The sequence below is a fragment of the Cervus canadensis genome, chromosome 4, assembly GCF_019320065.1.
Source record: "Cervus canadensis isolate Bull #8, Minnesota chromosome 4, ASM1932006v1, whole genome shotgun sequence".
In the NCBI taxonomy this organism is placed as follows: Eukaryota; Metazoa; Chordata; class Mammalia; order Artiodactyla; family Cervidae; genus Cervus; species Cervus canadensis.
Window position 1 is genome coordinate 10,695,039 of NC_057389.1, and position 144,179 is coordinate 10,839,217.

General features: G+C 38.4%; 1 protein-coding gene and 1 long non-coding RNA gene across 2 annotated transcripts; one reads left to right on the forward strand and one right to left on the reverse strand.

Moving 5' to 3' along the window:
- Nucleotides 1–16,601: 16,601 nt before the first annotated feature.
- ST8SIA4 (ST8 alpha-N-acetyl-neuraminide alpha-2,8-sialyltransferase 4) lies at nt 16,602–115,554 on the forward strand. The gene is given in 6 exon segments (XM_043464572.1): nt 16,602–16,667; nt 16,669–17,027; nt 23,512–23,643; nt 33,973–34,230; nt 57,323–57,616; nt 111,083–115,554. Coding segments are annotated over 6 exon segments (1,377 nt in total). The 5' UTR covers nt 16,602–16,616; the 3' UTR covers nt 111,366–115,554.
- An 11,146-nt stretch (nt 115,555–126,700) lies between these two features.
- Nucleotides 126,701–140,600, reverse strand: LOC122440801. The gene is made up of 4 exons (XR_006269166.1): nt 140,519–140,600; nt 132,091–132,182; nt 130,758–130,826; nt 126,701–126,831 (listed from the first exon to the last, which is right to left on the reverse strand). It is a non-coding gene; the product is annotated as an uncharacterized LOC122440801 (long non-coding RNA).
- Between the last annotated feature and the right edge of the window lie 3,579 nt (nt 140,601–144,179).

A 144,179-nucleotide genomic window follows, 5' to 3' on the forward strand; every position in this document is an offset into this window, starting at 1 on the left:
ACTTTGATGCATCCGAGAAAACCAATAAAATGCCGTGAATTGAAGGTGAAGTATAAATTCACCAATTGAAGGTGAAGTATAAATTCAGAGGGCCTCCTTGGCAGCTTATAAAGGGACTGTTATCTCCTGCAGCTAGAGACAGGGAAAAAAAACCAAGTATTCTGCCCAGGAATTAATTACAATAATAGCAGAGAGCCTTCCAGAGAAGGTTGACTTGTCAGTCTTTCTGAAAAGGTTGTGCCAGTGATAGATCCCTGGCTGGAAAGACTGAGATCCTGAGGCTCGAGTTGGGGACATTCGGGTTGATGAACTCCTTATATTAACTCCAGACCCCTTAAATCATCTTGACTTGAAGAAGAGGCCTGCTCCTTCCTAATAAGGGCCTGCATGCCTCCACTACTTGGAAATTACTGAGTGATCACTGCCTCACAAGGAAACATGAACATACCTCAGCACCTGGCTGTTGGCTCCCGTTTTAGCTTCCAAGCTGGGGGAGTGCTGGGCAGGCGAAGGAAGACAAGGAATTATGACCTGCAGGGCACCTCCCAGCAGACTCCTAGTGGTTCTGCAGGACTTAGTCAGTATACACTGAAAGGAGCTGGGAGAACCTTATTGAGACTGCATCCTGATGGTCCTGTATCAAAAACAGTAGAACATGAGACTGGATAACGGTTCCTTAATTTATTAAGAAGGGGAGAACTGTCTTGCTATAAAGGCTTTGGCAGCTTAACAAGATCTCAAAGAATAGTGTTGAATCAATGTGAAGATAGTTCTTGGAAGCTTGGAGACAGTGAAAGCCCATAATAAGTAGAGTAGAAAAGTCAAAACAGCCATGGAAGATGTGGGCAAAAGGGAATTTTAAAAATTAATAAAAATGGCCAAGCTACTGGATTATATACGGCCTGAAAACCCACCAGTTAATCATGTCCTGAGGAAGAGCCTGGGATACCCCTCGGTTACAAAAGCAACAGTGAGACCCTGGTGTCAGAACACCATCATCCTTGAGAAACTCCAGGACAGCTATTGTCTGTTGGTAGGTCTCAGGGCAATAAATACTGTCAGAACCGTGTCCTCTGCAGACAAGAAGGATGATGGAATCTTGAAAATACAGAGGTTAAAGGTAGCATCTACCCGTCAGAAGCAGCGTGGGTGCAGCTGCCATGATGAACAGGAAACTGGTATGGCTGCCACAGGTGTTGCCTCTCGGAAAGTTACCTTTCCGACAGCGTGAGATAATGTAGATACTACTGGTAGAGCCTCCCCCAAACACATGCTAAGACCGAGACTTGGGACTGGCTCCGTCACTACCCAGCAAGCAGAGGAAATGCAATCCTGACCAGGAGGTGGGATGTTGACGTGAGATGTGGCCCAAGTCCTCATATTCACACAGGTGGTGATCTGTGAAAATGGCCTTGCAGAAGAGAACGCCTTTGCAGGTGTGATGGGGGCAGAGAGGCGTCGATATGGAATCGAGGGACCCATCTGGACGCTCCTGTCGCAACGTTCCTCTGAAGTGATTGTGAAGAGATACAGGCAGGAAACCTGTCCTGGGAAGATGATGGTCACCAAGAGGTTAGAACCATCATGAATGGAGGTCTGAATGAAACCCCTAGGTAAGCCACCAGACTCTCAAAAGTGCCTGCCGAGGCTGAAATGGAGAGGCGACAATGAGTACAGGCTATGGCCCTGTGACCAGCAGCAATAACAGACGCTATTTGTTCAACCAACCACTGCCACAGTTCCCCACCACAGTCCTGCCAGGACCCCACTTCCCATGAGCTGATCCCAGCCAACGAATGATTATGGCAGAAACACGAATGCCTTCCAGTGGGCGACTCTGTCTTCAGGATTCTCCATAGGCATGCCTGAAATTCTCATAGATCTGTACCGGAGGCTGACACTTATGTTCCTCCCCAGCCCTCCTTCCTCCCCTCTTTCTTCAAGGGCTAAGCCTTGCATAACAGTCTGATGCAGCCCCCTGCCTCCTGGTATTCCTCACGGTCCTCCAGTACATCTTCTGCATGTCTAATCCTGCCTTGGCTTCTGCTTCCCAGAGGAAATGAGCTAACACATCTGTGATCCCTAAGAGAAGGGAAATGATTGAGGTGAGCCTCATGTCCTCACTAGTTGCTGAGGGCATGCCACTTTCTGAATTAAAGTGTAAGGAATTAGAAGCTAAACAGAATACGGTTTACTGTAACACAAAGTTGAAAACCCTCAAGACCAAGCTAGGAAAGAATATTACTGAATAAGTCCATCCCTAGGGAGCTCAAGAACAAGATAAACAAATGTATAGTGAGATAAATAACAAAGATTCACTGCGTATGGTAGATGAAGATTGACTGGAAAGGGGAACAAAGGGCATTTCCAGGATGATGGAAATGTTCTATGCTCTGATCAGAGTGACGGTTATTGCTTGTAGACTTTACTAATTTCATCAAATTGTACCCTTCATAATAGTACATTTCACCAACTGTCAAGTATTTTGATATATGTATTGATTTATTGATAATGAAATAAAAATGACTCTTGCCAAAGTCCACAATGGACCATGAGAGTGAATAGCTAGCTCATTGTTACGCTTTTATGAGTACATCAATTCTCAAGTCTAATTGCTCCTTTAAGTAAGTCTTTCTGCCTTGATCAGATAATTATTTAGTGTTGTTGGTTTGATGTTCGAAAGTTTTGAAGTCTATCTTCAAAAGATATAAACATATTAACTTATTATATTTGAAGTGAAGTGAAAGTTGCTCAGTCGTGTCTGACTGTTTAGGACCTGCTGGAATTCTCCATGGAATTCTCCAGGCCAGAATACTGGAGTGGGTAGCTGTTCCCTTCTCCAGGGGATCTTCCCAACCCAGGTATCGAACCCAGCTGGGCAGATTCTTTACCAGCTGGGTCACAAGGGAAGCCCATTACTATATATAAATGTTATTAATTTGATGAGGCAATATAGTTAAGGGAAAACTCTCCAAGTTTAAGATTCAGGAAGACATGTATATTATGTGAATTCTCTAGAATTACAGGATAGCTACCTAGCTGTGAATTTATAAATGTAACTTAAATGGGATAAGCCTACTAAATAAGAAGTGTGCCAATCAGAAAAGGTCAAGATTAAACCAGAAATACTACATAGAAGAAACTTGAAGATAAAAGTTTTGTCAGCCAAGGAATAGACTTAAGGAAAGAGAACTTTGGCCATCAGCCTTCAAATACATTAGCCCACATCCCTCTGCTGAGACAAAAAAAAAAAAAAAACCTTTGCTCTTTGACACATAGAGCTTTTGTGTAGTGATGACAAAATTAATATGTCAGAGTCACTAAATTTGGTGGCTAGATGTTGGATCATGAATAATTTACCATGGAAGAGTTGCCATTTTGTGAAGGATTTAAGGTATGGACTGACAAACCATTCTTTTCTAACAGCATTATTCCTGTTGCTTCACCTGTTTTTATTTTCTGTGATTTTTATAGAAAAAAATAGTGCTAACATTTATTCTGTCTTTAAATCTCGTATCCCTTCAGACTCTACAGACTTTGTCAGCTTGGATCTCTATCCATGATAGATGCAACTCTACCTGCCCAGTATGGATTTATCTGCAGAGTATTTGTCTTTTAATGATTTATTATTAAATCTTATATTTTGAGTCATGTATTAGATCTACCGGTGGTAGATCTTATTTTTCTGCTAAATTTTCACTTTCTTCCTAGTAAGGGATTACCCGTCCTCATTATGGACACAGAGCATGCAGGTAGGCCCCTAAAGCATTAATTCATTGATTTGGGTCTTGGCTACAGTATAAGCTATAGCTAACGGAATGTGAAAAAACATAGCATACAGAAATATCTGAAGCGAACCTTAGGAGACATCAAGAGTTCCTGCCAGCTGCCTTTCTGAATGTCCCAAATAAGGCCAGTTCCCTGAGGCTTGAATCTAGAATGAGAAGACTTGTGGATCAGAACCATAGAACTTGACCCAGGCCAATGACACCTACCATGAGCAAGACCTAAATATACTGTCGTGAGCCACTGTGATTTGGGTGGGGTCACTTTTTATTAACAAAGCTCACTAAAAAAATTCACATGTTGAATTAGGAAATAATCAAAATGAACTCTTGTGACAGCAAATTTGAACCCATTTTAGCTGATATATCACCTAAGAGTGAAGAATAGGACTTCCCAGGTGCCTCAGTTGGTAAAGAATCTACCTGCAATGTGGGGAAACTGGGTTCAATCCCTGTGTTGGGAAGATCCCCTGGAGAAGGTAATGGCAACCCATTCCAGTATTCTTGCCTGGAAAATTCCATGGACAGAGGAGCCTGGGGCCTGGCAGGCTACACTCCATGGGTCACAGAGTCAGACAGGACAGAGCGATTAACACACACACACGCAAAAATAATAAAGCAATTTAAAATTCACATTAATACAAATAAGAAAAATCTTAAATATGGTAGCAATTACAATCCAGAATTGCTAAAAAATGATTTCTTTGTCTTTTGGCTATAATTATTTAAGATTAAGTAACTAGTGTTCTCATCTCTTGATGACCACTTCCAAGCATTTGAAGAGAGGTCTCTCTTTCTCCAAGTCCTCACAAGTGGAAGTTGTTCTTCTTTGACATGTCGTATAAATCATGGGCAGTAATGGGAGAAATATCCTTTTTGGTTCCCCATTACATACACAAAACATCTCTTCATATCCTTTGATGCTTATGCCATCATCCTCTACCAACTCTGATGCTGTCATCTACAGAACACTGACTCAATGGACATGAGTTTGAGTAGACTCCGGGAGTTGGTGACGGGCAGGAAGGCCTGGCGTGCTGCAGTTCATGGGGTCGCAGAGCTGGACATGCCTGAGCGACTAAACTGAACTGAACAGAACACCTAATCACTCCCGGTAATTAAAGGCCTGCTCAGCTCACACAGTCCATACCTATTCCTCTTGTCCTCCTCGGTGACGTCAAACAATCATCTAAATGATCCATCCATAGCCCTAGTCTTTCTCTGCGTTTTGTTTTCATCTCTAGCAAAATCTGGTTTCATCTCAATTTAGTCTCCCATTCCCAGACAGATTCTGTATCTTACCCTGCCATTAACTTATTTTCCCCTGAAATCCACATTGTTAGCATCTCACTCTTTGAACACTGACTCTCACCTTTTGATCTTTCTCCTGTAGCCCTTTAAAATTATTTCATTGTCTTGAAATTTCATCCCCTTGAGTTATAGACTTTACACATCTGTACCCCTTTATTTTAAATTTTTGGAAGTATAGTTGATTGACAGTATTGTGTGGTACCATTCTGTTTTGATTCCCCTTTATCCCATATTGGGTTTGGTGGCCCTTTCAACCCTTGTTAATCACTGTCAACTCTCTCCCTTTGCCATTCTTGTCTGGCAAAACCTCAATCCTGGTTGAACACAAGTATATCAATTCTGTGTTTGAAACCTGTATAACTCAGCTCAACTGGAAGTAGGAAGTAGTCATATAACCATACAGATATGTCTGTCCTTAAATTCATGAGGTAAAGCCTCAAATAGACAAGTAGGATTGCCTAAAAATAATACTACATGTCCTAAATAAGTTGGCTTTCACAGGCTTTGAGATATATATATCTCAGAAATTTGTTTTCCTCAAATACCTTCTTATATGATGTCTTCTTCTTACTTAATTTATTGTGCACTGTATAATGACTTCTGGCTGGCCCAATTTCCCTTGCCTTTAGGGGCTTCCCTAGTGGCTCAGACTATAAAGAATCTGCCAGCAATGCAGGAGACCCAGGTTTGATCCCTGGGTTGGGACGATCCCCTGGAGAAGGGAATGGCTATCCACTCCAGTATTCTTGCCTGGAGAATTCCATGGACAGAGGCGGGCCATGGCCCATGGGGTCGCAAAGACATGATTGAGCAACTAACACTTTCACTTCTTTTTCATAATGACTGCCATTGTATTTATTATTTCTGACATTTCTGTCTAGCCGTTTTCTACTTCCTGGCCAATGTATTTGCTATTCTCTTAGCCTATATTTCTCTTACTGAGTTCTGTGGATTCCTATATCCTTCTCATTTGGCAAGTTCATTTCAAATGTTATGTCCTCAGGGATCCCTTGCCTGACCATCTTATTCAAAGAAAAACTCCTTTATTACCCTCCATTCCATTGCCCTGTTGACGTCTTCACACACTAATCACAATATGAAATTATCCAATAAATACTTTGACTAATGAATAAATGAATGAATATGATCTGCAAATCACTTGATAATAGTTTAATTCATTTTAAAATATGTAAAATGAAGATGTAATAGTACCTGTAATAATCATTTTTTAAATTTGTAAAGTGAGGGTGTGTTAGTACATATAATAGTGTATGGTTTCCAAGGTCTCATGTAGGATTCTAGTCATTTTTTTAAAATACCTCAACTGTAAGTTGTGAATAACTATCACAGGATTAAGTGGACAGTTGAACACTAGTTGTGCTGGCAGTTTGACATGTCTTTTTATGCTTGTTCTACCAGTTGTTGTCAGAGAGCTATATAAGAGTAGGTTTAATGCTTCCTGTAGGTGACTTCATCTTCAAAGGGATCACAACATCCATGGACAAGAATCAACTGCCCAAATATCTCTGCTCACCTTAACAGACCTATGACAGATATCTCTAATACCAAGGACACATGTTCAAAATCTTCGTAGGTTCTAGGTTAATCTCCCCAGGAATTCTATACATCATAAATGTTATGGTCATAGTCCACTCACATCAGAGAATTCCCTGTAAACAAACTACTCTGTCAAAAAGATTGTGGGTGGATAAATCCAACCAGTGTTCTTCTTCCTATCTCTTTCTAAGACGTGTAGTCAAAAAGGTGAAGAGTTTCACATTTAGGTCACACAGGAGGGATAAAATCCCCAGATATTTTTGATCTTCCCAGTAGAATTCTAAAACACAATTATTTATTTCTCTAAGGATAGGATCACAATTGTAACTAACAAGCTATCACAATTTGATAAGGTGTGTATTTGTGAGCATGTGGTTAGCCACAATGCCTCCATTATCCATAGCTATTTACACAAAATTTTCTGGTGTGATGTAGAGATATACGATAGTGGTAATGCAGTGCATGTGTGTGCTCAGCCGTGTCTGACTCTTTGTGACCCATGGACTGTGGTAGCGCACCAGGCTCCTGTGTCCATGGGATTTTTAAGAATACTTGGAGTGGGTTGCCATTTCCTCCTCCACGGAATCTTTCCGACCCAGGGATCGAAGCTGTGTCTCCTGTGTCTCCTGCATTGGCAGGCAGATTCTTTACCAATGAGACACCTGGGAAGCCCCTAGTGGTAATGTAGAAGACAGATCAATTATTTATATTATGAGGCACAGGTCATATGTTAATTAGACTCATTATTTTTCTTTTATTCCCACAGGTGCCCTCTAGGGAATATCTATTGATTCATTCTCCCAGAGCAACTTTCTCTTCTGACAGGCATTTGTAGACTTGGCATTTGAAATTTGGTTAATAAGAGCTTTATTTGGTTACTTTACAAAAAAGCTGATCTTGTCTAAAGTTAAATACATTAGACAGGTTAATCATGAAGTACACATCTTTTAAAAGAATCGTTTACTTGAAGGACTGCAGATCAAATACCTGAAGGGGCCAAGAAGTTAAAGTGTACATGAATTTTAAAATTCTGGAATAAACACAAACTAGAGAGAGATGAAACAGTTGCTGCTTAACTTCACCTAATTATTGCCATCAGAATAGGTGAATCTGATATTAACAAATCTTATGATATTTTTAAAAAGAAATTTGAAGTACTGACAACTATTTTGTGTGTGTATGTGTGTGTTTGTGTCTGTGTATCTTATTTCAGTCATTTCCCCATTTTGTGGGAAAACAAAATGCCTTTTACAGGCTATGTTGATCACTAGTTTGCCAGTTAATAATTACCTCAATATTATTTTTCTTTAAAATCTTCAAATGACAAATTAAAAATAATTTGAAATGTCTGCTTTACAAAATTCGATTTACATAGAACTGTTCTATAATATGTACATCAAAGCAATATTTTCCAGAGATACTCACTGAATACTATTTTAACTATAAAAGCAATTACATGAATATAGATATCTGGAAAGAGATAGATTCACACAAATTATTTTTTTAGCCTTGAACAATTTTTATTACTATTTCTCTTTTGCTTTTATTGTGATGAATGGAAAGTAATATAAAAAGAAGGTGGGTTCCATTAAAGAAGATATTAAGTGGGTGATTAGATTGGGCAATTTTTAGGAAATATAGATAATAAGAGAAGAAAAGATAAATTGGGTGAATCAGATACAAGAGAGACTTTTAGAAGGTACAGAAAGATTAAAGAAATTGCAATCCCAAACAGTAAATTCCCTAAGTGGTGACACAGAAAATTGCCTTTGAAGCGACCACTATTCAATAGCTGAGCAGTTTGAAGTAATATTGAGCCTTATGGTTATTCTTGTCCTAGTATATAGCTTCTCCCATCACCATTAAGAACAGAAAAACAGCAAATTGAGAACACAAAATGTATTACTAAGTAACAAGGCAGGGCATCTGGAACTTGCCAAAACATGCGTGGGATGTGTGTCTGTTTATTTTAACATTCCAGAGGTGAGTGCAGTGGGAAATAAAACACCAGGAACTACGTCTATAGAACTAAAAGAAATAACAGTTTATAAACAATTAAAATGTGAACTGTGAGCCAGAGAAGTGCTTATTTCCAATGGAGATATGTTTGACAAGCAGAAGTTAAAAGATGTCATAGAATATTTCAAATGGATATTACAACTTAAAGAATATTTGACATAAATAAGAATTGTACATAAGAATTGTCTCTTCTAAGGACTTCATGTTTTGCGATTAAGTATTAAAAGCAAAGGATGATGTCAGTGACATGCATCACTTAAATAATGTGTTAAATAATGGGGAAGAATTGAGAATGGCAATGGTGGAATTTTTCCTGTTGTTCCAGTTATACTAGATTCATGATTGTATCTGGTACCTCAAGCCAAAACCACTCTTGTGCTGTAAGCCTAGTAAATTTGGTTACTATGAATGAAAATAGTAACAGACAGTGAATATACATATAAAAAAGTGAAGATTTTATGAATTTTTACATGGGAAAAATGAATTAATTTAGAATGAAATTTAAAGATTAGGTGTTTTGTCCAGAAACAAAGAGGTTGAGTTGCCTATTGGTGAACAGCTGAATTTTCTCATTAATATACTTCTTGTTCTTATTGATCATTGATTCATGGGTAAAAGGATTTGTTTGAATAATTCTTACTATATTGCTAGGTCACAAATAAGACCTTCAATTAGCTCATCTGTGATGGTTAATTTTATAGTTGATTAGGCCGCAACACCCAGATATTTGATCCCAGCACCAGTCTAGATGTTGCTGTGATGTGTCCTTTAGATGAGGCGGTGGTGGTGGTTGTTTAGTTGCTCAGTTGTGTCTGACTCTTTGCAACCACATGGGCTGTAGCCCGCCAGGCTCCTCTGTCCATGGATTCTCCAGGCAAGAATACAGTGGGTTACCCTCTCCTTCTCCAGGGGATCTTCCCGACCCAGGTATCGAACCTTTGTCTCTTGTGTGTCCTGCTTGGCAGACAGATTCTTTACCCCTGAGCCACCTAGGCAGCCCATCTTTTAGATGAGAGTAACATTTAAATGGGCCATCCCAGGTGGTTAAGTGGTAAAGAATCTGCCTGCCAATGCAAGAAGATGCAGGAGTCGGGAAGATCCCCTTGAGAAAGAAATGGTAACCCACTCCAGTATTCTTGCCTGAGAAGTATCATGGACAGAGGAGCCCGGTGGTTACAGTCCACCACTGGCGCTGCAGGCCATGGGGCCGCAAAGAGTCAGACATGACTGAGCCACTAAACGTTTAAATCAATAAACTATGAGTAAAGCAAATAACCCTCCATAATGTGGGCCTTAGCCAGTAAACTGAAGACTTTAAGGAAAAGCAGACCAAGGTTCCCCCAGAGGGATGCCTGCCCCCAGATGGCCTGAGAGTGGGGCTGCAATATCAGTTCTTTCCTCTTCCCAAGTCTCTAGCCTGGCAGCTGGTCCTTCGGAGTTAGAAACTGCCAGCCTCCACAATCATGCGACCTATTCCTTAAAATAAATCTCTTTATTTCTGTACATACACACTTTCTATTGTTTCTATTCCTGACTACTACACCAGCATTCTTGCTATTGAAATGTCATGGGTACTAGCAAGGAACACTTGGAATTTGAAATGTAAAAAAATATATGTATCTATACTAGCACTCAAAAAATGAAATACTTAAGTATAAATTTAAATATGTACAAAATCTACATGAGGAAAACTACTAAATTCTGATGAAAGGAATCACAAAAGAACTAAGTAAAGGAAGAAACGATCCATATTTATGGATAGGAAGACTCAGTATTGCCAAGATGTCAGTTCTTCTCAGCTTTCAACAGAATCAACACAATTTCAATCAAAATCCCAGCAAGGTATTTTGAGGATATTGACAAACCAGTTACAAAGTTTATATGGAAAGATAAAAAAACCAAAATAGCCAACACAATATTGAAGAAGAACAAAGTTGGAGAAGTGAAACTACAAGACTTCAAGGCTCACTATGAAGCTTTAGTAATCAAGACAGTGTGATACTGGTAAAAGAACAGACAAACAGATCAATGGAACAAATAAAGTACCCACACAAGTGTATTCAACTGATCTTTGATAAAGGAGTAAAGCAGCAACATTCAGAAAAGATAGTCATTTCAAAACAAATAATGCTGAAACACTAGACATCAATATGCAAGTATACTTTCTGTATGTTTGTCACAAATATTAACTTAAAATAGACAATAGACCTATGTGTAATTTGGGAAACTATAAAACTTCTAGAAAGTGACACATGAGAAAATCTAGATGATCTTGGATTTGATGATGACTTTTTAGATAAAGCGTCAACGACACGATCAGTATAAGAAATAGTCGATAAGCTGGACTTATCAAAACTAAAAATTTCTACTCTGTGAAAGTCAAGAGAATGAACTGGAAGAAAATATTGCAAGAGACATGTGATAAAGGACTGTTATCTAAAATAAACAAGAACTCTTCAACCCAGCAATTAGAAAATGAATAACCTAACTTTAAAATGGACCAACGATCTGAACAGACATCTCATTACAGGAGATAAACAGCTGGCAAATAAACATACTGTATGTTACTGGAGAAATGAAATTTAAAACAACAGTGAGATACCACTACATACCTAATAGATGGCCAAAACCCAAATGCCAAATGCTGGTAAGGATGTGGGCAACACAAACACATTCTTTGCTGATGAAATGCAGAGTAACACAGCCACTTGGAAGTCTTTCACTTCAGGTTCCTTACAAAGCTAATCATGGTCTTGTTGTTGTCATTCTTTAGTCACGAGGTCATGTCCAACTCTTTTGCAACCCATGGACTGTAGCCCACCAGGCTCCTCTATCCATAGAATTTCCCAGGCAAGAATCCTGGAGTGGGTTGCCATTTCCCTCTCCAGGGGATCTTCTTGAGCCAGGGACTGGATCTGCATCTCCTGCTTGGCAGGCAGACGCTCTACCCCTGAGCACCGTCAGTCTTACCTGCAACAGCACTCCTCGGTATTTACCCAAATATTTAAAACATGCCCACACACAAACATAAAAGCCTATACATGTTTGTAGTAGCTTTATGATTGCCAAAACTTGGAAGCAACCAGACGTTCTTCAGGAGGCATTTGGGTAAATAAACTGTGGTACATGCAGATAATGGAATGTGTGTGTCTGCTAAGCCGCTTCAGTTGTGTCTGACTCTTTGCAACCTATGGACTGTAGCCCGCCAGGGTCCTCTGTCCATGGGATTCTCCAGGCAAGACTACTGCAGTGGATTGCCATGCCCTCCTCCAGGGGATCTTTCCCAACCCAGGGATTGAACCCTCATCTCTTATGTCTCCCGCATCAGCAAGTGGGTTCTTTACCACTAGCGCCACTGGGGAAGCCCAGATAATGAAATATTTGGTGTCAAAAATATGAGCTTTCAAGCCATGAAAAAATATGGCAGAATCTTTAAAGCATATTATTAAGTGAAAGAAGGGCTGCATACTTCATCATTCTAACTCTATGACTTCTGGGAAAGGCAAACCTGTAGATACAATAAAAAGAACAGTGGTTGCCTGGGGAGGGGGCCGTGAACAGCCAGAACACAGAAGATTTTTAGAGCAGTGAATCTGCTTGTATATTATAATCCTAGATATTATCTTATCATTATATTGGTGGATATCACTGTACAATTGTCAAAGCAATTAGACATATAAACCATACAGTGTACATTTCCAAGAGTGAACCCTAATGTCAATTACAGACTGTGGGTGCCAATGATGGGTCAGCGTACTTTCATTGACTTTAACAGATGTACTGCTGTGCTGTGGGATGTTGATAGTCAGTGAGGCTGTGCATGTTTGGAGGACTGACCCACAGTCCTAGCCAGCCCCGTTTCCTTATGACTGAATGTTTGTCTGCTCATAAGGAATGCACCTAAGTCAAACAAGTTCCCTATCAACCTTTATCCTTGCCTTTACCAGATACGAAAACTGGAAGAATGCCTTTTGCTAATGCAGATGGCTAACAGTCATGAGACCTCCAGGGGGAGGGAAGATCCCTGGTCCCAGTCCCTGTTTATGTGTGTCTCACTGGGTGGTCAGGTTCTGTTTTTTAGGGTTGGTCCCTTTGAATCCCCCAGTACCCCTTTTGTTGTATGGAATGCAGTTTCAAATGTCTCAGGATCCTCTGTCTGTAAATTACCCACAATATACTTCATAGGTTGCACTTTCTGAAGTTGCCTGCTTTGGTTTTTGGTCTCCAAAGTTCCTTCTCAGTTTGGAGGATGTTCAGTATCTCCACCTCTCAACTGCATATATGGGCAGTCTCTAACTTGCTACTCAATATCTCTGTAAACCTAAAACTGCTGTAAAAAATAGCCTATTAAAAATGTCATGGGCTATTAAAAAACCCCACTGTGAGATTGCATGTGTCTATTCATTTCTTTCCAGCTGAAGTTGAGGGCACAGCCAGTAATTAAAACATGATTTACATTAAGTTAAAGGATAAAGTTGCATTTTGAAGCCAGCTGCCATTACTTGTATTATTTATTCATAGGGTACTGTGTAATTGCAGATTTGTGCTGAATAAAGACAAGTGTGTTCTCTTTATTGAAGAACTTACAGTCCAAAGATAGAGTGGAAATTTAGGAGCAACTTCAATTTTTCAGGATCATCAAAACCAGCATTCTAATGGAGGGCGGTAAGTTCAAAAGACACTTGTGTGGATGGGTTTTTACCCAACATACATATTTATGGCTCTTGTCCCTAATAGCACATTGAGAAGAATCAGGCTGTTCTCAACTTGGCCGTAGTGTTGGTCTCTATGCATTTCTAAACTTGGCAAATTATTGTGGATGCATACTTCATAAATCTAATAAAATGAAATAAATGACGTTAAATTATACTCTCAATGCTTAATTGTTCAAATATGGAAAGAAGGAATCTCTTGAATTCCGCTGAACCATTGTCAACCATTCAGAAGTGCTCACCTCTGTGTAAAAGGTGCTCTGCTTAACAGATTCAGAAACAGCAGCAGTATACAATTGGAGAGTTCTTTTTTTTTTTTTTTTCTTTTTTGGCATATGTGTTCCCATAACTACTTCTTGGTTTGCTTTAGTTTTGCTGTTGATGGATTTGTTTTGTTTTGTTTGGGCCATGTGAACATTTTCACCAAACCTGCAGCTTAATTTGTGAATTAAACCTACTGTCCTCTTGAAGATTTTCATGTTGTAACTTTCCTATTATAAAACAGTTTGTGGAGGTTGAGATTATTATGATCACACTGAGGACTATGTCCCACTGTTTTCCTTTCCCATTTCTTGTTCCAACAGTACTGATCTATTCCAAAGCTCCGGCATTGTATTCCTCTCTGTGTACACATATCTTTCCTGTGCTTGCAATGTTCAGCCCTCTGCCTGGATTACCTCTTAGCTTTGTAAACTCCATTTATGTGTGCCCTTTCCTGGGAAGCTTACCTTCCTTGCTTCCAAAAACTTAAGCACTCTATGTGCTTCCATCCAGGAGCTTACCTACATCCAAGATACGTACTCCAAACCCTACTGTTAATTCATGGTGACACAGTGCAACTTGGGCTTCCCTGGTAGCTCAGCTGGCGAAGAATCCGCCTGCAGTGCAGGAGACCTGCACTGGTTGGGAAGATCCCCTGGAGAAGGGAAAGGCTATCCACTCCAGTATTCTGGCCTGGAGAATTCCAGGGACTGTATAGTCCATGGGGTCCAAAAGAGTCGGAGGCAACTTTCACTTTCACATTGCAACTTACTTTGATTTCTTTTTCTCAATCTGTCCCCCTCTGAGGGAGTGCTCTTCCTGTCTTGCTCAGATGCTCTATTCTATTCACTTCTGTATTCCCAGGCACCTATGTATTTTCTGGTCTATAGCAATTGCTTAAGAAATGTTGGATGAATTTAATTAAATTATACATATTACTCCATCAGCAGCAGCAAGTAGTGTTTTATTTGAAATTCAGAATATGTTTACTGCTTAAACATCAGAAGTTAACTTAGCTAACATCCTAACCATGCATTGCCCACTTCCTCTGCATCCCAGTACCCTTCTCACTTAACGAAGAAGCTGTTTTATTCTTGCAGTTTCTGCTAGTTGACAAGGCACTGTGATCAAGCTGCATTAATGCAAGCGGGATTTCCCGAGACATCAATAAACTCGAAAGGCTCCCGGTGGGCCACTTGTAGTGTCAATAAAGGTTCATAATTACTTGCTCCTTTGAGCTTTTTAGACCCAACTTCCTTTCACTCTGCTGTGAATAGGAGGCTGGCGACCTGAGTGGTTCTTAACTTTCTACATCTTAGGCAAAGAATGGCAAACATCACCAGGGATCCCGAGTTTTAAAGCAAAGGTGTTGGCTGTTATCCTTGTTATTTTACGCTGTCAAGGGACTAGAAACTTTGCTTTGCCTCTATTGCTCCTCTCCAGCAGAGGGTTGGCAGTGAACCTCACCATTTCTAGGCTCACTCAGGGAGGTGGAAGCCCTAGGGGCCAAGAGTGGATGACAGCAGAAGCCACTGCTCAACCTGAAGGAGCAAGAAACTGAATTGAGAGAGGCTCTGGGGGCAGGGCTGGAAGCAGAGAGTCTGGGTCCTGCTCAGATAGATGGGGGAAATTCTGGCTTCCAGGCACTGTCTCACTTTGGAACTGGCTCCCCCACGCACCTCCACCATACCCACACCACACAAAAACCAAACCAAGGCAAACTAAGTTGCAAGCTTCTCTCTGGCTGAGGCCAGGGGACCCAAGACTTGGAGAGGGACTCTAATTGAAGACTAGAAGCTAGGAAGGAAAAAGTGCTCCCGCCACACCACACAATACAGTAGAAGTCAAACAATCAAACAAAAAAAACAGTAGTGGGAAAGAGAGGGTGCAAATCGGGCTAAATACAAATTACTAAGACTTTGAGAGAAAAGCTTGCTGTTCTTCCTTTCCCCCCTTCTTCCTCCCTCCCTTCATTTCTTCTCTCCTTTTTTTCTCCTGGGTGTGTGCATGTGTGTATGCGCGTATGGGGGTGTGTGTGTGTGTGTAAGTCTACTTGCGTTTTAAAAAGGAGATTCTGCTTTTCTCAGACTCTGATCTCTTCGCAGGAAAGTTAAAGTGGAATTGGAGTTTCCTTGACTTCTGCGTGAGGAGTTTTCAAATGGCAGCGATCGTCCCTCCTAAATATCCATCAAATCCCCGATGACACCTCTGCCATCACTGGTTTCTTGCCAGATTCTGAGCTGGGCTGGTCATCCACCACCCCCCCGTTGGAGTGGGAAATCGGCTCGAGCGCGCGTGTGTTTGCCCTTTCGGGATGGAGCGGCGCCCAGCATATCAAACGTCCTCCAACCCCCTCTTCCTCCCGCCCCCAATTCACTCCCCTCTGGAGGGCGTGCGTTTGGCGTGTGTGCGCGCGCGAGGGTGTATATTTAGCAAAGACGACTGGAAGCGGCTACCCCTCTTGCTAGCCACCCCCAGCTCTCAGATCGCGTCTCCGATCTGTGTCCCCAGTCGCGGGGTCCTCTCCACGCGGAAGCGGGCAAGACTATCTAGGTGCACCCTGGTCCCCAGATCGAGCTCAAGCTTTGCTGTCCCGAGAGGACGAGCAGACTTCCTCAGGCGCTGCTCTCTTCCCACGGTGTGCGAGCCCTGGTGTGTGTGTGTGTGTGTGTGTGTGTGTGTGTCTGTGTGTCTGTGTGTGTCTGTGTGTGTCTGTGTGTGTCTGTGTGTGTCTGTGTGTGTGTGTGATTGTGTATGTACACGACTGAGCTCGCGAGCTTCCTCTCTACGCACCGCGCAGGCAATGCCGGCGACGTTACTCTGCAAGCAGCAGCCGGCGACCGAAGGCAACAGCAGCCTCCGCCCCCTCGGCGCCGTGATTGGCTGGCTTTGCTCATCATTTCCATGCTAGCAAAAAGGGAAGGGCCAGTGACGCCCCCGAACCCCGCTGCAGAAGCGGCCGCCACCTCCGATGCACAAGGTGTCTCTCCTGCAAAGGAACCGAAGCCCCAGGGAGGAGGCGCTGGACCGACCCGGGCAGAGCTGGAGGGAACCGCGAGAGAGAGCGCCCCGCGCAGCCCTCGGGGACCAGCCGGAGCTCGGCCGCAGAGGACCCTCTAGACCTGCTGGGGAGATCCCGGCTCCACGCTCTCCTCGGCTTTTACAGATCCACCCCCCGCGCCCCGCGACTACCTCTCCCCGGAACGGAATCCTTCTATGAAGAGGAGGTGAGGGAGCTGGGGCCACCAGGAGTTTCCCAGGCACCCAAGATGCGCTCCATCAGGAAGAGGTGGACGATCTGCACGATCAGTCTGCTCCTGATCTTTTATAAGACAAAAGAGATGGCACGGACCGAGGAGCACCAGGAGACGCAACTCATCGGGTAAATGCAAAGCTTCATTCTAGGATCTGACCAAAAGTCCAGCCGTGAATGAGATGTGAATAGAAGCGATCGCGTGAGGGTTGGGGTCGTGTTGGCGGTGGGGTCCGCCTGCGAGCGCTTAGTCTGGTGAAGTAAATAACAAAGGATGTTGTGGAGGTGTGTGATTTCTCCACGGCGGGTTCTCAGTAGGAGTTCAGCTTGCCCAGCGCGATGATAGTGACAGCTGCCTTGGTGCCGGGGCTCGCAAGCCAAAGAAGTCCCCGCAGAGTGTCAACAAAGAACGGGCACTCTTGCCCTTTTTACTCCCAGGGCAGAACTCGGTCCAGATGTCTTTATTGCCCTTCTTTCTTTCTCTCTGCTAGCTCTAAAGGGAGGTACCAGCAGAAGCTGGCTTCCTGAAAGGCTGAAGTTAAAGCCCAGAAAGTAGGAAATGCGTCTCCTCTTCTTTACAATTGGTTTGTTTGCTTTTTTTTTTTTTTTGGCGTCCAGTAGATCTGTGTATCATCATTTTAATTAGAAGCTCCAGGTCAACCAATGATACTTCCTTCTTTGCTGTCCGTGGGTCAAACGCATGGGCGTCATGGTTACAGTTTTGGAAACTGGGTCCTACTTCACACAGACTAGATTTCTGCTTTTTTCTTTAGTTTGTCTAGATGAGTTCAGAATCTTCCTCCACCCTAGGCAGTTCTCTAAATATCACACTTCCTTCCTCCCTCCCCTCGGCCTCTGTGACTTTGAAGTTTACCCAGGAGGTGGTTGCAACTTTGTGTTGCTTACATAGCTTGGAAGCGTTCTCTCTTTTTTTTTTTCTGAGGATGTGACCCCTGGTTGTCAACTCTGCTCAAAGTCCTGTTTCGGAAATCCTGCCTCATCCGGAGGTGTCTGCTGTCGCTATCTGAAACTCCACACTGGCAGAGATGCCAGCCTGGTTTTTCTTTTCCCTAAAGATGAGGACGAAGATAGAACCCTTGCATGTTGGGGCGGGGAGGCGGGGGCACAGGGCGGCTAAAATGTGTGTGTGCGCGCGCACACACACACACTAAACTTAACGCACTCCATTTCTCAATATTCCTGCTCCTCCCTAAGTAATGGAAATTTAAGTGAGCAAAACGCCGGCTTATCTGTACATTGTTCTTTGATAGAAAATTAACACAGAAGTACAGTCGAAGGGGACTGGAAAAGAATGAAAAAGCCAAAGAGGCATGTGCGGGATGGTTGTTATGCCTCAATAAATCTCCAAATGGGCTATTCGGGAAGGAGGGTCCCCGAACTGGGTGAGGTCCTTCACACGGGAAGGGAGTGGCTTGAACCTTCAGCCTGGCTCGATTGTCAGAGAAGAAGGACTGGGGGAGGAGGGGGCGGGGGTGGACGGGTGGGCATCCCCAGGTAGACCTGGGGCTTTGCAGACTGACAAAGGGGTCTTTCGGGAGGTGGTGAACCGGCGCCCGAGGGGGAGAGGCTGAGGCTGGGCTTGGGGGTGGGGGGGTCGAGGCTCTCGGTGATCTTCCGGGCTCGGTGGGCTCCGCAGACGCGCCTTGAGCCCAGACAAAGCGGCCGCGTCCTCGGCCAGGACTCCGAGGGTCGGGGCCTCGGCGGCGGGCCACCCTGGGGGTGGTGAGCCGGAGAGACTGGTGGGGGGGAGTCCCCCGGGGAGCCCTCTCCCCAGGCCTCCGTAACCCGCCGGTGGGAAGGCGGGGCGCACCCCGAGTCCTGGGATGCTCCCCCCTTCCTGGGCGACATGCCTCCTGTGGCCTCTGCCGGCCGGTGGGCGCAAGCCAGGGCGCTCGGTAGGAGGAGGGAGGGGAGGAGGGTGAAGGCGGGGGGCGAGCAGGCTCCAGAGGGTCGGGCCAGCCCCGCGGGGCTCCTCTCGCACCTTCTCCGGGCCGAGCCCGCCCCTCCGAGGATGCGCGGGGCGGGCGCATCCAACAGGAAGAGGGGTGCGCGGAACGGGGGTTCTCCTGGTTCCCCCTCCCTCCCCCCTCCCCCCCACCCCCGAGACAGCTGCCCGCCCGGGTGGAGGAAGCAGCTTCTATTGCAAGAATCAGGTCCCCTTTACAAATAAAAAAATAACTTTTACTGCTCCAGTCGGCCCCCGCGCGCCTCCTCCCTAATTAAAACCCGCAATCACGGCCACGCGGGGTGGCGCGCGCCGGTCGCTGAAACCTGGGAGTTGGCGCTGCCCGGTGTTCGGGGGTGGGGGGCGCACCGGGAGGACAGCTGGTCCCCCCCCCCCCCAGCCCACCCTCGCCCCAGCGCTTTCCCCTCGGCTGAAACGTGCCCCTGAAAAGCTGGGGGTAGCAGTTGATGATTTCAAGTCCCCTGAGTAGTGCTTCTGGTGGCGGGGTTGACTCATCCCAAACAACGGTTCTTCTTATTGACTCTCTTTCTGCCCAAGCCACGTGGAGGGGCTGGTCTCTTTGGAGATGAGTAACCCAGCGTGGCGGTTTGGCCGCCGGAACCCAAGCCGGTTCATCGCCAGGGGTAAACAGGAGTCTCTGACCTTTGGGGGCGCCGCTGCGTACCTTCTGAGTGGGCCGTAGATTCGGTGAAGGGCAATTCCATAGTCCTTGGATCTTAGAACATCCTTCTGGATTCGGATTTAGCGTCCCTGCTTCCATTTGGCAGCAGACAGGTAGTTTCTTTCTTTATTCCACCTGCCTGCCTTTTAACACCGGAGGTCCCACCTAGAGTCGATGTGACCTGGTTCTTCTTATATACAGGGTCGAGCAGTCATTCCACACAGAAGGAAAAGAAGAAACAGCCGCTCAGCTTCCCACACCAAGCGTCCACATTCACAAATCCCCAGAGGAATTCCAGTAGCATGTTTGTCATAAGTAATGATTGAAGAATAGGTCGACTAATTATTGGATGTTCAGAATTGTTTCTTTCAAAGCTAGCCTATTAATTTTCTGATCTGTTGGCTAGTTAATAAAGTTAAACTGAAAGGGCATTTAGGGGTATAAAGGCGTCTGTTCTTAACTGATATTTTTACTTAATGGGAGAATACTTACTTCCCACCAAATGGGAAATGGGAAAATGGCATTTGCCTTTCAGTTGGCATATTCTTTTACTGACTCTGTGTTCTTTGGATATAATTAGAAACATGCTAACTTAAAGGTCCTACAGATAAAATTATGTGGGCATACTCATTCAATGAAATAATGCATTTGGGAAAGTAACAAACTTGAATACCAAATAGACATTTGCTCTGTTACTCCTTAAAACTTGCCACATACTTTTTTAATGGTGGATTTTAAATGGCACTTTAACTTACTTTTCTTATTATCTAGAGATCTCCTTTTTCACTTGACTGTGCACTTTAGGTTGTCTCACTAGATTATCTCCAGTATTAGTTCTGAAACTTATGATAGGATTGACAGTGGAGATAAGTATTCATACTTAAGAGTATTTTATCATTGTTAGCAGTGTTCATTCCAGTTTGATCTAGGGCAGAACACACTCTGGTAACTCAGGAAACCAGAATCTGCATGTTACTTCATATGTTATAGTTGGAATTCTACTAAAAGCCATATGCTGTAAGTTAAGGTAGCATATCTCATTGTTTTCTAGTTTTAGGTAATGAAAACACAAAATTGCCTGCTATTTCTGTTGAGGCTTAGTTTGATGCAAGTTCTTTTTGCGTAAATAACTTACATTTTCATTTTAAATAGGAAGTTTAACCTAAGAGAACACATTCCAAATCCAAGTCAAGAAGAGTTTACAGTGAGGTGGAATACAGGGCTTTTGGGTACCTAATTTCTCTTCTTCTTCTTTTTTTTTTGTACCTAATTTCACGAAACTGAATTAATCATACGTGTTAGGTACTGCAGAATTAATAGAATAAATTATAGTGATGCCTGGCAACTCATATTTCAAAGAGAAAAATATTTGTAAAGTCTATCAACATAACTACTGACTAGCTTCTATCCCTGGTATTACATAGATAGCCATCTAAGTGGGATTTTTAGCTGCGTATACACAGGAATACTTTATATGTGGCTTTATTTCTTTTATATGGTGTGTAATTATCCCTTTAGAAGTACATATTGAATCTTTCTGTATATAGCCCCGTGCAAGGCATGTTTTCAGTGCAGCTGTTCGGATCTGGGATGAGAAGCTAGGAGGGGGTGGTAACATCCTTCATGCCTTGCATTCACAGGAAGGAAAAGGCTTGTCCAAGACCAAGTACTATCAAGGTCACACGTGAAAAACTCCCTGGGACTTGTTTAACTTCATATAAAGAAGTTTGCTTCAGAGCCTCAGATTGCTGGAAGCCTGGCCTTCTCACACGAGTTCCACTGACTTCAAGGAAAAGTGTGACTAGCTGTATCATTCAAAATACTTTGCAGTAATAAAAGTCTGAAGTTTGGCTTATCACCAGTTTAGTGAAAACAAAACAATGCAAAGAGCAGAGTAATGGGGCGGCATTTCGTTAATATATTAATAAACCTGATTTAAACTTTTAAAGCACTTCTTTAAATCTTTGCAGTTCTGAAAAGGCTCCATATGATATCATAGCAATCATTCTGCTTTATAAAAATGTATCTTTATCTACTATCTACCTGTCAGTAAAGCAATCTTCCACAGGTATTTAAAATGCCAGCTTACTTCTTCTATAAAAGTTTATTGGTGGCAAAAATAGTTACTTTAATTGTAGCAATCTGTGTTTAGAAAAAGATGAATTGACAGGCCAATTATTAGCAAGATGAAGGTTGGAAAGATACTGACCCCTAGAAATGTTTGTGTCCATTCCCTTGGAAGCACATCTCCAAAAGTATGAAGGTTAACTCTGTACATCCATGTTTTCATTCATAATGTAGTTATCATGATTAGACATGTAATATAAAATTTGACTCTGGGCCACTGAATAGTAATTGCACCCTATTTCCTTACCTCCTAAATGACCTCTATAAAATGACTATTATTAGCCATGCCTAGGCATGCGAGTGTATTGTTTTCATTGGTAAAACTGTTTAAAATATTAATTTTTATAGAGTTCTAAATTTTACAGGGAGTAGTTGCATTTGATGCTTTGAGTTGCTTCAAATTGGAACTACATGTTTCAAAAAGAATGCAAACCAAAATACCAAACTGTAAGCCTCCAATTACAGAATTCATCTAGCAGCTGTTGCAAAGGCAGTGTTTCCGTTGATAGTAGGGGGGGATTGCCTACATAATAAACACAGATTTAGACTTTGTGACTGAGCAAATAGCCATGTTGCTTTTTAACTATGTTCTTTAGATTCTAAAAAAAAAAAAAGAAAAATTAAGAGGTGACATGTAAAGAAATACAGATTTGAAAGGGCTAGGCCATAGACAGGTGGCTTTTTTTATTCTCTGAGTCTGGGTTTACATCAATACAATGCCAAGAAATAGTCTACTGAACAATGAACAGTTTCAACTATAAAGGCCCTAAGGGCCTAAATGCCATCATAGGTATCTGTCACTTCCAGTCAGGACCCCTGCTGTTAGCATGCCTCATGATATACTTACCCCAAGCTGTTGACTGGTGGGGGCAGCACAGTTGATTTCTTGATATAACTGAAAATACCAATAATAATGGCTACTGAATGAGTATTTCCCCAATTGCAATCTCTTATCTCCCCACCCCAAACAACTATCAGGAAAGCACCACATTGTTGAGATTTTTTGAGACCAACGTAATTTCAGAATTAGCACTTCAGTTGTTTTATAAATTACTTTCACATGCAGAGTCCCATTTAATCCTCACAAAGTCAAAGCATATTAGGTAATATTTTTGCAATTTTCAAGGTAAGGTTAAAGCCACCTCATCACAGAGGATGAGATGGTCCATCCATCACTGACTGGATGGACATGAGTTTGAGTAAGCTCCGGGAGTTGGTGATGGACAGGGAGGCCTGGCGTGCTGCCATCCATGGGGTCGCAGAGAGTCAGACACGACTGAACAACTGAACTGAACTGAAAGCCATGGTGGCCTGGAAAGAGAATATGGTCAAAGAACTTGGGGGCTAGCGAGCAACAGAATCACAAACATGCCTAGATCCCTTGATAGCCAGCGTCGTCTTACTCCAAAACAAAAGCTCTTTCCACTGTGTCTCACGTCTTCTGTGAAAATAAAATTGCTATCTTAGGAGTCACAGTTACACAGATGCAGGAGAACTGGCCAAACATCCTGTCTCTATTGTTCCACACGGCAGGGAGGGAGGGATTAAAGGGGAGCAGAACCTTGATGAGAATTTTTTTCTTTAAGTACTGCAAAGGTCTTTTCTTTACATGAAATCAGTTTTATTTAAAAATAGTAAGTGAAATAATCAGTGTAAATGATTGCCCAATAAAGTCGTACTCACCTAATTTTGATAATACCTTTCATCATGCTTATACTTCTTCTAACATACAGAAAGTGTTGTATCTGTAAATTGTCACCAGTAATCTAAATCAGGTATTATGATGTTATGCAAAGTGTTTCTTATTTTTACAAAGCTTTTGTTGTGCTCTGTTCCAGAGATGGTGAGCTGTGTTTGAGTCGATCCCTTGTCAATAGTTCGGATAAAATCATTCGAAAGGGTGGTTCTTCAATCTTCCAGCATTCAGTAGAAGGTTGGAAAATCAATTCCTCTTTGGTCCTAGAAATAAGGTGAGTTTCTTTAATAAGGCATAATAAATTTCACATCATGTTTGAGAATATATTGGACTTGGCAAACTTAACATTGAATGCTTGATTTATAGTTTAAGTATGAATACTTCAGTAAGAGTGAACCAGTGCTTAATGTTGCTCGCTGAAAGATGTGAAGTCATAAAACTGAAATTACTATACAGTCAGAAATATAAGGATGAATATGTGAGTTTTTAACATACCATCTTTATACTAATGAAATAAAACATTCAGCAGAACCCTAATATTTAACATACTTTTATCTTGATCGACATATATTTTTAGAATTATCTTTAACTTCTCTAAAGTCTTTAATAAAATCTTGTGTTTTCTCATACTGGATACAAGTAGAGCCTATTCAACTGCTATTTTTGCCAACAGTTATAAATAAATTTTACTTATTCTATGAGTACTTATTCAATAATTATATCCTAAACAGGTGAAAATTAGCAAATAAGGTTTCTAGAGTAGAGGTTTATTCTTTGTAAGATTCTTGTATTTGAAATCAAATTGAAATCAAATACAGCACCTATCTATATTCATTATATCTTGTTTTCTTCTGTTATAATTCTATAACTAACAAGAAAGTTAGGGCCTTCCTAATTATGGAGGAAACAAGATCATTTTCACTATAGTTTCATTGCTGTGTTGGTTGGCATGTTTAAATCAGAGCATTTCAGTAAATCAGGACTCTTTAAAACGTTCAAGAGAACAACCATCCTTTACATAATAAAACATTGCATTTTTCTAGCATTGGTAAAATGCTAATTACTCAATGACTGGAGTTAACAGATAGATTTTGTAAGAGCGGTTTAGTGGTTAAGAGGGTAAGCTGGCTGATCTCTTTGGTTTCTACCTCCTCACTCCTTGCCTCACATCTATATATGATGTAGAATAAGCCACTTGAAGGAAGAGTCTACTACCCTCATCTTCACTGTATGCATAGCAATTCATAGAATGCATCGCATCAAAGGCACTCACTACATGCTGAAATAGAATTGAAAGAGTGGCTGGAAATTAAAGGGATGGGTGCCATGGAAATGCAAGAATTGGTAGGCCTCTTTGTTTTAAACCTTTCAGTGTGACTGGAATGGAAACAGGAATCAAACCTTGGCAGTGCCAAGTGTGTCTGTCTGGTTGTTTTCAGTTGAGGGTGAACTTTGTATATTTGAAGGCAGAGTCCAAGAACAAGGAGATGGGTAGCATCTGACTGATGCAGGACAACTCTGACAGTTTATAAATCAACGTCTTCTGGGTAGAGTATGTGCAGCAATCAATATTTATTTCCAGTGGGTAAAAGGAAACTTCAAACAATTCTAATACATTAGCAGATTCCTTATAAAAGTACAGATTTTCATACTCTCTTGAGAGACTGAAAAATGTGATCACTCTGGACCTGTATTCCTCCTGAGAGTTCCTTGGCTGAAACCAACACTAATCATGGTCTCTCCAGTTGGACAGTTCTATACCTTGGCTCTGTTTTCTCATGGTACCTACCTAGTGTCATCCTTACTATCTCATACTCCTCTGCCCACATTTAAATTTAGAAACTCTGTGAGAGATGAGATAATTATGCAGGAAAAGCTACGGGATGTGGAACTCATAGGGGCCATGAATACAGTGTCTTTGAGTTAGGAATGGAGTAAGGATTTATATTTCTTAGAAGTAGATCAGAGAGAGAGATATATGGGTGATTAAAAAGAAAATATATGATCTACAAGAATGCCTGGAAAGAAAACTTTTAAGTTTGAATGATTTGGCGAGAAAGGTGTCAATTACGTAAGGTTCTGTAGATCAGGAAAAGGAAAGTAATGGGAGAAAATAAAGTAAAATCAGATATTGAAATAATTAATATAATTGTTATATCTAATAATTAATGTAATGAATATATCTAGCCATGCTGAATAATAAATCAGGTAAAGTCTAATAAGTAAATACATAATTAACAATAGTTTAATCAATAAATCTGGCCATGCCTTCTTAGTATCTGTGAAAAAATGAATACTACATAGGGGCATGAGGCTCCATCTATTGCTGTTTTTAAGATATTCAAGCTAAAAGTATTTAACATAAGTTGACCCAAGCAATTTATTATTACAGCTTTACAAATTAATGAGAGTTGCATTCATATCTTTGAGGGTGATTTATTTTCAATTATAATAGCTCATAGTGGAAATGAAATGTTAATACTCTTTTCATTTGGTTCTCCTTAACAGGTAAAGAAGTAAACAATTAAACAGTGAGCAAATATTGAATAAGACATACAAAGGTGTCACTTCCTTTCAAGGAAATAATAATTTATAAAACCATTACTGCTCAATATACAGTTTATAAAAATTGTACAATTGCCTACCACAGTAGTGACTAGTATCAGTTTGACACCTAATATAAAAAATGTAGAGTATAAAATAGCTAGTTAGTGGCTTAACTTTCTTTTTAAGTCCAACCTAAAACTAATCTTATTTTGGTTATTTTCCTTTGTTTTTCCCCACATCTATAGCATTTATGAAGAACCACATTAAATTTGTGTCTGCGAGTGGGTGTGGGCATATTTTACAAGTGTTTTCAAAATTCTACTTTGAAGTTTTTGATTAAGACATTACAACTAATCAATTTTGATCTTACAGGATTGAACAGTGCTTACAAATCTTTCTCATTTTTGAAATCTCATTACACTTATAATGCGCTTGTGACATTCCTAATAAATTATTTATCTATTTGCATTAAAATGTGAAACAGTCACTGAAGATAAATTGTTTTCCCCTACTTTTGTAGACATGATTTTCTTTCTTATTACTAATTCTTCCAGCCTTATATACACTCTGCTGCCTGCATATGCACATCAAGAAAGGATTCATATTCATCAAACAACTGTACCTCTGGGGAGTCATCTGAGAGAGACGGTTTCCTATATTAGTTCATTGTACTTTGAAAACTCACTGAGATTTAGGGAAGTTTATGCATCCCACAGCTAACTTCACAATTAAACTAATTAACTTGGTTAAAGACTTGATTTTATTGTTAGTAGCTTGTTCTTTGTATTGTAAGCTAAGAAATGACATGTTTAAGATGCATCAGATGTTGTGAGTCTGTGAACATTGTACTGAGAAATTACCTAGTCATGTCCAACATTTGTGACTTGACTTTTTTTTTTCCTCTTTGTATTGTTTCTTTTTGTTCCCTCATTCTTCATATATTGAATAGGAATCTAAAGAATTACAATACCAGATATAAATGTACGGAAATGTATGAGCTCAGCTACTGCTCCTCAGGACCAGAATAAGCACATCATGATTAGTCAGCAAATGTATCTTCAACTCTTAGTGTCATTACATATCAAAGTTCTTCAATGGATAAAGTTTGTAGGTTGACTAACCATAACAGCAGATTTGTATGTGCTTCAGCTGTCAACAATAATTTGCTGTTGCATGCATTGATTTACTTTAGAAGAAGGTCCACACACGGTTCTATTTGTTCAGTAAGTGACCATGTTGGGTCACATAGCGTATTAGTCCCCTGGTCACTCTTCAAAGCCAGGCCTCTCTGACTGTGGAACCAGAGCCTCTTATTATGAGACAAATTTTTTGGAAGGCTCAAGTTTAATAATTAGAGTGCATACTATTAAAATGCATCTTTATGTAAAGTAGACAAGGTGGAGTTTTTTGCTCTAAAATAATAAAATGTAACTATTCATCCAGTATTACCGAACGCTGAACCAAATATCAAATGGCTACCTGAGGTGTAAATTAAACTAAAACAGGCTTTTCTTCAAGGTTTTTTGAGACAGTTTTGCCTTTTCATTTGCTTGTGTTCAGAATTTTTTTTTTTAACACTATAATATCTTTCCTAAAACAGCTAGAACCCTAAGCTCAAAAGCCCTAACAAGCTACAAGGTTATGTTTTTGTTTTTGTTTTTGTTTTTTTTTCAGAGCTTTAAGGCACGTTGCCTTGCAGAATTAATCTTTTGAGACAAAAAATTGTGTTTTCTCTGCTTTTCGTAGGTATAATGAAACACTGGGCATTCCTTAAACTTTTTGTTTTTTTTTCAGTGAAAACAATTGAATTGATTCAGTGACTTTTGTCTAGAGTCAAAAGTTTGCAAAAACTGATTCCTAATATATGTGTATCAGCGCCTAATTCGTTTCTCAACGTGTGATGCATTCCAGCTGTAAGATTTGCCTCACAATACTTACTGATGAAGTCAACAATGTCTTTAAATTAAATTTTAGCTGCCACAGCACGTGTGCTCGCTGCGGACAGGAAACCTACAGAGAAGAAAGAGTGGCACCTGGTGATAGGTTAGCTAAATTTAACATTTCACAAGTGAAAACAATGTTTGGTAAATTAATTCCCCAGGACTCTGCGGCTGCTATTTCAAGTGGTGGGTGACGTTGAAAGGGAAGTTGTAGTTGAAAATTCAGTTGAAAAGTTTCTGTATAGAATCTATTCCTGTCAGTTTCACAGGCTAAACCAGTCTTTCGGCTTAAGCCAACATTGCCTAACAAAATATTATCTTTATGACTAACTTTTTAGTCTTACCAAAAGTGAGACATATTTTCTGATTCTGTCAGTTTGTCGTTAAGACAGTTGCTGACTTTAGGTGTTTGCTTTTCGAATAGGGTTTCAGAAGTTACATTATGCTTACAAATAACAGTTAAAGACCTGTAAGGAATCCTTCTGGCTTCCCTGGTGGCTCAGATGAAATCCTTCTGTTGTGTTGTTCTTTGAAGTCACACACAGACAACACAATTCTCTGCTTTAAAAAGCTGGGGATACGTTGACCACATGTTAGGAACGCTTACACTGGCACAGCCTGCATATTCAACATGAGCTTTTGTTGATTCATGCTTCCAAGTCCAGAAATTGGAGTTTTCTATCTCTTTCTGAAGTTTTTTTTTTTTTTTATTTTTATTTTAAACAAGCTGTTTTCATTCATGTCAGCTTTATCTTTTGAGTAAAGCATGTATGTTCCCCCTGGTAACACTTAACATGTTGTTTCAGTTCAACATAATACACGAGTTTTTCAGGCTTCCAATGACGTTCAGTTAATTATATGCAAGCCCTAGTTTCCTTCTTTCTGGGGCTTCCCCAGTGGCTCAGCAGTAGACAATCTCCCCGAAATGCAGGAGACATGGGTGCGATCCCTGGGTTGGGAAGATCCCTTGGAAGAGGAAATGGCAACCAGCTCCAGTATTCTTGCCTGGAAAATCCAATGGACAGAGGAGGTTCATGGGCTACAGTCCTTGGGGTCGCAAAGAGTTGGACACGACTAAGCACCCACTCACTTTCTTTTTTCTGTTTTTTTCTTCAATAGACTTATAGTCTCAACAATAATTAGACCTAGTGAAATCCATAGAATTTTTATAGTACATTAAATCTATAATCTAAAAAATACTTACAGCCTACTGGGGAGGGAAAAAAAATACAACTAAATTTCTTTCTGTTTCCAAACAAATATCAAGCATTTTCATCAATATTTTCACTCATTGTAATTATTTTCAGTCTTTATTGCACCCTACACCAAGAATTTTAGCTCAGATAATTTTCAAAGCATAGGTTTAAGCCCACAGAAATGAAAAGTTTGGTTCAGTGTAGGAAAAAGAATAAGCTGGAGACATTCAAGGTCCACCTCCCCTTTCAGTTTAAAAAAGCAAATTCTATGGCAACAATTGTTCTGAGTTTTATCTAAGAAGCTTACATTTTCATGTTTCAATTAGTCTGTGTGAATTGGTGTTTTGTATTCTGTTTTGTAAAGTACTTTTACTATTTTTACTGCTTCCATTTAAAAAAAAAACAAACACTGTTGAGCCTGTAAGACAGCATTGGAATAATACATACAATAATATCATCTGTACTTAATACTCATTTATCACATTAAGCATTATTTCTTCCTGAACTCATAGAGTCTACTTTTTAAATATCGATTTTCCCTAAGAATGAATGAATTGAAGTGTTTTCTTATATAAACTCAGAGATTTAGGGACCTGTGTTGGAAAATATTTTTACTGCTAACTTTTTATAGCACAGCAAAGATACTGCGATTGGAAAGTCCCTCTTGCCATCAGTTGACAAGCATTTAAGTTTTTACTTAAGTTAAAAGCATTTACTCATAACTCATTAAGTTATGAGTAAGGGGATTTTCCCATTTTGGATTTCCAAGCTGAAGAGTCCTCTTTCAAAGCTGGACCTGAAATCTATTCACCTTAGGCTTGCAAACGTACCACAACTCCTGAGTTACATCTTCAAATACCTACAGCAACTCCTTTAAATTATGTTCAAAGGAAAATGATAAACATCATCTAGTTTGTCAATTCGACCACATCCGCGAAGTCTTTAAAGTCAAGCTTGTCATTTTCACAGGAAATGAAAAAAAAAATTTGTTAAAATACAGGTATCAGGCATTACTTAATTTTTTCACCAGAGAAGTAAGTGGGAGTTAATATGTACAAAAGTTGATTGCTGCTCTTAGCGCTAGTTAACTTTTATGAAGAATCACACGTGCTTAACATAATGAAAGGCTTCTCAATTTTTTTGCAATTCGTATGCTCCATGGTTGCTGATTTCACCAGCGATTCTCTTCTGATGTAGTCTGTACTTTGTTAAGATGACTATTATGATGCCTTATAATGTTTGTTAATTTTAAATTTTCATTTGTAGGGCATTTATATACATTTTCCTGTATAAAAATTTTACTCCTTATGAACCTGATAATCCAAATATTTGATAAAAATTCAAAAAAATGTTCTTTTTTGTTGGAGTGGATGGGCATATTCCTTGTGCATCAAATCTGGACAAATAAAATATTCAGCCATCTGGTTTCCTAATTAGATCACACATTAAAGTGGGATGTATTTAAAGCAAACCAAAATAAAACCAAAGGATGAAGGTTTTTTCAGGGTATATGCCCAGTAGTGGGACTGCTGAGTCATATTATAGTTTTAGTTTTTTTAAGGAACCTCCATAGTGGTTGTATTAATTTACACTCTCACCAATAGTACAAGAGGGTTTCCTTTTCTCCACACCCTCTCCGGCATTTATTGTTTTTGATGGTTTTTGATGATGGCCATTGTGACCAGTGTGAGGGCCATTTGTAGTAATATGGATGATCCTAGAGTCTGTCATACAGACTGAAGTAAGTCAGAAAGAGAAACACAAGTACCACATGTTAACACATGCATATGGAATCTAGAAAAACGGTACTGACGGACCTATTTGCAGGGCCGGGATAGAGAGGCAGACGTGGAGAACGCGCTTGTGGAGGTGATGGGGGAAGGAGAGAGTGGGACGGATTGAGAGGGGAGCACTGACATCTGTAATGTCAATTACACCTTGACTACCACGTGTAAGAGAGACAGCTGGTAGGAAACTGCTCTATTGTACAAGGAGCCCAGCTTGTTGCTCTGTGATGATCTAGGCAGGTGGGATGGGGGAGGTTGGAGGAAGGCTCAAGAGGGAAGGAATACATGTATACATATAACTGATTCGTGTTGTAGAGCAGACACTGCAAAGCAGTTATATTCCAATTAAGAAATGAAAAGGAAAGATTGTTGTTGTTCAGTAGCTGTTATGTCCCATTCTTTGTGACCCCATTGCAACTGTAGCATACTAGGCCCTTCTGTCCTCCACTAACTCTCAGAGTTTGCTCAAATTCATAACCATCGAGTCGGTGATGCTATCTAACCATCTCATCCTCTACTGCCCTCTTCTCCTTCTGCCTTCAATCTTTCTGAGCATGAAGGTCTTTTCAAATGAGCTAGCTCTTCACATCAGGTGGTCAAAGTGTTGGAGCTTCAGCTTCACCAACAGTCCTTCCAGTGAATATTCAGGGTTGATTTCCTTTAGGATTGACTGCTTTGCTCTCCTTGCTGACTTGGGACTCTCGGGAGTCTTCTCCAGCACCATAGTTCGAAAGTGTCAATTCTTCAGCACTTGGCCTTCTTTTTGGTCCAACTCTAACATCTGTACATGATTACTGGAAAAGGCATAGTTTCCGCTGGCTAGATTTGTCATAGCTTTCCTTCCAAGGAGCAAGTGTCTTTTAATTTCATGGCTGCAGTCACCATCCTCAGTCATTTTGGAGCCCAGGAAAATAAAATCTGTCACTGCTTCCACTTTTCCCCTTTCTATTTGCCATGAAGTGAAGAGACTAGATGCTATGATCTTAGTTTTTGGAATGTTCACTTTTAAGCCAGCCTTTTCACTCTCCTCTTTCACCTTCATCAAGAGGCTCTTTAGTTCCTCTTTACTTTCTGTCATTAGAGTGGTGATAAGCAAAGATATGAGTTGTTTTACATCCCTCTTTGCTAGTCATGCTTCTGGCTCATAAGTAGGATTCGGGGAATTTCCCTTTTGGTGAAGTGTTAGGAAGAGATCATATTTTTTGCTCAATAATAAAACTTACAAATAGTGATGAAGCTTAAACAGTAATATCATTAGAGGAAAATGTATCTGTCATTATCATGAATGTCATAATAAGGACATTGTTTTGTGCTTTCTGAAAATTCAAGCTTGCAGTTAAGAGCACTTCAGTAAATAATATCCAACTTCCAACTCAGAAGACTGCTTTCTCAGATTGCTTCTCGTGGGTCTCTGTTTGGTAACTTGAGGATCAAACAATCTTAGACTTTTGTTAAGCCAGATTCGTAAATATTTCTTTGTTAACATATAGTGAAAGTCACTCGGTCATGTCTGACTGTTTGTGACCTCATGAACTGGGGCCTGCCAGGCTCCTCTGTCCATGTGTTACTGGAGACATTTGGAAGGTCCCTACTACTGAACTTTCACACAGTTTAAATTGTCAGCCACTGCCAGAGTTACTTCCTTCTATCTCAGCTTGCAACTTGGCTGTTTCGTGTCTGACTTAACCTCTTTTAGTGCCTTGCTGAAAGGGGTAACCAACATAGTTATCCAAGAGCAACAAGCTATTATATGTAGAATATGACTCTCAGGTTATTACAGACCACAGTTTTAGCAGGTGCTATCCTGTATCATGCCAGGAGTCACCAGCTCTCCAGGCAGCTGTATCTATTTTCTCATTTTCCATCATCTAACTTAGCATAAATGCATGTATTTTTATGTAGCTTCTCACATCTGTTAACCAATTTCTTTAGTAGCTAGGGGACAGGCTAAGCTTCCACGGAAAGGAGACTTTAAGATACAGTGGGTCGCAGGGAGCTCAGCTGGGTGCTGTGATGACGTAGAGGTGTGGAATGGGTGGGTGGGTGCAGGGGAGGTTCAAGAGGGAGGAGATAATGTGTGTCCTTACAGCTGATTCACGTTGTTGTATGGCAGAAACTACCGCAGCATTGTAAAGCAAGCATCCCCCGATTAAAACTTTTAAAAAATACAGTGGGCCAGTCAAACAAGTTGGAAGTTTCTTTCTTTCTCCTATAGGAATATACTTGATCCACTCATATCCTGTTTAAGAAAAGTAACTCAGATGACCAAATCCAGCTATACTTGGGTTTGGAAACTCAGACATGTTCTAGCTGAGCGTCCGTGTCCCCAAGTAAAACTTAGAAGGTTTGATTAGGAGAGGAGAGAAGGGAGGAAAGAATATAGGAGGAACAGTGAGTTGTCTCTGCCTGCAAGGTCCAGTATTCTATCTGTCCATGTTTTCCTCTAATATAGCCATCCTGTTTCCAGGATTCTTGAGCTTGGAGGAAAACTTTCATAAGTACATATTGCAGTATTTTTAACATTACTTCAAATAATAACGATATATACATGATTTGGCAAATGTCAATAATCTTATTGGAACACTCAGTCCTTTAATAGAGTTAACTAAAGTATAATCCCAAACAATTTCAAGTTTCTTCTATGCACCTTAACTATATTGAACAAAATAGATGATTATGGATAATTAATAAAGGTTGACAGGATACTGTCAGGCTCAGGAAAGTCAAGTCATGGCAATAGTATTTCATTTAATAAACTAATTTTCTGTTTGATAGATAGGGGGCCTTTTTCACTTCACATATAGGTGTATATAGTGTATATCTGCTTACAGAATCATCGAGGAACTATGTGCAAATGACTTTTTAAAAATGCACTTTATTTCCTGTAGTATCAACTTCATTGGTGGGTTTAATTACCAAATACGTTCCTTTATAAATGATATTACCTCATTATTGACCAGAGACGCGTTTTGTTACCTAAACATTATTGACCAGAGATGTTTCAGTTTCACTTACATAGCAAATTGCTTGCCACAGGCATTAATTTCTACAAAAATCCCCCTGTCAATAACGTGTCCCCAGTCCTTGGATCCGTTGTCGTTAACGGGAAACTTTGCTTGTATCTCAAATACAGGAAGAACATTCTTCGTTTCCTAGATGCCGAACGAGATGTCTCCGTCGTCAAGAGCAGCTTTAAGCCTGGTGACGTCATACACTATGTGCTGGACAGACGTCGGACACTAAATATTTCCCAGGACCTGCACAGCCTCCTCCCTGAAGTCTCACCAATGAAAAACCGCAGATTTAAGACCTGCGCGGTTGTTGGAAACTCTGGCATTCTGCTAGATAGTGAGTGTGGAAAAGAGATCGACAGTCACAATTTTGTAATAAGGTGAGTTTTCTTCTGTTCCTAAAATGTGTCATTTCTTCAAAGACCTTTTACTTAGGACTAGACCACTGGCAGAAATAGTTAAATCTAATATTAATACTAAGAATTACTGAAAACTAAACCTAACAGTCATCTACAATATCTTTATCTGTGTAGTATCCAAATTTACTTACCCTGAAATGTCAAATTAAAATTATTATATCATTGAAAGAAAAGGTGATCTGTAGCAATAAGATTCACACCAGCTTGTTTTTTTTATTTTTTTGGCCAAATGATCATTTTATTACATATAATACACAGAAAAACTATTTGCTAATAGAAGTAATTTCTTATTATAATTTAATTTGTATAATTGTTTATTTCTGTTACTGAATAGTTTTTTGTGAATAATTTTTAATATATTTGTAATTATTTCTATTCGTGAATGAATTAATTCACTTAATTGTATTTATAACCATTTATATTCAATAAATTATTTTACTTATTCACAAAATTATGAACATTACTCTGCAATGATATAACAGATGTAACTTAATTTTACTGTTTTAGTAATGATTATTTAGCATATTCTAGGAATATACTGTAGCAAATTTATATTTGATACCTTGGGCCAAATTGATTTCATCACTCTTGATATGTGGTATTTGTGAATGTTAGTATATTTTGTTATTTTAGTTTTCTCATGGAATTAAACATAGCTATTTGTTTTTCATTGATGTTCAACAGATATTTGATGAATCATGTGTTTGGTTGGCTTTTGATTGACTGAAAGAAAGACAACAGTAGACAGGATTGTAATGATGACATAGATATTAATTAGCACTTTTAAATTTTCAGTTATTATTTTTAAATAGATTTGTTGGTTTATTTCTTCAGAAATACTTGATAAATAAATGAAACATGTATATTGAAATATGAAATACTGCAATATAAAGATAGATAGGAAAGTATGCTGATTTGCCATGTTGACAAATAGCTTGAAGTCTTGAAGCTATGTGGGAATCCTGCTTGTGGTAGTATAGATCTTGAAAAAAAAATTTTTTTTGGACTATGGTATTAAAAATAAATTTAATAAGTATTAACCATAAATAGGCCACAGGTTTTTTTTATGTAAAACAATAATAGCCATGAAAAATCATAAGAGAACACTCAGGGAATACAATTCATAACAATGAATATTACTATGAACATTTTGTATAAGTATCTTACTTTTCTCAGTCACATGTGGGGTTAGTGATTGATTTGACATCAGTTGACCCTTTAAATCCATGAGCTTTTAAATCGATCGAACTGAGAGAAAAACCCTGTGAACATGCAGGTATAGTGTCCAAAGAGGAAACAAGAATGTTTGATGAGGGAATGCTGGTGGAAATGGAAGCAATGAGCTTCAGACATTGACGTCTGCATGAAGTATGGTTGGGAAGAAAAAGTAAGGCTTCTAGAATTTCTGGAGAGATTAAAATCAGAGCTCAGATAAGATGAGGAAGAAAAGATTTTAGAGTATAGTAGAAATTTCAGAAAGTAGGTAATTTGTAAAGACGATTAATACTGGAGGGATACAGGATTCGAATGTATCCTGTATCCTTATTAATAAGGACTGACTCCTCATCCCTACATCTCTTTCAACGTCAGCGTTGAGATCTACATGACGCACTGGGTTCAGCCCCACCTCTAACTCTGAAATTAAGATTGTAATGTCAGCTAACACCTCAACCAGAGCACATGATTATCTCTTCTTTTTTGTGGTGAGAATAATTAGGATCTTGTATTTTAGCAACTTTGAAGTGGGTAATACAGTATTGTGACTATAGTCACTAGGTTGAATTAGATCTCTTGAACTTATATGTTTGTTGCAAGTCACTCACTAATGTTTGCGGGCTCCCCGGGTGGCGCTGATGGTAAAGAACCCTCCTGCCAGTACAGCAGGCATGAGAGACGTGGGTTCAATCCCTGGGTCGGAAAGTTCCCCTAGGGGAAAAATGGCAACCCACTCCAGTATTCTTGCCTGGAGAGCCCCATGGACAGAGAAGCCTGGTGTGCTACAGTCCACAGGGTCGCACAGGGTTGGACATGACTAAGCGACTTAACACATGCTGATGTTTGAGCATTTGCAAATGTAGAGTGTTTTTAGGAACTGAACTTCAGAAGTTCTTTATACTTTTCTAAGCTGTGACTATGTTAAAAGCTTATTAACAAGAACACCATAGTGGTCAATCCTTAGCATCTAGAAGTGTGTTATGGTCTTACCAAGAAGTAGAAAACACTGAGGATAAGCATTTCAATGAAGGCATAAGATTATTGCCAGAATTCCTTTTTTTTTCTTTTGCTTCTAGTTTTACTAGTTTCTGAAACTAGACACTGGAATGTTCTACCTTAAAATATGTACTAGGAAAGTGTAGCCTACAAATAGGTTTCTGATTTTCCAAGAAAAAATTTGGCAAGAATACATTTAACATTAGAAACAGATAATCCGTGCAGCGAAACCTATTTTTTTGGTCATAATATCTAGTTTGGAAATCCATTCCTTTGAGTCTCTTGGACACAAGAGACTTCAGTGACACATCGTTATACCAGACCTCCACCCTTCCTAAAACTCTAATCTTCCCCCTGGCACATGGCTCATCATCTGCGTGCATCTTTTCCCTCCCCAGGTGTATGTGGCCTTTTGTTAGTGTACAAGAGTCTGTTCTACTCTAGAACAGCAGAAAGGATTTTTGCTTTAAAACTCAATCAAAACTCCATTCCTTGAAACATTAGTAATTTCCCATCCAGGTCAAACTGGTTAAAGTCACAGATTTTAGTAATGATTTTTAAAAATCTTTCAAATTTCTTATCTTCTCAGAGCTATATTGTATGTACGTGCATTTGCATAGGTATATAGTTTTAATTGGTTGTTTGCATGCATCACCTATTGCTCCCAGTTTGTTTGTTTTTCTTCTTTTCTTGTTAGATAGTAGTTTGTTATGGGAGAGATGACTTATGTCTGATCTCTTGCCGAGGACACTGTTAGTTCAGTGACCCCTCAAGGATCTGATTTACCCCGGTATTATGTTCAATTTGACCTCTGACATGAAGCAAAGCATTCTTTTTAGATAAAACATTCATTCAACATTAGATTTCAAACTTTATCTGCATTTTTTCTGAAAGTGCTTTAGAGAAATGGATGCTGTCTTCTTTGTTTAATGATGTACAGAACGCATTATCACATGCAAGCAGGAATCTCTTGCTACAAACAGTTGTCCTATTGAGAAGGAGAGCAAGGTGCAGATACATGGCATCATTGTCCTGTGTGGTGTATTGGTGTTTTGGGAGAATGTTATTTTTAATGCCCCACAATATTTTTTAATAAGCTGCTGGAAACTGCTCATGTTCTGCGTCTGCACATGTAGTGATATCTGTACATAAGAATTGACGCACACACACGTTGTCATGCATTTCTTCTCTTAGAAGAGATACTCCCTCAGGGGCTATTTGTATTAGAAGTTAATCAATTAAATTAAATGCTGGGTTTGCAGGGATATTACACAAAATGGGAGTTCGATCAATATCAGGATGCTTAAAGGGGAAAAAAATGAAGGTCAGAAAAATCAAAACCTTACTCTGATTCTCTAATTACTGACTAAATATTGAACTGATTTGTAAAATCTAGGTTTCACATGTACCTAAAAAACATAAAAATGTGCATAAGAGAAATATTTTTAGTTCTCAATAAAAATGCCTAAAATCATAATTCAAATATTAGCATTTTGTCCACATGTGCTACCCTTAAGACCCCTAATCTGTAATTCCTCAATCGGTGAGTATCATGTTGCAAGGAAGAGGCCAGGACAGAATACAGGTGGCCAGTCACTCACTCAAATTGAAAATATCTTGCTTTTCTGGACTTGAAATCCTGTCTGATAGGGAAAGTTCATTAAGGATGAAGTTCTTGTGATGCTAAAGATCTTGTCATATAGCTCCAGATAAGCAAAAATTCAATTTAATCTGGCACCAGTGTGTCAGATATAAACCTTCTCTCACCTCGTAAGCATTAGAAACATTGTCCTATTGATATTAAATTCTGTATTTTATATCTGGATGGCCTGACATGCTAAATATTGGAAAGAGAGAGAGAGACTCAATGCTTCAGAGGAATCCTATTGCCCAATATAGAGTCCAAGAGTTCAGGCAGAATTCATTGTCTGTGATATTGGATGAAGTTGTATACCTCTCTATACTTTAGTTTTATAGTTTAGAAACTGATATTATTGTGTGAACTATTTCTCTATTCCTGAAGTGTTACAGTTTACCTACTCATAGAACCTAGAGTGGTAGTATTGTCTCTGCACAATCTTGGTGCTAAATTTACCCTATATACTCATCTAATGGTATGCTGTAAAATTTCAAGAATTTAGTTTGGAAGACATCATGCATTGTTTATGTATAAGTATAAGTAAAAGAAAACAGGGTTAGAAAGGTCCCTTCCTGCAATCTATTTAAAAGTATCTTTAAATCCTTTCTTGGGTCTTTTTTTTTTTTTTTTTCCTTTGCTTTGTGTTAGGTATAAAGTTATTTCAACAGTTCACATCTTAGACTAAAAAATATATCTCTTTAGTGGTCAAAGTTGGATTTTGCAAAATGATATTTAAAGTGCTTTTCAATTGTCCTGCAGTTTTTGGATGCTTTAGTCCCATGTGTATTTACAAAAAAAGTACATTATAATATTTGTATTGTATATACTCAATAATTTCATAGACTTAACAAGAGTGGCTTTCTTTTTTTTCTGCCACTTTATTCTTTTAACTGCAGGAAAATTGCTTTACAGAATTTTGTGGTTTTCTGTCATACATCAGCAAGAATCAGCCACAGGTAGACCCACATCCCCTCCCTCCCGAACCTCCCTTCCGCCTCTCTCCCCATCCCACCACCAAGAGTGGTTTTTCCTAATGAGAACCAGAAAAGTAAGGTATTTCCTAATACTGATGCTGAAAGGTGCTGAAAGACCATCTTCCCTGGTTCTTCTCTTCCCCTCATCGTGGTGTGGAAGCGATCGTGCATTTTTCCATTTTCTGGGTGGGTGCGGATGGTAGGAAATGTCTGGCATCTACCAGTGCTGGTTTTTCACAGAACAGTGTCCAGCCTCATCTAAAGTGAACTGAGCCCCACAGTATGCTGTGTTTGATGTCACATGGGGGACACTGAAGTGAAGTCAAGTGAAAGTCGCTCAGTTGTGTGACCCTTTGCGACCCCACGGACTATATAGTCCATGGAGTTCTCCAGTCCAGGATACTGGAGTGGGTAGCCTTCCAGGGGATCTTCCCAACCCAGGGATCGAAGCCAGGTCTCCCGCATTGCAGGCGGATTCTTTACCGGCTGAGCCACCAGGGAAGCCTGGAGGAGGTGAGGGAGGAGGTGAGGGAGGAGTTAATAACAGTTAGAGTTCACAGCTGATATTTTTTCACCATCAGCTGCCACCCCTCTCTCTCCCCACTGTGCTTAAACAGCTACTAGAAGCAATGAGTAAGACTTAAGTGATTTGGACATGGTTAACTAAGAGCTGCAAAACACTTTGTGTTGTTCTGATTGCTTGGGATTGCAGTTAATTTTGTTTATTGATTTCTCTCTTTCCACCTTTCATTCCTCCATTCTGTCTTGTCCCTGTCTTCCTCTCGAATAGACAACTTTGCTCATTTTTCCTGTTAATCATTATTCTCAACTCCTGCCTTGTTTGACCAGTTCCTTTCTAATTTCCTTTTCATTAATGTTTTTTTTCCTAAAAACACAGGAACAGCAAGGAAAGATCACTTAAAATATCCCTTTAAATATATACATATTTATACAAATAAATCTTTGCCATTCAGATTGAGATTATGAACTACCAGCTTTGACATCACTTGGAAGCTTGTTGGAAATACAGAATGTCAAAACTTGCAAAAGACCTGCTGAGTCAGAATGTGCATTTGATCACAGTACCTAGGGGTTGCTTTTATGCATTAAGGTTTGCCATGTACTAGAATTCCCAATATGGCTAAACAGCATGCTCTAGAGAAGCTGGGAATACCCAGTATTTCTGGTTTATGTAGCCTGTATTTTCAAGAATCTAGCACCAAATTGGGTACATTGAGGTATGTGCTGTTTGTTGAATGAAAGAATTAATGTAGGATTTGAGAAATTTTTGTTTTGTATTCATGTTTTATTGTATTAAATTTATACAATACTGAATTTCAAAATTAATATGTAAGAGCAGTCATGTATAAGGTTATTTATGGTCATTTAAACCTTTACAATTAAGAAGAAAATATAGAAATATGAGTAGTATAATGAAATGTACTAGATGTTGAGAATCAGGAAAGCTGGGCTTCTGACAACTACTAGATTCATTATGTTGTACACCTGAAGCTAATATAATATTGTATATCAACTATAATTTAATAAAAAATAAAATGCAAGAAATAAAACCAGAAAATGTAATATTGCACAAATATCTTAATTTCTAAACATTATTATTTCCAGTGTCCAGTGATGATGATAATAATAGACCTATAATTTCGAAGTGATTTTCTAAGTATCAGATGGGAAATACAATAAAGAAATGTATAAACTGTAAATCTAAACTAATGATGAATGATATTAAAGCACATCTTGCTTGAGTTAAATGTCATAGTTGAAACTTAAATTTGTTACTGCATTTTCTAGTAGCCATGACCATTGGCTGGAAATGCAAATTCTCTTTGTCTTACATAAACAAGAAGTCAGACCTTCCCCAAATTTGTCAACTTTATCAAATGTGTCTATAGTCGACCCTGAATAACATATTAGATAACATGAAGACACAAGAACACTACTCAAGAGTGTCTATGAAATCTGAGTGTATACAATTAGAAATAATTGTAGTGAAGAGATATATTTCTTCAGGAAACCAAAGTAGAAGACAAAAATGTTTTACTTTATGATGATCTAGCTTCCTAAGAGAAGGGATGAGATGTTTCACAAAATGAAAAGATGGAAGAACTGACTTACTTTGACTGATTCCAGTGCATTTTTATAACTCAATCAGTGCTTCATTCTCCACTGGTAGGTAATTTATGGGAAACTTTAAATCATTCTCTTTGACCTTCTATAAATGCGAACTCTTTTATAGCAAAATGGAATCTTTTCTGGGAGAAAAAATTATGCTTGCTCTTCCGTGTGCTCACAAAAATGGCCTTATTTGTTCTTCTTTCCACTCTCACTGAGAATGTTTGTCATTAACTCAAGTGTTTTAACTGCAAACAACTAATTTCTGGTAGTGAATCTGGTACAGGCATTAGAAAGATTTTTTTTTTAATTCTTATTGACTAATAACCACATTATATTTTAGAAATAGCAACATTGATTATTCAATATGTTATTCATATTTTTGATCTATGAAATTTTTGTAGTTTTCAAGAAACTACCATTGTTATTTCTATTGATTTAACCATAAAATTCATATTCTAGGTAGAAATCAGAATTTCTATTTAATTCTAATTAGTTATGGTTTTTAAAATTAACTTAAAACTAAATATGGAATTTTTGTGGATTGTGATGTGAGTTGGGCTTCACTGGTGGCTCAGTCACTAAAGAATCTGTCTGCAATGCAGGAGACCTGGGTTCGATCCCTGAGTTGGGAAGATCCTTTGGAGGAGGGCATTGCACCCCACTCCAGTATTCTTGCCTGGAGAGTCCCCATGGACAGAGGAGCCTGGTGGGCTATAGTCCATGGGATCGCAAAGAGTCCGACATGACTAAGTGATTAATAAGCACACCTGATGTGAGATAAGACTCTAACTTTTTTCCTTATAATCATGTGACTCCTTGGATGAAAAGATTTAATCCAGAAGAAATTTTTTTTTAATGGAAGTAACAATGAATTGACAAGCTACTTTAAGTTTTAAAACATTATTTTAAAATGCTTATCTCATTTTCTAAAAATGCAGTATTAAATACAGTTTCTTGTCTATCAATCCAACAAGGATATTTAAAATTCTTAATATTCAGCGTAAAGTTATATTGATATTGGCACTCGTATGAAATGCTTTTAAAAATGAAAACTGATACAACTTTTCCAAAACTCAGGTTGACAATGTCCTGCAAGCCTTAAAAATAGTAGATTGCTTTATTTACCATTTCCAATTCTAGGAATCTACCCAAATGTGAACTCCTATTTAAGTAAGAATAACTTAAAGGATGAGCACACACTGTACATGTGGATGATACGTCATTCAGCACATGGAAAAGAGGAATCTCAGGCAGAGATGAGTAAGCACAGAGACAATTGCTTTCAATGGTCTTAGGAGAAGGCAGTGTTTGGGACTCCTCTGCTGTTAGCTTCTTAACAAGGGATGCTGTGGAAGGGGAAATGGCAAGGTATGCTGGCCTTAAATCGTGAAGGATTGTTTCACATGAAGGTTTCACATGATATCCTATAGTCCAAAAGATGGCCTTGCAGTTTGTTGGTTTATTTGTTTGTTCTTGTTGGGGTTTTGTTCTTCCTATTAAGCAGGAGAGGAATATAGAGGTGAAGAAGTATAGCATATTTGCAAATGAAAAGACCATGATAATGAATAAATCAAAGATAAGAAAGAGAAAGAGCACTCACTAAGATACTAGAGGAGGCAAATGTGATGAATTACAAATCACAGGACAGAATAAGATGATAGACTTCGATGGTAAGAGTCACACTAATGTAAAATATGGTGGAGATCATGCTTCCCTGACACCAGAGAAGCATTAGCAAATGAGGAGTTGACCATTTCATGGATTTTCAAAATATAGCTTCAGTTTTGGGGTTAAAGCATTTGTTACCTGCCTACTAACGTCCCAAAAACTAAGATCGTGGCATCCGGTCCTGTTACTTCATGGCAAATAGATGGAGGAAAAAGTAGAAGCCCTGACAGATTTTATTTCTTGGACTCCAAAATCACTGCAGATGGTGACTGCAGCCATGAAATTAAAAGATGTTTGCCCCTTGGAAGAAAATCTGTGACCAACCTGACAGCATATTAAAACGCAAAGACATCACTTTGCCAACAAAGGTCCACATAGTCCAAGCTGTAGTTTTCCACTAGTATGTACAGCCGTGAGAGTTGAACCATAAAGAAGGGCTGAGCGCCAAAGAACTGATGCTTTGAATTGTGCTGTTGGAGAAGACTCTTGAGAGTCCCTTGGACTGCAAGGAGATCCAACCAGTCAGTCCTGAAGGAAATCGACCCTGATTACTCATTCAAAGGACTGATGTTGAGCTGAAGCTCTGATACTTTGGCCACCTGATGTGAAGAATCAACTCATTGGAAAAGACCCTGATGCTGGGACAGATTGAAGGCAGGAGGAGAAGGGTATGACAGAGGATGAGAAAATACTGAAAATAGTCTAAATATGGAGATAATGAGGGGCAAAGTGAGAGAGTGACAGTGGGGGTACATGGTGGAAGGGAGTTTAAGAAAATCAAAGAATATGTGAATTGTATAATTTATGACTTAATGGACGTGAATTTGAGCAAACTCCAGGAGACAGTGAAGGACAGGGGAGCCTGGCCTGTTGCAGTCCATTGGGTCACAAAGAGTCCTGTATTTCCTAGAGACTGAACAACAACAAATAATTCATGGAAAGGGCAAGTAACTGTGAGCATGAATAAGCCATGTTTTAAAACACAACATACTTTTGGATGGCAGAAAATGGATCTTGAATAATCCAAATTGGTTTCCATTGGTTCCTCTGAGAAAGTTAGGCTTAGGTTCAGTTCAGTGCTGTCGCTCAGTCGTGTCCGACTTTTTATGGCCCCATGGACCGCAGCACGCCAGGCCTCCCTGTCCATCACCAACTCCTGGAGTTTACTCAAATTCATGTCCATTGAGTCGGTGATGCCATCCAACCATCTCATCCTCTGTCGTCCCCTTCTCCTCCTGCCCTCGATCTTCCCCAGCATCGGGGTCTTTTCTAATGAGGCTTAGGCTAACACACCACATTTTCTCATAGATCAGAGAGTCTAAATGACTTTCCTAAGTGTACACAGCAAGTTGAAGAAGGAAACAGCAGAACTTTTTTCTCTCATACTCAGAGTCTAATACTTTATTTTTAAATGAAGACTGGAAACACTTGTCTCTTTAAATATTTGTTTATTTGCTGGCTGGTCAAGCCTTAATTGTGGCATGTGGGGTCTTCAGTCTTCACTGCAGCATGCAAGTCTTTAAATTACAGCTTGCAGACTCTTAGTTGTGGCATGTGGGATTTAGTGTGCCGACCAAGGATTGACCCCAGACCCCCTGCACTGGGAGGACAGTCTTAGCCACTGGACCACCAATAAGTCCCTGAAAACACTTATTTTCTTAAATTAGAAATAATAGTGTTGCACTAGAGTGTGAAGTTTTTTGATTGCATGTTTATTCTGAAATGTGGAGACCAGTGAGAAATTATCTTAATTAGGATATATTTCAAATTTTGATGACTTAACACGCAAAACGGAAGAGGGAAGGCCATTTTTAATGTCTGACATTTCCACGAGGTACCAGCAATCCTTCAAAGACTGGGTTAACAAAGCAAATTGAACAACAAATAAAATCACATGAAAGCTGTGTGAATGGTAACTATAAATGGCGATCATTTCACAATATGTACAAGTATAAAATAACCATGTGTACCTTAAACATATACAATGTTATATGTCAATTATGTCTCACTAATGCTACAAAAAAAAAGCAACAAAAACTTAAATAAACACTAAACCAACCTTATAATATTTAGCATTTTCTCCAGTTGTGGTCTGTGGATCATCCAATAAGAATTCTTTTCTTTTACTAAGCACTTGCTGTGTGCCAAAAATATGTCAAAATATTCTAGAGACAGATAATAGAGCTGGAGACTCATGACCTTGTCTCTCAGATAATCAAATGTGATAAACCCTTAAATAAGATAAATTTGGTTTCAAGTTCCATCTTTTCCATCCAATTTATTTTCAGTCTTAAGTGATTTATTTACTTCTCTAAACCCCAGTTTCTTTATATGTAATATGATGAAAATAATCTCTTTCTTCCCTTTTTCTGTGGGTATAGATAATATGTGTGAAATTGCCTAGAATAAATCCAAATACACATCAGCTATTTCATAAATGTAAATAGATCTTCCTTCCTTTTTGATGGTATTACGATTAACATATTGGTGGTATACTCCTGGTGGTAAAATTATATCTGTGACCCAGGTACACAGAAGATGTAAATATTTGGGCTTAAATGGTCGTTGTTGCTCAGCAGTACATATTCTCTCATGAAGTGCAGTTAAAATAATACCCATCAGAGAGTTCAGAAACTTGGATCCCCTGGCTGGCTTTGCCTCTAAATATAGCTGTGTGACTTTGAACAAATCCTGTAAACCATTTTGGGCTTCAGTTTCCTAATATGCCAAATCTAGCCGTTGAACTAGATGGACTCATAAATTCCCTCTGGCTCTAAAACTCTATGGCTCTCTTCTTATGATTCAATAGACGACTTTGGAATAGAGCCTGTCAACTTGCATTGTGGTTTGAATTCTTTTCCTTCTGGTTGTCATGTTCTATGAATAAATTTCCTTCTCATCAATCAGCTTGTATAAATAGCATTCTCTGCTTAATACTGTATATCCTCTAATCTGGTTTTCTGTTTCCTCTGGTCCAGGAGTATTGCCTTTTCTCTTGATGTATGTGAGCCAATGTTCAGACCTGAAATCAGGGGAAGGGTTTTACTTCTCAGCCAAAGAAAAACAAGACTAAGTTTTTGTTCATTTCTTTTTAATTTTGATGGAAATATAGTTGATTTACAATGCTGTGTTAGATTCCGGTGTATAGCAAAATGATCCAACTTTCCATACATAAACCGTCCGCCTTTGATAACTACGTGCTGTGCTTAGCCGCTCAGTCGTGTCTGACTCTTTGCTATCCCATGGACTGTAGCCCTCCATAAGCTTGTTATTTATGGATCAAGACTAAGTTTTAATGATTTATACAGATTATTCTAAGTGAGATGAGATCAGGGCCTTGGGAAGTCCCCATATGTACAAAATACATAAAGAACTGGTGAATAAAAGTACTATCAAAAGAGAGAGGAATTGTTTCACAGCAGTATCATGTTGTACAGTTTTGGGGAAAGGACCCTGACATTTTCTGGGAGATAAGACCTCCCACTTCTCATTATATGCTGTACTCAGTCCAGTTCAGTTCTGTTGCTCAGTCGTGTCTGACTCTTTGCGACCCCATGGACTGCAGCACACGAGGCTTCCCTGTCCATCACCAACTCCCAGAGCTTGCTCAAACTCATGTCCATTGAGTCACTGATGCCATCCAATCATCTCATCCTCTGTGACTGTGACATCCTCATGACTCTCAAGAGTCTTCTCCAACACCACAGTTCAAAAGCATCAATCCTTTGGTGCTCAGCTTTCTTTATAGTCCACCTCTTACATCCATACATGACTATTGGAAAAACCATAGCTTTGACTAGACAGACCTTTGTTGACAAAGTAATGTCTCTGCATGTTAACATGCTGTCCAGGTTGGTCACAACTTTTCTTCCAAGGAGCGAGTGTCTTTTAATTTTATGGCTGCAATCACCATCTGCAGTGATTTTGAAGCCCAAAAAATAAAGTCTCTCACTGTTTCCATTATTTCCCCATCTATTTGCCATGAAGTGATGGAGTCAGATGCTGTCATCTTAGTTTTCTGAATGTTGAGCTTTAAGCCATTTTTTTTTTCACTCTCCTCTTTCACTTTCATCAAGAGGCTCTTTAGTTCCTCTTCACTTTCTGCCATAAGGGTGGTGTCATCTGCATATCTGAGGTTATTGATATTTCTCCCAGCAATTTTGTTTCCAGCTTGTGCTTCCTCCAGCCCAGTGTTTCTCATGATGTACTCTGCATATAAGATAAATAAGCAGGGTGACAATATACAGCCTTAACTTACTCCTTTTCCTATTGGAACCAGTCGTTGTTCCATGTCCAGTTATAAGTGTTGTCTCTTGACCTGCATACAGATTTCTCAGGAGGCAGGTCAGGTGGTGTGGTATTCCCATCTCTTTCAGAATTTCCCATCTATTTCATTGGCATCCACCAAAATTCTTGGAACTACAGCTTGATCTATGCCATTAATGGAAACTATTATTAGAATATTAGAATTCAATTTGGTACCAAACGTTTATAGTGATTGTCTTTTGGGAAAGACTTGCAAGTGTCCTATGTTTGAAAAGTGATTTGGCTTCTGTTCTTGTTAGTATTTGTGTGTGTGCATGTTTTTCCATGTAGTGAATACCAATACTATTTTTAAATTGGAGATGAAAACAATTTTAACTTTGAAAATTATCTTAAAAACCTGAGGTATAGAGAAGACGAGTGATAAACAGGGACTTAGGAGATGTGGGGTCATGTTACAGCTCTATCACTACCTGAGTGATCTGGAAATATTTTTTTAAACAAACACATAAAACTGCAACTTATAGATTTTGTAGTCTGTCGTTTTTAGTATTCTGTCTTTAGTGCCAAGTGTAGTGTGTGGGGGCGGGGAGAAAATGAATATGTATTTTAGACAATGAAAATCATTTGGATGTGGTATTGTGCAGTAAATTTTGGATTCATAGTGTTTTCGATACAAAGTTGGATTTCAATCCCAGCTCTGAAGGTTCGTAAACTGAAACTTTTTTCTTCATTTGTAGAATATGATTACTTACTTATACTTCATTATTTGGATGTTCTGTAAGTTTGAATAACAGATAATATAGTATCTGTCATAAGGTAGTACATGATAGCTCTTATTATGTTTAGTGAATTATATAAATGATCAGACTGGACAACGTCAACAGCATGGTGATCCTATAAAGAATTGAGAGGGACTTTTCTATTGTGATTAATAATTTTTTAGAAAAGAAGTCCAGAGTTAGGGTCCACAACTGTTTTGTAAGTACGCAAATCATGTCTGACACAAATACATGTCTCCTAAATATCAAATAAAAAGCATCTACTTGAAGTTTCAAATGGAAGCAGTGACTCCATTAATTTGTAGTCATATCAGCAAGTATTTCTTCATTCAACTAATAATTATCAAGCAGCCACTAGATGACAAGATCTGAGGGATTTCAGTCTGTATTCGGGATATAGGGATAAATTACATGGTCTATTCTGTTTGAAGTTCACAGTCTGATGGAGGAGACAGTCTGATGGAGAGAGGAATAACAAAATAGGACAGTAGCAGTAATAATAACAGTAAAAATGAAACTAAGTACATAGCATTGCTGCCAGATAGACAAAAGAAATTAATTATAAAAATGAGTGAAACTGAGTTTTAAGCCTGTTCAACTTGGGACTGGAAAATAGCCCCCGATCCGGGAATGTTGTGTTTGTATGGATATTCTTGCCTCTATTCTTGGCATACACCATCTTATCGAAGGATTGCATGGGTATGCTTTTCATGCTTTATAACTTCAGTGATTGAGATTGTTAATAATAATCCTACTTACCTTTCAAACATATACATGCACATGCCTTGTCCTTCAGTTTATGTTTTCAACTTTCCTAGGCATGATATTCTGTACGTAACTTAAGAAAGCTATTAACATTTGGAATGTATTGTTTGATTCCTTTAATACAAAGATGTTTCTGATCCATTCTTTAATTATCTGCTGAGATTTCAGAGTCTTGGGTAATTTTAATGTATAATAGACTTTTAAGCATACCTCAACATTTTATGTGATGTTTAACAAAAAAACAGAACACTGTTTTGGTTAAAGGAGAACTCAAAATACCATTTATACTAACCACGGACTGAAATTGTGAGACTTTAATGTAATAAAGGGAGAGGTGATCCTACCCATTATTGAATGCTAAGCAGCAGTTTCTTTTTTCTACGTATCATCCCTGTGTATTCTCTTATAGGTACATTTTGACTTGTGAGTGTTTTTAAAAATCAGAATGAAAAATTATTATCAGGCTTTAGAACTCCTCTAGCCTTTCGTTTCTTGTTCTGAATGATGATGGCTCTGCACACAGAAAACGCCAATCACCTAGAATAGGAGCACCAATGAAACAGATTGCATTTCTTATTGTAATTTAAATAATTCCAACTTAAGAGGATGATTGTTTTTCCATTTTTGTGTATTTTGGTTAACACACCTTCTGAGAGTTAAACATTTTATCAGTTTCAGAGTTTTCAGCTTAACGTATGTTTATTAGTATGTTTGGTGTTTCTTAATTCACTTCCCAAAACACATGCTATATCAACTTTCTGATGAAACGTCTGTAACTTATTTAACAGAACAAACATGTTAAAAGTGAAAATTGAAGTGATTGTACAGAGAATCAGAAGATTTAGTGCAGAGCTCACGAACTGAGCCCCTTGGGGCACAAACTGAGTGGTAGTTTTGTTCTGTTTGGCATTTATCATCGCAAGCCCACAAGAGCCTGTCCCCTTAAATGGGGAAACAGCCCAGCAAAATTGCCCATTTTTCAGAGTTATGTTAACCTGTGACCCAGAGGCCTATGAATTTTCAGGACTTGGTTGAGAGCCTCCGCAGCACTCCTAGAAGATCGAGAGATCAAATAACCATTGTAGATTAAACAGGTTCTCAATTCACATACACAGAGTAACCGACATTATTATTATAGTTAGCTTAACTAATTGCATTAAAGAGATAGCAACCCTATACAAGCAACTAAATGTAATGGAGTTCCATATGTGATAGAATAAAGATAAGGTAAATATTTTAGAACAGTGCTACAGAAGCAGTCGGTTCTGCCAAAGAATATGTAAAGCATTGCAACAGATGTTAACCTTTGAGTTTTAGGAAGAGATAGGACGTTGAGGTTGGAGGCTAGAGTGTCTTAGGGAGGGAGTAATTTCAGTCAGAGATATTCATCTAAAATAAAGACACTGATAGAAAACTACATGGAGTAGCCTGATGCCATTGGGATACAAGACAGGCAAACGTAGAGAGAAAATTCTGGAAAGTAAGGGTAGGGGCAAGTTATGAAAACCCTGGGATATCACTGAATATCACTGAAGATTTTTGGTTAGGATAGTATTGTGATCAAATATGCTTATTAATAAGATGATACCATCCTTGAAACAGATGGATCAAGTTGGAGTCTGGGTTTTATAGAACTGGTTAGAGCAGTGTTTTTCAGTAATGCTTAATAAATATTACAGCAAGAAATACAACTTACATCATGATACCCTCCTCCTGTTGCTTCCCCAGCTGCTGTCATTAATGCTACACACATGTGAATCTGAAATAAATTTCCATAAGATGATGTGCATGGAACACTGCCATGTTCTGTTATAATCCATCTTATTCTTCATTCTTTAAAAATTGCAGATCAATTCATGATTCATCAATTGTTATAGCTAAGTAATAATTAATTCGGAAATTATTCCAGTGACAGTTCAAAAGCATATGGTGGTGCCTAAGCTTTGAAAATACCAATAAGAATAAAGAAAAGAGAATATACTCAGGAGAAATTTTCTGAGATGAATTTTTAGGGCCTTATGATGAATCAGATACGGAAGATAAAAGAATTGTGGAGATCAAGTCCTTTCAGTCCGTCAAAATGTGACTTTCTGCTAAATGGAGATAGAGAAAGACCCACTTAGAATAAATATGATGTAATTAATGTGAGATTGCCTTGGCCTGCCTTGTGATATTAGCAAATGAAACATTCATTTTTATCCACGCATGGTATGATATTTTTCTGAATGCTTGGTGAGCATCAGAATACCTGACTCTTCTGAACATTATATCCACTGTCTCTCCAGGACCATGTGTCAAATAGATTATATATACTAAGTAAGAAATCATCGTTTAATCTTGGATCAAAAGAAATGAAAAGAAAAAGTACATGTGTAGTTTAGAATGACAAATCAAAATGTTTTTGTCTTCTTAAACAAGGAAGTTGTGTCAGTGTGATGTTACTATGACAAGTTTGCTGGTATCATCACTACATGTTAGAAAATTAAGCGTGTTTCCCACCACCACTGAACGGTCACGGGGCAGTTAGTTTATTAACACTATGAATTGCAAAGAGAAAATGTTATGGTTTTTCTGCCTTGGTTTTCTGGCGTGGGTGATTAAAGTATCAGCCGTAATATTTCATGAATGCTGTTTCTTTCCTTTTAATGTACAGCATAATTTTTAAGAACATAAATTCCATGCTGAATCAGTTCTTCCCTCTGTAAAAAAAAAAAGTAGCAACTGCTCAACAACCCCTGATAAATGGAGTGGTTCAGTTCCCTGACTAGGACAAGAGGGCTGAGAAATACATCCTAAGTATCTTGCTTGGTTTTCCTTGTCTTAAATATTTCCAGTAATGAATTTTTACCAGAAAAAAAGGAATTCCTCAACAGGAATTTGTTGCCAGAATTTTTTCTTCATATCCCTTTCAAAAAAGTTAAAATGATCCTTCACTTTTAATTACAAAGGAATGATTTAGAGTGTATGCTTAATATTCATTTCATATGCATTTTCAAGAAACTTACATTTATAATTCAAATAAATATTAGTCTTGCAACTATATATATTCACTTTTGTGAAAAAGAAAACAGTCACATGCATGGAAATTCATTTGATTTAAGCACAATATGTTCATTCTTTGGCATCCATTTCCCTTTACCCCCACCCCAGAAAAAATCTAAGTTTTATTGAATAATATCTGTGCAGATATAGCAAATTTGCCAAATGGGTAATGCTATTTTGATTTTGACTGAAGTGTGGGAACGACATAATCTAAGATATTTCCCTGTTACATGGATTGTTGTCTTCTAGAATGAGTTTGACTTTTTTTCATTCTGTGATTTCCCTAGAAATAATATGACACTGTTCTTCCCACCCTTGCCAGTAATATAAACAAATCTGCGTTTGTGAAAAGAAGCCTCTTTTCTACTTAGTCACTTAGTCATTTTCATGATATGTGTCATTTGCATTTATTTCTGTCAACGTGAGGACTTTGTTCATTGTTATCAGCAAGCATAACGTACGATGTGTGTTTCTGGGTTTTTGTGTTCATCTACTATACTGAAAATTCAAATATTCAACATGATGCTTCATCTCCATTTCTTATACTTTGCCTTCTACATAATAATATACCACGTATAAGTCATCGGTTAACCCTAGGCTTCATATTTCAAAAAGTGACATCAGTTAGCTATTTAATCCTTTGACTAGCATTTTTTAATATCTTTTCTCTCATGAGAACTGAGGTGTAAGTATTGTTTTCCTGTGTTAGATTTTTAAAACCCGTTTGTTCAATCACTGCTCAATGTTTGGGGAATGTCGTGACTGAGTGGCCTTGTAGAATATGCTTAAGACCAAATGGTAAGGCATTCTTTTCCTTACACGAAGGTTGGGTGAAAGATGAACCTGTAGAGATTTTCATTGATTCTAAAAGAAATCAGTGTGGAAATAGTGTCAATGAAAACCCCTGTCCTGGAATAATTTTTAAATAGTTATGCTTTTATATTCTATACACTGTGTCCTTAGACTTGTTTCTTCATCACTTTGACCTAGTTCCTCACCCCTCAGTTCAGTTCAGTTCAGTTGCTCAGTCATGTCTGACTCTTTGTGACCCCGTGAATTGCAGCATGCCAGGCCTCCCTCACCCCTCGGTGGAGATAATACCACTCCTGACCTCAAAGTATTGCAAAAGTATTGGCTTCAGTTCTACCACATTCACCTCAGGGAAAGTCAGAGAGGCTAGGGGTTGCATGTTTTGGCTTCCCCTAGCAATTTTGAGAAGGTAACCACAAAGCCTAGAACAAAACCAGGTATTAAAGATTCAGTGTTCTCTTGACTCTTCAAGGTCAAAAACAGGCTGGGAGCAGGTAGGAACCATATGCTTCCTCCAAGGGCAGAAAAGAGGTCATCGCCCATTTCGTGGTTAGTTGACAACTGTGGTTCCAAGGTAATAATGGTTTGAGTTAAGGGATTTCAGTATTAGTACAACAAAATACACAGTGAAATTGGCTAACAGAAAAAAAGGATGTGTTTGTAAAATTATGTGATTGGAACTTGTCTGGACTTTAATGTGAGAAAGAATAAATAAAGATAAGGCTGTAATCCACTTAGTTGTTGTTAACATCCTCCTGTATCACAGTGCATGCTGTTTCACCTCAATATCTCAAATGACTAGTTCAGTAGGTCACACAAAGGTATATAACACACACTGTGGGATATGTAAACATGTGGCTAATTGGGCATTTTCTTATTCCTATTACTAATAATAAATGTCAGGATCATATTTTGGCCAGACTACATCATTGCCAACTAGCACAAATAGTAAAATAGCCAGAAAATAATTTGAGCAATGTGTTGTATTTGCACCATGAACTCTTAAGGCATATCTGTTGAACTTTTGAAAGAGGGACCTCCTAGTTGCTTAGACTGTTCAACTATAACTTAAGGGAAATGCAGAGAATATTGACAAGTCTGAAAGATATGTCTTACTGGAGAATTAGGTGGTCTTGAGCGATTATCATGAAATAAACACAGCTTTCCTTAAAAATTAAATGACTTAAAATTAAAATGCATTAAAGAATATTGTATATGGCTGTGAGATAAGTGAAAGTGCCTTCAATTCTACATAGAAGGACTGTTGAGAGGGCATCACATCTAGCTTGAGATCACAGAAGAAATTTCAGAGGTCTAGGGTGGAAATGGAGCCAGCTGCATTCCCAAAGGTTTTCAATCAGTCTTGAAAATGAAAGACAAACAAATTGAAAATTGGGCAGCTTTGAGTAAGCAGTGAGTTTGGCCACCATACCTAATTCTTAGATATGGTTTCATGTTTTTGATATGTCAAAATAGTGGGTCAGTATAAAAATTTGGGGCTTCCCTGGTAGCTCAGATGATAGAGAATCTGCCTGCAATGCATGAGATCAGGGTTCCATCCCTGGGTCGGGAAGATCCCCTGAAAAAGGGAATGGCAGCCCACTCTAGTACTCTTGCCTGGGAAATCCCATGGACAGAGGAGCCTGGTGGGCTACAGTCTGTGGGGTCGAAAAGCGTCGGACATGACTGAGCAACTAACACACACACACAAATTTAATGAGGCTAAAGAGGCAGAACTTGAGTGCATTAAATATTCTTGCATACTCAGTAGTTTTGACTCACAGAAATCCATCATTTAAAAATCAAGCGCTCTTCAATTTTATAAGATTAAGAATAGCGGGAAATAATGCTTCATAAATGCTTGCTTACCCATTCTGGCTACTTTTGATTATTGTAATCCCTGAGAAGATTTATTAAAAAAGAAGATGAAGAATGTGTGATTGCATACCTATTTATAATCTTGCTCAATCAGCACCATTGCTACTGGTAAGGCTGTGAAGTTCACAACAAGTCGGCTGAATTGCTGGGGTACAACACAGCTGGTTGGTTATTTTGGCTTCCTTAACACTTACCCTGATTGTGACATTCAGTTAATTATATGACTAAATATCTAATCCAACCGCAGAGAAGCTAATATGCTGGCCACATGTGGACATGATGCCAATCTTTCCCTCCAGTAAAAACTTAGGCATAGGCACTCCAAACAAAAAGAACAAGTGGGCTTGTGGAGCCAGCATAGTCTAGATGTTATGGTGTGTCCTTCTGTCATGCTATTTTCAATACTTCTACTTCCATCCTTCGCAAAGCCTGATTGGGCTGTGCTTGGGTCATAGAAACTTTCCAGTAAAGCTCAGGTAGACTGATGATTCTTTGATCGCCCGGTGCCCTTTCGGTTTGCATCACAGCCACTTAGCGTTTTTGACCTCAGATACATTAGTTCCCTCTTGATCACCCCTGTTCTCCAGAAATCTTGTTATTCCCTTAGTTTCCATTTATTTCCAAGGTGGAAAGTCCCTGTCTTTCAGCACCCAGCTTTATTGATGACTACCTTATTAACTCTTCAATAACACCTGGCCAGACAGTCCTGTTTCAGAAACTGAGCTGAGGCTGTTCTTAAAAGAGTGGGTGTTTGCAAACAAGAGATGTGGAGGGGCTTTTAAACATGTGATAAGAAAAAGCAATGAAAAGCATAAACTAAACTAAAGTCATTTTTTTTTTCCTGAAAAGATAATTCATTGGGAAGTTATCTTGGCTCTCTTTAACAGGGTTGGCTCTGATTACTTGTACAGTTATAGAGAAAATGACATTTATAGATATTGTTTTCCCTCTGATAGAATCCTCTGAAAAGGATGGCTGAGGTAGCGTTACAGCAGAAAGATCTGTCTGAAGCTAACTGTCATGTTAGCAAGTGCTATCTATTTTTTCCCTAAGGAAGGGGAAGTGTCTGTACCCGTGTTGTTCAGAATGTGTTTCCACAGTTTCCAAATCCATCTTATAATCAGCTTGGTTAGAATTTTAGACTGTTTTTGAAGCTGATGTGGAGCGCATTTTAAGACTTTAAAAATAATCATATCCTTAGTCTTCCGTGAGTTACACTGTAAGATGTTCAGTTTGCTTACGTTCACATGTAGCTGTTCTTTCCCAGGGCAGTCCCATCACTCGTATTCTTACTGTGAGAGGAATGAGTAATAACTAGTCTCCAACAGTGCATGGATCATGGATGGAGACAGATAAATACTCTATCACATAATCTAGTGGGTATAATTAAAGTTACATGACTTGAGATTATTTCTAAATAATATGATGTGTTAACTTTGTTTTCTCTCAGTAGCTCAGCCTAGATAACAGAGACTGCTTCATTGTGTGAGATAAAAGATATCTGTTGTGTTAGATAAGTGTTGTCAGAGATCTAGGAAGTAATCAGATATATTCATTAAGAGAGATAAGGAATGATGTATAAGCCAATAATTTTAGTAGAACACACACTTTACTTTCTAATTAAATTTAACTGGTTTGAGAATTTAATTAATGTGGAGAAATGCACCAGGTAGAGAAATGTGAGAAACTTTCATAATGCAGTCAAACCTGCAAAAATGCAGCAAAAGGAAATTAGTTTATCTTCCCTTCACTTGAAAGGCTGAAGTAAACAACCAAAAAGAAAAGAAAAACAAAAAAATCTGTGCATGTGAGAGTGTGTTTTCATGAATGTATAGATTCAAATTATTTTTTTCCAAATTAACAAACTCTTATTTGTTGAAAATCTAATTTTTCACTGATCAACTAGTTAAAATGTGTCCTTTTTTTTTTTTTTAGCAAGTTAAACTATTGTAAAATTTAAAACCTGTTTTTTACGTTTCATCAAATCCAGAACTCTTTGTGACAGAATCGAAGTATCACAAATGGAAAACAAATTCCAGGTGCTTTCCAAAGCTTTCTTAAAATGCAGAAATCAGGTTACAAGAATAGAATCAGAACCAGGTACTTCGTGAGGCCCAGGAGCTCAGGTGTTGAGAACAGGAGTCCTCCTCCACAAAGGGCTCATGTCTGATTAGAAAGGAAGGCAGGCATTTTGAGGATGTCCTCAAAAGGGACAGAAAGATATCTGATCCCTTGGTAGAGGATTTTTCTCTGGTAACATCTCAAAGAGGCATATTAAATGCAGTAACTCCATTTTCTTACTTTTCCTCCCCATTTAGGCCTAGGGAAAGCAATTACAAATAGGTTTGTGGAAAATGTTGGAAGGAGTTGTATTTTCCCCTTAACCTCAGGGTACAGAAAAGCCATCTCCACTTACGTATGTTTAGAAACTTGTTGAAATGACTTAAGCTTGACAAATGGTGCAGGTTAGACTATCAGGTCAAGTGTGTTTTACTTCCTTCTAGAACAGCATGTGGTTTAGACTGCCTGTTGCATGGCAGAGCTCTTATGAATTTACCATCATAAATTCCCCTATTAGGAATTCATATCATGTGATTTTATGAAGATAATAGCAATGAATATTCTTCAACAACAGGTTGTGTTAGTATAAATGACAATTTGAGCCCCACTATAATCCTTATTGAAGACAATACTGTATTCCTGAAAGTGTGATGACTTGCTGAAAATGTAATTTTACCAGGCAGGTTATCTTTTTTTCCCTACCTGGTTAAAAAAACTAAAAAACAAAAAACATGCTCATTCTGTTTTTTTCTTTTCTTGAATGCCATTTTATAAGTGAATGCTTCATACTTACTTTTCATTTGTCCATTAATGTTTTCCCTCTTTAGGTGTAATCTAGCCCCTGTGGTGGAGTTTGCTGCAGATGTGGGAACTAAATCAGATTTTATTACCATGAATCCATCAGTTGTACAAAGAGCATTTGGAGGCTTTCGGAATGAGAGTGACAGAGAAAAATTTGTGCATAGACTTTCCATGCTGAATGACAGTGTCCTTTGGATCCCTGCTTTCATGGTCAAAGGAGGAGAGAAGCACGTGGAGTGGGTTAATGCGTTAATCCTTAAGAATAAACTGAAAGTGCGGACTGCCTATCCATCACTGAGACTTATTCATGCTGTCAGAGGGTAAGTGTCTGCAAAGGACCAGTCTGTCCTTGGCACAATGGTGCATATACCTACACAGTTTCCCTAGACCACAAGGAACTTCAGTAATTTATATATATATATACATATGTTTCCATTGTTTTATAATGGCTGCTCTGTTTACCAACTTGAATTTTATTTACCTACTATTTTATTTTAGTGCTTCTCTTCTATGAAAAGGCAAACATATGATCTTGGCACTTATTTCTATCTGCTTATGAACAAATTACTGATTTTTATATTTTGCTGTGTTAAAGAATAATAAGAATTCATAGTATAATTGATGAATTTGGAGTAAAAACTGTGAACAGAAGTGCTAAATAGCTAGTGGGCAATGTTGTGGAAGCTTAAATGTTAAATGTCTGTAAGAAGTAATTAAATCCCATCTGTAGTTAAGAGGCCAACGAGTGATAAAGCTGACTGAGATAATATGCCTTAATGCTTCCCCACTAAAGTCACAGATGCCATTTTTATGGATTATGTCAATATTTTCCTTTTATTAATACAAGCTCAACAGAAAGACCTCAGAAGTAGACTCTTGTTTCAAAGTGGCAAATAACCAAAAGGCTAAATTCAGTCGCGTATATATATGTATATAACATGCATAACACAAATATAAGCAATACTGTATATTTATTAGATATCTACTGAATGTCAGATACTGTAGATTTAAAATTGAAGAGCTGATCACTGCTTTAGAGGAATGCATAGGCTTTATGGTAGAAATAGAGGCCTGTACAGTGAGCTAAGGCATAAACAAATGATAAGGGGGAATATTGGCTGAAGTGTGGAAATTGTTCCTCATGTTAACAAAGAAGTCCTAAAAATCTAACAACGAAACTAAACTTTTAATGCAAGAAGTGATTTTAGGAACTTTAAAGTGATTGTCAGGGGAAAAAAGAAGAAACCAGAAGGAAATCTTATTGCATCTTTAGAGCAAATTGAGGCCGGAAAATAATTGTGTTGTAAATTTGTGTGATAATGGAGTCCATTGTGGTGCAATAGGATACAAAATAACTTTTGTGATCTGGTTCGGAAGATAATCAGTTTTATCCTTCATGAAGCACAATTAGATATGTGAATTTAGGAGATTAAATCTTGTAACTGCAGACTGTATTGGCAAGGAGAAGTGCTAGAGATACGAAGACCATACAGGCTTTTGGTTAATTTACTCATAAAATGATAAAAATGTAGAGCAAAGTCAGTGGACATGAAAACGATGGGCAAGTTCAGGGTACCAATTAAACACAATGGACAGAAGTCCCAAAAGAAAAATCTTTCCAAACTCAAGAGTTAAAAATAGCTTACTTTATACACTGTCATTTGGACTGGGCTAAGGTATTTTCTGTTTTGTTTGTTTTGTTATTGAGATAATTGCCTTCAGGAATTTGCCATTTCTTTGTTTAAACCTTGAGACAGTTTTTTTTTTTTTTTTAATTGTTATTCTGCACACAATTAAATTGCATTCTTGCAATAAGATCCTGGTTATTCAGCATTCATTCTCTTGACATCTGGCATGAAGTTTCAACAAAGATAAAATACATGCATTTAGAAGATAAGTAATTTTTTTAAGTTACTGATTCCTATAATTACAGTTTGAGTCTGAAAAAAGAGATGTGTTCTTAATAGAGAGCAACTTCCTAATGTATTGTGCTAGGAGCATATCTTTTTAATTTTTTAATTTCTCTATTAATCACATGTATTGCAAATATTTTTTCCAGCTTGTGGTTTGCGGTTCACTCTCTAAATGGTGCCCTTTGATGTACGGGAATTTAATTTTAACAAAATCTAGTTTGGTCTATATTATTTCCTTCATTTAAAAATTGTGATAGAGCACACATAACAAAATCTACCACCTCAACCATTTTTAGCGAACAATGTAGTAGTATTAAGGGCATTCATTTTGTTGAACAACCATCACTACCATTCACATGCAGAACTCTCTTCCTCTTGCAAACTGAAACTCTTCATCTATTAAACAATTGCTCCCCATTCCCTTCTCCCCCCACTCACTGGCAGTCACCATGCTACTATCTGTTTTTATGATTTGGACAACTCTAACTACCTTATATAAGTGGAATAATACAGTATTTGTCTATTTATGACTGGCTTATTTCACTTAGTGTAATGTCCTTCATTGTTTCTTATAATTTTTTTTTAAGTTAGAATTTGTTTTGTCTGACATTGGTATAGTCACTCCTGTTCTTCTATTACTGTCTTTTGTTTTTCAGTATTTTGTATGTCTATGCGTGCAGTGAAACATATGAATTTCTTTCTCATTTCCTCTGTGTGTATTCTAGAGCTATTTTCTTTGTGGTTACCATGGGGATTTCATTTGAAATCTTAAAGTTATAACACTTTTATTTGAATTTATACCAGCTGAGCTTCAGTAACATACAAAAAGTTCTGTCCACACTAACTTTCCACTGTTGGTGTCACAAAATTATATTTTTATCCATATTAATGTGTTGAAGTTGAGTATCACTGATTCATAGGAAAATAAAGAACTCACTCTGTCCTGTCTTACACACACACACACAGTGTAGCACATACATATACATATGTGCATACATATACACGTACGTATATGCACACCCATACATATACACACGGGCTTCCCAGGTGGTAAAGAACCTGGCTGCCTGCCAGGCGGCATTACAGATGTGGATTCGATCCCTGGGTCAGGTCAGGAAGATCCCCTGGAGGAGGGCATGGCCACCCATTCCAGTATCCTTGCCTGGAGAATCCCATGGACAGAGGAGCTTGGTGGGCTACAGTCCAAAGGGTCTCAAAGAATTGCCCACGACTGAAGTGATTTAGCATGCACGCGTACACACACACCAGTGATATCTTATTAAGATTAAATACAAATGTTTTTAAAGTACTCGATTGTAGGAAACTAATAAAATTCAAGGTTACTGTGAATGAGTACTTTTCCAATAGACTATTTTTAGTGGTTTTATGTTCACAGAAAAATTGAGAAGATGGTGCAGAGATGTTCCGTATACTCCCTGCCCCTACACATGCATAGTCTCCATGGTCAAAATCTTCCACCAGAGCCCTACATTTGTTATAATTAGTGGACCTGAATTTATAGATCATCATCACCCAAAGTCCATACTTTATACCAGAGTTTACCCTTAATTGTACATTCCATGACTTTTAACAGATGTGATATGACATGTATCCACCATTATAATATCATATAAAGTTTCCTTGTCCTAAAAATCATCTGTGTTCAGACTGTTCATCTCTTTCTCCCATTAAGCCATAGCAAGCATTGATGTTTTCACTTTCTCCATAGTTTTTTGCCTCTTCCCAAATGTCATATTGTTAGAACCATACAGTATGTAGCCTTTTCATATTGGTTTCTTTCACTTAATAGTATGTATTTAGGTTTCTTTCATATCTTTTTACTGCTTGATACCTCATTCCTTTTTTAGGGCTAAATAATGCTTCGTTGTTTTGACGTACTAGTCTATTCATTCATCTATTTCTTCTAAGTTTTAGCAATTATGAACAAAGCTACTAAAAACATATGTGTGCAGGTTTTTGAGTGGACATCGTTTTCAGCTTGTTTGATTACTGGATCTTATGATAAGAGTATGTTTGGTGTTGCAAGAGACTGATAAACTGTCTTCCAAAGTGACTATCATTTTACACTCAAACTAATAATGACTGAGAATTGCTGTTGTTCCACATCCTTCTCTGCATTTGGTGTTTTCAGTATATATTTAGGTGATTTTGGTCATCCTAATAAATATATAGTGGTACCTTCCCTGGTAGCTCAGTTGGTAAAGAATCCGCCTGTTATGCAGGAGACCCCGGTTCAATTCCTGGGTCGGGAAGATCCACTGGAGAAGGGATAAGCTACCCACTCCAGTATTCTTGGGCTTCCCTTGTGGTTCAGCTGGTAGAGAATCCACCTGCAATGCCGGAGACCTGGGTTCAATCCCTGGGTTGGGAAGATTCCCTGGAGAAGGGAAAGGCTACCCACTCCAGTATCTGGCCTGGAGAATTCCATGGACTGTACATGGGGTCGCAAAGAGTCAGACTCGACTGAGTGACTTTCACTTTCAATTGTTGTTTTAATTTACATTTCTTTTACAACATATGATGTGAAGCATCTTAGAATATGCTTATTTCCCACCTGCATCTCTTCTTTAGTGAGATGTCTGTTGAAGTCTTTGGCCCATTTTTTTCAGTCAAGTTGGTTTTCTTATTAGAGAGTTTCTTTGTGTATTTTGGATAACTATCCTTTATCAGATATGTCTTTTGAAAATATTTTCTCCCAGACAGTGACTTGTCTTTTCATTCTGTTCCCATTGTCTTAATGAAGTCTAGTTTATCAATTATTTTTTTCATTGTGCTTTTTGTGTTGTATCTAAAAAGTCATCACCAACCCAAAGTTATCTAGATTGTCTTAAGAGTCATCATCTAAGAGCTTTATAGTTTTTGCATTCTATATTTAGATCTATCATCCACTTTTAGTTAATTTTTGTGAGAGGTGTCAAGTTCTTTATCAGGATTCATTTTTTAATGAGGATGGCCAATAGTTCCAACACCATTTCTTAAAAAGACTGCCTTAGCTTCTTTGTATTACTTTTGCTTCTTTTTCAAACATTAGTTGGCTAAATTTGGGGGGGGGGGTCTATTTCTGAGCTCTTTAACTGTTCCATTTGATCTATTTTGTCTGTTCTTTGCTGACATCATATTGTCCTGAATACCGAAGCTTTATGGTAAGTCTTGAAGTCAGGTAGTGTCAGTCCTCTGACTTTATTCCTCCATCAATATTGTGTTGACTACTCTGGGTTTTTGCATCTCTGCATAAACTTTGGATTTATTACTTTATTCCCTAGGTCCTGGTTTTTCTTTCTCCATTTACTGACAACAGCAAAACACTTAATCAGAGGAATGGTTGAAATAGGGCATTTTCAATAAGTTAGAATCTAGATAGAATTACATATGGTTAACAACAGTAAATTCATATAGCCTTTTTGCATTTATTTTAAACATAGAAAATACAAGACTTTTTACTAGTTAGTTCATCAGTCCCCTCCTTTTATGTTCGTCTTATTCACTTTTCTTCCATAAACATTATACATATAAAATATATCACCATTTTCTAAACATTTTACTCCAAAGAACAACAAAGTCAAGCTTCTGACTACTAGTGAAGTCAGTGATATGCTTTCTTTTGACTACTGTACTTTAGGTATTTTTGACAAGACTTGTTTTGTATTTTCCAGAAAGAACTTAACTTGCTACTTTCATGCTTACACATCAGCATATTTCCCCTCAAGGTCAAGTTCTCAACTGTGGCCTGGAGTATAAAAAGTAGCCCTAAATTTACCTTTCACCTTTCAAGTACCTTGGAAATTTGTACACATGATGTTTGTGAAAGGTTGTTTCATTTATGGAACTAATGAAATTAACACACTGATTCAGGCAGATGTGGCATTTCAACATAATATTTGTACTCTATAAGTTTACCGAGACTCAGAAAGAAAATAAGGAAGTGGGAATACTGATGAAACAGAAAAGATTCACATGATATGAAACCATGAGCAAACGCCCTGAAGACGTATTCTCTACGTATTTTTTCACATGTCTCTGAAACCCTGTGGTTAATACAATTCAGGAAAATAGAGAGTTTTGTATCGTCTATGGATTATTAGAGTTTGTTTGTCTCAAGAGAGGGCTTTCGTGCAGTCCATCCATTTTATGGTGCATGCCATCACAGTGTTAAAATGGGAAGCCTCTTCCAAGTACTGCAGTTACAAGTAGAAATTATATTGTCAAGCTTCATGATTTAAACTTTTCTTCTCTGAAAATTATGATGGCTTACCAACTTTAAGCATCAAATTAGTTGTACGTGTTTTAAAGCTCTGAAAATACAACCATCAATCATAAAACTTGATGATGGTTTTTAATGTGTAGTCATTCTTCCTAAGTCATGTTAAGTGAAACAGGAGGGGAAACGATCTCTATTTTCTAATTTTGAAACAGTCTTACAAAATAATGAGAGTAGTCTAATGGGGAAAATTAAAAAAATAACTATAATTACAAATTAAAGTGCATACATCAGTGTTACACTGGTTTGGGATTCCAAGCTGTTCATTTGTATTTATTCTGAAGCTTCTCATGTCTAATATTCTTATTACTATTTTGTAATTTCCCTTGTGAAGAATGGAACAATTTTCCTAAGACTTCAAGAGTGAAGAGGAAATTTTGAAACTTTAAAATGACTTGTTGAAACTTTAAAAATGTGATTACAAAATATAAAAATCAAGGTTTCTTCTTTATATATTGATAACAAAATTATCAATGTATAACCTGAAATCTGAAAAGAATTTAACCTAATAATGTGATTTAATATGCAATTGAATTATTCTGTAAGATATATTAAATATATTTTTGCAAAATATATAATGTTAGACAAAAATTTCTATTTTTATAATTACTATAGTTTGATTCATGATAGTCAAGTGCTGTTTTTAATAATGGGATGATTATACTTTTATTTTCTCATTGTTTTTATCATTATGTCAAAGAAAATTAAACAGTACATAAAGTAGCTTCTCAGTTCCACTACCGACTACAATGGATAACTTCTTAAGAATTCCAGGCAATAAATAAATGAACATATTTTGAAATTATATTTTGTATGCATAAATATGTTATATGTAAAGTGTTCTAGATTAGAATCATGTGTATTTTCTACAGTTTCTTTTGAGTTTGTACTTTGAAGAGTTTACTTTGTAGTTCTCAACTGTATTCCCTTAGAATGTGCTTAACTTTGTTCAGATATCTATCTTAAAGAGCTTGTGTGTGCTAAATCACGTCATTTGTGTCTGACTCTTTGCGACCCTATGGACTATAGCCCTGCAAGCGTCTCTGTCCATGGGATTCTCCAGGCAAAAATACTGGAGTGGGTTGCTGTGTCCTCCTCCAGGGGATCTTCCTGACCTAGGGATCGAACCCACATCTCTTATGTCTCCTGCATTGACAAGTAGGTTCTTTACCACTAGCACCACCTGGGAAGCCCCTTAAAGAGATTAATTGATTTAAATTTTAGATTTGTTTATAAATAGTTTTGGAAAAAGTATTCAAACATTTCTATTTGAATGCTTTGCTTCCTGGCAAATATTATGAACTGTTATGGAAGTACTTAAAGCAAAAATAAAACATCCCCTTTAATTATTTTATAAATTTTTATGATCCAGTTTTGTTATTTGAATTCTACCAAAACAAAAATAAGTCAATTACCATATTTTGTCACCACATTCTAATTAATAATTTGTTTTAATATAAATATAATAATAAGGACTATACTCATTATGTTGACAAGCTAATACTTTGTATTAATCAGGATAAATACTAGGATTGATGATTTGTTGGTGATCATTGAGATTGATAAACATGCATAGTGTTCAGTGATATAACCTTCATAGTTAATAATTCTAAAGTTATCCAACAATTTTGTAAACAAATATCTTCACCAAAACAATTTTTAAGGAAATGATAAATTCAATTCATACCTATTCTTTAAAATTTTATGTGAATTCTCTTTATGACTTTCTTCCTTAACTTTTAGCTTAGAATATGTATCTACCCTTGTATTTGAGAAATATTCCAAATGATTTTTTTCTTTGAAGGATAATTTTGCAACTACAAAAGAAATGTGCAAGTATGAGATAAGTTGACTATATGGCTGCTTTAAATTTGCTTGGAATTAAGAATTTCCATTTGAAATGCTTGGGATAACCCTCATGACCTACAGCAATATCACACAAATTGGAGTTCATAGATGTATTTCTCAGGTTCTGAGAAAAAAATACTTATTCTCTTTAAAACATGTTTTTATATTGATCCAAACTGAGAACACTGGCTTACAGAATTTTTAAAAATCATTTAGGAGCTTGACTTCCAAAGACAGTCAAAGCAAACCTTTCTTATTCTGACCATAGACAAGACTGTTTACAATCTTGAGCTTCAGGTTTATTTTCTATAAAATGTGGATGTTGACATAAATAATCATTGAGATCCTATGGGCTTTGAGTTTCACTGGTTCTGTTCTTTAGTTTTCTTACTCACATGAATATTCAAAATGCCACAAACATTTGTACTGAATTTTCATGAATATCCTCAGGAATATCCTCTCTATAACCTTAAGGGAGGCATCATTTAACTTTTGATTTTCACAGTAACTGAGGTAGCTTTCTAAAATATTCCTGTTTTAAAGTCATTTGTCTAGGAATTTAAATCCTCTTCATATTTTTCAAGACCAAAATTAATTAAGATCCTCATCAGAATGTTACACACACGCAAACACATTAATATACACACATAAATATGTATGTGCATATATGAAGATACAGAAGAGATAATTATATATGTTTCTTCTGGGGCCATTTATCTATTGAATTATTCTTTCTTTGATTTCTGCAGTTATTGTTAAAAAGCATAGATCTTTCTATAAATGCAAATTATGGAAAGTTATTTCTGGAGAAGTGTTTATTTCTTACATACATGAAAAATCAAAGTAATGTTCATATATGCTACATATACATTTTCACAAAGTACTTTCTTATATAATACATTAAAATATATTAATATGTTATTAATACCTTACATATATTTACTGACTAGTGTGTAATACACTGTTTTATATATACAGATATAAAGTACAGTATACTAATAATACATATATAACAACTTATTCCATGCAGGTTGCTTTGCTAGACCTTGTGTGTGTCAAACAATATTCAATAATACATTGTCTTACATTGCTTAATAAACAGCAGTCTCCCATTCTGTATTTATATTTTTGGCATTTATTGTGCCATCTTGAATTTATTATTTCTAGTAATTTCATCTTGTGTTGGAGGACTAAGTTTCCTTCTATATTGTTACTCAGTTCAGTTGCTCAGTTGTGTCTGACTCTTTGCAACCCCATGGACGGTAGCACGCCAGGCCTCCCTGTCCATCACCGACTCCTGGAGTTTACCCAAACTCATGTCCACTGAGTTGGTGATTGCATCCAACTATCTCATCCTCTGTCATCCCCTTCCCTCCTGCCTTCAACCTTTCCCAGCATCAGAGTCTTTTCCAATGAGTCAGTTCTTCGCATCAGGTGGCCAAGTATTGGAGTTTCAGCTTCAACATCAGTCCTTCCAATGAATATTCAGGACTGATCTCCTTCAGGATGGACTGGTTGGATCTCCTTGCAGTCCAAGGGACCCTCAAGAGTGTTCTCCAACACCACAGTTCAAAAGCATCAATTTTTCGGCACTCAGCTTTCTTTATAGTTCAACTTTCACATCCATACATGACTACTAGAAAAACCATAGCCTTGACTAGATGGACCTTTGTTGGCAAGTTAATGTCTCTGCTTTTTAATATGTTGTCTAGGTTGGTCATAACTTTTCTTCCAAGGAGCAAGCATCTTTTAATTTCGTGGCTGCAGTCACAATCTTCAGTGATTTTGGAGCCCAAAAAATAATCTGTCACTCTTTCCACTGTTTCCCGTCTATTTGCCATGAAGTGATGAGACCAGATGCCATGATCTTAGTTTTCTGAATGTTGAGCTTTAAGCCAACTTTTTCACTCTCCTCTTTCACTTTCATCAAGAGGCTCTTCAGTTCTTCCCTTTCTGCCATAAGGGTGGTGTCATCTGCATATCTGAGGTTATTGATATTTCTCCCAGCAATCTTGATTCCAGCTTGTGCTTCCTCCAGCCCAGCATTTCTCATGATGTACTCTGCATATAAGTTAAATAAGTAGGGTGACAATATATAGCCTTGACATACTCCTTTTCCTATTTGGAACCAGTCTTTCATTCCGTGTCCAGTTCTAACTATTGCTTCCTGACCTGCACAGAGATTTCTTAAGAGGCAGGTCAGGTGGTCTGGCATTCCCCTCTCTTTCAGAATTTTCCACAGTTTGCTGTGATCCACACAAAGGTTTTGGCATAGTCAATAAAGCAAAAATAGATGTTTTTCTGCAACTCTCTTACTTTTTTGATAACCCAACAAATGTTGGCAATTTGGTCCTCTGCCTTTTCTAAATCCAGCTTGAACATCTGGAAGTTCACAGTTCTTGTACTGTTGAAGCCTGGCTTGGAGATTTTTGAGCATTAATTTGCTAGTATGTGAGATGAGTGCAATTCTGCAGTAGTTTGAGCATTCTTCAGCATTACCTTTCTTTGGGATTGGAGTGAAAACTGACCTTGTCCAGTCCTATGGCCACTGCTGTGTTTTCCAAATTCATTGGCATATTAAGTGCAGCACTTTCACAGCATCATCTTTCAGGATTTGAAATAGCTCAATTGGAATTCCATCACCTCCACTAGCTTTGTTCGTAGTGGTGCTTCCTAAGGCCCACTTGACTTCGCATTCCAGGATGTCTGGTTCTAGGTGAGTAATCTTACCATGATGATTATCTGGGTTGTGAAGATCTTTTTTGTATAGTTCTTTGTTTTCTTGCCACTTCAACTTAATATTTTCTGCTTCGGTTAGGTCCATACCATTTCTGTCCTTTATTGTGCCCATCTTTGCATGAAATGTTCTCTTGGTATTTCTAATTTTCTTGAAGATATCTCTAGTCTTTCCCATTCTATTGTTTTCCTCTATTTCTTTGCATTATTTCTATTACATTATTACTGTAGGTGTATAAATAACTTGAATTTTTCTTCTTATTCAGAATATAAGATGTATTCTAGTTTATCTGTATATTTCATGATCAGTAAACTTATTTCTTCATATTTTATTAAATAATATTATGTTGAACAATGGGATATCACTTAATATAACCTCCCAAGTTTCTCAGAGTTTTGCTGAATCATTAATGTTTTCTATTAGCATGCAGCCTGTAAGCTATTATAGCTGAGTATTTAATTCCCAATGCTATGAGTGAAGTCGTAATTCCTAGTTTGTGGATTTCAATGTAGGAAGGAACAACACACCTTACAGAAATGATATCAAGTGACATGTCTAGCTCACCCCTTATCTGTGTAGCTATCTCTCTGTTATACACTATTTCATTGCTCAAGTATACTTTTCTATGAAAAGAAGCACATATTAGTTCCTTTGTTACAATGTATGATTTTCAATATGGTTCTTAAAAATAAACACATTGTATTTTCATACATGTTTCAGCATCAATGTCTATTCCAGTAAGACTCACACAAAAATACCATATCAATGACTTTATTTCCCGAACTTATCTTTTGGATGTTAAAATCTGTCATTTTTAAATAAGTACGAAGATAAAAAGCTATATAAATTTAGGTTGATCCTCTGCAGGCTAAATTCATGGGAATGACATGTACTTGCAGAAGAAGTTGAATCAGACCAGGCTTCCAGTAGAATTGTCGGTAACAAAATACACTGACATAGACCAATACTAGATAGACTTCAGGAAACTTGAGTTTACCACTGTTATACAAGTGGATTATTTTAGAGTATTGAATCAACTCAAAATTGTATAAGGAAAAGCAGTTTTAAAAGACAACTTTGAAAATGGAGATATTCACTCCAAATGCTTTCTGAAAATGGCTTACTTGTTTTAAATTTAGTTTTATGCCAAAAACACTTCCATATGGTTTCCATTTTGACTAATGAGCAACACAGCTGTAATACTTCTTTGTAAAATATGTATCCTTCTTTAATGCTTTGAGCAGCTAGAAACTGCCTAATGGGTATTTTAAACACGATGATATTTCCATGATGGAATATTTCTTCCCTTACTGGCAACTCTGATATCCACGCTTCCGCATTGCGGGATTTCTTGATATCTTAATCTAGTTGGCCTTGAGCCATGGTATTGTTTTCTGGCAGCTTCCATCATTCATATTTTACTGTGGAATGTGACAGTATAAATAGTTTATATCTGAGAAGTCATTCATAGGTGTATGGCTCAACGGGACCCTGTGGGAGACAGTTGCCAGGTTGCCCTCAGCCAGCCTGTTTTCCAGTTCTTGATTCTTCTCATTGAGACTAAAAGCTTTTGCAGAGTATCTAGGGTGCTTTTGGGGGAGTCGAGAATCCTTCATGGCACTCACTGATATTGACATATCCTGGAGTTTCTCCTTGATAGGCATTTTTTTTTTTTCTTTTCTCCACCTAGAACATTCTGCTTCTTCAGTTTAAAGGTAAGAGCCAGTTGGACACAATTCCTCACTCTTGTCCCTTTCTCTGAAATTAACCTGGATGTCTTTTCTCTGTATTCTCTTCAGAAGGGATGTATATTTCAAATAGAACAATCCTCAGAATGTATGATTATTTTTTATATTATTTTGTGTCTTTATATTGCATATTTCATGAGAGAAAAGGTTGATTTATTCATCCCGTTGTATACCTAGGAAAAAGTATGAAAGCCCTGTGTTCATTATGTTGGGGCCTGGGGCCTGGGTGCAAGGGGATGGAGAATGGACCCACGAAAAAGGGCCAAGTTGTGCTGAAAAAAGACTTTGAAGTTTTGTTTAAGGTTCATTATTTAGAGCAAAGAAGTAAAGCGGCAAGCAGAAGGAGGAAATGACTTTTTTAAATATGAATCTGAATACCACTGGGAATCACATTAACCATTCAGCTTATTTTAAAATAGAAGGAAATCTTGGAAATAAGGAAGGCTTGCAACTCAAATAATGAGGTTAAAACTAGAATAACTCTTTCCTACAATATATTAATTAATCAACTGGTACACATCAAGGACCATCTTGTGCTCAGTATTCACACAATTCTGAAAGCAATGCTTACTAAATTTTACCTGCCTAAGTTGTTGTTAGAATGAAAATATAAGAATAAGTTCTAACTAAAAAGTAAATGGATCATAATAATGAAGTGTAACACGGGAACATTCAGACGGCACATCTACAAATTCATCCTGATCACTTGAGGAATATTGTCTTTGTTCCATAATTTAGTAACTTAATGTTATCTCTTGATTATTGTTTTGCAATATTTCTCTCTCTGTATATATATATATATATATATATATATATGTATATTTATATTAATATCTATTATTGTTTGTTTATGATGCTTTCTGGAAGAAAATGTTTATTTTACACACTGTAGTGAAGGTAAGAAATTTATTTTCATCATTTTAAAAAATTCCTATACTGACACAGTATTCAGAACAAAGGTTTTCTCTGCTATTTTAAGAGCTACACAGAAAATTCATGAATTTATTTCGTAGGTTGTATTCATTACTTGCTTTTAGTCTTTTATTCCTTTCTACTCTGAAAACCCAGGCTTGTAATGAGTGGTAGAAAACACATAAATAATATTAGAAATCCCCTTGTTTCTCTGACCTTTAAAGAAAAAAGAAGAACACTGATCACTATGCAAAATTCGTCTTGAATTAATCTGCATAAAGCTATTCTAATTTAAGTTCAAGTGATCTAGCAGTGACTACATTCAGAGACTTCTTATATACATGAAAAAATTAGTTGTGAATTTTAAATAAAAGGCAAATATATAATAAATTTTTAAGCAGTATGACTATATATTGTCTAAGTTTGCTGAGGAATGTAACTGAATCAAGTGTCCCATAAATCTTTTAAAATATACAGTTTCTTGAAAGTGGTAAAGTTTTAGCTGCTCAGCTGTGTCTGACTCTTTGTGACCCCATGGACTGTAGTCTACCAGGCTCCTCTGTCCATGGAATTCTCCAGGCAAGAGTACTGGAGGGGGTCACCATTCTCTTCTCCAGGGGATCTTCCCAAACCAGGGATCAAACTGGGTCTCCTGCATTGCAGGCAGATTCTTTACCATCTGATATTGTACGGGACTCTCACTTTGTGGGCCTAAGTGAAGATAAAATCCTAAGGTATTTTCTCCATTCTTACAAACAGTTTTTATCATCTCCTAAGAATTTTAGCCTAATACACTATTATTATGACTCGTCCATAAAGTAAAATTCTGTCTGTTTGGTATAATTTTTGTATATGCCATAAGGATTCCTCATCCCTCAAAGGATTTTACTTCTGTTCAATTTGAACAGATTTTTGTCTCAAAGAAAAATAGCTACCTAAATTTAAGATATTCAGGAGAGAGCAGCTTAGATAAACAGTAAGATATACATAACTGATAAGTAATTTTTACTTAAATAAATTGTTAGGATTAAAGGAACCAGTGAAGTTGCTCAGTCATGTCCGACTTTGTGATCCCATGCCTACTAGGCTCCTCCGTCCGTGGAATTTTCCAGGCAAGAGTACTAGAGTGGGTTGCCATTTCCTTCTCCAGGGGATCTTCCCGCCCCAGAGGCAGACCCAGGTCTCCCGCATAGCAAGTAGACGCTTTACCGTCTGAGCCACGGGGAAGCCCCAGGATTAAAGGAAAGTAATGATAAAGGCCCAGTGAGTATACAGTGGGGGCAGCAGCGCTGAGATTTCTGTGCTTCTGTTGCTCCTAGCCTGTCTGTGTGTCTTTATCCAACTGGATCATGAAGGTAGATCTCTCAGTTAAGGTTAGTACAAAAAACTTATCGGTGACAAGTCACTGCTTTGTATTGGATAAATACCTGCTGCGTTCTTGCTTTTGTGTGAGTTTTCAGCTCAGGACCTTGTTACCACAGCAATGGTATTATTTAGCTGTATTCCCTGAATAAATGTTCCTGGAGAGAGTATCAGTCAAATACTAGTGTATTAAGGACTCACAATCATTCAGTTTCACCGTGCTTTAACTTTTATCCTCCAAACCATCATCCAACGACCATGTTGGTGGTCAAATGAAATGCGTTACAGAGATTAGGCTGGCAGTTGCTATCTTATCATTAATTCCTTACTAAACATGTAACAGGTTTTATTTCAGGCAGTATACATTTCCATTTTCAACACCAAATTATTTCACCATAATTAAAGTATGGGTCATATTGTTTGTCCTGTTCTCCAATAACTCATTTAAAGCAGGCTTTTTGAAGAAAATATCACCCTTTGATGTCATTCTAGAGATAGTAAAATCAGTGGGAGAATCCAGTTCTCCTTCTTTAAAAGATAAATAAAATGTAATAAGGGAATAGTGCAATAAAGTAACTAGGAATTCTTGGATACTTAGCTTGCATAGATTCCATTGAATGAATTATATGTACTGATTTTCCTTGGCCTTTGTCAGAAAATCAGAGAAATTGGCCAAAACTAATGAAGCTGTAGCTCCAAGCAACTGAGTTCAGATTTAGAGCTTCCTTGTTTCAGGTACCCCATATGATGTCTTTTCAGTTCACACTTGGGTGAAATTAAATAGCTAAAACAATCATTTGACATCTGGATATTCTTCCATGATTTAGAATGCGAGGGATTCTATGTTAATACTTTTTGATGATTTAGTCTAATAGAATCTAACTTCATTTTCTCCTTTGCTTCATTGAATCTTGCTTAAAGCAAAATTATTACAGCTAAAGTCATGATTTTGCATTTTATTTCATTAAATCATCTTATCTCAACAGAATTTTGTAAACTTTGTACAGAAATTACTTTATAGCTATATATAAAATTTTCACAATATGACAACCTGATCTTATATTAAAGTATCTATTTTTCAGTAGAGTTTGGGAAAATTGTACAGTCATTATAAATACTTGGCAGTATCTATTTTAAAATAATAAAAAATTAAAGAAACAGTTGGAGTGGAAAATTGGCAGTTTCCCAAAACTCTCATCTTTCTTTTTGCTTTATGGTAGTCACCATAAAAAAAAACAACAACCACAAAAGAAATTGACACTTTGTAGAATTCACGGAGTTGTAGTCATGTAACCTATCAACAAGTCTCCATTAATAAACGTCACTAATAGGCAAAATCAGTGCTGTTTAGCACATTCTGTAGTTTATTCAGCTGGAGAATATTTTCTTTCTTTTTACCCTAGAACAGATGCCTACAACAGTATTAACTATCAGTTTCAAAATTAGTAAGCTGATTATTTTATGGAAAATAATTAACACCAAATATATTTCAGACAAATATTTTAGTAATGCAAAAAACATGGCATTCCTATCAGACTGGACAAAAAATGAAATACAAAACTTGTCATTAAAATGTTTACAGTAAAGTAGCAAAGTACTTTATATCACATAATTCCACATTTGGAAGATGTGAACAGATGTGTTTCTGCATATTTACCCACTCAACGATTATAGATGCAACCTATTCCAGGAGCTGGGTGGGGTCTGAAGCTGCAAAGAAAGTAACAGAAGTGTGCGTTTCCTCTAGTGATGGATTCCCCTCCTGCATTATCCAGAGATTCATATAAGGAAGACACATGGTAGTTCGCGAATTTGGCAAATGCCTGGAACATCCAGTGGGATACATGGGCTGAATGGACTCACGGAGCAGGGATGCACAAAACAGTTTCCAAGCAAGGTCAGAGGTTAACTGGGAAAGAAGAGACCAGGAATTCACAGGAGGGCCTGTTCTCTAAATGTCTGATAGCTAAAGACTGCATCATAGTCCTTGTTTGACAGCAATAAATAGAAAGACTTCAATACGTTATGGCTTGATTTTTAATGAAAGACTATTAATTAGAATCCCAGTTTACAAAAAGTTGCAAGATCCAAACAGTGATTCCACATGCTAAATATTTTTCTAGAAAAGGATGGAAGGTGTCAAAGGAAACAGGTATAGAACCTGGTGCTCAGACGGGAAAGAACCCGCCTGTAATGCAGGAGTCTCGGGTTCGACCCTTGGGTCAGGAAGGTCCACTGGAGAAGTGAACGGCTACCCACACCAGTATTCTTGCCTGGAGAATCCCATGGAGAGGGGAGCCTGGCGGGCTACAGTCCTTGGGGTTGCAAAGATTCGGGCACCACTGAGCGACTAAGCATGCATACAACTACTAAAGAGAGTAACCTGTTTAGAAATAATTCAAGGTGACAGGACAAAATTATATTCAAATAGATTAATGTGTCTCTCTTCTTTCTCCACCATGATATATGGTGGGCTTGACATTTCCCTTGCTCTGGTTTTCTCATTTCACTTGGTGTGCACAGGATCTAAGTCCGTGGACTTTTCACAGCATCAGTTCAGTTCAGTCGCTCAGTCGTGTCCAACTCTTTGCGACCCCATGAATCGTAGCACACCAGGCCTCCCTCTCCATCACCAACTCCCAGAGTTTACTCAAACTCATGTCCATCGAGTCAGTGATGCCATCCAGCCATCTCATCCTCTGTCATCGCCTTCTCCTCCTGCCCCCAATCCGTCCCAGCATCAGGGTCTTTTCCAATGAGTCAACTCTTCGCATGAGGTGGCCAAGGTATTGTAGTTTCAGCTTCAGCATCAGTCATTCCAATGATTACCCAGGACTGATCTCCTTTAGGATGGACTGGTTGGATCTCCTTGCAGTCCAAGGGACCCTCAAGAGTCTTCTCCAACACAACAGTTCAAAAGCACCAATTCTTCAGCGCTCAGCTTTCTTCACAGTCCAAGTCTCACATCCATACATGACCACTGGAAAAACCATAGCCTTGACTAGACAGACGTTTGTTGACAAAGTAATGTCTCTGCTTTTTAATATGCTATCCAAGTTGGTCATAACTTTCCTTCCAAGGAGTAAGCGTCTTTTAATTTCATGGCTGCAATCACCATCTGCAGTGGTTTTGGAGCCCAAAAAAATAAAGTCTGACACTGTTTCCACTTTTTCCCCTTCTATTTCCCATGAAGTGATGGGACCAGATGCCATGATCTTAGTTTTCCAAAGCCTTTAAGCCAACTTTTTCACTCTCCTTTTTAACTTTCATCAAGAGGCTTTTTAGTTCCTCTTCACTTTCGCCGTAAGGGTGGTGTCGTCTGCATATCTGAGGTTATTGATATTTCACAGCAGTGAAGTGAGTGAAGTCGCTCAGTCGTGTCCGACTCTTTGCGACCCCATGGACTGTAGCCCACCGGGCTCCTCTGTCTGTGGAATTTTCCAGGCAAGAGTACTGGAGTGGGTTGCCATTTCCTTCTCCAGGGGATCTTCCCGACCCAGGGATCGAACCCAGGTCTCCTGCATTGCAGGCAGACACATTACCCTCTGAGCCACCAGGGAAGCCCATTTCACAGCATGCCAGGCACTAAATATGATGAGGAGGCATACTTGGCCTGCAAACAGATTACATGGAGGGCAGAGATTTACTGGAAAACAGAAGAGGAAGAAACAATTACCAAAAAAAAAAAAAGTGACACACCGCTATTTTCATTCACTTTATTCTTTTGGATCTAAATAATAGGGAATCTTTGTAGACTGGTTTTCTTGTACTGTGAAGACTCTTGGGGACAGGGAAATCACAAACACAAACATAGCCTGTCTGGGAAGGAGACTGAAAGCAGACTGAACTATTCAGATGTGATGCTGTCCCAGCTGGCCAGGAGATGATGGAGCCATGCGGTTTCCTCCCCAGCAGTTAGCGTGCTAGGAAATGACTCTGCATTGCCCAAGCCCGTGACTCACGATGAAGTGAACTGTTTGGGGAATTTGGCATCCTCGCTCAATCTTCTGGACCTTTTAACACTTAGGTTTGATTGGGGACTTTCTCAACAAGCTGATGGTTGATGATTTTAGGGAACAATTTCATAACTTGTTCTTCATTTCGTTAGAGTAATATATTGAAAACTAATTTTGTAGTTTCTTTGAAAATCCCCCATATTTTACCCTAAGTTCAGTTCAGTCGCTCAGTCATGTCCGACTCTTTGTGACCCGATGGACTGCAGCACGCCAGGCCTCCCTGTCCATCAGCAATTCCCGGAGTTTATTCAAACTTATGTCCATTGAGTCCATGATGCCATCCAGCCATCTCATCCTCTGTCGTCCCCTTCTCCTCCCACCTTCAATCTTTCCCAGCATCATGGACTTTTCAAATGAGTCAGCTCTTTGCATCAGGTGGCCGAAGTATCAGAGTTTCAGCTTCAACATCAGTCCTTCCAATGAATATTCAGGACTAATCTCCTTTAGGATGGACTAGTTAGATCTCCTTGCAGTCCAAGGGACTCTCAAGAGTCTAAAGGAACCTCTAAAATTGCCATGCATTTATATACATACCTTAAAGCAACTGTATCCTCTGATTTGGATTTCTTTAAAAATATCACTATAGTCTTCCTTAAAATAAGTAGAAAATATTTTAAAATGTTAAAGAAGGTGTGAGGAAATGCATAATCGCTGAGAAAACTTTAACTCATTTGAAAAGCATTTCAGACTGTCATTTCACGCATCAGAAAAATTTTGTTGTGTCTCATTGATAAAACCACACTTTAAAAGTTCAGGATCAGGAATAGTTTAAAAAGATTTGAGGTGTGGTAAAAATATTTGAAAAGACAATCTACAGAACAAGAGAAAATATTTGTAAATGATGTAACCAACAAGGGCTTGATATGGAAAATATATAAAGAGCTCATACAGCTCAATAACAAAAAAAAATCAAACAACCCTATCAAAAATTAGGCAGAATATAATTTTAAATATAGAGATACCTTATACATAGATAATTAGTATATATCAAAGAGGCTGATCCTTAGACATAATTGAGCTATAAACCCCTCATTTTACAGAGCAGACTATTGAAACCCAGTCTGATCCAAGACTACTTGTAGATATTCAATTAGTGGCAGAACCTGTATTGCTGATTTCAGCAGCTCACTTTCCAGCAATGTCTCTATAGAAGAAAGTAGCTTTATATTAGCATGACAATATTTTATTGGCAATATTACACCATTTTATCATTCCTTTTGAATGTATGATTTTTGACTATAATAAAACTGTTAATTTATTTAGCTTTATACTCTTTGCCAGAATGATATTCAAAAAGTGAATGCATTCCTATTTATATCTTATCACATATCTTGAACTGTTTCTGACTTGTGTTTCCTGGCCAGAGATAAAAGAATGTTATCTTTCATAGACAAAAAGAGGAAACAACTGAGTAAACTTTGTTTTGCTGAGGATTTACACGCCAAAGTTCAGACACAAGTTCTTAAGTAATACTAAAATTGAATACCATTTTTTTTTCCAACTCTTAAGGAAATAACACAAATCCTATAGCTGGGTTCTGAAGCATTTCATTAAATTGAACCTCATTTATCTACCCAGGCTTTCAGCTGACTTCTGCAGAGCAAAATCAAGATCTCTTCTATAAAACTGAATGATTTTGTGCCATATTACTTGTAAACCTCAAACCATCTATATTTGAAATATTTTAAGCAAAATTTGAAGCCCGTTAAGGAGTTTTAAAATTATTTGCCTAGAGAATCAGTGAAATTTGTATCGTAACTAAATAACAAATCTTACATATTCTAAATTGGTGAAAGGCTATAGGAACAAAAAATAATCTGTTTTTTTTTTTTAAACTAGCTTTGTTCACATGGTTTAAACAGTTTTGCTGGGAAGCTTATTGTGGATGACATTGTTTCACAACTGACTGAAAATACCCAGTGACGCCTGTGTTTTCTATTATATACGTTTATCATTCCATACAAAGCAATCATTCATGGAGATACACCTGAGACAATTGTCAGAGATTGTATTCTAAGTAGCTGCAATGTTGATGACTTAGACCTAAGTCTCTGGACTCAAGTCTGTATTTATTTGAAATTCAGATTAAACTAACTGAATTCTTATAGATAAATAAGCAAATGGCAAGTTACGCTGGGACTTCTCTTTTAGTGTATAATTTGGCAGGTTTTTTCTCTAGTGTGCCCAACATAATTTGTTATTAATGTTTGGACTGGAATAAGAAAAATATAGTTTATGTATTATTTCTGGTCAAAGCAGATTTTTCTAACATATTGTTATGGGATCTATTTGGCACTCATCTCTTTGCTAGTAGTATCAGTAATATAATGTTGGGCTTCCCTGGTGGTGCAGATGGTAAAGAGTCCGGTTGCAATGTGAGAGACCTGGGTTCGACACCTGGGTTGGGAAGATCCCCTGGAGAAGGGAACAGCTAACTCCAGTATTCCGACCTGGAGAATTCCATGGACAGAAGAGCCTGGTAGGCTACAGTCCATGGGGTCGCAAAGAGATGGACACGGCTGAGCGACTTTCATACTTCATACTTCACTAAAACACCTGCTTTCTTTCATTTCTCTTGTAGAAACACCGTATCACTCTTTCTGTTCCTCTTCTTGGATTATGGAATAGGGATATCAAACTGATGACTAACAATTTGATTCCAGTCTACTGATCTGTTGAACAATACAGATATTTTAAAATGAAATTTGTTGCCAATATTTAAGATCCTTGAACTATCCTATACAAATTTTAATTTCTGTTGATTCTTTAGAAAATCTGGCAATACTTGGTCCTTCATTTCTTCAGAAAGACTGTGAGCCATAACTGAACTGTTGTCTTCTGAGTCTAGAGGTGGTTGTCCTGTTCTTCACCATTCACACAGGCCTTTGTCCCTTCCAACCTGACAGTCAGCCTGAATCACTTATCACAGTTTTCAGCTTTATCCAGCTCTTAACCATTAGTTTCACTGTGCTACTTTTGGGGAGGAGAATGAGATATAAACATATATGGCCATGATTCAGACAATCTTAGAAATGGAGAAAACTTCACGTCATCTAACCAAAACTCTCATTAAAAGTAATGACATTGATGCATATATGGACAGGTTAGATGGCTTGCTAAGATTTGTATATAGATAGTAATTTAGTCTCAACTATCCATCTATTGATACTAAATATCATGCTCTTTTCACCATCTTAAGAAACTGGTTGTGAAATAGTTGCAGAAAATTACTCAGCATTTCACCAGTAGAATTTCTTTTCAGGCAGTGTGTGCGAATAAATGTTTAATATCAACTCTCTGGGAAAACAAACCTGTATTATAGCATTTGCTGATAATGTAAATAATCCCACCATGTTCAATTTCAAGCTACTGATGAGGCATCAACCAGCTTATAAAATTCGAGAAAATTTAGCAATAGCTGTTGTCAATCATTGAGCCACATCCAGCCCTCCAGAATACGTGTATGATTCAAGGATCTTGTGTATATTAGAGAAATTCAGGTGGCTAACATACATGCTTATTAAACAAAGTCCTTTCTATTACACTGGCAACCCTTATCAAAAATTCTGTCTCACTTATGAGAATATATTCTTTTTTATTTTACCTGTTATCTATTTTACCTGTTTCTATTTTACCTGTTATCATGGCTTAGATCAGCTAATGGAAATTCGCTGACAATACTGATACATATAAAAGCAAAATCAATCACTCTTATATAATTCATCTCTTTGGTTTATTATTCTGAGCAAATGTAAGCATGCATAATGGATCATTTATATGATAATTTCTAAAGTGGAGTCTTTGAATGTTATTGACTAAGGAAAAACTACTCGAGTTCTTTATCTGCTATTGAGTTTGGCCTGGCTAAACACTTTGAATGGTGTTCAATTTTATTTTGTTTGTCAGAAATGAATATGAACTTTAAACTTTTTATTATTTATCTGAATATTTTTTAATGTAAGAACTCCTAATCTTATTAATGACAGCTACAATATGGCAAGATTCTTATGTTCTAGTTTCTCTCCTGTAAATACTTTAAAGTATTTTGACAAGAATCAAAATTTTCCATTTTATACTACTTTTTGACATTGATTCTCACAAGTAAGAGATTTGCTTACTTACATAATTTGAAATTTCTGATTTCTTAATAACATAACGTGAAAACAAAGATAATATGTAAAAATGATAACAACCTGAGTAAGTAAAATTTTATTGCCATTTCCTTTAGTTATAACTGAAAAATATAGGAAGATAGTTTTGGGTAAAAATATTATAAAGAAAGCAGAAGTAAGTTTTAATACTTGATATAATAATACACGATTAAAATATATATGTGCATGTAACTGTGCTTCCAATTCTATATTAGATATTCCAGGAGTCTAATGCAGTCTTCTATGGAAATAATTGTTAATACAGATTAAGACTCATTTGAAAATAGAAAAAAAGTTTATGTGTGAAGTAGCGGTTCAGATTTATAGGAAAAATATTTCGTTTAATCTATGATTTACTATAACTAGTTATTTATTTCAGAGATTTTTATGTTAAGAAACTGAAATATTGTTTTCTTCTTATTTCATAATAAAAGCTTCTCAGCAAAGAGAATTATAACCAAACCTTTTCCAATACTTGAAATCATCAGTTCACCATTACTCTCTTTTTAGAAGTTTTAATGTTTTAATTGAGGAGGATGATTTTTTCTCAAAAAACTGACTGTATAGAGCTGTACAGGCAAAATAGTGGCTTTCCAGGAGGCTCTAGTGTTAAAGAAACCCACCTGCCAACGCAAGGGAGGCAAGAGACGCAGGTTCCATCCCTGAGCTGGGCAGGTCCCCTGGAGGAGGGCATGGCAGCCCACTCCGGTATCCTGGCCTGGAGAATCCCATGGACAGAGGAGCCTGGCGGGCTACAGTCCACAGGGTCACATAGAGTAGGACGTGACTGAAGCAACTTTAGCATACAAGCAAGCATGCACGGGGAAAATAATATAGTGGGTGTTTTATCTAAAAACCTCTTAAATTCCTTCGAATGTCGTTCCGTTGTAACCATTGCATCTCCAACATTTTGCTCCTACTTCCTGGAGAGGGCTTGCTCAATGCCATAGAACCAGTAAATGTTATAGACAACAGATATGTGCCATTTGTTCCATTAATTGTTTCTACCCTGATGAAGAAGCAATAAGGAGCAATAGACATAGTATTTGATTTAGGGAAAGCAAGAAACAGAGGATTTGGAGACGAACAAGTAAACCCTAGTGAAAGGTTCCTGATGCTTACAGGACCTATGGACGCCATTTATTTTACTTTTTTCTGTGGAGAACACTGGCAAATGGAAGAACGCGTGTGCGTGTATCTGTGTGTGTGTGCACACATTGAGGTGTATGTTGTACTGTGCTGGAAGAATCACTTGGCCCAGTTGGTGACCTCTACCACCTCCTGTTATTTATAGTTCTTCACTTATCACGTAAAGTAAATAATTTATTTTCTTCAACACACATGTACACACACATATTGGAGAGCGTTAGGATTTTGAGTTTGGGGTGAACAATATATGAAGGAAAAATACATAAAAGAAAAGTAAAATTGCCTGTGCTTTAATATTTTAGAATTATCTTTGAGACAGAACTTGGATACATAAGACTAAGAAACAGATTGGCTTATGACTGTGTTTTATGTGTTCTCCCCAAATTTGAAGAAAATATTGAAAATAATGCTGCAGGACTCTACCTACCTATTTATCATCTATCTATTAAACTGTCTATCTATCTTATACCTGCCCTATCTCTTTTTTTTTTCCTTTGTAAACCAATTCAGCCTTGACTCCCTAAGTACCTCTAACATGATGACTTGGATTTTCCAAGTGAAAGGAGAGCTAATAGTCAGAATGACCTCTTATTTCCCTCAGGTATAATGGGTGTGTTTGTGTGTGTGTGTTTGTTTTAGCACTAATGACAAAATTCCCTGAACTTCCATTAGAGCTCCTGTGAGTAAAGTCAATAGTGATAATAACTGACATGGGAGTGTTTCTGCCTGGAAATTGGAGAGTCGGTCTCCAAAGTACTCCATTTTAACGTCAGAGCAGAACAGTGGCAGTTTTCTCTGATGGATTTTATTCTTTTTCAAGTATCAATGATACTGCTGCCGAATTCAAGTAAAAATAAAATCCAGAGATGATAAAATAACTTCCTAGAAAATGTTTTTCTAATTATGCATAATTCAAGTATATTGTTTATTTTATTCCTAAAATTATTTGTCCCCTTCAGAGATATAGAATGATAACTTTGACAAGTATAAAGTAAACTTAGAATTTAACATTTGCCATAGAAAAGTGAAAGTTTTTAAATTCTAGGTTATAGTTAATAAGAGTACCATATATTTAACCAAGAAAAGCACATTGACCTATTTTTCCGTGTTAGATTTTAGAAGTATTCCTACTTCTCTGCATTTTATAAGTTAATGTAACATACTTACTAACTAATCTCAGAATAATACCCACAACACTTCTAACATGGAATGAGTATAGGACTCTCAGACACATTTTACTTTATAGTAATTTAATTTTTTAATTTCCAGTTGAATTGATGTAATGCCAATTAAAAATGGCTTGGCCAGATTAATAGCTTTACTAAGATTCAGCTCAACCTAGTTTCTAGGGCACAAACTCTGAAGGGAGATTGTTATTTCCTAGTTCCCAGTACCAGCTCACTCTTTGGGCCGATTTTTCATGCTCATCTATGCTTCAGGCTTCAGATCTGTAAAATGGAGCTATTAAGAATATCTACTTCATAACATTGCTGAGAATCATTTGAGTTATATGTAAAGCATAGAGATTTGTGCCTGACACATTGTAAATACTAAACAAGGCTTGGCTCTAACTAAAAGATCCCTGAAAAACAGGTTCAATAAATTACCCTTTGGGTAATTAAGAAACATTTATTTGTTTTTTATTAAAGTATAGTTGAAAAAAAAATAAAGTATAGTTGATTTACAATGTACTGTTAATTTCTGCTATACAGGAAAGTGATTCAATTTTATATATATGTATAAATATTTATCTGTTTTTATATATAAATCTTTATATAAATTCAATTATTTAAATTTTTATATATAAATATATGTTATATATGTGTGTGTGTGTGTGTGTACACACACATATTGTTTTTTTTATATTCTTTTCCATTGTGGTTTATCAGAAGATGCTGGATGTATCCTCTGTGCCATACAGTAAACCTTGTTGTTTATTCATTCTATAAATAATATTTTATATCTGCTAACCCCAGTCTCCCTCTCCAGTCCTCCCCCTACCGTCTTCCCCTTGGCAACCACAAGTCTGTTATCTATTTCCATGAGTCTATTTCTGTTTTGTAAGTGGTTTCATTTGTTTCATATTTTAGATTCCAGATATAAGCAATAGCAAATGGTATTTGCCTTTCTCATTCTGACTCACTTCACTTACTGTGATAATGTCTAGTTGCACCCATGTTGCTACAAATGGCATTATTTTGTACTTTTTATGGCTGAGTAGTATTCCATTGTACATGCACACCGCATTTTCTTTTTTCATCCATCTGCCAATGGACATTTAGATTGTTTCCATGTCTGAGCTACTATAGATAGTGCTGCTTTGAACATAGGGGTGCATGCATCTTTTTGGATTAGTTTTGTCCAGATACATGCCCAAGAAAGGGATTGCTGGATCATATTGTAATTCTGTTAGTTTTTGAGGAAAGTCTGTACTGTTCTCCATAATGGCTGTGCCGATTTGCATTCCCAGCAACAGTGTAGGAGGGTACCTTTTTCTCTACATCCTCTCCAGCATTTCTTATTTGTAAAGTTTTTAATCATAGTCATCCGACTGTCATGAGCTGCTACTTCATTGTACTTTTGATTTGCGTTTCTCTAATAATTAGTGACGTTGAGCATCTTTTATGTGTCTGTTGTCTGTGTCTGTTTCTTCTTTGCACAAATGTCTATTTAGATCTTTCTACCTACGTTTCAACTGGATTGTTTTTTGTTCTTGAGTTGCATGAGCTGTTTGTATACAGATTTTGGAAAGTAAACCCTTGTTGGTTACATCTTTTGAGAATGTTTTCTCCAATTCTGTGAGTTGTCATTTCATTTTGTTTATGGTTTCCTTTGCTGTAAAGAAAAGCTTATTTCTCTCTTCAAATATCCCTCTCTTTGCTTCCAACCTCTTCTTTCTGCTGATTTATTTAAATTAATAGCAGGTACTTCTAATAAAATATATTGAAATAAATGAAAATCTTTAGCTAAAATAATAGGAGATCCTGTAATTATTAATACATCTTATGCCTTACCCTGATATCAGAACGTACTGTACTCCAGATGTCTGTGTTTATATTCCTCTTCACTTCTATAACTCCCTCAATTTGGTTTGAAGTTAACTGATGTTTATCTTTCCATTCTGGTGAATATTAATAATGGAAGAATATGTCTACTGCATACTAAGTGGAGAAATACGTCTCTTCTAAACTTGGCAGGTGAAACAGATCTGCATTTATTGTTGGGAAACCTCTCTCATCTTTCCTATGTTATTTCTGAAATACTATTTGGCAACCACCGCATCCATAATGTCTTTTTCCATTTTAAACTTCATCTTAGACCTTTCACACGAGTGACAAATACAACTTCTGATGCAACATTTAGTAAGAATAAATGTGAAGCCTACTTCAACTACTAGTAATTTCGATTCTGCAGGATGCACATTGTCCAGAGTTTACCTTCCATAACATCATACGTGTTCCAATTTCAACTGGCCACATAGGTTGTGACTGAAAAACATTTTTTTTTTCCCAAAGTTAATGGTTTTCCCATGTATTTTTCTATTTCTTCACCTACATAATTGGATTATGTTTGGGGAATATGGCAACATCATTCAAAATAAATAGAGAATCAGGCTTGGTTGTCAGAATATCTAACATTTCCATAAACAATTGATTAACTCCCCGCACAGTATGCCCTGGAGTGTTTTCTGATACCAATGACCAGTTCTCTAATTCCTTGGACACCAAGGATATGTCCAACAATTGAATTCACTTTTGATAACATCTATGCAGAGTTAGCATAAGATGCAAAATTGCTATAGCTATACATGAAAGAATATGAATTGAAAGACTTCCCATTTTTATTTGTTTTATGCCTTTAAAAAATTAATTTAAGAAGGATAGGTCAATTCCATCAAGAATCATCACTTGAGAATGAGAAAAAAAAATTTAAGCATTCAGAAAATTCAAAGCCGTCAAATTAAGTAAGTCACAATAATTCCTCCAGAAAATATGTTTTTATGTCCCTATTCAGTTTAGTTCAGTCACTGAGTCGTGTCCAATTCTTTGCAACCCCATGGACTGCAGCATGCCAGGCCTCCCTGTCCATCACCAACTACCGGAGCTTGCTCAAACTCATGTCCATTGAGTCAGTGATGCCATCCAACCATCTCATCCTGTGTTGTCCCTTTCTCCTTCCACCTTCAACTTTTCCCAGCATCAGGGTCTTTTCCAATGAGTCAGTTGTTCGCATCAGGTGGCCAAAGTATTGGAGCTTCAGCTTCAACCTCAGTCCTTCCAATGCATATTCAGGATTGATTTCCTTTAGGATGGACTGATTGGATCTCCTTGCAGTCCAAGGGACTCCCAAGAGTCCTCCAACACCACAATCCAAAAGCATCAATTCTTCGGTGCTCACCTTTCTTTATGGTCCAACCCTCACATCCTTACATAACTACCAGAAAAACCATAGCTTTAACTAGACAGACATTTGTTGGTAAAGTAACATCTCTGCTTTTTAATATGCTGTTGAGGTTGTTCATAACTTTTCTTCCAAGGAGCAAGTGTCTTTTAATTTCACACTGCGGTTACCATCTGCAGTGATTTTGGAGCCCAAGAAAATAAAGTCTGTCACTGTTTCCATTGTTTCTCTATCTATTTGTCATGAAGTGATGGGGCTGGGTGTTATGATCTAGTTTTTTGAATGTTGAGTTTTAAGCCTGCTTTTTCACTCTCCTCTTTCACTTTCATCAAGAGGCTCTTTAGTTCCTCTTTGCTTTCTGCCATAAGGGTGGTGTCATCTGCATATCTGAAGTTACTGATATTTCTCCTGGAAATCTTGATTCCAGCTTGTGCTTCATCCAGCCCAGCATTTCTCATGATGTACTCTGCATTTAAGTTAAATAAGCAGGGTGACAGTACACAGCCTTGATGTACTCCTTTCCCAATTTTGAACCAGGATCCATGTCCAGTTCTAACTGTTGCTTCTTGACCTGCATCCAGATTTCTCAGGAGGCAGGTAAGGTGATCTGGTATTTCCTCCACTTTAAGAATTTTCTACAGTTTGTTGTGAAATGTCCCCATTAGATACCCAATTACAGGCATTGTCAAGTTTAAGCACATTTCTCTTTTATGTGAGATAGATAACCATGAGGTCGCTTTGTTAAATATCCAAGTAAAGTTTTAAGAAATGCTGAATCCTAAGCTATTCTGTTCTCTCTGCATGTGTTGCTAGCTTCCTTCAGCTGTGTCCAACTATTTGCAACCCTTGGACTGTAGCCCAGCAGGCTCCTCTATCCATTGGGTTCTTCAGGCAAGAATACTGGAGTAGGTCGCCATGCCCTCCTCCAGGGAATCTTTCTTACCCAGGGATCGAACACATGTCTCCTGCGGCTGCTGCATTGCAGGCAAATGCGAACTGAGTCATCAGAGGCCACTTTACAAACTGAATCATCAGAGAAGTCCCTCTATTCTTTCTGTGCCCCACAGATTAACAATTGCTGCTTTTGTCACTGTAGGATTTCATGTTTCATGTCTATTTATTATGATTTCCTTTTTTGACTCTTGTAATTCTGTTAAAAGTAGACATCAATATTATAGTCACCTGCACATTTTGTACACGTCTATATGTTTGCATCTTATACTAATATCCCTTTTTGCTATATTAGTACTCACTAAGATGATTTCCTAAACTTTAACTTTCTTTTCTAATTTCACCTATTTGTTCATTTTTTTATTGAACATATGCTATATGCTAGGTACTTTGCTCAGTCTAGGCTTCAAACTTGGACTAAAGAAATACAGTTTCTCGTCTTCATGATTATATTAGTACCAGGTAATGATATTGCAGTGTAACAAGAGCTATGACAAGGGGAGGTAAGGACGCTGTGGGAGGATCACTTCTAAAAGAAATGAGAACGGGAGCTTGATGACAAGCGAAAGACCTGCTGAAGAATTTGGTGCTTCATTTATTTATTAGTGAATTAATGATTTATTTCTTTTTGCCGTGCCGGGTTTTTCTAGCTGCGAGAAGCAGAGGCTTCTCTCTAGTTGCGGTGCACAGGTTCTCATTGCAGTGGCTTCTCTTGTTGCGTTGCAAGGGCCCTAGGGTACAGGGGCTTCAGCAGTTGCGGCTCATGGGCTCAGTAGTTGCCGCTTCCAGACTCTAGAATACAGGCTCAATAGTTGTGGCACAAGAGATCTTAATTGCTCCTCAGCATGTGGGATCTTCCCAGATCAGGGATCCAGCTTGTGTCTCCTGCATTTGCAGGCTGATTATTGACCACTGAGCCTCCAGGGAAGCCCTGAAATTGGTGGGTTAATGCAAGGAATGGGGGTGGGGTGTGTTTCAGGCAGAGAAAATGACATGTGTGAAGACAGATGCCTTGTTGCAATTATTTCATTGTATAATATTACAACACTCTTGTAACACTATGTACCAGTCACTATTACAAGTGATTTTTACACTATGTAAACAATCCACTAAGCTAATTCTACCGTTTCTTTCATTTTCCAAATAAGGAAACAGAGAAAGTAAGAAGTTTGCTCAAGTTTACACAACTACTCAAAGGCAGAGCCAGAATGCAAGTCATGCAGCCTGTTTTCATAATCTGTACTCTTCAGTGTCTTTTACACTGGAAAGGCATTAAAATTCAGTTTTAATTTAGTATGCTAGGTATTCATGTTGGAGTCTAATGAAACCAGTACAATTATTTTAGACACCAATTCACCGTAGCTAAAATAATATGAATCAACAAAAAGTCTGTGTGTCACTTATCATGAATCAGAAGTCCATAACAGAACAAGAATCCACTTCACTTCCACAACGATCTGCTGTCTTCCTCCACATGCAATGTTCTCTGCTAGGACCGAGGGACACAGTTCGTTTACTCTCTGCTCTCCAGGGCGTCTCAGTTCTGCCCAGGGAAGCGAGATGTTAACTAAAAACAGTATATCAGACTTACAACAAATGCAATCAAATAGACACCTGTGTGATATGAGGGCGGAGAATTTGCCTTATTCACCTTTGAATTCACCATACAATGTCTAACATCTGATTAAACACAGAATGACTGATTATAACCATATGTTATAAAGGGAAGAATTACTTTCATTGGTGTAAATCATGAACTGTTTAATTAAAAGGGAGCATTTGAGCTCTGAAGTATGAATTAGATTTCCCTAATCTAAGACGGTTAGATCAATCTCTAAAAAATGTAAAAAAGAAAAAACAAAAAAACCCAACTTGCTTGACACAGGAGATGAACAAAATCATTAGAGTAGAAATAACTAAGAACAGTGGGAGAACAATTAAGAGAGTGAGACAGTGTACAAGAGAGTTTGACTAAAGTAAGTTTCTAGAAAGCTTCGAATCCTGTAACAAAGAAATTTATTCTTTTGAAAGCAGAGAATCAGCCCAGGTTTGTGAGCAAGAACTGATCAGATCAAAGCAGTATTTTCATAAAATTAGTCTTGTTTTGGGTAACCAGAGCCTATAGGAATATTTTCAAGGCTAATTTGTTAAACTGTGTGCAAATTTCCGATAGTCTGAAGAAGGCCAATAAATACGAGAAGGAAACAGATGTGAAACTTAGCTAAGGATGTATTGAATTTTTAGAACACTGTGATACGTTTCAGTACATTAACCTATATTATCTGAAAGAGAGTGAGTCACACTGAAAATAAGAACAATTTCTTTCACTTCATTGATGAGAAGAGCAAATCTTTCCTCTTATTATTATAGTTACTGTGGTCCAAAGCATGTTTGAAAATGAAACATCTGTGATACGGAAATATCTTCAATTATGAAACATCTGTGATACGGAAATATCTTCAATATTTTTTTAAGAATTGGGAAGGCTTCCCTCAGGCATATGTCCCAGATATACAGTAGCACATTTGAGGTCTAATTGTAAAAACTGTGGTGCGCCCACAGAGCCTCGAAAGGATAAACTAGTCCATGTGGAATTAACTTTAAAAAAAAAAAAAGAAAGAAAGCTAAAACCCAAAGTGTGACTGATTTGTATCCAAGCTCTTGTTTTAAGTGTGAATGAACACAGCACATTTAACTTATCTAGATAGGAAGTCTCCACCGTTGATAACTGGTATCTGTGTAGACCATTATGAAGTGTTGTTTTTAAGCAAAACTAGTTGCTGTTTAGAGCTCAAAGATAAATTCTGAGTGTTTTGAGGAATCAACATTTTAAACAGAATTTTGGCTCTAGATCCTGAGAGCGTACTCAAATATTTTTCACTTGCATATATAGTTTCCTACTATGTCTCAACTTCTATGTCACCCAGCTACCCCCCCTCCAAAAAATGTAGAAAATTTACATTGAGTCAGATGAGTATTTTTTAAGTAAAATGATTTTTTTGGGTAGTCGCCTCAAAAATGGTCACATCTGACCCATCTCGGAGCACTCTCAGTTCAGTTCAGTTCAGGCGCTCAGTCGTGTCCGATTCTTTGTGACCCCATGGACTGCAGCATGCCAGGCTTCCCTGTCCATCACCAACTCCTGGAGTCTACCCAAACTCATGTCCATTGAGTCAGTGATGCCATCCAGCCATCTCATCCTCTGTCATCTCCTTCTCCTCCCGCCTTCAATCTTTCCCAGCATCAGGGTCTTTTCAAATGAGTCAGCTCTTCGCATCGGGTGGCCAAAGTATTGGAGTTTCAGCTTCAACATCAGTCCTTCCAATGAACATCCAGGACTGCTCTCCTTTAGGATGGACTGGTTGGATCTCCTTATAGTCTACCTAGCTAATAACTGGACTCCACCTCCAATGGAAGGTTAGGTAGCAGAGGAGCAGAGAAGGAAGGAAAAATGGATACGATGAACCAGGTCGAGAGATGGGAAAATATGCTGGAGGAGAGTTGTGTGTCTCTGCCTGGGAAGAAGGACAACAGTCATAAGAATAACTGTTTATTGAACATTTATTTTCTCATTTAATCCTCATAATAGGATAATACCTGCATTTATAGGTCTCCTTTTAAGATAAGAGCACACCTTGTTCTATACTTGCTCCCTAGCAGAGTACCTGGAAGATAGTAGACCATCAGAGCTAAGTGGTTACTTAAGGACTGGAGCATAAATGCAAAAAAAGAGAAATATTTCCAAAAGTAATTTATAACATTAAATTTAAAATATAATTATGTAATGTTACTAATCATCCACTAGTAAAATCAGCAACTTCAATTTCAGTTTATATTATTAAAGAGAGTTGTCAGTGTACACTCAAAGTCAGTCCTATCTGTATTTACAGTAAGATTTATTTTGAGAAACAGTGGGTCTAAATTTTAAGAACCAATGTTCTTAATGGCCTTACTATATTAGCATTTTGTTCTTGAAACACTACTTATATAGTTACAACCTAAGCAAATGTAATAGAATATAATACTTAGATTTGAAGTCATATGCAGGTATGGTTATATAAATACATATGACTGTGTACCTTATCCTAGGTAGAAATCATTTGTCTGTATCTCTTTTAAAAATTAATTTTAATTTACATTTGTGTCTATATTTTTGTGCTCAATAGTACATACAGCATAAATAATAGATAGATACTACCTTATAAATCGTTCTTTTCTAATTGCACTTTAGAAAGATTAGTTTTGCCTAACAGAGAATATATTGCTAGATAGAAACATTGTGGTAATTCTGAAAGGTATGCTCAAGCATTTTAGAGGTCAAGCGCATAAGTGATTTATTATGTCCATTTTCTGTTTTACTTATGACTTTCCTTTCCCTATTATAGATCTATCACTGTCCATAGCTTTTGCTTTTCAACCTTTTCTTTATTACTCTAAAATAGAATTAAGGCAAAGAAAAGCTTCAAGTAAATGAAAAGATTTATCAAAGCATTTAGGCAGTAGCTGGGAGGAGTTAAGAAAAATGGATAAAACAGGATATATGTGCTTCTTTGAGAAAAGACTAAGGTTTAATTTCTAATCCAGGAGAGGGGGAAAAAAAAGACAGGAGAGAGCATCAAGCCTAAAGATAATGGCTTTGGAGGGGAAAAGAGACAGTGCCGGGCGAGAACTCTCGGTTCACCAGCTCTCATATTTTGCTCAGTTCGGGAGAGGTGTGAACCGAAAGGGGCTTCTCTGTGGGCTCAAACGGTAAAGAATTTGCCTGCAATGCAGGAGACCTAGGTTCATTCCCTGGGTCTGGAAGATCTCTTGGAGAAGGAAATGGCAACCCACTCCAGTATTCTTGCCTGGAGAACTCCATGGACAGAGGAGTCTGGTGGGCTGCAGTCCATGGGATCGCAAAGAACTGAACACGAATCTGTGACTTTCACTTTTTCACGTGAACTGAAGCCCCTTGCCTCTGCTGACTTGAATTGACACCTGTGGACTAAGCATCTTTCACACCCTGTGCAAATTGCTCATCCTTTCTATTCGGGTGTTGGAGCCATCTACCTAGAGCTGCGACAGGCAAACTACACGTTTAATCATGAAATACAGCCTTAGATGTCTCTGGAGTCCCTCAAGTGAGAAAAACTAGGACTCAGGCTAGACTTTTGACCCAAAAGGAGTTTTGTTGCAAAGATGTGCTTCAAAATCAGAAATTCATCCTACATTCCCCTCTAACATAGAAAATTTTTTTTTTCCCCTTACAAGCCTCTTTCAAAAAGGTTTTCAAAGAGGTTGCTGCCTTTCAGGCACAAAGTGGGGACAGAGAAGCTGAGGTTAATACTTCTTCAGTGTGTTTTAAATATATCGGCGCATTAGGGTCTTGCATCGTGGTTAGTTTATGCAGTCCCCAGTTGGTAAGGAACTCTAGGAGCGAAGGAAGCAATGACTCATGTAGTTCTTTCCCGTGAATGGGGGGGAGACTCATGTTTTGTTATTACAGTCACCGATTTGCTGTGGTTGGCAAGGTGTCTCAGAACTAAATTAAGATGCTTTCTTTTTTGTTTTTTTTTAATTTCACCTTATACCTCTGTATAGACAGGAATAAATGGATGTAGGGCACAGACTTCAGTTTGAAACTTGAATCGCTTACCCAGTCTCTCCCAACAGTGTGCGTGTGGTATCAGGAGAAAGCGCTCCAGTGGGACACAGGAAATCCGTGATGATAGAAGACGCTTAGCAGGCTCTCACAGAGGCGCGGGAATTGCTGCCGTGAATGTCCCTGCTATTTAGGGAATGAAAAAGGGACATCTTGAACTTCTCAGAGTGGCCTGTAGCCACACGTGCAGCTTTGTCACAGAAGCTCGGGAGGGTCTGATTAAAGCCAGGGCCGAGCCACTGCGAGAAAACTCTGGTATCCCAGCTGCCATTCAGAATGTGAAATCCAGGATACGACCTGTCAAGATGAGCCGCTTCAGCATATTGTGGCGTTGCAGCTGTCACGGAGACACAGAAGTCTCCAGAGAAAAGCATTCGAACCGTTTCCATGGTGGAATGAATACAAATGCGGGGCTCCGTCACTTTTGAATGTGATTTTTTTTTTTTTTTCCCAACAGGATGGTCTGCACTAAATATGCAGATGGCTAGAAGTGACCCCAGTGCCTCTTATCATCTCTGATTGTTGAGCGTTTTCTGGAGGCAGACTTGTTCAGTATTTCGCTCCATCTGTATTTGAGAGGGTTAGGCAGTGTTTGGAAGCCAGACAGATTTAAAATACGCATTGGTGTCCTTCTTTCTTCAATGAAGACAAAATTGCTAGATTCCCCCAAGGTGTTTTAAAGAAATGTTTGCCGAACAGATGATTCCATAACCCAGATTTTAAAGAATTATTTCATATTTATTTCTTGATATGGAACTTATTCTAGTCAACGTTTTTATCAACTTATAGTACTAAAACCAAAACTTAAAATAGGGTTTGCAAACTTCTCACTTGTACCATTAATGTCAAGAGAAGTTCAGTGAGTAAGATGAGTGATTATATATAAGCATTTTATTAATAGGGAATTAACATGCATGGTCCCTCAAGTGTGTCTAAATAGATGACAGTAAATCAATTTTAGAGCAAATTTCTTTTCTTTTAATTTCATTTTTAAAGCTTCTAAAAAGTAGGAAATAAGGTCATTTTCTTGATAAAACTGGCTGAAGTGAGTCTCATAACAAAAGTGCCAGAGTTTTATCAGGAATTATGCAGATCTGCATTGTCAGCTAACAAGCTTCATTCTAACAGCAAAGAGGAAATGAGAAACACTTGATGCAACTAATACTAGAGTTCAAAAGTCTTGCTGTCTCGAACTATTTTTTATTTTAAGGCTATATTGTCATCTGCATATCCTGATATTTAATGTACCTGTGAGATGTCTGTGGGCTTCCTGGGTGGCACCGTCTGGCAGTTCAGGAGACATGAGAGATGCGAGTTTGATCCCTGGGTCAGGAAGATCCCCTGGAGGAGGGCACGGCAATCCACTCCAGTATTCTTGCCTGGAAAATCCCATGGACAGAGGAGCCTGGCGGGCTGTGGTCCGTAGGGTAACAAAGAACCAGACACGACTGAAGTGACTTAGCATGCACACATGTGAGATATTTGTATGTATATATCTTTGCATAGCAAACTAATGATACATATTACACACATTCATGTATATATGTTTATTTACATGTGTGTTCCTACATATTAATGTATAATTGTATTGTAAGTGTAATATGCACCATATATAACTATATATATATATATATAAATATAAATAATATGGCCATACTTAATAGTATACTTGTAGGGAGATTCACATGTTAATTATAGTAAAATGTCCTATTTCCCAATCATAACCTATATTAATTTGTTTCACTCATTTATTTCTTGCTTCCAATAGCTCATTTTATTAACAAATATGTCCCTGCTTACTGTATAAAATTGTTGAATAGATAAATGTTTTGTGGTTTGTGTGTATATAAATTCAGAACTTGTCTATTCCAAAATACCTGAACTCCATCACTGAACTATGAGGTAACCTTAAGACCTTCACACATGTCATTTCTTCATTGCACTGTGACAGATTTTTTCCCCCAAGTACCCATCATATTCCCCAGATGGTTTAGCCATCATCACTGGCAAATTATGAATAATGTTTTAGGTTGAACAGATGTAAGAAATTTATAATTTTTCCCCTTTCTGAACCAGCTTTGTTTTGATAAGTCAACTGGAAATTAAAATTTAGAGTAGAACTTCATTTTTGAAAAAGAACAGTGTTTTCCCACATTGGAATATGTAGTCAGCTCCTAAATATGGACAAGAGACAGTCAACAGGAAAACTGGTCAGAGTATGTGACTAAAATCTGGAAGATCATCACTTAGCATTGCGTCGCAGTTCCAGTTTCTTTCGTCTATAGAACCACATGTAAAAAATAGTTTCAGGTCATTCCAGACTAACCACACTTCTATTACATCTTGAAAAGATGGTTTTTAGCTAGTGTAAAAATTGCCTGTTTTTCTCTTTGGTTAAAATACTGTTGAAAGAACTAGAGTTCTGGAAATGCAGAAAGTGCTGATGAAATGTTAAGAGAAAAGGAAATGAACTATCCTTCTGGCAAGGATTTGATTTATTTTGCCAAATTATATTTTAAGTAAACTATACAAATTAAAATTATATTTTGACCTTAATGTAGTCAACTTAAATTGAGCCTTACTGGCAATCCAGTTTCAGGAAAAGCTATTCACAAGCTATAAATCAAATATACTTTTGTAAAAAATAATTTTAAAAATCTACCTATTAAGACAGGTCTTAATTCTATAGCTGTAAAATGCATGTGTATCTATACATTGATCATGCATTTGCAAACAACATAGTTTCTTTTTCTCACCATAGTTAGTTGCCGGGCCTAAAAAGCCCTTGTAATGTCTAGAATTCAGTCACTTTCCTGTACTTCCAGAGCCTGTCTCTTACCTGATAGTTCTTGCCATAAGAAGAAAAATTATAATGAATGTTTTTAAATTTCTTTAAGGTCTTTGAGACTAAATTAATTAGAAATCAGTCTAGATTAGAGGATTAAGAATACTTAAATGTTTAAGAATTTGGGAGCCCCAGTTATCAAAGACAGTTATCCATACACATTTTGTGTCTGTGCTTATTACTACATTTCAAAATCATTTAGGAAGCTTAATGTTAATATAGTAAAATATTTTAGGTAGAATGTGTAGACAACCCTCAAAGCATTTTTAAACTCTGCCCCCTTTTAAGACCCACAAAATTTCATGCCCTGTAATTATATTTGCAATTTCAAAATAAATGGTATGACTTAAACCATAAGTCAAAACAACTATAATGTTTATTAATCTCCTATTTTCACTTCACTCCAAAAATCTACCTGTTTCCCCTTCTTACGTGAATAATCACTGGTTCTAATGAAGCTGGTTAAAGATCTTATTTACCGAGTCTCTCATGTAAGCTGACATTTTTGAGAACTCATTAGGTATATTTTCTTACTTAATTGAGGGACTCTCCAGAATGCCCTATGTTGGCTCCATTTGTTCTCTTGGAGCCTATAATTTAGTGTTCCTCAGATACATTGCTCAGTCCCTGAGTTCCTGAGTTTGCTTTCATATACCGTTGTTAGACCAAAGATGAAAAGGCTTGTGTTCATGCCTGTACAAAATGAAGGACCCTCTGGACAGCTCTTACAACAGAGTCTCTGTGAATTTTAATGATTTGCAGCCTTTCTGGGATTGCGCTTCATTTATCTTCCATATTTGAAAGGATGAATAGTAAGATAGCAACTGAGACATTTCAAGGATGTTTTATTTGTTAAGCAAAACCATTAGAGATTCAGTGTGAGATTTCTCAATATTTTCAGCCTGATCACTCTTATTCCAGAATGTAAATGTAATTTATTCTCCAGAAGTGCCTACTCCCTTTCTCAAACTGTATATTCCCCAGATTCATCTCTTGCTTTCTGCACTCTATGTGTGTTTCATGTATTAATGAAGTTTATAAATGCAACTTAGGTCAGCCTACAAAACAATATTACGTGAATGTATTAACGCAAAGAGAAGCAGATGGTCGGGAATACTGTATACATGCTTTGTAAGCCAACCCCCACAGATTGCTTATCTTGAGACTTTTTCTCCCCCCAAGTAGAATCAGTCATCAGAAAAGTGATTTGAGATTCTTTATTATGGAAATATTCCTCTTGAACAACAACAACAACAAAAAGGCATTTCAATTGCATTTTCACTTTAAAGAGAGTTATGTTTCACCCTCTTGATAAGTTTATTGTTATGAAGTCTGAGGTAATTATCTCCATCAACTTATATTCTTGTTTAAAGAGTGAAAAGAAAGTTTTGTGACTCTCATTCCTGAATTTCTATTATATCAGTATGTCTAAAAGAAAACAAATCTTGGGAAATAAATGTTTGTCTTAGGCAGTGCCTCTAAATTTATGTGAATTTCATGATTGCTATATTCAGTTGAGTTGTATAGCTCATATTCTGGATGGAAACCTAATGATTACTTCTTCCTGCCTCTTAAAATTTATCAAGTTTAAAGGAAGTAACTATTGGGTTTTTTGTTTGTTTTATTTTGTTTTGCTAGATGCTTTTAGAGCCCTAGTTGTACAATGCAGGCAATGATTCAACAAGTTCTTTAAACAAAGCAAACTAAACTGAACTCAAATTGAGTGTTACTTAGGTGTGTGCACAGGTAATGTCACGGATCTTACCTAATACAATCACATCAATATAATAAGACTTCCTGGGTAGATCCATGGAAAAGAATCTGCCTGTCAATGCGGGAGATGTAGGTTCAATCCCTGGGTGGGGAAGATCCCCTGGATGAGGAAATGGCAACCCACTCCAATACACTTGCCTGAAAAATCCCATGCAGAGAGGAGCCTGGTGGGCTACAGTCCATAGGGTTGCGAAAGAGTTGGACACACCTGAGCACACATGCAATGTCCTAAAATTTATTTGCATATGAGTTCATGGTGAACACTTATTAGTATCATATTCAATTTCTCCGATATTCCCAGAAGGTAAGATGTTCTAGCTCAAATTTATAGAACAGGAAACAGAAACAGACATGACAAACAGCAGCTGAACCTCGCAAAGCAGATTCCAATTTGAGCAGAGCACACTCTGATAGCTGACTCTATTTCAAGTCCTCGGAGTTTCCGTAGTACCAAAGCAGCATAGTTGTACAACACAGTAAGATCAGTTTCATAGTTGCTTCTGAACTTTTTTTTTCCATTTCTTGTTTTGAGATAGATGATGTGCTTATGTGCTCAGTCATGTATGGCTCTTTGCAACACCATGGATTATAGTCCACCAGGCTCCTCTGTCCATGGGATTCTCCAGGCAAAAATACTTGAATGGGTTGTCATTTCCTCCTGCAAAGGATCTTCCAGAACCAGGGATCAAACCAACATCTCCTGTGTCTCCTGCATTGACAGGAAGGTTTTTTGTTTGTTTGTTTTTACCACTAATGCCACCTGGGAAGCCCAAATAGAGGATAGATATTGTAATTTTAAATTATTTGTTATTTAGGTCCTGTAGGCTTATAGTTCTCTACCCTTTAATTTTTTGAGTTGTGAATAATTTATATAAATAACATTAAAGGAAAATAATTTTTGACTTAGGACTTTATCTCCTTCCCAATATGAGGTATAGATGTTCATTATTATATTTTTTTTAATATAACAGCTTTATTGCTACATAATTCACATACCAGATAATTCAGTCTTTAAATTATACAATTAAATCACTATAATGACAGATTTGGTCAACTGCTACCACAATCAATTTGGGGACATTTTCTTCACTCCAGATCAGTCAATACTTATTCCCCCCTAAACCCCCAACTACATGTCTTGGCAACCACTCATCCACATCCTTGTAGCATGTTTTAGTATTTCATTTTATTTGTCATGTAATGTTCCGTTGTATAGATTGATCCACATTTTGCTTATCTGTTAATCAGTTGATGAAAATATGGGTTGTTTTCATTTTTTGTCTATAATGAATACTACTACTCTAAATATCTGTGTGAAAGTTTTTATATGATCAAATATTTTCTGTTCTCTTGATAATTATGGAAGAGAAACTGAGCCAGACAGACACTGGCCAAAATGATAACAGATTTTATTCAGAAACTATTGCCATATGGGAAAAGAGACTTCAGAATCAAACTGAGCTTACTTCTGAATACAGCCAAAAAAAAGAAAAAGGTAGAAATTTACAGCCATTGAGTAGAGTAAGGGTTGGAAAATTCTAAAAGAAGACAGGGGGTTCAGGGAGGTAATTCTTACTTAATAGGCTTAATGAGATTCTTCTAAAGCTAGGCCAAGAACTTGGACATCAAAGTTGGGATATGAGTGGTGGTCAAATAGCAGTGGTAGAGGGATTCTCACTAAACTAACTTGGCAAGATTTTTGCTAAAACTGGCCTCAGCAAAGATGGGTACAGAAAGCCAAAAAGTAGAGGCCTAGTTGAGAGAAGGGCAATTGCTGCATGATAAGATAATTCCATGTTAACATTATGAGGAACTTGGAGACAGTTTCCAAAGATGCTATCTCATTGTCCTCTCAGATATAATCACTAGCAATTTGTGATGGTTCCAGTTATTCACATCTTCACCAACAATATCATCATTTGTCTTTTTTATTGTAAGCATCTAGTTGCTGCAAGATTCTTTCACATTTCCCTAATGGGTAATGATGTAAATTGCCTTTTCGTGTGAGTGTTGACTATTTGTATGTCTTCTTTGGAAAAACAGCTATCCTTTTACGTACTTTTAAAACTGAGTTTTTTGTCTTTTTATGATTGAGCTGTAGAAGTTATTTATGTTTTAGATACAAGCCTCTCAGCACATATATGATTTGCAAATATTTTCTTCCATTCTGTGGGGTTTTTCCTAACTTTCATGGCCTCATTTGAGGCATAAAAATTTTTAATTTTGATGAAATCTAATCTGTTTTGTCTTTTGCAGCTTGAGCATTTGTATCATAACTAAGAAGGCTTTTCCTAAGGTCATGGCATTTTAATTCCATATTTCTTCCAAGAGTTTTAGAAATTTAGGTCTATGATCCATTTTGAGTTATTTCCTCCATGTACTATGATGGAGGGGTCCAGCTTCGTTTTTTCAGCCTTGCGCTTTCACTGAATATTATGACAAGCATTATAATAGGGGGAAGTCTGGGGCAAGGTATAATTTGTTGCACAATAGCCTGATTTTATAATGCTGTTTTCACTTTTTTTACTTTTCCATTTCTAAGAATATTTTTTGCATAATGTAATTGTGTTTACAGCTGAGTTTCTGATTATTTTATTTCCTCAGAAGAACATTATCTTTTTTGATGTCTACTAATGGTCTTCTATTGAGCAACTATTTAATAAATGTGATTTATAAGTTTAGTGATTCTGCCTATAAATATGTTGAAGGAGTCAGCATTAAGTAAGACTAAGAAAGAAAAGATAGGAAACAGCATTGATTCCATTAGATTGGACTTTTCATCAACTGCACATTGACGTCTGGAGGGAATAAAATCCCCAAATATTTATTAATATTTGACATAATGAAAAATATTATTTATCACCTTATTGCCTTCAAAGTTTTAAAAATAAAAATTTTAAATTATCTCCTAATTAAACTTGTGGAACAGAATTGCAGCAATAGTATTTCTAGGGACAGGTAGCTTTAGCATATTGGGCTTCCCTGGTGGTTCAGTAGTAAAAAAATATCTGCCTCAGTAGTAAAGAATCTTCCAAGCAAAGAATCAAACTTGAGCTTGATCCCTGGGTTGGAAAGATCCCCTGGAGAAGGGAATGGCTATCCACTCCAGTATTCCTGCCTGAAAAATCCCATAGAGAGAGGAGCCTTGCAGGCTACAGTCCATGGGGGTCGCAAGAGTCGGACATCGACGTGACTTACCACCTAAACCATTACCACCACCACAGGCCATAAATCCTGCTTTGCTGGCATTGTCTCAGCAATATTCCTTCATGGGACTCCTCTCTCAGCCGGAAACCCCTTTCTCAACTTACATGCTCATGGAAAGTTCTTTATTGAGTGATAGCGCCATGCCAAGGACAAGGTTGCTTTCTAAATGGTCTGTCTCTTCAGCGCCAGACACTTTATGACAGGAGTAAAAATAGAGAATAGTGATCTATATTTGACTACCTTCCCCAAATGTTGTTGTTTTTATACTTGCTGAGAAAGCTTAAAAGAAGTTCTTTGAACTTGCTTATGACTATCTTGATTCTGATTCTTACTGGGTTTTGAGAAGAACTCTGATCTTTGACTGATGTTCAGTTTGTACACTTTGGTAGTAAGCATTTTTCATTATTTAGTGGATTATAGATCACATTATTATTGAATGGATGATAGCCAGCATTTGCTGCTCCTTACTCCTCTTAAAATAGATTTGAGCACCAGACCTATCTGGAAGGTTAATGTCACCTGACTTATTGATGTAAACTGGGCGTATCCATTTGTAAATAGTCCAAATGAAGCTGAAATAAGATCATCAGGCCATTAGAAGAGCTGTTTACATTTTGTTACTGGAGTAGAGCAAAATGGACTTCTATTGAGAAACCTCACTTGGGTTTGCTGGAGAATGTGGAAGTATAATCTCTAAGTGCCTGCTTAGAGTAAATGTTTATGTAAAGGGGAAAATCTCATGGATGAATCACTGCTATCATTTTCACCTGCCAGTATCTAAGCCATTTTTGATAAGTGTTAGGATTACCTACTCTACTTACTCTTAATTCCTCTTTCTTTTCTTGTAAGACTCCTGTCTTATGAGAAGTGATTTCACGGCTTCCTTTTAATTTTAGGAGGAGAAATGTAAACTTTGTGTAATTTTTTATTTTCAAAAAGCCACCTGATCCCTCATGAAAAGGACCATTCACAAAGCGCCTTAGCGTTAACCTCATTTAATTCCTTCATCATACTTCAAAAGACTGTCCCTCTTCTATGTTGCAAATATTTCACCTTTTGGGCTCACCACTTCCTTATTCTGGCAGTTTAGATTATACACTCAGTTGTCTTTCAGAATTCAGTTGGGTTATAACAGAAACTCATTAAAGCCTGTAGCGTTATGTCCACGTTATTTTTTTTTTTTTTTTTACCTCTATAGCCTCCATGTGCCAGTTCAAGATTTTAAGCATTAATGCTTAAAATTGTGCTGAATGATTTTATCATTTTTAGATAACAAGTATCATTTTACTGAGATTTGGAGAGCAAATAAAACCATCTGCTCTCTCATTACAACTATTACAGGAAACTAGAAATGATGTTGTTTTTTCAGCAGGGATGACTTTTATAAAAGAGCTGGGTAATGTTGTTGAAGGAAGAGGCTGCATGTCTGTCACATGACACATTATCAAAGTCGGAATGATTAATAGTTAATAGCAAGACATAAAGGTTGGGCTGCTGCTACTAGTGGACAAACACTCATGTTCCTAGGCAGATTTCAGGTATTATTTGTGACCTTTTACACATGAGAGCTTTAAGTGTAGGAGAAGCCATGTGTAGAATCTCATTTTACTGGTAAGTAAGCCAAAGCTGAATAAGTTTAAGTGGTTTGCCCAAGACCACATAGTTTGCTGAACACAAAACAAAGCCAAGACGCCAACTTTTGCTGCAGTTTCCCACTGATGACTGTTGTCACTCGGAGACGGCCAAAGCACGTGCGTGCTCCATCTCATTAACACTGCAGATCTGTAAGGGGCCAGAAGTAATGCATTAAGTGAGCACTTACTAAGTACTCAGTGTGTGTCCAGCACTGAGTTAAACATAACGTGATCAAAATAGAAAGAGAGCACTGTGCTTTATATAATAAAGTTACGCTTCCCTCTTACGATATAGTGAAGTTATCTTTACAAAGATACACGTCATACCTCCATCTTCTCTCTTTGAAAATAGGATATAAATAACTACCTGGGATTCTTTCTAAGGCAAGGTTCTTTAGTGTTGAGTTTTATTGTGCAAACGGAATGAGACTGCAGGTCAAGAGGACTATTTTCCGTCTCTTTTCTACCGTCAGTAGTGCAGTGAAGCTGGCTTGTACTGCCTTGGGAGAGCTGATTTTGCCATCCCTCCCCCAGCTCAGTGCTAACTGATGTCATCTTCAGTTCAGTTCAGTTCAGTCACTCAGTCGTGTCCAACTCTTTGTGACTCCAGGAACTGCAGCACACCAGGCCTCCCTGTCCCTCACAACTCCTGGAGTTTACCCAAACTCTTGTCCATTGAGTCAGTGATGCCATCCAACCATCTCATCCTCTGTCATCCCCTTCTCCTCCTGCCTTCAATCTTTCCCAGCATCAGGGTCTTTTCCAAGGAGTCAGTTCTTTGCATCAGGTGGCCAAGTATTGGAGTTTTAGCTTCAGCATCAGTCCTTCCAATGAATATTCATGACTGATCTTCTTCAGGATGGACTGGTTGGATCTCCTTGCAGTCCACGGAACTCTCAAGGGTCTTCTCCAACACCACAGTTCAAAAGTATCAATTCTTCGGTGCTCAGCTTTCTTTATAGTCCAATGCTCACATCCATACATGACTACTGGAAAAACCATAGCTTTGACTAGACGGACCCTACAGTACGATGTCAGCTTAGTCGGTTGCAATTAGCCCTGATGGGAATATTTACACCACAGAAATTGGCAGGCACTACAAAAATGCAACTCTCTCTCTCTCCCCTAGCCAGTGTCTGCTTTAAAACATATACCAACAGGCTAGTGAACAACACCAGCATTCACTGAGCAGAATTGGATGGGTTATTTTTACTTCTTGAGCTATTAACTGCACCTGTGTGAAACAGGGATAGTAATATATCCTATAGCATCTGTTGCAGGATTTAAGTGGAACATGTGAGAGTACTTTGAAACTGTATGGAGTGAAATTAGTAATGTCACAATGATAAGAGTTGCACATTCAGTGATAAAACATGAGACTCTTGGCAAAGCCAACGTAGTGTAAGTGGATCTAGAGTTTCTTACCCCTATATCTATGCTCAACCTGACAGTGTGCCTGGCCAGATGAAAAGAACAGTGAATTCAGAGTCAAAGAATCAGGCAAAAGACTGATTCCTATAGTACACATCAAGTAACAGATAGGTACCGAATACAATGTAGAGTATTCGCCCAAGACAGTAACCCTATTCCTTTTCACAAACTCTGAGTTCTCTATGCCTCGGATGAATTAGACTTATGAAGGTGGATAAAATATTTTCTGTACGTATACTATGAGTATACTCCATATACTGCTGTGTACTCAGCAGAAAGAATTTTCTGTCTTCTTTTTATCACCTATTCAGTACAGAGCTCTGCATATAAAGGACACACAGAAAAAATTACTGATAAATTTGACCTCTTGAGGTTGCAAATTCCTGCTTTCATTTTAATGACACTTCAGAATACTTTAAGAAGCCTTATTCAAATCTGCATGAAAATCCCTATCCTTTGATTCAGTGTCACTGCCTTTGGCATTTTCACTGTGGTTAAATAAGTTACATATTGAAACTATGAAATCACCTTCTGACTTCAAACACTTTTGAGAGTGCTTATGTGGAAAAGTGGGTGCTTTATACTGGTCAGCTCTTATTTACCTTTGAAAAAAACAAAGAAAACCGAGAAAGTTCCTTGCATAAAGCACATCACTATTGATACTAGACTCTCAATCACCAAAACACCATGCAGTTGTTTACTTTTCCTGCTGTGAACTCTATGTTGCAGATTTTCCTAAGGACTTTCTTCTCCAAGATGAAGGCTTTGTAGAAGCTAAGGAATCCTATTCTGTTTTAGCTGAAATTGAAATCATCATAGCCAGATCGATGTGGGCTTGTCATCCTCAAATTCTATGACCTTAATCTGGTGATTGAACCTCCCCAAGCCTTGGTGTCCTCATCTGTGACATACACGCACAGGTTTGTGGTGGGGATTAAAGGAAGAAGGCTACAGATGTGGAGCTCTTAACACTGTCTCTGGCACATTATAAAAAACAAATTATTATTACTGTTACTACCTTTTAATAAATCGCTTACTCCTGGCTTTACTCCTATCTTGCCAAATCTCATTAAATATGCTACTCTGTCCTTTTGTTTCCTCACATAAGAATTAGGTATAAGATCCATCACTTTTTGCTTCTCTGGAATAATAGAAGAATTAATTCATGGTGGACTGAATTATTCTCAATGAGTACAGTGAGAACTCAGTGAAGTGCTTTTCTTTTTAAGAAATGATCACCAACCTTAGTTTTGTGACAAGCCAAGCTGTCTCAATAATCCTAAAAGGTATCATAAAGGTTACAAGAGTTTTATGAAAAAAATAAGTTTTATGCCCTTTTAAAATCGAATCATGTTACGTAGTATGCTGCAGACTGGGAATACAATGAAAGGACAATTTGAATAGTTGAAAATAAAACAGCAGCGATATTCCATTTCAGTATGCCCAGGGATGATTGCTTTGAAGTCTTAAACTTTATAATCTGAACACACATACTCCTCCTAACAATGAACTTAAATAATGACAAGCGTGGAAGACACAATCCCTGAATACAATATTCAGATATTATAAAAGAATTAGTTTAGGGGAGTGGAGTGTAGAATTGGTAAGATGCAAACATCTTCTGCAAAGACGATGAAGACGAATTCTTTTATAGTGTCTGAGATTTCTGCAGACATTGTACAGCCAGAAGCCACATTATTTACCTTTAACAGAATCTTCCTCTGGAGCCAAGCTCCAGGTTCGGTTGCGGGAAGGTCAGTATGAGTGGAGAAATACAGAAGATTCATTGGAACTCAGAATGCACGGGCACCCTGGACGGTGTACTCCACCTCCCATCCCAGAGAAAATAATTTCTGGACTCTTGAATGGATATTTTGCATATAATATTAAAACTGTTGGCACAGTGGGAATTCATTCTCTATCTTCAAATTCTTCTAGAAATTTTCTTGGTTGATTTCAGGAAGAATAATATTTTAAGAGGAAAAAAATATATTACTTCTAAACTTTTTGGCTTCTTTGTTTAAATATAAATACAAATTAATATTCCTTGTTTGCCAGTGTGTTGAGTGTGAGCTATCATCAGCATGTTAAATACTACTTTGAATGTAACATTTTTTGCTTTTATTTCAAAAACATGGGTTTCTGAAAACAATCATGTATTTTGGCTCTTGAGGTGATTATTATCTAATTGATCATGAGATAAAATGGAACCTGTTGCAGGCTTTGAAATCAAGAAGCATCTATTAAGTATGTTGGGCAGAATTTTAGAAATGGAGACCTAGTTGAAATTAAAAGGTGTTTATTTGGACTTTGTTAGGAGACATATATTTGCCCAGGAGACATATATTCAAGAAACACTTGAATTGTGTACCACAGAACTATACAATGGAGGGGGCTTATGAAGGAAAAAATCTCAAGGTTGCAGTTAGTTACGTGAGTGGTTGTGGTTTAGTCACTAAGTCGTGTCCGATTCTTGTGACATCCATGGGCTGTAGCCCACCAGGCTCCTCTGTCCATGGGATTCTCCAGGTAAGAGTACTGGAGTGGGTCGCCATCCCCTTCCCCAGGGGATCTTCCCAACCCAGGAATTGAACCCGGGTCTCCTGCATTGCAGGCAGATTTTTTACCAGCTGAGCTGCGAGGGAAGCCCCTAGTTACATGAGTTGTTTATCAATCATTATAATCGGACCTGGCAAGAAGTAAGGGTGTTTGTTAAGTAAAGCTTGGTTGGAATCCGAAATAGTTGCGTAGTTACAGGGAGAGACCTTGAGAGCTGGAGGCTGCAGCTGGCAGATGCTGTTCGGAACACAGCTGGTGGTGAGCTTGGGCCTGGTACAGTTCAGAGACAGTTGACGTTTTCAGTGGTGCCGAGATGTGTCTGAGACCAGATCCGCAGTGACCTCTCAACTCCGTACTTTAAGCTTGTGATTACCCATTATAATATCGATTGGTCATCAAATGCATTTGCTTTGAGTGTATTAAACACTAAAGAAGGTAACGGGAACAGAATGGGGAGGAGGAAGCTAGAGCTGGAACAAGAGTTTCATGCGGCTTCAGGGAGCACGCAGTTTCTCGGAGAGAGAAGATTTGAAACAGCAATCGAATCTTATAAACAGAGGAAACCCTAAAGCCATCTATATGGTCAGATGGTTTTGTTTCTCAGCTAAGGAAACACACCACTGAGATGAAATGACACATCCAACCCATTTGTAGTTTCAGATGCTGCCGGGAGAAGGTAGTCTGTGGGCGCGGGATTGAAGAATGGGTTTTGTGGGCTACCTGGAAGTTCAACTACTGTTACTTACTGTGGGTTGATTCCTGGGTCAGAAAGATCCCCTGGAGGAGGGCATGGCGACCCACTGCAGGATTCTGGCCTGGAGAATCCCGTGGACAGAGGAGCCTGGCGGGCTACAGTCCACGGGGTTGCAAGAGTAGGACACGACTTAGTGACTAAACCACCACCCCAAGTGTGTGTCAAGCTTTATGCTATGTTCTTATGTCCTTCCTGCCTCTTTTCCTCTATCCTAACAATGTTGTGTTCCTCACTGAGTCCTGTCCGACTCTTTGCAACCCCCTGGACCGTAGCCCACCAGGCTCCTCTGTCTGTGGAATTTTCCAGGCTCGAGTACTGGAGTGGGTAGACCTTCCCTTCTCCAGGGGACCTTCCTGGCCCAAGGATCGAACCCAGATCTGCTGCATTGCAGTTATTACCATCTGAGCTATAACGATGTTATATGTTAAATAGTATTAACCAAAGTCTGAAGAAGTAAAGTAGTTTTCCCAAGGACTCAAAAGCATTATATTACGGATTCACACCCATAACTGCTGACAATAAATTTGGCCTTCTATAGCACACCAATGTCATGAGTAAAGGCATTTCAAGTTGTGTTTGTTTGAAATAAGAAATGGGACTGATGTGTTGGAGGAAGAGTAGATTAGATACCTTGCTGGGAAGCAGTGAAAACTGTGGAAGGTTTTACATCTATAGAAAGTTACACGGCAAATCCAGGGTGAGTTTGTTTCATACAAGACAGAGAATTAGAATAGTAAAGTAGAAAGGAAGGGAGGGAAAGGGGGATTAATAGTCTCTGAAATAAAACTGAGCCTAGCTGATAGAAAATATCCTGTGTATGTCTATGAATGGTTTTAATACATATTGATTCAAAACAGCTAAGGAAACAAAAGGACCCAGCACCTTGTGGCAGTAATTATCAATTTGCGTTTGGAGTGTAGGTAATATTTTTCTTCTGCATTCATTTCAAAGAAATAGATATATGGAAACTAGATTATTTGGTGAATTGAAAACACTGAATTTTAAACTATGATATGAATTTGAAATAAAAATTAGAACAGCTTGTACTGAATTGGAGTATGAATAGTTCATTATTTTATCAGTTAATTGCTTTCCATCATTTTTCCTAATTAGAGTTAAAAACTTAAGTCTATTTCAATGAACTGTTCACAGGAAATTTATAGTTTTTAAATGCCAGCTTGTATATAAGTAAATATACTCAACAGATTCTTTAAAATTGTACTGTGTTCCTGGACAAATACTGAATCTTGATAGTTTAGGTTGGCCTGAACAATTTCAAGTATAACATTAGAGCTATATTAAACACTCAGCAAATTTTTACTGATTGTGTTTGGATTGGCTCCTTATGGTTTTTTGTTTTTTTTGTTTTTAATTTCACAGAATGTTACTGTAATAATTATGACTTTAGTTCTTGACCTGCTTTAGATGATTTTGTTTCAATTTATCTGTTACATATTGATGCCATTTATTAAGGCCTTTTTTCCTGTGATTTCTTTCTAGAAATCAGTAAGATGTTATTTATTTTCATTATTTCTCAAAAAATGTCAGTTTTTTAAAAATTATTCAAATTGTTGTAAGCCAAACATCACAAAGGTTATTTATAATATAATCTTGTAATTACACATAATGTGACCTTGATGTCCCATACAAATGCTATAGTATTACATTTTCTTCTCCTATTTTTCTCCCACTTTAGAAATAAGATAATTCAGCATGACCAATATACTGCCAAGTGTAGTCACTCAGTCATGTCTGACTCTGTGACCCCACGGACGGTAGCCCGCCAGCCTCCTCTGTCCCTGGAATTCTCCAGGCAAGAATACTGGAGTGGGTTGCCATTCCTTTCTCCAAGGGGGTCTTCCTGACCCAGGCATTGAACCTGGGTCTCCCAAATCGCAGGCAGATTCTTTACAGTCTGAGCCACCAGGGAAACCCATATATGGCCAAACTATTTCTCATAATTGACATTCCCTGATGGAAATGATCTTATTATTATTTTTTTTGACTGAACTTACTTCACTCACTTTAAAAATTTATAAATGCACTTTTTAAACTAACCAACTGCCTCAGCTGACATTTGTAACCACACACAAGTCATGCTCACAAAACTTTCCTGTAATAACCATTTCATCTTAGGAACACCTGCTTTCTCAGAGCTGAGAGCTGCAGGCTGTATCAAAGTTTCTTCAAAGCCTCCAGGCTGTAGTTTATGCTCCTTGCACGAAATCCTTCTGTGGTTTCTTCATGATGTTAACAGTATATGTGCTACAGGGTTTGATCATGCCTTTGGGTTTTGAGAAAATTCTTAGATGTTCTTCTCTGAAAATTCCTTAATAACCTTCTTTACTGAGAATATGCTTTCTCAAAACACTTGCGTTAACAGAAAGTTCATAACGCATTTCACGTTGCTCACCACATTCAGCACGTGCCCTTTACCCAACAAGAAAAATAAAAAATGTAAAAGGTCAGTGCTGTTTCAAAGAAGGGGGGGGGGGGCGGGTAAGAAGGAAAAAAAGAAAAAGAAAAACAGGAATAATAACAGCTAAGTATATTTTCCCTGTTCTGGATGTTTGTAGTGAGGTTTGAAAGTCCAATATTTCTTTAACCAAATTAAGTGAAACAAAATTTAGGTTTTTATATTCATTAGTGTAGATGTATTTGATCCGGCCAGGAAAACATCATAAATTACTTTCTAGAAAAGAAAAAGAAAACATTATGTAAAATCTAAGGAAAGGATTTAAGCACAGCAATGACCAGAATAGAACAATCTTACATGCATATTTGGATATCCAGTTATATATTTCCTTGAATAGAAAATAATAATAAAAACAAAAATAAAAACAAAATTTATTAAATTAATTCATAACTAGACAACTTTTGATCTTGTGAGTTTCTGCCTTGTTCCTTCATCTGCACCATATTTCTGTCTTGTCTTTTTTCTTCCCTAACTTGCTCCGTCTGAGGTCTCCTTTTCCCAGGCTCGAGGGTTGCATTCCTTCTCCCTTTTGGTTTCTGCCTTCGGTGGGTAGGGTTGGCCCAGTGATTTGTGTTGGCTTCATGCTGGGGGTGACTTGTGCCTGCATTCTAGTGGAGGAGGTGAGTTTACCTTTTTCCCCTGCAGTGGACAGGACTGTGTGAGGTGGTATGGTTTGGGGCATCTGTGGGAATCCCATCTGCTGATGACTGCTTCTGGGTTTTTTTCTTGCTTGTTGTTTGGGAGAGGCGTCCTGCACGGGGTGCCGTTGGCAGCTGGGTGCTAATGAGCTTTGTATGCAGGTATAGTCCTTTGTGGAAGTTCTCACTAATTAATAGTCCCTGGGATTAGGAGTTCTCTGGCAGTGTAACTAGACAACTTTTTATATCAAAGAAAATCCACATTCTTCCTTAACTTTGCTGCTGCTGCTGCTAAGTCACTTCAGTCTGTCCGACTCTGTGCGACCCCATAGACGGCAGCCCACCAGGCTCCCCCATCTCTGGGATTCTCCAGGCAAGAACACTGGAATGGGCTGCCATTTCCTTCTCCAATGCATGAAAGTGAAAAGTGAAAGTGAAGTCGCTCAGTCGTGTCCGACTCTTAGCGACCCCATGAACTGCAGCCTACCAGGCTCCTCCATCCATGGGATTTTCCAGGCAAGAGTACTTAACTTTAGCTGATCCCATATAAGATTATGACTGTGGCAAGAAGGCTTTCCTGTTTGAGGTGATGATTAACTTGTGAGTGTGCATGCTTTTCAGGTGAACAAAGCTTGGCAACAAAAGTGGATCAAACATTATGGAGTATTTTATTGCCTTTTTAAAAGAATAGTATAAAATACTTACCAGCATTGAAAAATATTTTTCTATCTAATCATATTTTAAACGGCATAAGCAGTGAACGCTTTACAAATATTTGTTACTTGTGCTATGTTGTTGTTCTTCTGTGGGTTGAGGCAGTATTCTTAATTAGCTTTAGTAAAATGTGACTTAGAAATTGGAGTTGAATAAGTCAGTATAGTACAGGCAAAGCATTTATGTTTGGATTTTTAATTGAAATATGAAAGATTTTGAAAACCTGTAGGCATAGTTTCAAATCCTCTTTTTCTGAAAAAATTGCTTAATCACTGCCCAATTACTAAGGCTTTTGCAGTCATGTTTAACCCTTTCTGAGAAGATTCTACTCTGCAGGTTCTATAAATGTTTTCTTCTAGTTCTTTTTAATACAAGATTCCCCAGTAATATATACTCACATTCCAGGTCCCTTGGCTATTCATGTGACCTCAAAATAAGCAAGAAAATAAAGGATAAGAAAGATAAAATAAATGCATTCAATTTTCTAAATGCATGAGAAATATATTACTTCTTCAGCAATTTTTTAATGTCACTTATACAGTTACTTTTCACATTTCATTTGCTTTATACATAGTATGCTTGCTATAGGTTATATTGAATGCTTCTCTAACTTCTTCTCTTGTGTATATGTTTTTTCTTCCCAGTTACTGGCTGACAAACAAAGTCCCCATCAAAAGGCCCAGCACAGGTCTACTCATGTATACACTTGCCACGAGATTCTGTGATGAAATTCACCTGTATGGATTCTGGCCATTCCCTAAGGATTTGAATGGGAAAGCTGTCAAATATCATTACTATGATGACTTAAAATATAGATACTTTTCCAATGCAAGTCCTCATAGAATGCCGTTAGAATTCAAAACGTTAAATGTGCTACATAATAGAGGAGCTCTGAAACTGACAACAGGAAAGTGCTTAAAGCAATAAAGCACACCTGAAACATACAGACAGACTGAATATGCACTTCTTTTCTGAAGATGCTTCCTAAGATTTGAAAAACAGGATCCAATACAAGGCTGGGTTGCAGCATCCACCACTTACCTGAAAGGTGATTAAAGGACATTCATGAGAAATCCACTACCAGCTGACGAAATACCTGCAAAGTGCTCTAAAAATTAAGTATTTTGACTTCAAGGGTCCTTAGTAAGTGCCACTTCCACTCAGAACACAGTTTGAATGTATAATCAGTAGTGTTTACAAGATCCAACAATGCACTTGTCATGAGTTAATGAAGCAAAAACGTTCATCACTGTTGGGCTGGCACTGCAACGCCAAGCATGAGAAGAGGAAGCCGGGAACACCACTCAGCCCTTGGGGAAACCGAACTGTCCTGTCAGCAGAAACCACGATGGAAACAGTTTGAGCAGGGAAATCCGTGAGGTCAAACAACTCAAGGAAATGCCTTCAGTCAGGACTCTGAGTCTGATCATGATGAACTTCATGTTTTGTTTCTGTTCTTGTTTGCCTTCTGGAGTCTCTTTTTGTTTGGGTATTCGGGGTGCTTTGAAATCCTTTCTGAGATAAATATGAATGAGATAAGTAACCTTTAAGTGATCGTTTTTAAAGTTCTTATATTTTTAAACAGGTATCACACAATAACTTTGTAAAAAAAGTTTTGTTTTGCACAACCGTAAACCTCCCAGTTTTTTTTCCAATGGTGGTGAAAAAGTGAAAGTGAAAGTGAAGTCGCTCAGTCGTGTCCGACTCTTTGCGACTCCATGGACTGTAGCCTACCAGGCTTCTTCATCCATGGGATTTTCCAGGCAAGGGTACTGGAGTGGGTTGCTATTTCCTTCTCCAGGAATGGTGTAGAAGGTACCAGCTAAACTGTATCATTCAGCAATCTTGAGCCATTCTAAAGGAAAGACAAACTCTGTGTCATCTGAGATGGTAAAATTAGCAGGAAAAAAAAAAATTACTTTTGGTACCAAAGATTATACTGATGTGTCTACACGAGAAACCAGTCTCCTTTCATGAAAATAACATATTAGTATATTAGGATGCTACTAATGTAAAAATTGTCTCTAGGTATTTTAAATTTTCCAAACTCAAACTTCATTTTTGTTTGAAAGGAGATTCCACGGCTTTTACATTTCATAATGATTTTGTGGAAGCATTTTGCCCATTAGAGTAAATGTTTGACTGGTAGGTCTGAAATGTGACTTCCAGTTCTTTGATATCCCACTTGTTAATTCAGATGGAAAGATTGACTTGCTCTGTAGATGATTGTTAAAATTTCTTCATGCAGAAATGATTAATAGAGTGCTGTTTTCATCACAGAGATAATTTTAAGAGGTTTAACAATGAGACTGTATGTCAGTATTTTGAACTTCAGATTAATTAAATTGACCAATATTTTTTCTATAGTTAAATTTATTCACATCATCACATTAATGTGTTTTCAGAGAAGCACATGAAATTATTAATAAAGTGACTTTTGAAAATTCTAACATATAACAGAATTGACCAACAGGCCAATTTCTGGTAATTACTATGCTGGTAGGTAATTCTGATGGTAAATTGTTTCTTTAGAAAGCAGAAGTGCTACGTTCCCACTTCTACTCTTGCGCTAAAACAAAATAGATTACTTCTTGTTTCTTAGGGAAGGCAATCTGTGAAAAGAAGAAATAGTATGAGGGATATATATGTTTTGTTTCTTGGAGAAGAAGGCCTGAAAAAGAATAAATAGCATAAAGAATATACATATATATATATATGTTATCAAAAAAAGGATATTCATAGTAATACAGTTCTCAATATATTAATAATATGTCGTATTCTTTTTAAAAATATGATTGAACCTTGGGATATAGAAGATTATATTTTCTGAGAATTTATGTGTCTCTAATAAAACAAAACAGAATCCACAAAGGAGATACATAGCTAAAAATTGATAGAATATAACGTAATTTATCACTGAACCTCTTATTATTGGAAGTTTTTAAAGGATTAAGTCCATATTTTGAATGTAAACTTGAAAAGTCTGATATACCCAACTAATCAAAAGTAGGTGATTACTTAATTTGGACTTGCAGACAAGCTGTTTGAGTAGTCTTGAATTTAAATTCAATAAAAATTTTGAAGTCACAAGTCAATTCTTTTAGATAAGATACATCTCAGAACTCATTGAAGGTAAAAAGTGGCATCAAGGTACCTTGCCATTTTGACTGTGCTTTCAACAACTGTGTTTAGACAATTTTAAGGCCACAGCAAAAGCATCCCAGACATTCACTGTTCCATGCATTGATGTTTATCTCATAAATGCATTGAGTAGTGCCTTTTTAGCTTCACATTGCTTTGTTACCCTATGCTTTATGTTCTCTAAATACGTTGCCCAGTTCTGAAAATTCTCAGCATATAAAAAGGGCTTCAGTATCGACTGAGACTACTTTTGTTCATCTCAGGGAACTTTCAATACTCAAGAATGAATTCAATTAAAGGCGTTTAGTGTTCAAAGAAGACAGCCTGTACAAGACCAGTCATTCCCTATTGTAGCGCTTTCCATCTCCCCTCCGCCTTCACCATCCACTGTGGCCTTCTTACAGGAGTGGGGCAGGGAGACTACTGAAGGCTGAAGGCAAGAATAAGAAAAAGAATTCAGATCCAACCAATCAGGGGGCAAAAGCGATCATGATGAAATCAAATTATAAGTACATACTTGAAATATTTGAGTGTTTTTTTTTTCTTCTGAGACTATGTTCACAGCTTTAATATTTTATTTCCTTTTCATGATTTAAATCTGTACCTGGCAATACTCCGGCAGCTGACTGTGAAACACTCCTGTCCCTTCGAGAACATGGTTGTACTGTGCTGTTGACATGAAGAGGCCATGGAAACATTTTCATCATTACTACCCAGCCTGTTCTATACTTAATATTAAGTTGCTGGAATAAAAAATAATAAATCAGTAACAGATTTTTCTGGGCAGATCTGATGATTGAGCCCACAGGACTGATGAAATGACTGGAAGTTTTTCTGTCTGAAAGACGGTGCTGGGCACTCAAATGTGTTTATGTATTGTATATGAAATGAAATGTATATCAGTTGCTAATGGGAATTTCTACATATATACTTACAGAAGCAATTTATTTAAATAATGCTGTAGGTAGTGTACATACCAACTAGTTATTAAGCTACTACGCAGGAAGAGGGTGAACAAAGTAATTTATTTCTGATTGAGCCAGTTAGTCATAATACACACAGTGTGGTATTTGGTTCATAAAAGAGTTGTTTTATGTGGTTATTGTTGGGAGTATCTATAATTGTGGAAGGGGTGTAGGAAGAGTTATGTATAGTTAGTTGTGACCTCTACCAGTTTGAGAGTTTCCCCATCAGACATGATCAATATACCAATGTTTGACAAGTTGAGTGAGAGAGGGTTATCGTTCCTATTTGTTGAAAGAAAATCCAAATAAAGCCCACCTAGAAATAGATATTTTATTACATATGTGCTATAGATATATCTACATAGTACAAATAGACGTGTGATGCATATATACAATGCTATATATGTGTGTCTGTGTGTATACACAGAGTCTGTAATATACACACACTGGATTTGTGTTACGCTCATGTCTTCAGGGTTTGCACTGTGAAGCACTCTGGAGATAAGACCTCTTTAGAATAAAGAAGTTCTTTCGAAACTTCAGTTGCTAACCTGCTTTAAAGGGATCTACTTTATAACTGAATTCTATGTTGTTCATACCTAGAGTTATAATGAGGGTCTAGTATATCCAAATCTTTAAAAAAATTAAAAAAAAAAGTCTTCAAGCTGGCAATGTATTTGAATTGCAGTTTTCAGATTGCGGCTCCAGAACCATTGTCTCCGCATTTAAGTAGCACCTTTTAATGATTACTGTTTCTTTGTGTAGGCAAAAGCACAAGAGTTTCAAATGTATATAGCAGGGGGAAAAAAAAAAAGAGTTTACAGAGATAGTACTGCTGCACAGAATAATTGCTACTGTTTCTTCTATCATTTGTGGAATTGAAAGATGAGGTTTATTCTGTCAAGTTCATTCTGTTCGACACTGTTTCCCTTTTGTTTATGTATAGCAATCGGGTGTTGTTTTATCATTTGTAAAACTGTAAAATAAATTAAACCCCCCTTTTTTTTTCATCTTTCTCTTATCTCTTATATCTACAAGGTCTATTCCACTTTGCACGTCAACCTAAGATGATACCAGCTTTAACAAGCTTTACCTAGGGTTCCTGGTTCCCCTCCCCGTCAGCCCCAGCAATTTGCAGTTTAGCCAATCATTTCTTTAAAGTGTATTCAGAGCAATATGGACGATATCAAAACCCTCATGGATATCCGGAAATCCTGAACAGTTTTGTGTGTGTGTGTGGTGCATTGCGTTTGTAGTTGAGGGAATGGAGTGTTACATAAGCTACAGTCATTTATATCCAATTTGTACTCCCAGTGACTGGTGTCAGTGAGTCACTCCAGCTTCATGGCTGAAGAAGCCAGCAGGTCCTTACACATTCTTACGGCTGCCCTGTGACTTGGGATTGCAAATACTATTGCACCCACTGGCTCTTGTTTGCAGTTCATCTTCCAAAGGATGATCCTAAAAACCGCATTTTTAAAGCTTTCATGGCTTTCTAGAACTGACTGGTCTGTTTTCAAACTGCATTATTTTCTCCAGAAATTATTAACTTTAGTTTCATGAGGTCACTTTTTACCTTCTGTAATTTTAAAATATTTGCTAGAGACCAACAGTGAACCATGAACAAGGGTTGGTGAATATCAATCTTGTTTGTATTTGCATAATTTTTTTTCTTTCAAAGATCCATATACAGTGGGCAATCTCTGTTTATTCTTGGAATATAATCAGACCTCAACAGGAGCCCGTGAGATGCGAGCTGCAATATCCCATTTTTATAGATGTGAGATTATGTGATTTGCTAAAGGTCACAAAGCCCAGAAATGAGAAAACAAGGATTTGAATTCAAGTGGTCTGTCTGACTTCAGTGTACACATTCTTAACCATCAGGTTTTGATGCCTATACTTTTAACTGGCAAGAAGTTCCCTTGGAAACTTAGTCTGCAAGTAAGTCATTGTTTAGTAAGCACAGATTAAAAGCTGAGGTAAGTCTATCAGTTCAGTTCAGTCGCTCAGTCATGTCCGACTCTTCACGGACTACAAGCAGGGTCATATAGGCAGCGTCATAATTTAGACTTGGGAGCAGTCTAATAAGTGAAAAAGGAATGATCATCTCTAGCGACAGAGCTGTACCTTCCAGGGCAGTGTCTCCTGTATGGTTCTCCGTAAATACTGTTAATTCTTGCTTCCTATGTTTTTCCAGGGAAGCTGGATTACTCTTATGTTAGAATCTGACTTTATGTATCACAAAATCTATTGCACTGCATTTAAAGTCTAATTATGAGATTTCTATACAAACATTTTAATTGAATCTGAGTGTTTCCTCTCCATTAACAATTTAGCACTAAATATTTACATAAATATCTTGAGGTTGAAATTCTGCGAATGACTAGGTTCATCCATTTTATATTGATTTTTTTTTATTAGTTTCCTTCTTTTCCTGAAAATGGAAGTAACCTAGTCTCCAAATTAAGGAGCAGTTTAATGATTTCCACCACATACTGGCTTCATCATGCACAAGCCCATAAAAGCAAAAAATAAAAAGATCTCAGATAGAAGAATATTAGCACTGTTCAGTCTGTTCGTAAAAGATAGATTTCGGTCATGTAGGTGCTGAATTTCTGAAATCTCAATCAACAAATTATGAAATGCTAACATAAGTACCTCGCTGTTAAAAATATTTTTGCTTCCAGATTTCTGATTTCTGACTCAGCCCCCAACGTGGGATTTCTCAAGTAAACACAAGCGAACACTGGTCCAGGACTCGCACCACAAAAATGTGCTGGATGGATGACAGCTCTGTATGCCTGTCTCTTCCCTGGAGATACAGAAAATATATTAACATAGGAAAAGATCGGCGAAATCTTGCAATAAAGGAAGAAATTTCTGTTGTTTAAAAGTCATACATAATTTGTATAAAAATCCTATTAAATATGAAATTGTGTTCTTCAGAACAGCTTCTTGGATAACACTTGTGAATATAAATAACAGTACAGAGAAAACCTAAGAGCTTCGGTTAGAAAGGCTGATGCTTCCTTTCCCCGGTGGTTTTTCTTTTCCTATAGTGTAAAGTCGTTTGGAAGAATATTTTCAAACAGGAAACTATTTTAAGCATATATTTGTTCTCTACTCTCTTTATATTAATTTTTACTAGCAGTTATTCTCTATATCTGTAACAGTAATCCTACTACATTCCTAAGAGCAGTCTCAAACCTAAACTTTATGACTCATTCCAGACAACACACAAATTAGTTAGCTTTGAAACGTTAATAGCACAGGAAGAAAAAATTAAAAAAGCCTGCTCTGAGGCGCTAATTTGCATTTTCTAGAACCACTCAGTGCGTAGCAGAAAGCGGTCTCTCTGCAGTCTGTCCTGCCCACTTCCGTCGCTCCAGCCTCCATCCGCACACAGGTGGGCTGTCTAAGAACCCATCTGCCAGGGCTGCCAAAATGTAAACACGCTCCGCTGGCAGCAGATGTTTCCAGGAAAGAGCACTTCCACCAGAGCTGTTCCGCTTCGGGTTCTATGCACGCTGACCTCCGCGATCGGGCATGAGGTCCTTGTGTCCAAATACATCACTTGTCTCTCAGGTACAGAACAATCACAGGGGAGGTGCAGGCTCCGATGTGTGATATTTACCATGTGCATATATGAAGAAATGTTTTTGAAGACTCTCCTAGTAAGTCAAGATTTTTCTTTTTGAAAATAAGGGCTTTTAGTAAGACCCTATTTGCTGAGCTCTCAAAGGTCAAAGGTGGGCTTAGCAAAAGAAAAGTAGGCATATTTTCTACTTTTCTATAGACAATGGGCATCGTTGTAATTGTTAGTGTTCTTGTGAGTTGTCAGAATCATCATCTGTATTCGTGGTTCTCGGTCCCACTTTTTTTTATCAATACATAGGCATTCATTTATGGGGTAATTCTATTTAATTCTACAGACACTGATGGCATATTTTCTTATGTGAGTTTATAAACTCTGTTAACATGTTTTTGCAAGTCTGTCTGTCTTTGCAAGTATTATATAAAATATGCAAGCATTATCTAAAAAGAATATATCTTATAAAGTAGTTACATTTATTCAACATTTATAAAATAATACTCCCTACTAGGCATTCCATGAAACAAGAGGAATACCTTTCCTCATGGTTATCAAAATATAGATGAAAGAAACAAACTTGAAAATAATCATATCCTTTAGTGGCAAGGATTCTACTCCTAGAGTGCCCAGAGAGTTAGGGGAACATAGCAGGGGCCAGGCAGAGGACACAGGCTATTTTGAGTATGATTTGTAGTCAGGTAGTCAAATCAAGACAAGCAATACTCCATTAACACAGATGACCCAAAGAACAGAATCTAGCTGTGGGTTTTTTGTTTGTTTGTGTTTGTAATCTAGCCAGATTGAGAAACGATTACCCTAAGAAACTAAAATAGTCAACAGTCTTTGCTTATGGAAATAACACAGTTTCTACCCCAGCTCCTGACCATCTTTCCCCAGAATCCTTGTTGAATTACAAGTTTCAATAAAGCTGAAATTCACCCTAAAACAAGCACTCACTACCAAGACCAAGTAACCACAGACCTTTTGAAATTATCCACCACACAGAAGCCTCCACTTCCAAATGTCCCTGTTTCAATATTTACTTTGTTTCCAGCTTGAAGGAATGCACATGAAAGAAAGCATCTTGTGCTTACTTCCAAGTAATGACTTTTTAAAGTGATTTATTCCTCTCACTTCAGTACATGTTTCCAAATTATCGTGAATTTTAAGATTGATTTTGGGATGATGCCAGAATTTCAAAATCCCATGCACCTAGACTTTCCAAGATGTGGAATGTGAGCCTTCTAGTATTACCTCTAAGGGAATGACTACACCTTCTTTCTCTGTGGGCTCCTTTTTTTATTTCCTTATTTAAATATGTTTCAGTAGGATTTTTCTTGTCTTCTTTAATCTCCACACCCCTAGAGATCTTATCTATTCCATTGCTGTGTAAAACAGAAGATGTATGGACATGTGGAGGAAATAAAATTAAGGACTCTATTCATACAAAAATGTGCATATGTATGTCATATTCACAGTACAGAAAGAAAGTGAAGTCACTTAGTCGTGTCTGACTCTTTGTGACCCCATGGACTATAGCCTACCACGCCCTTCTGTCCATGGGATTTTCCAGGCAATAGTACTGGACTGGGGTGCCATTTCCTCCTCCAGGGGATCTTCCCAAGCCAGGGATCGAACCTGGGTCTCCTGCATTGTAGGCAGATGCTGTACCGTCTCAGCCTAGGTTCTTTTAAAAATATAGCTCAAAGGGATTTTAGTGCTAATAGACAAATGGACAAATGCTCCCAAGAAGCAGAAGTGTGGAACCAGGGTACCATAGACTCAGTATTTGTATCCCTCCAAAATTCCTATGTTGAAACTCAATCCCCAGTGTCACAGTATTCGGAGGACCTCTGGGAGGTAATCAGGTCATGAGGGTGGGTTACTCATGAAAGAGATTAGTGCCCTGATAGAGGGGACACCTGGGAGCTCGCTAACCTCAGCTTCCTATGAGGACACAGCAAGGAGATAGATGGCTGTCTTTGAACCAGGAAGCAGGTCCTCACCGCACACCAATCTGCTAGTGGTTTGAATCTGGTCTTCCCAGTCTCCAGAACTGTGAGTAACAAATGCCTGTTGTTTATTATATTTGGTTTCTATTCTATTACAGCCACCTAGTCTATTATATTTGGTTTCATAGTGGCTCAGATGATAAAGAATCTGCCTACAATGCAAGAGACTCAGGTTCGATCCCTGGGTCAGGAAGATTCCCCCTGGAGAAGGGAATCACAACCTACTCCAGTATTCTTGCCTGGAGAAGCCCATGGACAGTGGATTCTGGTGGGCTACAGTCCATGGGATCAGAAAGAGTCAGACATGACTGACTAAAAAACACTCACATAGCATATTGAATGGGCTAAGATGTGGGGAAAGTGTAACAATAAAGGAGGAAAAAAGTCTATATAAAAGATATGTTTTCAAATTGACTTCTGTGAATACTGAGTGTATAATCCCACTTGGACTATTGGGGGAAATTTATGGTAAGGATCTCAGGATTCAAGGAATGTAAAGAAGCAGCAATTACCCATCAGATCCTGTCTCCCATTGAGAGTTCCTTTATGAGTCGTAAATTCCCTGAAATTCTGAGTTGCACACATGAATTCTCAGCTAGCTCCCACAGGTGAAACATATGCTAGAAAAGCACCCAAGCGGCATGCAGGTCTCCAAACTGCTGGCTGGCTGTAAGCTTTACAGAAGAGTTTATGTGGGGAGATGTTTTACAGCTATAGTTCTATCATGTGTAAACAGTTCCAAGTCATAACTGGTATTCACCATCTCCTTTCTTAGAGCTCTTCATGCAGCTCGTGTGGGTTTCTTGCCCAAAGGGGTGACCCAACCTTCAAGGAGTCCGACACTTGGCTGACTTGGCTGTGGCAGACCTGTGTTCTGCGCTAAGTCACTTCAGTTGTGTCCGACAGTGTGTGGCGGACCTAAATGGCTGCAATTATCCACTCAGGCTTATTTCTGGGCCCTGAAACACCATGACATGCCCAGTGAATCTTCCTGGTCCCAGACAAGCCCTCCTCCTTCCCCAACAAACAGCATGCACGCCAACTCTTTGTCATGATCAGCATCAATACCCTGCCAGCATCAGCACCTCTGGCTCATTGGCATGAGCAGCCCAATTCCATGAGGTGCTAATTTTAGCTTCTGGTACATTGAGGTCTTTACTGTGTTCCCCGGAAGAAACATTTCCCCAATAAAAATCAAAATTTATAAAAGAGCCTAAATTGTGAGTACATGAAACACAGTTTTCAAAGTGGATTGACAAGGGTAATGGGGAGAGAGCCAATGGTACCTTTATATTGCTTATGGAACTGATGTTATAGATATGAGGGACCCTCCACCGAATATCGGCCATTAGTTTAACACATAAGGCACATCTTAAGGACAGCAGACAAAACCTGCATGGTATTGAGGCTCTGAGCATTCATTTCACTTAACAGTTACTAGGTAGTCCCCTCATCCTATTAGTTTGACACTTTGTGGTGATAAGGTGTATAATGAGACAAGTAGACTTGCCATAAAGTTGTCTTATGCACAGGAGGAAGTTTGTATGATCTCATTCTGATGAATTCGGCATTTTGTAAGAGCCTAGATGGTAAGGTTGGCCCAGTACTGTGTGTGGGAAAGCAAATCCATATCCAAAATTATGTCAATGCTAGTAAGATTAAATCGCTGCCTCCTCCGAGGTTGAAAAGGTCTCATTTCAAATTGTTCAAATTGAGGGCCAGATTGTTCACACCAAGGGCTATGGTTGCTGCCACTGACAGTTTATCCATTCAGTGGGGTCACAATAGCTAACAGCCAGAGTGAGAGGGAGCCCACATCGTGGGGTTCACACATAGCTCCCTCTCAGCCCTAGTGGACAATCTATCCATCAGCCCATCATACAAACAATGTGCCGGCTGAGAAATAAGCTGACTGGCAGGCCATCTTGTCCACCTTTCGGCTGAAATTCTCTTCTGTCAAAGAGGCTTTGTGTCTGTCAGACATTAATATGAGACATACAGTAATCCACAAGCCTCGCACCTCATCCCAAATCCTTCAGCATATAATACTCCAGTCTTCCTTCCTTCTGTCTTCCAATCTTTGTCTGTCTAGGTCCCAATTTGGCAGAATGAATGACCAGTGATACTACCCCCAACTCTGCCCACTGGGAGGGTCTTTTCTCACTCCTGACTTGTAGGACTGTAGCTAGGCTGAGTGGAAGCGCAGCAGGTATCTGCAGCTTACATCAGACTGGTAGGCTGGCCCATCTGAGAACCAGACCAGAATTTTCCCTTTGTCACTTGGTCATAGGGAACTCCCTAGGAGGCCATAGATGTGAGCTAAGGGATTAAAAACAGTTCATCAGAAGTCATTGATATGGAACTTCCCTGGTTGCCCAGTGGTTACTACTCTGCCCTCCCACTTTAGGGGGTGTTGGTTTGATCCCTGATTGGAGAACTAAAATCCTGTATGTCTCATGGCATGGCCAAAAAATAAAAATAAATAAGAATTTTAAAAAAGAAGCACTTGGGGTCTTCACTGGTGGTCCAGGGGTGAAGAAGACAACTCCTCCCCAGTGCAGGGGGCCTGGATTCAATTCCTGGTCAGAAAACTTGATACCACATGCTGCAACTAAAGGTCCCACATGCCACCACTAAGGCCCAGAACAGCTAAATAAATAAATATGTATTTTTTAAGACCATGAAGTAGCTGATGTGGAACTCTCTGCCACCTGGAGAATTCAGATAACATACTAACTCCAGTAAGAGATACAGGGGAAATGGTCATTTAGATGACAGTGGGATTGAATGTCTACTTGACAGGCAGTTGAAAAGTATTATGAATGATAAAGAAAAGGACTCCCTGGGAGCTTAGACAGATGCATTCTTTTGAAGTCAGAGAAAGTTGAAGACCTAGCCCAAAACTTAGCCATCTGAAGAACCCAGCGTCAAAGAAGGTAGAACACTTCACCAAGAAGACTTGTTTTATCAAAATCAGGTCCTTAGGTGGCAAAACATCCATTTCTGCTTTATTGACTATGACAAAGCCTTTGACTGTATGGATCACAATAAACTGTGGAAAATTCTGGAGATCGGAATACCAGACCACCTGACCTGCCTCTTGAGAAACCGATATGCAGGTGAGGAAGCAACAGTTAGAACTGGACATGGAACAACAGACTATTTCCAAATAGGAAAAGGAGTACGTCAAGGCTGTATATTGTCACACTGCTTATTTAACTTATATGCAGAGTACATCATGAGAAACGTCGGGCTGGATGAAGCACAAGCTGGAATCAAGATTGTTGGGAGAAATATCAATAACCTCAGATATGCACATGACACCACCATTATGGCAGAAAGTGAAGAGGAACTAAAGAGCCTCTTGATGAAAGTGAAAGAGGAGAGTGAAAAGTTGGCTTAAAGCTCAACATTCAGAAAACTAAGATCATGGCATCCAGTCCCATCACTTCATGGCAAATAGATGGGGAAACAGTGGAAAGAGTGGCTGACTTTATTTTTCTGGGCTCCAAAATCACTGCAGATGGTGATTGCAGCCATGAAATTAAAAGACACTTACTCTTTGGAAGGAAAGTTATGACCAACCTACACAGCATATTAAAAAGCAGAGACATTATTTTGCCAACAAAGGTCCATCTAGTCAAGGCTATGGTTTTTCCAGTACTCATATATGGATGTGAGAGTTGGACTATAAAGAAAGCTGAGCGCCAGAGATTGATGCTTTTGAACTGTGGTGTTGGAGAAGACTTGAGAGTCCCTTGAACTGCAAGGAGATCCAACCAGTCCATCCTAAAGGAAATCAGTCCTGGGTGTTCTTTGGAAGGACTGATGTTGAAGCTGAAACTCCAATACTTTGGCCACCTGATGCGAAGAGCCGATTCATTTGAAAAGACCCTGATGCTGGTAAAGATTGAGGGCAGGAGGAGAAGGGGATGACAGAGGATGAAATGGCTGGATGGCATTACTGACTCAATGGACATGGGTTTGGGTAAGCTCCAGGAGTTGGTGATGGACAGGGAGGCCTGGCGTGCTGCAGTTCATGGGGTCGCAAAGAGTCAGACACGACTGAGCGACTGAACTGAACTGAGGTGGCAAAAATATCAGGGACACATAGGTTGACTCCTCCCAAGATATTGAGCTCAAAGTTTTTCCTGAACCACTTTACAGTGTTCAATAGCAACTCAGAGCTCGTGACTATTGACTTGGAGAGCAGAGCTCCACACAGTTCTTCTTTGATAAATTGTGGGGGACTTTCACAGTCAATAATTGTTGTGTTGTGTCTATGCAGGAAGGACTCCAGGGCTGTAGACAAAAGACGTAGCCCGGCCCGGCTCTTGTGCTTATTTGCCATGAAATTACTTTTCAAGCTATCCATAAACCAGAGAAAACAATCACACCCTTATAAGAGTCTGACACCTAGATATGCTAAGATGTGATAGTTAATAGAAAATAATTTTACTGGTGAGAAGAACGTGTGATGTACTGTGCCCTGAGGGCATTGGGTATTACAAATGTTGCAAAGGAACTAGTTTCTCATAATCATCTTATTTGTTACTAGAAACCTTAACATATATATTAACGCATGTTCACAACAAAATAGAATATAGGAACCCTTGATTTTTAAGATAATTTGACTACATGCTTATATTATTAAATAATATACCGTTTATTATGCACGCCTTTAATCTCAGTAAAAGTGGAATCATACTTGATCATTCTACCGATGGATTTTTCTTTAAGCACGATATGGGTATGGTCTATGTTTATGTTGATGCATGTAGGCACTATGTGAGTTATTTTTACTACTATTTAGTATGCTGTTCTATGAACATAAATTTCAAATAGCCTGTCTGTTGGAATACTCGAATAATTTTTAGCTGACATCCTGCCTCCAGGTTTCCAAATGCAAGCATGAAACTTCTCTGCATGTGTTAAGGTGTACTCCACATGCCCATCTGTAAGCCTCAAGTCAAAAGTTTCTGTTAATTGCAGGTTGATCCTCCATGTAAACATTTCCTTTACCACAAACATTTAATTCCATTCACTCCAAAGGAGAAAGGGTATCTCAAGTAGAAGATGAACTCAGGGTGACTAGGATCCTGACTGTATGAAACAATAGCTACTATAGGTCTAACTGTGGCTTTCCATTACTCTTTCCTTATCAACCCTTCAAGAACTTGTATCTTTTGGTCTCTTTAGTTGCATTCTTGACACTTAAATTTCATGGGCTAAACAGTGTGTTCTAGTAATACTACATTTTTGTCAGCACCATCCTTTTTTTTTCCCCCTTTATCCTCTGGTCTATCTATTCTGTTTAGCTAGAACCTCCTTCCTAGCACCCACCACATATTATGTGACTAGAATCTGTATATTATTTGAGCCTCAGCTCAAGCATCAAACTGTATTTCCCATATAAAAGCACTGTCCAACCTTTATTGTTACTTTTTGAATTTGCAAAACACGGTGACAGCTTGGGGACAGAGATTGTTTCGCATCAGTTCTGTGTGTTATGACTGGAGCTCCTCTCAGGACTCTCAGAGTACCTGGCACTGTGGTACTTTTAGTCAGATGAATTACTTAATTACATGTTTCCTTGATTCCAAGGCACGCATATTTTAATACTCTAACATCTCCAAAGTCAGAGTGTTTTTTAGCATTGGTAGTGTTTATAGATTAATCACGAGATTTCTCTTGTTTTGCTTTCATTTCACCTAAAATTATAGTTCTACAATTGAGGAGGTGTTTGATTCTATACAAAGATGATAATTAATGATGGAAATGCTTGAAGTTTGAGATTATTTTCTCACTGTAGTGTTTGATATTTAATAAATAGTAAGTAAACTAATAAGTGAAATGAATAAGTGAAAACGAATTCACTGTTAACCATCAATTAGTGTTGATCAGATCCTTTCTGTCACCTTTGTATTCTCAACAGAAGTTGCTTAACTATTTCTTTCTTGCAGCATTATCTTGTTCTCATTCCACCAACTGCTGCAACTCAAAATTTGATCAGCTCAAGATCTCAAAATTTCTTATTGTGAAGCATTATGTATTAATATCACTAGGTTATCCACAAAATTTTTGCAGCTTTAAAGAGGAACATAAGTTAGATCTAGTCAGGCAAGAAGAACATTCATCAGAGAATTTAGCCCTAAAAATGTATAGTGTCCTTCTATATAGAATAAAAAATAGAAACACTACTATGTAGTAAAACAATTGTAAGAAAGTAAATAAGTCTCGGAGCTGAGTTGATACTTTTTCAATCCATTATCAAATGCTTTAAAAAAAAATTGTGTTCCTATGAGGCTAGTTCTTCACACTGACTAACCTAGCATTGGCCACAATACTCAGGCCATAAGCACTCTGGAACAAAAAAGTTTCACCATGTGTTTAAACCTAAACTCTTTTATTTTCCATTTTGAATAAGAAAAATACTAGAAACCATCTGCAGATGACCCAGAATGCAAATCATTTCATGTGAAGGGAAGGGTCTGTGGACCCCTTTGAGGCAGAAACTGCCTGTCCACATTGACTCTGTAACTGTGCGGGGACACAGGGGCCCCGGCAGTGTCTTTTTCTGAAGTCCAGGCTCCAGGGCCCAGTAGGAGGGGACACCAGTCTCCCTGTTCTGCGCCTCCACTGCCCAGCATGCACTCCTTCTCCTTGGTCTCCAGACTTTCCTGAAAAGTCAGAGAGCAGGTGGTGGTCAGTTCTGATTCTGGCACTGGCAAGAAGGCCTAGACACATGGAAACAGGCTCCTGCCCGCCTCTTTACCCCACCTCCTGCACCAAGGAGCCTTTCTTGGGGTTTGCAGGATGATCATCAGTATGAGAAATGCACGCAGGTCATCTGGGTCCAGTTTAGACCTAAAATACAACCCTTTAGTCCCAGTGAAAGGGAGTCATTCAGTCGTGTCAGACCCCGTGGACTATACAGTCTATGGAATTCTCCAGACTGGAATACTGGACTGGGTCGCCATTTCCTCCTCCAGGGGATCCTCCCGACCCAGGGATCGAACCCGGGTCTCCTGCATTGGCAGGCAGATGCTTTACCACCGGGCCACCTGGGAAGCCCAACCTCTCTTACTGCCCCCCTCCCTCACTCCGCGCAGTCACACTGGCCTGCTAACATCTCTGCACGTTTCTGCCTCAGAGCCTTTGTACTTCTTACTGTACCTTCTCGCTCGGGTTCCCGCACCCCCTGGATTTCTCCTCGGCCCATTTCCTCTTTATCTTCGGCTCTTTTCCCAAATGCCACAGTCTCAATGGGCATTTCCTAATTACAATATGTTAACTCATATCCATCTCCCTTTCCTCTTTGGGTTTTTCCCCACCACTCATGGCTGTCTGATACCTACATGTTACTTTCTACTTATCACCTACTTCCCTTTACTAGAATGTTACCTTTGAGACTTACATCTTGCTTCTGTGACTCCCTTCTCAATTCAGAGCCTTTAGGGATTCCCAGATGGCACTAGTGGTCAAGAATCCGCCTGCCAATGCAGGAGACACAGGAGACATGGTTTGATCCCTGGGTCAGGGAGATCCCTTGGAGGAAGACATGGCAGCCCACTCCAATATTCTTGCCTGGAAAAACCCTTGGACAGAGGGGCTTGGCGGGCTACAGCCCATGGGGTCGCAAGAGTCGGACATGACTTAGGACGGAGCACACTGGCACATAGTAAGTGCTAGAAACTAATTTTTGAGAAAAAGAAACGTTTTAAAAATATTTGAAGATTCATGCTTGCCTTGAAGGTTACCATATTCAGGTTGGCAATTCTGATTGCTAAAAAGATTAAAGCAGGAAAACATCCTAGGTCTAATTCCATAAACCTGTTATTTAAGAATAAAACTTATAATTGTTTCCATTGAAAGTCAGTGTAGCACTGAGTATTGATTTTCAAAAGTACCTCAAGCTATACATTTTATAATGTGGTGCTCACCCTTCAGATTTTAATAATTTCTCACATCAAAATTATATAGTAAACTCAAGGAAGGCTTCATTCACTTGTTCACCCTTTTCAGTTCAGACAGTTCAGTAGCTCAGTCGTGTCCAACTCTTTGTGACCCGATGGACTGCAGCACGCCAGGACTCCCTGTCCATCACCAACTCCCGGAGCTTCCCAAACTCATGTCCATCAAGTTGGTGATGCCATCCAGCCATCTCATCGTCTGTCATCACCTTCTCTTCCTGTCTTTAATCTTTCTCAGCATCAGGGTCTTTCTCAATGAGTCAGCTTTTCGCATGAGTTGACAAAAGTATTGGAGTTTGGAGTTTCAGCTTCAGCATCAGTCCCTCCAATGAACACCCAGATCTGGTCTCCTTTAGGATGGACTGGTTGGATCTCCTTGCAGTCCAAGGGACACTCAAGAGCCTTCTCCAACACCACAGTTCAAAAGCATCAATTCTTCTGCACTCAGCTTTCTTTATAGTCCAACTCTCACATCCATACATGACTACCGGAAAAACCATAGCCTTGACTAGATGGACCTTTGTTGGCAAAATAACGTCTCTGTTTTTCAATATGCTGTCTACGTTGGTCATAGCTTTTCTTCCAAGGAGCAAGCATCTTTTAATTTCATGGCTGCAGTCACCATCTGCAGTAATTTTGGAGCCCAAAAAAATAAAGTTTGTCACTGTTTCCCCATCTATTTGCCGTGGAGTAATGGGACCGGATGCCATGATCTTAGTTTTCTGAATGTTGAGCCTTAAGCCAACTTTTTCACTCTCCTCTTTCACTTTCATCCAGAGGCTCTTTAGTTCCTCTTCACTTTCTGCCATGAGGGTGGTGTCATCTGCACGTTCAATTCAGTTCATTCAGTCGTGTCTGACTCTTTGCGACCCCATGAACTGCAGCACGCCAGGCCTCCCTGTCCATCACCAACTCCCGGAGCTTACCCAAATCCATGTCCATTGAGTCAGTGATGCCATCTAACCATCTCATAATAAAGGGTTATAAAATGCCTTTTCTGTGGCAGGTATTCACAACAGTTTCATGGTATTAGAAGTCAATTTAGCCTATGGTGAATGACCTCTTAAAACGAAACAGCAACAAACAGTAAACACAGACTTTCTGATCTTAGAGAAATTCACTGTGCAAATAAGACAAAATGAAATTTGTTTACCGTTAGCATTGCCTATTTTTCTTTATTCATAATGTCAGATGTGCTCCTTTAAGAATATCTGAGGCATAGGAGGCTTCTAACTTTTGAAAATAGACCTTCTACTAAAGGAGAGAACATAGAAAGAAAGGAGCTTTCTAAAAAAAAAAAAATTCCTCTTTGTATTTTATTTTTCCCTACTCTAAGACACACTGTAAGTTAAATTCAGTTGTACCATGAAAATTATGTTCATAATTGGATCCGGTTGAAAAAGTTTACTTTTATCTCTATTAGTTGAAAACATATGAAGTTCTTTTCATGGTGAAAAATAAAATCGAGAATAACAAAACTAAGACTGGAAAAGAAACACAGCCAAACCCATCACTGCGGGCACAGGTGTTCATCCATGTAGAAATGCAGCACTCTTTCCTCCAGTCTGAGAAGCAGACAATACTTAGTTTCAGGAAAGATTGTCTTTCCAATTTACAAAAATAATTAAAATACTAAGCCGCAGACAATGTCATTGAGGCTTTCATTCGGGGTAATAGATTCAAAAGGACTTACCCAAATCAGTTCTTCAAGCTCGCTTTGCCATTTGCACATGGAATTCATTCATAGGAAGTGGTTGTACAGTAATGTAATGTAAAAGCTGCCCGTCAGATAGCTAGATGATGGCATTTTAATTACTACCAGCTAGATTGAGATGCTGCTCCAGTTCAGAGGGTCAAGAAATCAGTGTGATGCTGCGTCTGGCCAGGACAGTCAAGACGGCTGTCCTCTTGTGTCTGCGTGTCCCCCGCTTGACCAGCACCCGCTTCACCTACCCCCTCCTCACCTCACTGACCTCCCTCCACACTTGCCGCAGGCCCAGCTGGTGACTGTTCTCACCAAAGGGGCTGTAAGGGGTATGTCCGCCCGTCTGTTGGTTTCCCTGGCAACCTGATGAGCCCACTTGATGTCAACTGCCCAGGTAAGTGGCCATCTCCCCCTGCCTCCAGGAGCAAAGTCTGCCTCCCTGTCTTGCCCGCTGTCTGCCGCGCAAGGTGGAGGGCTGCTCCAGGAACTTTCTTCAGACTTGTAAGCTGACCCACCCATTAAACCACTGATGTCTCTGTCACTGACTCAAGGCCTTTTCTTGGGTCTTGAAGCTGGGCAGGCACAGAGTTTAAGGGCCTTTAGAGTACAGCCCAACATGCTCCTTATGTCCTCCGGAATGTAGGATGCAATCGTGTTTTTCTATTATCTCTTTCTCTTGGAAGGCAATTAGTTCCAAGAGCTAAGCAGTTAGTGGGAAAAAAAAATGAGGATGCCCCCACCTACTCCTAATTAAGATTAAGAGAATTCCTTGTCATGTTAAGTGTACTTAGGCATAAAATTACAATCATCATGACATTAAATTCTCATTACTGTATTTCCCATGTGCTCTTTTCACATACATCCGTTGAAATGCGGACTGATAACAATCTTTTTCAATGCCATTTCCTTGTTAACTTTTTCTCCTTACCTCTACTTCCTGCTTCCCAATGCCAACACCCTGTCTCTTCCGTTATGAAGTTTGAAACTCAAGAAGTAACTGAAAGCAAAAGAAGCCCAGGTTATTTCCCCTCTAGTTTATATAGAAGCTCCCCTGGTGGCTCAGATGGTAAAGAATCTGCCTGCAATGCATGGAGACCAGGGTTCAATCCCTGGGTCTGGAAGACCCCCTGGAGAAGGGCATGGCAACCCACTGCAGTATTCTTGCCTGGAGAATCCCATGGACAGAGGAGCCTGGTGGGCTACAGTCCATGGGGTCGCCAAGGGTCAGACCCAACGGAGCAATTAACATTTTTATGTAAGAAGAAAAGCCAAGACAAGAAAGAATTGTAAAATCACTCTCACCAAACAGCTTTCTGAGCATCTATTTACAGTGTGGGGAGGCCACAGTGATGGCGGAAGAGGCCTGTGCATGGCCGATGGGAGGAGCCTGGTAAGTAGTGATTCCAGAGTTATTCTGTGCAGACCCAGCAGGGGGAATCCAGGAAAGGGCCCAGAGGTTGAGACCTGCCAACCTCCCTCCTGCAGCTCAGGTGAGCTCTGAAGCCTGTGAGGGCTGCAGAAGGCCTCCCGAGTCGGCTGAGCCCAGCTTCCTGACAATGTCCTGAGAGCCTGCTGCTTTCTGCTACACACAGTGCCCTTGAACTCTGCCGCCCTTTGCTCTCTGGAAAGGCTGACTTGCACCGCCTTGGACAATGGGGCCTAAAAGGAGGCATGCTGGCTTCTTTGTCTCTTTTAAAAGTCCCTTCCAAAGGAAGTCAGTCCTCAATATCATTGTGGCTCCCTCTAGGACCGTACGGCAGGGTCAGCCCTGTGACAGAGTCCCGCACTGGAGACAGCAGAGAAAGATAAGAATATTTGACTTCAAACCTCCTGGTGATTTTCATTAAAAGATAAATCTGCCTCAATCTGTTTTGAGCCTGGGTTTTTATAACACAATAATAAAAGGGGCAGTGGGAAAAAGACTTCATTTCATCCACCACCTTTTTCCTCGTGATTGTTCTCTGTCTATAAATGCATTTAGCAAGTCTAAAGGCAATTGGAAAGTGTGAGCATATGGTCGCTTTGCAGGCAGGTGAAATATTGTTCAATCAAGTTAGAAAATTCAAGACCTGACTCTCCCAGAGAGAGACAGCAAAAGTCAACTTACTCTCCAGCGTAGTCTCTTCATGGGAAGTGACAACGTGATCAAGGGCTGCATTGTGAGCAAACACAATAAGCCGCAGAATGTCACCTACCATTTCAAAGTTATACCTCAGGACACCTGAGAGTCTGAAAACAGGTAATTCAGTGCAGAAACCTACCGTCAGTAGGTGAAGTGTCTCTGATCCCAACGCTTAGTGATTCTTTAGGGACAGACTTCTTGCAGAAGGCCTTCTGCTGTGTAGAGTCAGGTCTGAAAAAATAATAGCTCGGTGGTAAAGAATCTGCCTGCCAATGCCGGAGACTTGGGTTCAGTCCCCGGGTTGGTAAGGTCCCCTGGAGGAGGGCATGGCAACCCACTCCAGTATTCGCCTCTGGAGAATCCATGGACAGAGGAGGCTGGGGGCTACAGTTCATGGGGTCGCAAAGAGTCGGACGCGACCGAGCACAACACAATAGGCCAGCCATTCCCTGGACTGACATTAAAAAAAAAAAAAAAAACAGCCTGACAGCATTTAAATATTAATGTGTTTCTAACATTTTAAAAGAGTAAATGCAGTATGAATTATGGCTAAAATTAATTGTCACGAAACACTGGATTCCAACTAAATAAATATTTGTTTTTAGGATAATGATATCAATATCATTAAAGTATGGATAGCCTCAAAGTTACCCTGGATAGGCTGGCCAGTAAATACAAACTGACAATAGGGCATTCTTATGGCTCCGGACATACTGCCCCTATTTTCAACATAGTAGCTACTCTTGAAGCTTGAAGGCAGGAGAAGAGGACGACAGAGGATGAGATGGTTAGATGGCATCACTGACTCAATGGACATGAGTTTGAGTAAACTCCAGAAGTTGGTGATGGACAGGGAGGCCTGGCATGCTGCGGTCCATGGGGTCACAAAGAGTCAGACAGGACTGAGCGACTGAACTGAACTGAACTCTTAAAGCATGGATTGTTTGGCCATCGAGCATATGCTGAACTTCCCAGACAGATTCACAGCTCCAGATATACCAACGTCTCGGAACTAATTTATTCCCGCCCCCATTTGAGCCTAGTACCCATTTGTTCTGTCCTAGGGGCCAGGGGTTAAGGAGGTGGAATTTAGGTCATTCAACATATCCAGCAGACCATATCATACCCTCATATCTTCCCAAAATTTAACAGTTATGGTTTTTATTGAACATTTGAGCCACTGACTCCACTGCCTACCTACTATTAATCATATGAAAACTATGTCTGTTATGCCACAAATATCCATATTTGTTTAATCACTTCTGAACTCAGCCTGTAAATTCCTACTTTGAATTTTATATAATCTTTCAAATGGTGTATAAAAGTTGGCTGAACCTCTGGGTATTTTATAGATATATTTCTTTGAAAGAAAGTCATCTGAATTACATCATAGGCAACTATAATTTACTTTTTCAAGATTCCAATAATTAGACTCACAAAGTCCTGTATCTGCTGAAAATTACTAATAATGTTAAAACAAAAATAGAGCATATTCATAGTTTGTTAATAATTATTAAGATCACTGAAACAGTATATGCTGTGTGGGAAACATATTTTTAAAATATGACATGTCAGTACAATATTCCTAAATCCTCATGTGGCACCAGGTGTATCATAGATGAAAGCATTTATTAAGTGAGTGAATGAAGCAGAAGTTCCTCTCTCTAGGAGGTTCTAGGTGGGAATATGAAAGAATGGAAGCTCAAGGTACCTTTCATCTTAATAACACAAGTGTATTAGAGAAAGACAACATTGAGGGTGGTGGTATTTCAACAAGGATGAATTTTATGTGATATACATCTGATTTTAAAGCCCTCCTCCATTACTGACAGGTTCTGTGACTTTGGGCATATCATTTTTCTTTTTAAGCCTTAGATTGCACATCTGAAAAATGGGTATAACCAAAGCCCATAGCTTGCCATCACGTTGCTATTTTAAAAGCAAATAAAACTTGAAAGCTAGTGGAAATCAGGGAAGAAATGAAGAAGGAGTGAACTGTAAACTTGGATTTTAAGAAATGGATAAAATCTTAGATACGTGAAAAAAATGAAGGTTGATTATAGTTGCAGTTAAAAATAAGAGTAGAAAAAATAAATGCTTATGTGCATAAAATAGTCAGGAAGCTATGTGGTAATATTCAGAAAGACACTGGTAGGTTTGAATAAACCAACAGTGATGATTGGACTGTGATGATTGGGCTGAGTCATGGATAATGCCCATGTCATGGTATGTGACACGCAATGGGGAGGGATACAACTCATTGAGGCGAAGAGCATTAGGAAAGGATCAAGTAGAGAAGGTGGTAAGTGAAGGGCTCCGTGTGTAAACTGAATTGCTAGAATTTTTTGACTTTAACATGCAGCTATTAAGAGTCAGTTGAAGATATTGAATGTATTGATCTGGAGCCTAGAGATTTTAGTTAGAGAGGTGATTGGTATTTAGGGTCAGAACATGGAGGCAAATGCAACTGAGGAAGACAGAGTCCCCAAGCCCTGCATGGTCAGAAAGGTCTGGGTGCCCAAAATATTACAGATAGGGTAGGATATTACATAGGATATGATTATGTCCTAATTATGTCCTATTATGGGATAGGATATTCCATAGGATAATATTATGCCCATATTATAAATATTACATAGGATACATATATGAATTTTATGGATGGGGAGCTGAAATTAGAACTGGAACCATAAGAGATCTGCTGCTGAAGATATGCTCAACTTAGTAGTAAAATTTGAAGCCACAGAGTTTATAAAAAGTATGCGGGAGAAAGCATAGACAAAGAATGGAAACTTGACAGAAGCTCCAAATTATGTAGCAGAATGGGGAAGAGAAGCTGAAACAGGAAATAAAGAAGGCATGAGTCAACGGAGAAAACTAAGCTTAACTTCATAGGAACTGAAGGAAGAGAGTTTTAAGAAAAGCCTGTGAACAGTTAACAAGACACAGCCCATGAAATTGGCAATTTTATCACAATTGAAGGCAGTGATGGAGGCTAGACAATTTGGCAGGAGTTTATAAAGTCTGTAGGTACTTTTCAAAATATTTACTGACTTTTTTCTGAAGGATCCAACAGTTTTCTAATAATCAATATTCTTTTACCTTTGGGTTCAACATGAGAATATCAGAAAAACCAAGTATTTTACTTTTAATTTTGCCATTACAGTTTGCACATGAAAATGTGTTACAGATATGTATATATAAGGTTAGTTATAAATGTTAACAATTCTCTGAATTACATCAAAACTAGTATCTCCATTTCCAGCTATTCTGCTGCCAAGGAGATAATAAATGACTTGTCATATTTATTCCAGTAAATCAGAGACCAAATGGCTCTATCATTTATATGAATAGCATTTGAAATACCTTCCAATTTGCCTAAAATAAGATATTCACTGTTCCTGCATTATTCCAGAATTTATTTTTAAATAAACTACAGCAAAGAAAAACTGTGGCATGTTAAGTATAATTGCATGCAAAAAAAAATTGCCTCCAAGCTTATTTAAAGCATTATTTTCTACTTTTTTTTAATGATTTTTTTTTGGGGGGGGGGGGAGTGCTGTGCTATACAGCTTGTGGGATCTTACTACAAGGACCGCAGAGTAAATCTGTGCCCTTGGCAGTGAAAGCGCAGAATCCTAACCACTGGACTACCAGGGAATTCCCCTCTTTTCTTCTTTAAATCAATGCTGACATAAGATTCTGAAAAGGAGAAAAAGTTCTTTCATATATCTTGGTACCACGTGACTCAGAATAAACTCATTCCTGTGGGAATCTTAGTTTATAGATGTATAAATGCATATATATATATATATGTATGTAGGTGTTAGTCACTCAGTCGTGTCTGACTCTTTGCGACCCCTTGGACTGTAGCCTGCCAGGCTCCTCTGTTTATGGGATTATCCCAGGGAGAATACTGGAGTTGTAGCTATTCCCTTCTCCAGGGCATCTTCCCAACCCTGGGATCAAACCTGGGTCTCCTGCATTATAGGTGGATTCTTCACTATCTGTGCCACCAGGGAAGCCCCAAACATATATAAACATCTTTATGAATACATGTATAAATGGTGTTACGAATGTGTATATACATATATATAAATATATGCAAACAGTTTAAAAAATGATTTAAACCATAGGTAGAATTGTGATAGGGAAAAACCTGTACTTCATTACCCAGGCCATTACTTTCTGAAGAAAAAAAGTAACCTAAATATAAATGTTAAAATATGTCACATGAGTTGACCTAATTTCCTCATCCCCATGCTTATCGGTGGATGGATTGTTCTCTGATGAAAAAATGGTGTGACCTTCTACCCTGGAGATTTTTGCAGTAGTTTAGAAGAGCAATGCTGAGGTTAAAAAGAATTCTCTTTGAATTTCGAGAATGTTTTAAACAGTAACCACACTCATCCTCACATTCATTTGTAAGTAGTTATCAGATTTTTCAGGCTTTAGCATCCAGTGGCTTCGACTGTAGCTCAAGATGTCACTCTGCATGCCTCAAGGTCACTGCAGAAGTAAGCCTACTGGAAGTGAGGGCCTGTCCTTGCTATGAGAAGTCAAGTGTTTGACTCCTGGTTCTAGCAACAATTGGAGAAGGAAATGGCAACCCACTCCAGTACTCTTGCCTGGAAAATCTCATGGACAGAGGAGCCTCGCAGGCTACAGTCCATGGGGTCGCAAAGAGTCGGACATGACTGGGCGACTTCACCTCACCTCTAGCAATAATATTTCCATTGTTACCAAGACTTTGCAAATTTTAACATTAATTAATAAAATGTAATAGTATGTTTGTTGCAAAAATGCAGTAATTTTTATACTGGGTTTTCTTGGATCAACTTGAAGCCTTCCCACATCTCCTATTTAGCTCATTTCTCTGAACTCTGTGATTATTTGTTGTACTCTACCCTATTTTCTCCATCTTCTTTTCCTTTACGACAACTGCCATCCTGACCTCTTCCCTTTCCCTCACATGCATCCCTTGAAATCTGATTAGCTGTGCCTTACATGTTATTCTCAGAAACTTCCCTCATTATGCCTCATCTAAGAGACCAAGTAGCAGGCCATAACACTAAAAAAAAAATAAATAATAAATAACCCTTTCAGATGGCCCACCTTTTTGTAGTTAAATGTTCTAACATTGATTTCCAACATATTCTTGAAGACACAGAAGGAATTCCTTTATCTCCATATATCCATGATACAAACAGCTTCCTTTCCACAGTACAATTCCCAGGCACTAGACTGGAACGTTGACTTCATTCTCTCACCCCTGCCCTGACCTCAAAAGGCCAAGCTGATACTGCCTTCCTAGTAACTAATGAGAACAGAGGGGGGTTATTCAATATATTTCATCAAGGCCACTTAAAGAAAAATTTCTAGTTGGTATCAGTATAGTTCAAAGTTGGGGTTGATATTTTTATGCTGCTTTCCAATTTTCTCTCCATGGATTTCGTACTCTTTAAACTGCATGCCTGCTCCTTGGATGAAAAGTTATGACCACCTTAGACAGCATGTTAAAGAGCACAGTTGTTACTTTGCCAACAAAGGTCTATCTAGTCAACGCTATGGTTTTTCCAGTAGTCATGTATGGATGTGAGAGTTGGACTATAAAGAAAGCTGAGTGCCAAAGAATTGGTGCTTTTCAATTTTGGTGTTGGAGAAGACTCTTGAAGGTCCTTTGGACAACAAGGAGATCCAACCAGTCCATCCTAAAGGAAATCAGTCCTGAATATTCATTGAAAGGACTGATTCTGAAGCTGAAACTCCAATACTCTGGCCACCTGATGGGAAGAACTGACTCATTAGAAAAGACCCTGATTATGGGAAAGATTGAAGGCAGGAAGAGAAGGGGATAACAGAGTCTGAGATGGTTGGATGGCACCACTGACTCCATGGATGTGAACTTGAGCAAGCTCTGGGAGTTGGTGATGGATAGGGAGGCCTGGTGTGCTGCAGTCCATGGGGTCACAAAGAGTCGGACACGACTGAGCGACTGAACTGAACTGAAACTGCATGAGATGTAAAGTATATGGGAAATAAGAAGAAATTATATTTCATATAGAGAAGCAATAAATTTAAAAATATCATCAACCCCAAGCTGCTGCTGCTGCTAAGTCACTTCAGTCGTGTCCGACTCTGTGCAACCCCATAGACGGCAGCCCACCAGGCTCCCCCATTCCTGGGGTTCTACTGGCAAGAACACTGGAGTGGGTTGCCATTTCCTTCTCCAGTGATCAACCCCAAGAGGTGGTCCTAAAACATAAATTAATTCTAAAAAGGTCTGGATGCCTCTATAAATTATGGAACCATAACTGGGAATGAAAAGAAGGTGTGAGTGTTGCACCGCATCTCACTGGATGCGTGTGTGACCCACTCAAGCAAGCTTTCCAGAGCATGACCCTCAGAAACCCTCTTGGCAGCATGACGCAAAACAAGATGGCAGATGAAAATGGCCCTTCATTGGCTTCCCGCTTTCACTGCACTGCTGGTGAAAATAGACTTGCTAAATCACTTCAGGACAGTCGTTTAATTCCATCCTGATCAAATTTTACAGGTCTGTGATTTAAATTATTCCACGTTGTCAGCTGCAAGACTTCATCAGGAATGAATTTGTTCTGCTTGGCATCCTTAGTATTCGAGGAAGACCTCTGTGATTAGCCAAATCAAAACCTTTTAACGGCAGCCACAGTCACATTCAGACTGAATCTCTGCAGCTGACTTTTCAAACAAAACATTATCTTCTCTCTAATCAAGTTCTAAAACACATGATTTTGTTTCTAACTTTCAGTAAATAAGTGAACTGTGAGCTAGATGCAAAATCTGAAGGAGCTAAGTGTCACACACCAACTTCCCCAGGTAAGTGAGGTGCCCCCTTTTAAAGCCACTCCTATAAAGCTTCTGGGTCCTCTCATCCTAGTTGGACACTGAAAATGAAATAAGTGAGACCTTTTAGAATCCTTTTGCCAAGGGGAGCAGTTGAGGCCAAGCAACTCAAATCTGCATGAAAAATCCCAACAGGAGCACAAGAGGGAAGTCTTTGCCTGACCAAAGACACATCCACCCCACTTAGCAGCTGAATCTGCTTTGAGTTAATTACCCTGCTTATTGCAGGAAGCTCCTTTCCAAGACCCTCCAAGAACCATAGCTTCTCTCCAATACCTAAAGCACTGGGCACATTTCCCTAGATCTTGATGAAGACTCTAAATGCCATCTTGCAGTTAGTTGCCTCAGTCTTTTTTTTTTTTTTTTTTTTTAAAGCTCGTTGACTGGCATCTCCCCTAGCCTAAGCATGCATACAAGTAGAAAATTCTGATTTCTTGTTTCATGCATGGTTAGCTGTTTATTGTTATCATTTGCTGGTTGGCTAAGCTCTTTGATGACTGTAGATGGCAAGTAAGTACCTCCAGTTTACAGCTGAGTACCTTGGTTGGCATGGAGCTGTGCTGGATGCAGGCTTATTTGAGAGACTGGTGTTTGTTCCCAGTTTTGTGATGCTCTTACTTCTGCTTCAGAAACAGCAATTAAACAAGACATCTGACCAGTCCTCCTGGATTGTGATAGAACATCTTATGGCCCAGAATCAGCTGCCCCAGCCCCAGAGAAAGTACTATTCACTAATATTGCAGGAGATGTATTTTGATGATGATCCTCATGGCAACTCTACTTGTAACTGATCTATTTTTTTTTTTTCATTAAATCTTCATATTCTCAGCCTGATTCTTATTGTAATAAACATCTATCGGGCAACGAGATGTCAAAGGTTGTTTTTGACCATCAGAAAGGATAATAATGATACTAGTTAAGCAGTTTCTTTATTCTTTTTTAATAATTTTATTTATTTTTGGCTGCACTGGGTCTTTGTTGCTGTGTGGGCTTTCTCTAGTTTTGGGGAGCAGGGGCTACTCTCTAGCTGCAGCATGCAGGCTTCTCATTGTGGTGGCTTCTCCTGTTGCCAAGCATGGGCTCTAGGGTGCTTGGGCTTCAGTAGTTGTGGCAAGTGGGCTCAGTAGTTAATGGTTTCTGGGGCTTCTGGGAGCAGGAAGAAGAGTTGTGGCACACGAGCTCAGCTGCTCTGCAGCATGTGGGATCCTCCCGGACCAAGGATCTATCTGGGGTCTCCTGTACCGGCTGGTGGATTCACCACCACGGAGCCCCCAGTCTGCGTGTCTGCGAGCTCAGTCGTGTCCCAGTTTTAGCAACTCCATCAACTGTGTAGTCCGCCAGGCTCCTCTGTTCATGGAATTATCCAAGGAAGCCCAGAAATTTTGGCTTTGAGGAGGAATATCAAAATTAAGAACTAGGAGGATCCCCTACCCTCCCAAACTAGAGAAAAATTCTGCCAGTTTGGCTGTCTGTGTATGTGCAGTGGAGTGGGAAACAAAGAAAGAAAATTTTCAAAATGGATGTGGTGCTGAACTGAGGATCTTGCTTCCTGTAGAAAATGAAGGACATCTTAATTCGTTGTAACCCTGGGCTGTGCGTGGGGCCATGAACAGCCCAGGTGAGTGTATGGTCAGGACAGTCAAGGTGGCCGTCCTCTTGTTCTCTTTGTGCCCCCTACTCACCTCACTGATCTCCCGACACACTTGCCCACCGCCCAGCTCATGCCTCTTCTGATCCAAGAGACCAAGAAGGGCAAGCCCCACCTCTGCTGGGTTCCCTGGTAACCCGGTGCGTCAATGTGACGTCATTTCCTCCTTCAACTGGGAACCGCCCCTTGCACCCAGAGCAAGCCTGCCGCCATGTTTTGTCTGCCATTTGGCTGCACACCATGAGGTGTCACTCCAGGACCCTGCTTCAGACATGTAAGCTCCCCACCCGTTAAACCAACGGTCTGCACCATTTTTGGCACCAGGGACCAGTTTTGTGGAAGACAGTTCTTCCACAGACCAGGGGAGCCGTGGGACAGTTTCAGTTTCGCCCATCACTATATTCGTGTCATGTAGCCTGGTTCCTAACAGGCCACACACTGGTATTGGTCCTTGGCCCAGGGGTAGGGGACCCCTACATTAAACTATTGATGTCTACCACTGATTCCAGGCTCTCTTTATTCAGTCTGGAAGCTGGACAAGCCCAGGCCTCACAGGTCCACTGGTAACAAACCAACAATGTGATTCCCACATCAGAGGTGACAGACACATGCCTCTGGAAGTCATATTTGAAAGAGTTGTTGTTTAGGTGCTCAGTCGTGTCCGACTCTTTTGAGACCTCATGGACTGTAGCCCAGCAGGCTCCTCTGTCCATGGGATTTCCCAGGCAAGAATACTGGAGTGGGTTGCCATTTCCTTCTCCAGGGGATTTTTGCAACCCAGGGATAGAACTTGGTTCTCCTGTGTCTCCCTTGCCTCCTGCATTGGCGGGTGGGTTCTTTACAACTGAGCCATCAGGAAAGCCCCATTTGAAAGAGGAAGTGGATGATTTTGTGTGAACAAGATGTCTGTTAGATTATAATTTCATGTTTGTAAAATTAGTGTGGTAAGGTTGGTGGGAAAGTGAATTTTAATTTAGAAATACTGAGTTTGTGGTGGCAAGCAGGGCATCAGAATGAGACATCTAGAAAGCAAATTGGAAATGTAGTGTTACCAAGCCCAAGCTCATTCTGCTTGCTGTACAACAGGCCAATGAATCAGGAGAGGGAGTGGTTGGGTAAAGGAATAAAGACTTTATTCAGAAAACTAGGAGCCTGAGAGATATTGGACTCATGTCCGAGAGAACCACCTCGGGTCTGGATGTTGGTTTCTTTTATAGAACAAAGATGGGGGAGTGAGGAGGTAAAATAAAAAGGCCATAAATTGTTCAGCTTGACTCCGCGAGTGTGAATTTCTTCTTTCCTGCAGCCATTCTCAAGTGGGTTTGGTCAGATGTTTCCTGTGAGCTGACCAAATGTATTTTGGTTCTACCGTTCACTCATGGGGGGTGCAGGGGCAGTGTTCTCGAAAATGGGCCATTATGTTTACTTTCAGCTATAGGCAACATCCTTTTAGCAATTAACTTCTAGCAAAGCAATAGAATGCAAAGGTTAAAGTAAAAGAAACAGATTTGTTCTTCCCTGTTACAGTAGTACTGAGAATTAGGAGAGATATATACTAAGGATATAATTTAAGAGTTAAGCATAAAGATGTGTGGTTAAAGCCATGAAATGTGATCACTGAACAGGCATTTAATACAAGTGTCAGTCATGTTCCAGTCATTTTTGTATTCCCACTTCCTTAATACCTAGCACATTGCTGATTGGACTCATTGGATTAATGCACAAAAGAGTAGTTGAAGAGAGACAGGGAAGGTAGTCAGATACAGGGGGAGAAAAATTGGGTGTGTCATCTGCCAAGAAATTGAAGCCTTTGAAAAGGATTGAAATCTCATTCATCAAAATAATCTTTACATGAAAGGATACAGATTATTTCAGAGGTTGTCAACCTGGCTGTGTATTCCTATCACCTAGGGAACTTTACAAAATAATAAAAGAGTGCCTGGTCAGATCACTTAAATTCAAATCCCTTGCAGTCAATTAGGCTTCTCTCATAGCTCAGTTGGTGAAGAATCCGCCTGCAATGCAGGTCGACCCCGCTTCAATCCCTGGGTTGGGAAGCTCCCCTGGAGAAAGGAAAGGCTACCCACTCCAGTATTCTGGCCTGGAGAATTCCATGGACTGTATAGTCCATGGGATTGCAAAAAGTCAGACATGACCGAGTGGCTTTCAGTTTTCACTTTGCAGTGGATTACAAATCAAGATTTTGAAAATACTGCTCCTCCTCTGTTTCTAGGTTTCAACTAGAGGTGAGAACTACTCAATTAGATGATTTTTATGATCTCTTAAATCATGATCATTACAACTTTTAGCAAAGCTACATTTTTTAATCTCGACTTTCCGAAATCTTCTTGGTCTACACATTTCTTTTAAATGTGTCATTATCCTTGCAGTATCCAGAGTCATTTCGACCCTTGTTTCTCCCTCATCGCCTACATCCCACCAGGTCAGATCCCACTGTGGCTTTCCCACAACTTATCCTTGCATTGTGTTTTGTTTGAATTTTCTTTGTTGTAGTGTGGTTCACCTCTACACTTTCTCATGCCATAGTGTCAGTTTGGGACATGATCTTATACTTGAATTTCTTGACTCTGCATTCCATTACTTTCTTCCCCACCAAACTTACCTTCCCAAGCACAGGTCAGATGGTGCCACTGCCTGGCTTTTGTGAATTCCTGTTACCTAGAGGATAAGAGTCCAGACTCCTTAAGCTTGTGTCCGAAGCCCTCCGTGGACTAACTTCAGCCTCGCATTCCAGCCTCATCTTCTGCTGCCTCCTCCGTCCCTCCCAGGGTTCTAAACTCCAGAATGCTCTGTGTTCCAATCTCTCTGTACACATGACCTCCTGTATGTCATCAAGGTTGCTTCTTTCCTTTATCAAAATCTGAATTTTTATAAAAGAGTTAGGCCCCAAATCACTTTCAGTAATCTTTTTCCTTGCCTACTCAGAACTAATTCGTCCTTTGCTCTGCTCTCCTGTCACATAGCATCTGTATTACAGCACTTAACACATTATGTCTTACTTTCTGGTTAATTGCTTTAAACTTCTTTCTCCCACACTAGCTGGTGATCCCTCAGAGGCCAGCTGCCAAGTCTCAGTAGCTACTCCTTCATTTCATCTAATACTGTGCATTATAAAGAGTTCTTAATATGGCTTACTTTTCTGGCTTGCACTGAATTGACTAGAACTATGCAAAACTAATTTTATCTGAAAGTTAAAAAAAAATGCCCTAGTAACCTAGTAAACACTTTTCCATAAGAGGCATGCACTGAGCTATAATACAGCTGATACAACTCCATTTTAAACATTTATTATTAATTTACAGTTGTGAGAAGAAAAAACAAATCCATCAAGCTTTTTTTTTTTTTTTTTTACTTTGATCCTGTTTATCTGTTAAAACAGAAGCAATTAACAAAACAGATCTGAGAAAAAGTACAGTTCATCTAACGACATTGCCTTTGTTCTTTTGGGACTTAAGGTAAGCTGTGTTTGTGAAGTAATCAATTTGGATTTAGCCCATCTCTTTGTTAGCTAATGGATTTCTTTTTCTATTTAATAGTTATGGTAATTCTGTTATATCTGAATAACTGTGTGGTTAAAGTTTTTGAAAAATGACAGCTCTTGAAGCTTTGCTTTTTCCCCCTTTTTGTTTGTAAAATGAAAGTCAAAATTGCTCCCATTGTATTGCCTAGGTTGT